This window comes from Somniosus microcephalus, chromosome 5 (assembly GCF_052327205.1).
Source record: "Somniosus microcephalus isolate GS21.2 chromosome 5, FLI_Smic_1.0, whole genome shotgun sequence".
In the NCBI taxonomy this organism is placed as follows: Eukaryota; Metazoa; Chordata; class Chondrichthyes; order Squaliformes; family Somniosidae; genus Somniosus; species Somniosus microcephalus.
Genome location: NC_140991.1, coordinates 317,405,464 through 317,549,642, shown reverse-complemented (window position 1 = coordinate 317,549,642; position 144,179 = coordinate 317,405,464). Strand labels below are relative to the sequence as shown.

At 48.1% G+C, this 144,179-nt stretch overlaps 2 protein-coding genes across 2 annotated transcripts in view; both read left to right on the top strand.

Moving 5' to 3' along the window:
* The window catches only part of LOC147117895 (uncharacterized), a 76,408-nt gene extending 60,871 nt beyond the window's left edge, over nucleotides 1–15,537 (top strand). The window contains exons 7-8 of the mRNA XM_085987154.1: nucleotides 5,391–5,450; nucleotides 15,156–15,537. Coding sequence (XP_085843280.1) covers nucleotides 5,391–5,450; nucleotides 15,156–15,254 — 159 coding nt within the window. The 3' untranslated portion in view covers nucleotides 15,255–15,537. The remainder of the gene's footprint in view (nucleotides 1–5,390; nucleotides 5,451–15,155) is intronic.
* Nucleotides 15,538–27,534: 11,997 nt separating this feature from the next.
* LOC147117894 (uncharacterized) lies at nucleotides 27,535–125,790 on the top strand. The gene is made up of 2 exons (XM_085989289.1): nucleotides 27,535–32,550; nucleotides 125,449–125,790. The coding sequence occupies exon 1, from the start codon at nucleotides 28,484–28,486 to the stop codon at nucleotides 31,820–31,822; it is 3,339 nt and encodes a 1,112-aa protein (XP_085845415.1). The 5' UTR covers nucleotides 27,535–28,483; the 3' UTR covers nucleotides 31,823–32,550; nucleotides 125,449–125,790.
* Nucleotides 125,791–144,179: the final 18,389 nt, after the last annotated feature.

Below are 144,179 nucleotides of genomic sequence, written 5' to 3'. Positions count from 1 at the left end.
CCAGTTGAACCAGGAACACTCCTCGCCACGATGGACGTCTCGGCACTCTACACCAGTATCCCCCACGATGACGGCATCGCTGCGACAGCCTCAGTACTCAACACCAACAACAGCCAATCTCCAGACGCCATCCTACAACTCATCCGCTTCATCCTTGACCACAATGTCTTCACCTTCGACAACCAGTTCTTTACCCAAACACACGGAACAGCCATGAGGACCAAATTCGCACCCCAATACGCAAACATCTTCATGCACAAGTTCGAGCAAGACTTCTTCGCTGCACAGGATCTCCAACCAACGCTATACACCAGATACATCGACGACATTTTCTTCCTATGGACCCACGGCGAAGAATCACTGAAAAGACTACACGACAACATCAACAAGTTCCATCCCACCATCAAACTCACCATGGACTACTCCTCAGAATCAGTCTCATTCCTGGACACACGAATCTCCATCAAAGACGGACACCTCAGCACTTCACTCTACCGCAAGCCCACGGACAACCTCACGATGCTTCACTTCTCCAGCTTCCACCCTAACCACGTTAAAGAAGCCATCCCCTATGGACAAGCCCTGCGAATACACAGGATCTGCTCAGACGAGGAGGAACGCGATGGACACCTACAGACACTGAAAGACGCCCTTGTAAGCTCCGAAAGCTTGTGATTTCAAATAAAGCTGTTGGACTATAACCTGGTGTTGTGTGATTTCTTACATTTGTCCACCCCAGTCCAACTCCGGCATCTCCACACCATCACTTCAAGGGAAGTATTGGCTCACTACAACCCAGCACTGCCGATCAGACTGGCGTGTGATGCGTCTCCCTACGGCATTGGGGCGGTACTGTCACATAAATTCCTTGATGGTTTAGAGAGGCCGATAGCTTTTGCGTCACGCTCGTTAACTTCTGCCGAGCGTAACTACGCCCAGATTGACAGAGAGGCCCTCAGCCTAGTGTGGGGGGTGAAGAAGTTCAATCACTACCTGCACGGTCAAAAATTTACTCTACTAACCGATCATCAACCTCTTGTCTCCATTTTCAACCCTCAGAAGGGCGTACCGATAATGACAGCACAACGGCTGCAGAGATGGTCCCTTTTCCTAGGGGCACACCAATATGACATCGAGTACAAAGGAACTAAACAGCATGGAAATGCTGATGGATTGTCATGCCTACCGTTGCCGACGGTGGAAGAAGAAGACCTTGCAGTGGATCCAATGGAGTTATTCCACTCGACCATAGTCGAATGTCTCCCTGTGACGAATGCAAACATAGAAAAGGAAACACGGAATGACCCGACACTATCACGGGTCTATGATTTAACGGTGAAGGGATGGCCAGCACATGGTGAACCACTGCTGCCAGCATTTTCGTCGAGAAGAGAACAGCTGTCAGTGTGCAGAGGAACCTTGATGTGTGGATCCAGAGTAGTAATTCCACCTAAGTTGACGGATAGAGTGCTCAATGAGCTTCACGAGGGTCATCTGGGTGGGGTAAAAATGATGAACTTAGCCAGAGCGTTTGTGTGGTGGCTGGGAATCGATAGAGAAATCGAAGAGATGACCAAGAGCTGTGCAGGATGCCAGAAGGTCCAAAACGCCCCACCACAAGCTCCTCTGCATCCATGGGAGTGGCCCTCATCTCCATGGCAAAGGGTGCACATTGATTTTGCTGGTCCCTTCATGGACTCGATGTTTTTAATTGTGGTGGATGCACATTCAAAGTGGCCAGAGGTAATAAAAATGTCCTCAACCACCACGGAAAAAACTATCACAGTTTTACGAACCATATTCGCCAGGAATGGGCTGCCTGAACAGATTTGCTCTGACAATGGACCACAGTTTGTGTCTGAAGAGTTCCGGAGGTTCTTAAAGAACAATGGTATTAAGCATTACACATCCACCCCATATCATCCAGCCGCTAATGGATTGGCCGAGAGGTTTGTCCAAACATTCAAGAAGGCTATCAAGGCAATGTGTAATGAAGTTATACCCCTACAACACAAGGTGGACAACTTCTTGTTTGCCTACCGGAATGCGACACATGCGGTTACCAACCAAACTCCAGCCATGATGTTCTTCAATCGAAGACTACGATGCCGCTTGGATTTGGTTAAGCTAAACGTCCGAAGAGATGTGGAGAACAGGCAGTTTCAGAATATGAATGAAAGGCCGACCAGGAGTTTTAAGATAGGTCAACCAGTTTTGGCCCGGGACTACCGCACAGAGAAATGGCAGCCAGGAACGATCTGTACACGGCAAGGACCTCTCATGTATATCGTGGACGTTGGGGAGAGCATTGTAAGACGCCATGCTGACCAGATTCTAGAGTCACTGGAAAACGTCAACTCCACACCACGATCTGATACACCTGGTAATGAAATCGACGTTCCAATTGCAGCTACCGCAGAACCGATAATATTGGAAGCAGATGAACCAAACAACGACATTGATCCCGACTCAACATTGCCAGAAGAACCTGATACCCCAAAGAGGCGTTATCCAGACAGAATCAGGAAGCCTCCTCAAAGACTGAACTTATAATTGCTTAAACTTAACCAATGTATCTAGCAACAGTAATTGTGATTGTAATTAGTTATCATTTAGTTGTTAAATGAATGTTATGTACTGTTTATCTAAAAGGGGAGGAATTGTTGTGTATGTACCTTTAAGAGAATAACTGGTCTCAGACTGCAGTACCGGCAGTGACCAACCCTGTATAAAAGGCGCTTGTGAGCCTCTGTTGTTTCAGTTTCACTATTGACTTCCATCAGTAAAGACTTATTTTGTTCCACTCTTGCTGTCCGTTTCTCAATCATTCACGGACGTAATAGCACTCATCCCAATCCCATGTTCTTTCCTTACTGTTAGAGAAGGAAAACAATTTGCAGGGTTACGGGGAAAGGGCGGGGGAGTGGGATTAGCTGAAGTGCTCTTGCAGAGAGCCAGCACGGGCTCGAGGGGCCGAATGGCCTCCTTCTGCACTGTAAGCATTCTATGAATCTATGCTATGGAGGCAAGCTTGGAGCTTTTGCCTCTGTGCCAAACAATGAGAGTCCTAGACGTACATTCTTAACTTATCGATTTATTAGAGGAACTGATGCTCACAGACAGCACACGTGGCGATGTGAAGGCTGTTGGAGGCCTCATGTTGCAGTTGCTAAGCTCAGTGCTACCAGGGGGCTGGCCAACCCCCAATCTACCAGCCTCCTGTGACAATCACTCGCAATTATACCCTTACTCTGGTTTACATTAGGTTAGATCAATATTCTACAGACCTGTGGTACCAGGAGGGATGAAAGACTCCACAGCAGAGTATCAGGACGGAACTCTTGCATGTACATAAAAGGAAAACAGATAGATGTCATAGAGTCGTAACGGCACAGAAGGAGGCCATTCGGCCCATCGAGTCCGTGCCAGCTCTCTGTAGAGCAATCCAGTCAGTCCCATTGCCCCACTCTATATAGAGAAAGTCTATCTATTAGAAGCACAAGCAACTAGAATCTTTTATCTCTGATCTGTAGATTTGGAGATTTGGCTTATCTTACTGATGTTCTGCAAATACTGAGGGGGGAGTTTTCCGGGGGGTCAGTGGGCGCGATCGGTGGCGGATCGGGTGGGAAAGTGTTTTTTTTGACAGCGGGTCAGGACCCCGCCGTGTACCCGCCGCCACGCGCCTTTACCAAATGTCGGGTCTGTCAGTGCTGAGCAGACCCGACAGGCAGCGGTGGGGGAGACATTTCAAGTCATTCTGACCTTGTTAACAGAGGATTAACAACAATTTTGAGCTCACCTTTAGAATTTACCAGCTCGCCATCCTGCTCAGGGATCACGTCTGTTAAGCTGGGCGGGAGTTGAATGGCCATGGAATCATCTCATTACTTGACATCTGGAAATGTGCTATAAAAGCTCCCATCTCACAGCCGTTCACTTTCCAAACTCAGAAGCTGTTGCTTACTGCATTTGGAAGACAGATTGAGCTTTATGCAGCTTTCAAGTGTTTGGAGCATACTGTCTATCCAGTGTCACCTCATTGGAACAACCTCTCTCACCACTGACAGATTGCTTCTGTCATCTCAACCTCACCTGCTATCTATTCCATCAGCATGGGCACGGTTTATACTATCTCACCTTGGTCTTCAGAATCTGACCATGATGAGCCCCAGCACCAGCAGCACCAGGCACACCAGCAGCACCAACAACACCAACCTTCTCCGCAATCACCTGATGCTGCACAGGACACAGGGCATCAGCACCCAACCACATTGCTGCCCGGGATGCCAGGGATGGCCTCAACATGGCCAGATTTACTTCACTTGACGCTGTACACCCTGGCTGCCACATGATGCGCCAGGTTGGCACCACCCCACACCAACACCATAAAGCATCCCTACAACGCCCAAGCCATTCCTTTTACACTCATCACCATTGCTGGGGGTACCATTATGTCTCACGATTCATTGCAACTCACTAAGCCACTTCCAAAGGTGCACACAAATCTGTCCAAGAATGCAAATGCTGAAAATAAAGATTTCAATGTTTGACAGCACATTAACAGAAACTTCACATGAACATTGGCAAAAACACTCAAGTGCCTACCCTTGTGTGTTGTTAGTTGGTATGATTGCACTGGGATGAGGGTGAGTGTGAGGGGTGACTAGTGAGATGATGAAGTGATAATATAGATAGAGAGGGATGGGTGGAGGTGCAAGGTAAGTTGGTGTGAGTAAGGATGTGCAGGAGCAGGGTAGGGAAGGCAGAGTGATGGAGATGTGATGAGTGGCACAGCAGGATGAGGTTGAGTGTGGCTTTGCAGTAATGTTTCGTGATCTACTGAGATCATTGAAAGGTTTGTGCCACTGCAGCCTGGTCCTCCTTACAACATCCCTGCTTGTGTCCTCCTGTGCAATGTGCAACCAGGCTGCGTTGGTCTCCTGGGGAGGTCTCTTCTGCCCATTGGGAAGGGAAGAGGACCTCCCTGCGTGCTGTGACTCCCTCCATAAGCATACGAAGGGAGTCCTGGGAGAGCCTGGGTGCAGCCCTGTACCTCTGTACAGGGCTTGTCAGTGTTTGCAGAACCTCAATGCTGTAGAACACTGACAGCACAACCGGCTAATGACGCGCCACAAAAGTCATTCTACAGAGCGGCATGGAGCCAGCAGTGGGGCCGGGACCCGCCATTGACATCGCCCGCCCCGGACCCGCCCAAGTAGGGGAAATTGCGGCTTAAGAGTTTCAACAAATGTCTGGAGATCTTTTAACTACAAATTGGAGTCCTCAATACCAAATGTCATTAGATACCCGACACACAGTGAAACGTGCTCGTGAGGCTGTGCCGCCAGCGTGCCTAATTTAAATTGTATTTGTGAATTTTCTTTCAGTTGAACCATACCATTGAGGCACTGTGGATAACAGCAGATGAGTTAGCAGATCGGAAAGTGGTGAGCGTTGTACAATGCAGGGGACCCATGACTCATTTATGCTCATAATAATGCGAGATATGAAAACCAGCCCTCGCTAAACCGTCTACTATCTCTGATGGTGCAAATAATAACTAGAGCGGAAGTCTAAGGTTTGGGAGCGGAGCGGGAAATGACCGTACTTGTTTCTGTGCCTTGGCTGAATCTGATTAACATCTTCAAAAACTCTCTTCCATACATAGCTGACGAATCGATCTGTCACGTTATTGATAAAAGATGGCTCCTGTTCACCTCTGCGATTCGGTTGTCTTGTTCAGTGAAGTCAATGATGAAGACCTGTTTTCAGCGACGAGAAAGTGTTAATAAGCTCAGTGGCCAGTGGTTGCACAGCAAGATATTCATACATTAATCAGAAATTCCTGTCTTTGCAATTTTAATGGTTTCCATTAAGCCATATATTTTAACTGGAAAGAAAAATTTCAGACGAACAATTTAACTATTAATGTGCCAGTATCCCGTGACGGAATGTCATTGTGTTGTTTTTTCAACTATCTGCCTCTCTACACTAAGCTAAACCTGAAAGTGTTAACAATAAGGAACATAAGAACACAAGAATTAGGAGCAGGAGTCGGCCATTCGGCCCCTCGAGCCTGCTCCGCCATTCAATAAGATCATGGCTGATCTTCGACCTCAACTCCACTTTCCCGCCCGATCCCCATATCCCTCGATTCCCCTAGAGTCCAAAAATCTATCGATCTCAGCCTTAAATATACTCAACGACTGAGCATCCACAGCCCTCTGGGGTAGAGAATTCCAAAGATTCACAGCCCTCTGAGTGAAGGAATTCCTCCTCATCTCAGTCTTAAATGGCCAACCCCTTATCCTGAGACTGTGACCCCTGGTTCTAGACTCTCCAGCCAGGGGGAAACAATCTCTCAGCATCTACCCTGTCAATCCCCCTCAGAATCTTATCTGTTTCAATGAGATCACCTCTCATTCTTCTAAACTCCAGAGAGTATCGGCCCAATCTACAGTGATTAGAGTACCAGCCTGTTGTTGTTTTTTAACCCCAGGTCTTACCAAGCCTGCTCCATCCTGGTGGCACCCACCTTTTGAGTAAGTGAGCAATGAGTGAACCATCTTTCAGACTGGCTGAGAGGATGCTGGGCTGCGCCATAGAGTCATAGAGAAGAGTCATAACGGCACAGAAGGAGGCCATTCGGACCATCGAGTCCGTGCCGGCTCTCTGTAGAGCAATCCAGTCAGTCCCATTCCCCCGCTCAATCCCCGTAGTCCTGTAAGTTTATTTCCCTCCAGTGCCTATCCAGTCTCCCCTTGAAAACATTGAGTGTCTCCGCTTCCACCACTTCCGTTGGCAGCGAGTTCCAGGTCCTCACCACTCGCTGCGTAAAAAAGTTTTTCCTCAGGTCCCCCCTGTATCTCTTGCCCAAAACCTTAAATCTGTGTCCCCTAGTCCTTGTACCATCAACTAGTGGGAACAGCCTTTCCCCGTCTAGCCTATCCAAACCTGTCATAATCTTGTACACCTCTATCAAATCACCCCTCAACCTCCTTTGCTCTAATGAAAAGAAATTCAGCTTCTCCAACCTGTCCTTGTAGCTAAGATCCCCCATCCTCAGAACCATTCTGATAAATCTCCTCTGCACCCTCTCAAGGGCCTTCACATCCTTCTCAAATACATCAGAATTGAACAGGGCAGCGATCAGTGACCAGCAAGTATGGCATGCGGGGAAACTCCTTGACCTAGGGCTGCTCTAGGTCCTGTTCCCCAGCCTTGGACTATTGCAGGGGGGTGGGGGAGGGGGCAGGGGCGGGGGTCATGGGTCAGGGGTTGGTATTCACTTTGTGCGCTGAATGGGCGTCGGTTGCGCAGTAAAACTGCGCCGTTCCGCCCACAAGAGACCGCGAGACACTCGAACCGTTTTGACGGTCAGGCCTCATTATCGTATCATGGGTGAGCGCGCCCACGAGGTTTCCAGATGTCGACGGGCAGCTCGCCAGTGAGGAGGGCGGGGTTTCCCTCCATCAGAAAGAGAAAGCCGCAGCATCTCTGACAGCGAGGACAGCGGGTTAGTACGGCAGCACGATATCGATCATGGGAAATGTTGCAAGGAAGGGCACTGACGCGGCCCTGGGGATTTTCAGAAGTCAGGGGATGCAGGGACACTCTGTTCCCCTCTACAAAGGTTCGTATTCCCAGCAAAACCCTGCGGCCGGCCTGGAAGGACATCTTGGAGCAGGTCACTGGCATCAACCTAACCCCCAGGGTGAGGCTTCAGTGACGGAAGAAATTGAACGACCTTACCCGTTTGGCCATGGTAGGAATTATTTCTTGGCATGGCTCCTTTTCTGCGTCAGATTTTTCCACTTCACTTACCCCACTCCCCCGAACTAACCCAAGAACTTCCATCCCCCTTTGCACCAGCTTATATTGCAGTGAGCAAAGTGAATGAAGGTTTCTCTCCTCCTACTTACAGCTGAGCTATCAGCGAGCAAACGGCACACTTGGCTGCACAGGGAAAGCTTGGTTGCACTCTTTGCTTGTCCTTTACTGCCACACGCCACCCTCCCGTCGCTTTCCTGCTCTGGAACACCTTCCCATTCAGCCATGCGCGATCTGCCCGCGCCCATTGAAAGGAGCTCAGGTCGCAGATAAAGTTCGAGCTGCTTGCTACTCTGCATGATAGCAGCGCACAGCCCAGTGCTGAACGCGCTACTGACAGTCGGTGAGCGATGCCCGCGCGAGGCTAGCTTTACTTAAAGGTTTCAGACTATAACCTTGGCCCCTGTATTTCTTTATGTTTTTTTCTTTCTTTCTCTTGTTTTCTCACATGGTACATAAGAAATAGGAGCCGGAGTCGGCCACTTGGTCGCTCGAGCCTGCTCCGCCATTCAATAAGATCATGGCTGATCTAGGGCTCAAAGCCCAAGGTGTTAATGTTGCTGCCATCATTATTCACACCTTATCTAGACCCATCTTTTGTTTCTTAACTTGTCCAATTACCATCTCCTTTTGCCATCATCCCTTTTGTCTTTTAATCTGTCCTGCCTTCCATCCTATCACAGACCTTCCCTTTGTTCTTTCCTCCTTGCCCCTGCTTAAAAATCTCTTCTCCCTAACTTTTTCCAGTTCTGACGAATGGTCCCCGACTCGAAACATTGACTCTGTTTCTCTCTTCTCGATGCTGCCTGACCTGCTGAGTGTTTCCAGCATTTTCTGTTGTTATTTCAGATTTCCAGCATCTGCAGTATTTTGCTATTGCATTTACTTAAAGGCAGTCAGCACCTCTTAAAGGCAGTCTGCACCTCTTTAAGGTGAGCTGTCTTCTGCTGATCAAAAATGTTAAAACTGTTTCAGCACTAACCCATATGGCTCAACAGGCCAGGGAAAGGTTACCTAGGGTTTTGGACACAGCACTCGAGGCCTTTGTGCAGGGGCTGAACACTCAAAGAGACGTCCTCTACCCACAGGGGGGCCAAAAGGCCCTCCAGAAACACTGAGAAGGATGTTGGACCAGACCGCCGAGGCGGTCACTGCCAGCAGAGTTGCCCCCAGGATGTGGCTCCAGTGCCCAAAGAAGTTTAATGACCTCAGGCAAGTGATCAAGGTCAGTGAATGCCTCTTCAAAAGCCGTGTCCTACCAACTGCACCACTAGCCCCACACACTGCTCAAGGCACGACACCCCCATCATCTATCAACAATCTACCAAACACGAGACACACCTCACATTCCTAGATTCACCTCACCCTCACACACTTACCACTGCTGCATGCCTCACACCCACATCTCACAGCTCAAACACACTGTCAGTTATTCAACCATGGCAGGCACATCACCCAAACACATTGCACCACACTCACTGACACACACATCACCCAAACACATTGCACCACATTCACTGACACACTTCACCCAAACACATTGCACCACACTCACTGACACACTTCACCCAAACACATTGCACCACACTCACTGACACACTTCACCCAAACACATTGCACCACACTCACTGACACACATCACCCAAACATATTGCACCACACTCACTGACACACTTCACCCAAACACATTGCACCACACTCACTGACACACATCACCCAAACATATTGCACCACACTCACTGACACACATCACCCAAACACATTGCACCACACTCACTGACACACGTCACCCAAACACATTGCTCCACACTCACTGACACACTTCATGCGGACGATGTGTCCCGTCCATTGGAGTTGATCGAGCGTGGTCAAAGCCTCAATGCTGGGGATGTTGGCCTGAGCGAGGACACTGACGTTGGTGCACCTATCTTGCCAATGGATTTGCAGGATCTTGCGGAGGCAGCGTTGGTGGTACCTCTCCAGTGCTTTGAGGTGCCTGCTGTACATGGTCCATGTCTCTGAAGCATACAGGAGGGCAGGTATTACTACTGCTCTGTAGACCATGAGCTTGGTGCCGGGTTTGAGGTCCTGGTCTTCAAACACTCTCTTCCTCAGGCAACCGAAGGATGCACTGGCACACTGAAGGCGGTGTTGGACTTCGTCATCGACATCTGCCCTTGTTGACAGTAGGCTCCCGAAGTATGCAAAGTGGTCCATGTTGTCCAAGGCCTCATCATGGATTTTGATAATCGGAGGGCAGTACTGTGTGGTGGGAGCAGGTTCGTAGAGGACCTTTGTCTTAAGGCCCATGCTCTCGTACGCTTCAGTGAAGGTGTTGATGATGGTTTGGAGTTCGACCTCCGAGTGAGCGCAGACGCAAGTGTCGTCTGCATACTGTAATTCGACGACAGAGGATGGGATGACCTTGGATCTGGACTGGAGGTGACGGAGGTTGAACAGTTTCCCGTTTGTTCTGAAGATTAGCTCCACTCCAGCGGGGAGCTTACCGAGGACGAGATGGAGCATTGCAGCAAGGAAGATCGAGAAGAGCGTTGGTGCGATGACACAGCCTTGCTTGACCCCGGTCCGCACGTGAATTGGGTCTGTGGTGGAACCGTTGGTCGGGATCACGGCTTGCATGTCGTCGTGAAGCAGGCGGAGGATGGTGACAAACTTTTGAGGGCAGCCGAATTTGAGGAGGACACTCCATAATCCCTCACGGTTGACAGTGTAAATGAGAATGTTCTTTCCCTTCTCTCCAAGTTTCTCGCAAAGTTTTAGTGAAGAGTGTTGAAAGTTTCAGAAATAATCCAACCCCTGCATGGAAATTCTTTGACCTGTGAATTTCAGTATCGTCCAACCACAGTGAATTGTCCAACCTATTGCCATTCAGTACTGCAGAGAAAGTGATGCATCGCATAAACATTCGAGTTGGGATTATGCTGCACTCAGCTATTGATTCTCTTTTCAGACCTTTCCCTCTCCCTTCTTTATTTGGAGCGACATCAGTATTTAAGACTGTCATACAAATAAAGTTGAAGGAACAGTAGATAGCACATCTTAAGTTTCCCAGAAACATCTCCAAGTGACTTGCATTGAATTAGAATATTTCGAAGGGCTGTTGTTATGGAGGCAAACGCAGCAGCAACTTTGCACACAGCAAGATCCATAATCGGTGTTATAAATCTCATCATTCATCAAGAAACTACTCGTGAAATAACGCTGGACGGCCAGCTGGTGGCGCCGTCCAAGGAGTATAAATACTCGGGCGTGGGCCCAGATTGCCAGGGACATTTTGTAAGACAAGGAACTAGTGAAATACAACTAGACCTCCATGTTCTGAAACAAGTTGATTAAAACCTTGCTTTATGCTTAAACCAAGTGGGTAGTGAGTTTTATTACGTCAATCAGCACTTGCCGCCAAGGTTCTGTGAGTTTGCTTTTGAAAGCTGGAAGCTTGTTTCTCCTACTCGTAGATCAAAGACCGAGCTTTCAAGCCACTTCCAAGCTTTGTTGCTTCATGCTGGCATTTAAAACTTGGTACTGATCTTGGGCCAATTATAAGTTGATTAAATCATTTTATTTTATTCGTTCCTGGGATGTGGGCGTCGCTGGCAAGGCCGGCATTTATTGCCCATCCTTAGTTGCCCTTGAGAAGGTGGTGGTGAGCCGCCTTCTTGAACCACTGCAGTCCGTGTGGTGAAGGTACTCCCACAGTGCTGTTAGGGAGGGAGTTCCAGGATTTTGACCCAGCGATGATGAAGGAGCGGCCGATATATTTCCAAGTCAGGGTGGTGTGTGACTTGGGGGGGAACTTGGAGGTGGTGGTGTTCCATCATACTCTGCTTTTCTTTTTGACATAGAAGTGAGTGTGTGTGTGTGTGTCTGTGTGTGTGCATGTGTGTGTGTGTGTGTGTGCGTGTGTGTGAACATAAGAACATAAGAAATAGGAGCAGGAGTAGGCCAATCGGCCCCTCGAGCCTGCTCCGCCATTCAATAAGATCATGGCTGATCTGATCCTAACCGCCAATCTACTATCACAGAACCATCTCCTGAATCTAACAGAATTAGACACACGAAATAGGAGCAGGATCAGGCTACACGGCCCCTGGGCCCGCTCCGCTACCCACAGGGCCATGACCATTCCGAACCTAGACTCATGTCCAAATTCCTGCCCGCTCCCCGTAACCCTTAATTCCCTTTACTTCTAGGAAACTGTCTATTTCTGTTTTAAATTTATGTAATGATGTAGCTTCTACAGCTTTTTGGGGCAGCATATTCCATGGACCTACCACCCTCTGAGTGAAGTAGTTCCTCCTCATCTCAGTTTTGAAAGAGCAGCCCCTTATTCTAAGACTATGCCCCCTAGTTCTAGTTTCACCCATCATCGGGAACATCCTCCCCGCATCCACCCGATCCGACCCCTTCACAATCTTATATGTTTCAATAAGATCGCCTCTCATTCTTCTGAACTCCAATGAGTAGAGTCCCAATCTACTCAACCTCTCCTCATATGTCCATCCCCTCATCCCCGGGATTAACCGAGTGAACCTTCTTTGTACTGACTCGAGAGCAAGTATGTCCTTTCTTAAGTATGGACACCAAAACTGTACGCAGTATTCCAGGTGTGGTCTCACCAATACCTTGTACAACTGAAGCAATAACTCCCTATTTTTATATTCTATTCCCCTAGCAATGAAAGCCAACATTCCATTGGCCTTCTTAATCACTTGCTGCACCTGCATACTAACCTTTTGAGTTTCGTGCACCAGGACCCCCAGATCCCTTTGTACTTCAGTACTTTCCAGTTTCTTGCCATTAAGATAATAACTTGCTCTACGATTTTTCCTGCCAAAGTGCATAACCTCACACTTTCCAGTATTGTATTCCATCTGCCAAATCTCTGCCCACTTACTTAGCCTGTCTATGTCCCCTTGCAGGTTTTTTATGTCCTCCTCACTCACTACTTTCCCTCCCATCTTAGTATCATCTGCAAACTTTGATATGTTACACTCGGTCCCCTCCTCCAAATCGTTAATATAGATTGTAAAGAGTTGGGAACCCAGCACTGACCCCTGCGGAACACCACTAGTTACTGATTGCCAGTCTGAGAATGAACCATTTATCCCAACTCTCTGCCTTCTGTTAGATAGCCAATCCTCTATCCATGCCAGAATATTATCCCCAATCCCGTGATTTTTTATCTTAAGCAATAATCTTTTGTGTGGCATCTTGTCAAATGCCTTTTGGAAGTCTAAATACACTATGTCCACTGGTTCCCCTTTATCCACCCTATATGTTACTTCCTCAAAGAACTCCAGCAAATTTGTCAAACATGACTTCCCCTTCATAAAACCATGCTGACTTTGTCCTATTAAATTATGATTATCCAAATGTCCTGTTACTGTCTCCTTAATAATGGACTCCAAAATTTTACCTACCACAGATGTTAGGCTAACCGGTCTATAGTTTCCAGCCTTCTGTCTACTGCCCTTTTTAAATAAGGGTGTTACATTAGCAGTTTTCCAGTCTGCCGGGACCTTTGTGAGTGTGAATGTGTGTGATTATGTGTGAGTGTATGTGTGAGTGTGAGTGTGTGAGTGTGAGAGTGTGAGTGTGTGAGTGTGAGTGTGTGTGAGTGTGAGTTTGTTAATGTGTGTGTGAGTGTGTGTGTGCATGTGTGAGTGTGTGTGTGAGTGTGAGTGAGTGTGTGAGTGTGAGTGTATGAGTGTGACTGTGCATATGAGTGTGAATGTGAGTGTGTGTACGAGTGTGAGTGTGAGTGTGTTAGCATTTCCACGGTCTGTTCAATGGGTCAATAATTCATTCATATGTGGAATGAGCTTACAGTGCTCGCATTCTAGACTATTCAATTCAGCGCCAATAGCAGCACTGATGTTTTTATATTTGATATAAGAATAATAGGCATTTTTATCTGGGACAGCATCAAGTGGAGTGGGTCACTCTGGTTGAAATCCTGAAATCTGGAAACCTAAGACAGACTTGCATTTCTCCAGCGCCTTTCACAACCACCGGACATCCCAAAGCGCTTCTATATGAAGTACTATTTTGAAGTGGAGTCAATTTGCGCACAGCAAGCTCCCACAGACAGCAATGTGATAAATGACCAGATAATGGCCTAGAAATTCACTTGGGCGCGGGCAGCTCACTCGCGCCCAAAAGTTAGCGCTGGGCGGGGAGGCATTAGCGCACGCTGTATATTCGTCTTCTGCGCCCCAATTCGGAAGCGGGCGCTATACCAGGGTGTGCCCGCCTCCGTTTGGGGCGCTGCAACTGAATATCGGCGCGCTAGTTGCCGCAGCGCCACCCGATGCGGTGCGGCAGGCTGCGGTACTGCAGGCCTCCTCCTTCTCTTAAGGGGGAGGTGCCTGCAACGGCCGGAGCCCCGATCGCGAGTGCCGGCAAAAGAGCCCGGCACAACGGAGAAGTGCCGGGCTCAACGGAAACCAGCCGGCAATGCCGCGGGGGGGGGGGTGGAGGAGGCCGGGGAAGGAGGTGCGGGCAGGCGGCCGCCGAAAAAGCGGCCGGCTGCACCTTCCGCTTTAAAGCGCCCCACTATGGCAGCAGGACGGCCCCGTTTTCTGGTCGCTGTTTGCGCCCGCTTCGGAGGAGGTGGCCGCAAATAAATATGGGGATTGGCGCGGTTTCGGGGCGTTACGGGCCACCGCGCACACCGATGACGTCATCGGTCCCGGCGCAGCGCTAACGGCTACCGCCGCCAATACCGCTGCACTCAATTTCCGCGCTACCACCCCGCCGGCGCAAAAGACCTCTTTAGGCGCTAAGTGGGCGCAAGGCCCACTGAATTTCTAGGCCAATCTGTTTTAGTGATTTTGATTGAGGGATAAATATTGGACCCAGGACACCGGGGAGAACTCCCCTGCTCTTCTTCAAAATAGTGCCACGGGATCTTTTACGTCCACCATGAGAGGGCAGACGGGGCCTCGGTTTAACATCTCACTCAAAAGACGGCACCTCTGACAGTGCAGCACTTGCTCAGTACTGTAGCTGCCTTGATTTTTGTGCTGAAGTCTCTGGAGTGGGACTTGAACCCACAACCTTCTAACTCAGAGGCGAGGGTGCTGCCCACTGAGCCACGGCTGACACTTAGATTAAGCTTAATAGATTTTAGTATCCTAAAATTTGAGGTGAAAATTCTGGGTCCAACATCACATTTGCAAAGTTTTATTTTGGGTCCAATCCTTAAGTGTACTCAATTAAATCAATTGGTAGATGAGTGTAGTATTGGAGGACATGTTCTACACAACATATAATCAGAACTAAATATTTCTCTTATTCAGGAATTAACTGTGAAGATTGGAAGCCTACAGAATCAATTAAAAGTGGTGACAAATCAGATAAAGGAAAGAGACGACCAATTAACGGAGAATAGAAAATAAGAGGAAGTTGTAAACCTGTGAGTGCTGAACCTGCTGAGAAGGTGTGCGGCTAAATACATCTCTGACAAAAAGTTGGAGCACTAGATCGTAAAACTTACCCCATCTGGTCACTGGGTGTATATCAATCCATGGTGATGTCCCACAGTCTAAGACCATCAATGGAATTTTTTAAAAATGGTAACTGTACGACTGAATAGCGGGTGTGATGGCTGATGGTTTGTGATTTAGGTCTCAACATGTTGAGATTGGTATATCAGCACCTGACTTTACTATTAAACAAATTCACAGCCTTAGCTTTGTTGTCTATCGTGTTCTGTTGGGTAGCAAACATACAGGAACTGTTCCCCCCCCCCCGCTACCCCCACCCCCACCCCGTCCTCCGCCCCAAAGGGTCAGTGCTAATAGTAATTGGGAGGAAGGAATTACATTGTTTATAAAGAATCCGTTTGCACAAATGTTTCTTGAGGGAGGACTCTGGTGTTTGAGGGATTGTCTACTCTGTTCATAGATTGTGATTTTGAAACTGATGAAACTTGTTGAACAGCGGGTGAGTTTTTTGCAAGCCAAGTTCTTAGAATCATAAAATAAAGAAAGCGTGATCCCACCACCAAACACATCTTCCCCTCCGCCCCCCCACCTCCCCCCCACTTTCAGCATTCCGAAGGGACCGCTCCCTCCGCGACACCCTGGTCCACTCCACTATCACCCCCAACACCCCTTCCCCTTTGCCCGGCACCTTCCCGTGCAAGCGCAGGGGATGCAACACCTGCCCTTTTACCTCCTCCCTCCCCACTGTCCAGGGCCCCAAACACCCCTTCCAGGTGAAACAGCGATTTACTTGTACTTCTTGCAATCTAGTATACTGTATTCGCTGCTCACGATGCGGTCTCCTCTACATTGGGGAGACCAAACGCAGATTGGGCGACCGCTTTGCAGAACACCTCCGTTCAGTCCGTAAGGGGGACCCCAAGCTTCTGGTCGCCTGTCACTTTAATTCTTTGCTCCACTCCCACTCTGACCTCTCTGTCCTCGGCCTCTTACACTGTTCCAATGAAGCTCAATGTAAGCTCGAGGAACAGCACCTCATCTTTCGATTAGGCACTTTACAGCCTTCTGGACTCAACATTGAGTTCAACAATTTCAGACCATAACCTCGGCCCCTGTATTTCTTTATACATTTTTTTCTCACGTGGTAGCTGTTAATGTTGCTGCCATCATCATTCACACCTCATCTAGAGTCAACTTTTGTTTCTTAACTCGTCCCATTACCTCTCCTTTTGCCTCACACCATCATCCGTTTTGTCATTCAATCTCTCCAGCCTTCCAGCCTATCACAGACCTTCCCTTTGTTCTTTCCCCCCTTCCTCCCTGCCCCTGCTTAAAAATCTCTCCTCCCTAACCTTTTCCAGTTCTGACGAAGGGTCCCGACTCAAAGCGTTGACTCGGTTTCTCTCTCCTCGATGCTGCCTGACCTGCTGAGTGTTTCCAGCATTTTCTGTTGTTATTTCAGATTTCCAGCATCCGCAGTATTTTGCTATTGTTCTTAGAGTCATGGAGGAACAATTCGGTATTGCCCCGTTTGGGGCGTGATTATCGGCCGTGCGCAAAGTTTAGCGCCTGGTGCTAATTATTGCCTCCGACTGCAAACTTGGCTTCTATTGCCCCTGGAGGTGATTAGAGCGCTAAATCAGGCGCTTCACACCTGTCTTAAGGCGCAAAGGCCGAGGAGCGAGGCGCTACCTCAGAGCGCTGGCGAAGCTCATGTGATGTCAGTCAGCAATGGAACTCAGACACACTGGCGCCGGCCAGTTCTTAAAGGGGAGGGTCGATCTTGCTCTCCATCCACATCCTGCCCATTGCAGCCTTGAATCTCGGCCTGGAGAGACCTGTACATCAAATCTGCTGGAAAGAACAATGGAGAGGCCCAGGGAAGGAGCTCAGAGTGCAGCCCCCACAGTCTCTTCTAAATCGATACAAGGAAGGTCAAATCCAAATGAACCTGCAAAGTGCTGCTCAGTACCCAAAACTCCTTCACACAGCGTTGAATCTCTCCAGAAGTCTCTCTCTCTCTCTCTCTCAGAATGCGTGGTGCAAAAATGTCACCAACAAAAAAAATGTCAGGAAGCGGTCACCTTTAAATAGCGCTCCCCCAGTCCCTTCCCGACTGGGAAACGCTCCCCTCAACCTGTCGTTGCTAGCGGCAGGCGGTAAGGCAGGGGGCGCCACTCAATATCCGGTCCGGGCGTTGCACGCTCGACTGACGTCACGATCTGCTGGCGCAGGAGATCGTGGCAGTAGTGTTTAGCGCCGCCGCAAATGTCTAGTTAATTTTGCGAGCGGCGCAAACATCGCCGTGCCCGGGCGCTAGTTGCTTTGCGCCTCATTAGCGCCCTCTTAAGGCGCTAACGGGAGGCGCAAACCAACTGAATTTTGCCCCCATAGAGTCTTACAGCACAGAAGGAGGCCATTCTGCCCATCGTGCCTCTGCTGGCTCTTTGGTAGAAACATAGAAACATAGAAGATAGGAGCAGGAGTAGGACATTCGGCCCCTCGAGCCTGTTCCGCCATTTAATAAGATCATGGGCCTTGGTGAGGCCACACCTTGAGTATTGTGTGCAGTTTTGGTCGCCTTATCTGAGGAAGGATGTTCTTGCCATGGAGGGAGTGCAGCGAAGATTCACCAGGCTGATACCTGGGATGGCAGGAATGACGTATGAGGAGAGATTGGGTCGATTGGGCTTATACTCGCCGGAGTTTAGAAGAATGAGAGGGGATCTCATTGAAACTTATAAAATTCTAACAGGACTAGACAGACTAGATGCAGGAAGGATGTTCCCGATGGTCGGGGAGTCCAGAACCAGGGGTCACAATCTAAGGATAAGGGGTAAGCCATTTAGGGCAGAGATGAGGAGGAATTTCTTCGCCCAGAGTGGTGAACCTGTGGAATTCTCTACCACAGAAGGCAGTGGAGGCCAATTCATTAAATATATTCAAGAAGGAGTTGGATATATTTCTTAAGGCTAAAGGGATCAAGGGGTATGGGGAGAAGGCAGGGACAGGGTACTGAATTTGGATGATCAGCCATGATCTCATTGAATGGCGGAGCAGGCTCGAGGGGCCGAATGGCCGACTCCTGCTCCTATCTTCTATGTTTCTATGTTTCTATGTTTTCTATGGCTGATCATCCAAACTCAGTACCCTGTCCCTGCCTTCTCCCCATATCCCTTGATCCCTTTAGCCTTAAGAAATATATCCAACTCCTTCTTGAATATATTTAATGAATTGGCCTCAACTGCCTTCTTTGAAAGAGCTCTACAATTAGTCCCACTTCCCCCGCTCGTTTCCCACAGCCCTGCAAATTCCTTCCCTTCAAGTATTTCTCCAATTCCCTTTTGAAAGTTACTATTGAATCTGCTCCCACCGTCCTTTCAGGCAGCGCATTCCAGATCGCAACTCGCTGCGTGTAAAAGCGTTTCCTCATGTCGTCTCTGGGTCTTTCATCACTCCCATTAATCTGCGTCCTCTGGTTACCGACCCTCCTGCCAAGATCTCTTGCTTGACACGGTTCAGCTTTGTCCTCCATTAGCTGTCACAGATGAAAGTAGTTTATTTACAGGGCAGCTAACTTGCTGATGATGTGCGGTATCACTGACAAAGGTCAGCAGATAGATCTGGGTGTTTGTTCCATCATTTATGCTGCAGCAACTAACGTGACTTCTTTGTAAGTTCAGAGCTGTTACTAGACTTGGAGCGGCAGGTCGTAGCGGATTCAGCAACAGAAGGGCCGAGAAACAAAGTGGAGAAACCTCACTGGATTGATCCCTGGGACTCAGTGAAGTAACTACTAACACTACTAACAATAACCAGCCCCAGGACAGTGACAGCGTAGCACAGAGAATTCGACCCAACACAATCGTCGTTAAGCAAAAGGAAAAATATCTGTCATATTGGGCAGAAACAACAAAAACCCAAAACAAACTCAATTGCTACTTGGCCCTAAACAGACAGTACAACATGGCTGATTACCTGACCAGGGTAAAGGATAGCAAACTGAGAAAAACCTTGACAATGTACAGACTTAGTGAGCATAGCCTGGCCATCGAAAAAGGCAGACACAGGCAGACCCGGCTGCCAAGAGAGGACAGGATATGCTCTCACTGCAGTCAGGGAGTGGTGGAGACAGAGATGCACTTCCTCACAGCTTGTGGAAAATATCAGGGCATAAGGGGGAATTTCTACCCAAAATTCACAAAAATATGCCCTGAATTCAGAAATTTGAATGACGACCAAAAACTCCCCTACCTACTAGGGGAACAGAAAAATTGTGTAACCTTAGCAGCACACTATGTTACAGCTTGCCATAAACAGAGGGACAACCATTAAATCTAAGAAAAGAGTATATACAAATTATATGAATGTATATTTATACACTCAGGGATATATCTGTTTATACACTGTATGGATAGATCTGCGTTTATGTGTTCAACCATAAATGTTTTTTGATGCTTTGGCAACATAAGATGTACCTTGTCATGCCAATAAAGCGATTTGAATTGAATTGAATTGAATTGAGAGGGTTGCCTATGAGGAGAGATTGAGTAGATTGAGCCGAGACTCTGGAGGAATGAGAGGTGATCTCATTGAAACATATAAGATTCTGAGGGGGATTGACAGGGTAGATGATGAGAGGTTGTTTCCCCCTGGCTAGAACTAGGGGGCACAGTCTCAGGATAAGGGGTCGGTGATTTATGACTGAGATGAGGATGAAATTCTTCACTCAGAGGGTGGTGAATCTTTGGAATTCTCTGCCCCAGAGGGCTGTGGATGCTCAGTCGTTGAGTATATTCAAGGCTGAGATCGATAGATTTTTGGACTCTAGGGGAATCGAGGGATATGGGGATCGGGCGGGAAAGTGGAGTTGAGGTCGAAGATCAGCCGTGATCTTATTGAATGGCGGAGCAGGCTCGAGGGGCCGAATGGCCGACTCCCGCTCCTAATTCTTAAGTTCTTATGAAATCTATAACAATGCAATAGAAAGGTGGGAATTGGCGAAACTGAAGTAGAGGCTGATATTAAAAATGAAAAGGGAGATGGGAGAAGTAATTGGAAACACTCTGAGCAATGTCAGGAACAAGCAGCTGGACTTAGCAGGGCAAACCCCACCGCGAACTAGAACCTAGAAGCATTTTCATCTTGCAGTTCTAGTTTGTTACAGATCTGTGAAGTAGTGATTTCCTGTTTAGCTTTAGCACATGTTCTGCTCAAAGTGTGCGGCACACGAGGACTTTGGTTAGCTGACTGCCACAGCGGCTGTATACAAGGCGCACTTGTGTAGCCCCGAGAACAAAGTTAGTCCACCTGGAATAAACCATCAATCCAATGTCTCCACTGGTGGTGTGAATAATTTTCTACCAGTCCCTAATATGCAAACCTCACATAGCTTCGAGAGCGATAGCAGATAAGATTCAAACCTGGTGGGTTTTTTTTATTCATTCGTGGGATGTGGGTATCGCTGGCAAGGCCGGCATTTATTGCCCATCCCTAGTTGCCCTTTGAGAAGGTGGTGGTGAGCCGCCTTGAACCGCTGCAGTCCGTGTGGTGAACGATTAGTACAACTGAGTGTCTCGCTCGGCCATTTCAGAGGGTCAGTTAAGAGTCAACCACATTGCTGTGGGTCTGGAGTCACATATCGGCCAGACCGGGTAAGGGCGGCAGATTTCCTTCCCTAATGGACATTAGTGAACCAGATGGGTTTATAATAACAATCCGGTAGTTTCATGGTCACCATTACTGACACTAAGGGGGAAAAATTCAGTATCACCCCGTTTGGGACGCCATTATCGGCCGTGCGCAAAGTTTAGCGCCTGGCGCTAATTATCGCCTCTGACAGCAAACTTGGCTTTTATCGCCCCTGGAGGTGATTGGAGCGCTAAATCAGGCGCTTCACACCTGTCTTAAGGCGCAAAGGCCGAGGAGCGAGGCGCTACCTCAGAGCGCTGGCGAAGCAAGGAAGGGCAAATCAGAAAGAACCTGCAAAGTGCTGCTCAGTACCCAAAACTCCTTCACACAGCGTTGAATCTCTCCAGAAGTCTCTCTCTCTCTCTCTCAGAATGGGTGGTGCAAAAATGTCACCGACAAAAAAAGGCAGGAAGCGGTCGCCTTTAAATAGCGCTCCCCCAGTCCCTTCCCGACTGCAAAACGCTCCCCTCAACCTGTCGTTGCTGGCGGCAGGCGGTAAGGCAAGGGGCGCCACTCAATATCCGGTCCGGGGCGCTACCGGGGCGTTGCGCACTCGACTGACGTCACGATCTGCCGGCGCAGGAGATCGTGGCGGTAGTGTTTAGCGCAGCCGCAAAATGTCTAGTTAATTTCGCGAGCGGCGCAAACATCGCCGCGCCCGGGCGCTTGTTGCTTTGCGCCCCATTAGCGCCCTCTGAGGCGCTAACGGGAGGCGCAAACAACTGAATTTTTCCCCTTTTATTCCAGGTTTATTTAATTAACTGAATTTAAATTCCCCAGCTGCCGTGGTGGAATTTGAACTCATGTCTCTCCGGATCATTAGTCCAGGCCCCTAGTTTACTAGTCCAAGTAACATAACCGCGATGCTACCATTCCCAGTAACTGACTGCGTGGCGGGCTAGAGGGACGACGGTGGCGATGGTGCGCGCGGTTACACCGTGCTGTGATGGGAGCAGCTCGATGGAGCAGCTTGGCTTTTCTTATCTATATTTTCATGCTGATATTTTCCGATTGTTCATCGACCGATGGGCAATTATGACGGGGTTGCGCGCCGCTGCGCCTGAGGTTGTTTTCCACTGGCTGGTGAGCGAGGCTTGTCTCCTGCAGCACAGACTCAAAACAATTTTACCAGTGATTAAGCGTAAAATATTTCCCAATAAGCTTACAATAAAGATACCACTATCCTTCAGTGTGGTAGCCAAGATCTGTCAATTGCAGTGTGCAATGGAATTGATGTCATAAAGGACAAAGAGTGAATAAAATGATGCCTTAAATGCAATTGTCATAGATTACAGGACAATTATCTAATCACAGAGTTCAGCTGATTATCATAAAGAACTCAACCTTCATGCTCCTCATTTCTGATGTTATCTGATTCTCTTGAATAGGCATACTTCCTTGTAAACAATTGGAGGGTAACTCTGGAGTTTTCTCTAAAGAAAAAATGGCCCTGATTTTAACTCCAGGCAGATTCCCCGCTCAGGCCCGAGTTAAAATTACAGTCGGGTCTCAATGATGTCATCAGGCCGCAACATGCATATGTAAAGAAGGATCCTGTTGGCTCCGGGCGCCTGTCCTTGCAATTATATAGGGCCCTGGTGAGACCACACCTGGAGTATTGTGTACAGTTTTGGTCTCCTGAGGAAGGATATACTTGCCATAGAGGGAGTGCAACGAAGGTTCACCAGACTGATTCCTGGGATGGGGGGGATTGTCCTATGAGGAGAGATTGAGTAGACTCGGCCTATATTCTCTAGAGTTTAGAAGAATGAGAGGTGATCTCATTGAAACTGTTTAAAATAAAGGGTCGTCCATTTAAGACAGAGATGAGGAGAAATTTTTTATCACAGATGTGAATCTTTGGAACGCTCTTCCTCAGAGGGCTGTGGAAGCAGAGACTGTGAATATTTTTAAGGCAGAGGTGGATAGATTCTTGGTAAGCAAGGGGGTGAAAGTTTATCGGGGGTAGGCGGGAATGTGAGTAATCGGATCAGCCATGATCTTATTGAATGGCGGAGCAGGTTCGAGGGGCCGACTCCTGCTCCTAATTCTTAGGGGGGGAAATTGGGTAGCGCCCCCTCAATGTGTCAAGGTAATCGCTATTCCATACCCCGTGCTCTGACTGAAATTCTCTCAAACTTTGAAATTGCACTGAGCGTACAGGTAACACGGTGGGGCAGAAACCTGTCACAGGCGGCGGCACTAACCGGGCGCTATCGCATCTGCCACCTGTTATTTGCCCCGCTTAATATTCAGTTCCGTTGAAGTTAATGGAACTGGGTATCGCCGTGGAATTTAACGGGCGGCCGATTGGCTCTCGCCCGTTTCGCACTCGCGCTCGAGGTGAATTTCTATCCCGCTCTCTTTTACAAAGAGACTAAATCTGCTTATTTGAAATTTTCAAGTAATTTCAAGGCTTAACAGCAGAAATATTAGATTCCCGGCAGATCTGTCACTAAACTCCTCCCTGGGAACGATTGAATCATAGAAACCTACGGCACAGAAGGAGGCCATTCGGCCCATCGTGTCTGTGCTGGAATGAATCGTAAGTGAATGGACGTTACACTAGATAGCAAGCAAGGGCTTTCACTGCAGTGAAGGAACCAAATATGTGATACAGTGGAGCCAAAAATAACAAAACCCTCAACTCCATGCAAACAATTCCCGTATTGCCCAGGAATGCTGCTGGCTCAGGATCCTGGACTGGGAAAGAAATCAATCTCCGCACAATGTAATGACAGCCAACCCCCCACTGGTACCTATTTAATTTTTCTACCGCTGGGCAGCTCAATGCGATAAAACTTGCATTTCTATAGCGTTTTTCACGACCACCGGACGTCCCAAAGCACTTTACAGCCAATGAAGTACTTTTTGAAGTGTAGTCACTGTTGTAATGTAGGAAACGCAGCAGCCAATTTGCACACAGCAAGCTCCCACAACCAGCAATGTGATAATGCCCAGATAATCTGTTTTAGTGATGTTGACTGAGGGATAAATATTGGCCCCAGGACACCGGGGAGAACTCCCCTGCTCTTCTTCAAAATAGTGCCATGGAATCTTTTACGTCCACCTGAGAGAGCAGACAGGGCCTTGGTTTAACGTCTCATCCGAAAGGCGGCACCTCCGACAGTGCGGCGCTCCCTCAGTACTGACCCTCCGACAGTGCTACGCTCCCTCAGTACTGCCCCTCCGACAGTGCAGCGCTCCCTCAGTACTGACCCTCCGACAGTGCGGCACTCCCTCAGTACTGACCCTCCGACAGGGCAGCGCTCCCTCAGTACTGCCCCTCCGACAGTGCAGCACTCCGTCAGTACTGCCCCTCCGACAGTGCGGCACTCCCTCAGTACTGACCCTCCGACAGTGCTACGCTCCCTCAGTACTGCCCCTCCGACATGCAGCACTCCGTCAGTACTGCCCCTCCGACAGTGCAGCGCTCCCTCAGTACTGACCCTCCGACAGGGCAGCGCTCCCTCAGTACTGACCCTCCGACAGTGCAGCACTCCCTCAGTACTGCCCCTCCGACAGTGCGGCACTCCCTCAGTACTGCCCCTCCGACAGTGCCGCACTCCCTCAGCACTGCACTGGAGTGTCAGCCTAGATTTTTGTCTCAAGTCTTTGGAGTGGGACTTGAACCCACAACCTCCTGACTCAGTGGCGAGAGAGAGTGCCACTCACTGAGCACCACCCATAACGACTTTCTACCCACCATAGGACTTCAGCGTTGGAAATGGGGAGTATCTCCTTGAGGGGAGGAAATATTCGAAACAATTTTTAACCATGTTTCTGAAGAGAAGGTATTTGCCACGCTGAACGCTGTGTAAACAGACTATTTGCCCAGAGAGGGTGATTAATAAAGTCACAGACTGGAGACAGCTCTGAAATAAATGAGGTGCAAGATGCAGAGCAGGCCACTAAGGTTCTGAATGCCTTAGTGAAGCTATTTTCACTTTTATTCTTCAGCGCTGCAAGTATTTATTTTGGGGAGTTGGAGGGGTTTGTGCTGTGCGAGTGTGCGTGTGCCAGGTTTTTTTTCTTGCATGGAAAAACCCCTTGACCAGCAGACAAGTGATGCGTGCTGCCCCGGTGACTTTCAATCTAATCATTTTCCGTTTTTTTTATTCTGATGAATTAATGCATGAAGTTTGTCCATCGCAGTGTCACCAATGTCAAGGCTGTGGAAGCAATTACAAAGGCTGTAACTTTCCACAACTTACTTTCTCTTTGTAGGGTTCCATGAGTTAAAGGAGCGCTATCACAGGGATCCCAAGTACTCAGGTCTCTCTAGAAAGAAAGGCTTGCATTTCTGTAGCGCCTTTCACCACCTCAGGACGTCCCAAAGCGCTTTACAGCCAATGAAGTACTTTTTGAAGTGTAGTCGCTGTTGTAATGTAGGAAACGCAGCAGCCAATTTGCGCACAGCAAGCTCCCACAAACAGCAATGTGATAATGACCAGATAATCTGTTTTTAGTGATGTTGATTGAGGGATAAATATTGGCCCAGGACACCGGGGAGAACTCCCCCTGCTCTTCTTCAAAATAGTGCCGCAGGATCTTTTACATCCACCTGAGAGGGCTGATGCTGGAAGTGTCAGTCGTGGCTCAGTGGGCAGCACCCTCGCCTCGGAGTCAGAAGGTTGTGGGTCCATAGTCCCACTCCAGAGACTTGAACACAAAAATCTAGGCTGACACTGTCGGAAGTGCCGTCTTTCGGATGAGATGTTAAACCGAGGCCCTGTTTTCTCTCTCAGGTGGACGTAAAAGATCCCACGGCACTATTTTGAAGAAGAGCAGGGGAGTTCTCCCCGGGGTCCTGGGGCCAATATTTATCCCTCAATCAACATCACTAAAACAGATTATCTGGCCATTATCACATTGCTGTTTGTGGGAGCTTGCTGTGCGCAAATTAACTGCTGCGTTTCCTACATTACAACAGTGACTACACTTCAAAAAGTACTTCATTGGCTGTAAAGTGCTTTGGGACGTCCTGAGGTGGTGAAAGGCGCTATAGAAATGCAAGTCTTTCTTTCTTTTTTCAAGTCTTTGGATTGAAGGAGAAAAAAGGAGGGGAGACAGTTTTTTTCTGAAACCTTTGAAAAAGATTTTTTTTTTAAAACAACGGGACACCAGCCAGAGTTTGTTGGATGCCTTCGGGTTAATGGAGCAGAACGCAGCTTCACTCTGGGGACTGAGGCAGCCGGGAATCAGTGAATGACTGAATGGGGAGGCGGGTTTTGTAAATATAAGTCTTTTGTTTTTTTTTATTAGTGCAGTTTTTTCTTTCTCTGCCTACACGGGTGGGTCTCGAGCGTTTGAGTGAGATCCCAAACAGCGCTAATTTAGTGCTAAATTATGGGCGGGTTTTTCCACAGAGCCGCACTGATAGGAAACTTGCAGACTGGGCAGTTAAATGGAAAATTAACTTTAACAAAGATAAATGTGAGTTGATGCACGGTGGTGGGAAAAACAGAAACATCACCGACACCTTAGAAAATAAGAGCAAAGGGATCTCGGGATACAGGTGAGCAAATCATTAAAAGCAGCATCGCAGGGCAGCAAGGCAATGACAAATGCCAACGAAGCACCGGGATTTATTTCTAGGCGTCTACAATTCAAAAGTCTTAAAGTTATTTTAAACTTGTATAGGGCACTGGTCAGGCCGCCCTTGGAGTACAGGAAACTCTTTTTTATCCAGCACCGACGGGACCGGCGTGGTGCCGGTTGACCACAAAGTCCGGATTACAGAGAGGTATACTTACCAAGGTACGAGAGCCCCGTACACGGCCACAGGTGCAGGAGCCCCGGTTACGCGGCCACAGATCCAGGAGTCCCTGTTGCACGGCCACAGGTGCAGGAACCCCGGTTACATGGCACTTGTGCAGGAGTCCCAGTTACATGGCCACAGATCCAGGAGTCCCGGTTACACGGCCACAGGTGCAGGAACCCCGGTTACACGGCCATAGGTGCAGGAACCCCGGTTACACGGCCACAGATCCAGGAGTCCCGGTTACATGGCCACAGATCCAGGAGTCCCTGTTGCACGGCCACAGGTGCAGGAACCCCGGTTACACGGCCACTAATATATAGCAAAACTTACCTGAACCTACTCCTGAATTTTGCCGGTTATGAGAGGTTTCCGGATATTTAGTTGCCGGTTAAAAGAGAGTTTCCTGTACTGGGCACTGTAGTGTATGTAACCGTCTACCTTTAAGAGACTATTGTATGTAACCGTTCACCTTTAAGAGAACTATTTTAGGTGTGGCACTACTTGTTTGGCTTCTGTATACGGTAATACCGACGGTGACCACACCGGTATATAAGTGCTGTGGCATGATTTATAGGGCAGATTCGCCCTGACCTTCGAATAGTAAAGACCTGTTTTGTTTGTTACTCCTGAAGTCTGTGTCGTAATTAACTGCACAACCCACAGACTTTACAGTGGCGACGAGTCCGATCGTACCCTGCGGCAACAATATTTTCAAGCAACGAAAGAGCGTCGAAAAGAGGCAACCGCCCTCGTCATTCGGCTGGGAGAAAACTCAAGGCTGCAGCAATAGAAAGGAGGAAGACTTTAGCGACAAAAACTTCCATCAGCAACAGGCACTGACTGTCCCTTCTGCCACGGTGACTGTGAGTAAGGGAAAGTGAAAAGAATAGCCGGAGGATAAGGGCTGGGCACTCGACCACGGTCGAGGGGGAAAAGGAGCCGGACAAAAAGTCGGGTCCAACGGCGTCATGAGAGACCGCGACCGGCGGGAAAAGCCGGGCGGTGACCGAAGCCACGAAGCGCTGCGACCGGGAGCGTAGGCGCGGGAAGAGAGAAACTCAGCCGCAGCCGGGGAGAGAAGCACCGGACTGCGAGAGGGCTGGGAGGCGCGATTGGGGTCCGAGCGAGCGGGAGAGGCAGAGCTGACCAAGAGAGACTGTGCGAGAGCCAGTCCAGCGGCTGAACTGTCCTCCGTCAACGGGGTGTAACCAGCGCCGGTAGAGCCGAGCGAGCGGGAGAGAGGCAGAGCCGAGCAAGGGGAACTGTGCGAGAGCCAGTCCAGCGGCTGAACTGTCCTCCGTCAACGGGGTGTACCCAGCGCCGGTAGAGCCGAGCGAGCGGGAGAGAGACAGAGCCGAGCAAGGGGAACTGTGCGAGAGCCAGCCCAGCGGCTGAACCTGTTCGCCGTCAACGGGGTACCCAGAGCCGGTCGCCCTGCCATAAAATAAAAAAAAAAGGGAAAGCCTTGAAGCCGACGCGCAGGCTGTGAACCTGAAAGCCAGCGGCCGTCGCCCGTGGGGGAAAGTGTACCCCTCCCGCCAGGGAAGAAACGCGGGAAGCCGCCATTAGGCGGGGAAGAAGACAGAAGCGGGGAACCGCCATTGAAGTGGGCGGGGAGAGAAGATAAGAGCGGGAAACCGCCATTTTCGCGGGAAAACCGCCATCTTAGAAAAAAAAAGAAATAATAATTTAAAGAAATACTTGTGTTGTTCCCAAAGAGAGGAAGATGCCTAAGCATGGTAACATCAACGATTTTAATTCCGAGGTAGAAGACTGGGCCACGTACGTGGAACGCATTGAGATCTATTGTGAGGCCAATAAAATAGAAGAAGATGACAAAGCTATAACCTTGCTGAACTCGATGGGCGCAAAGACATACGGGCTCTTGAAGCATCTACTAGCACCAGCTAAACCGGCGGATCAGACTTTCGATGATATTGTGGCTGTTCTGAAGGATCACTTGAACCCCACACCGTTGATGTTGGCTGAACGATTCAAATTCTATGCGAGAACGCAACGGAAAGACGAAAGCAACGCGGAATACTTGGTCGAACTGCGTAGACTAGCGAAATACTGCCAGTTTGAAGGGAATCTGACAGAGGCATTGCGAGACAAGTTCGTATGTGGACTGTCCAAGGAAGGGACGCAAAAGCGATTACTCGAAGAGAACGACCTTACACTTGACAGGGCTGTCCTTATAGCAGCATCGCACGAAGCCGCAGCGAAAGGAACTGCGGAAATGCAGCTAAAGGCAGCGGCACTCGGTGTGGACCAAGTTACCTCGAGTATAACAAAATGCTATCGCTGTGGGAAGACAACACACGATCAGAACCAATGCTGGTTTAAGAACCAGGAATGTAGGAAATGTGGCAAACTGGGTCACATCGCTAAGGTATGCCGGTCAGGGAAGAAGACCAACAACCAAAGGAAGCCATCACAGGAAAAGTACAACAAGGTACACAAGGTGGCTGAGAAGAGTTCAGACGAACAGAATTCAGACTCAGACCCAAACGGCCAGGAGCTGGGTAGTCTGAGAATTCATAATGTGAGTAAGGAAGCTGACCTACAAACTATCTGGGTCATGCTAAAAATAGCTGGAATCCAAGTGAAAATGGAGTTGGACACTGGATCAGCTGTATCAGTCATAAATCGAAGGGATTACCACCGGCTCTTCTCACATATACCCTTAAGAGATACCAAGTTCATATTGCAGACATACACGGGGCATAAAGTATACCCCATGGGAAAGATAAGAGTCAAGGTGAGAGATAGGGGTAAAGAACACCCAAGAATGAACTTATACGTACTACCTGAGGGAGGACCACCACTTCTAGGACGGGAGTGGATCAAGAAAATAGACATGGAATGGCACTACCTACAAGCAATGACGAGTGAGGACTCGGTGCAGACAAGCAGCTCAGACTCTGAGCCGGAAGACGATAAGTCCAGCCCAAGTATGAAAAACAAGGTTAACATGAACTCACTGACTAAGGTTGGAAAAACGATGGCGTGTATAAAGACAGAGAATTTTGAGTCTGTTCAAGTTACAGACATATGCATTACGGAGGAACACCGGGCTCGAACTCAACGTTATCTCAAAGTACGACAACAATTAGAACAATTGAGTTACCGTCTCGTACAAGAGATGAAAACAATGAAAAAGTTCTATGACACCGAATGGGAGAGTCTGGAAAGACAACAGAACCTGCTGGCTCAAGCAGAGAGCGACCATAGAGCCATCGTGACCAATTACCGATCACATCTCCCTTATGATGTTCAGGAGTTAGAATATTTGCATGATCTAGAGATACAGCATAAAGGCAACCCACGCTACACTGAGGATTTTGTTCTGCAATTGGAGACGGAGCTAGTGCAGGCAAGGTTAAGAGAAGCTGAATCGCAGTGTGCACTTAAAGAGATGCAGAAAAAAATCTTGGGCATAGAAAAGAGAAACGCTTCTTTATCTGATGAGAATAATGTGGCCATGTTGCAAGAGGAGCTTATAGGGGCGAAACTGAAAGAAGCTAAGCAAAGGATGTTGGAACTTGAAACACAGAACCAAATCAGCAGTAACCAGCTAGGTCGAACAGAGAAGGAGTGCAATGGTCTACAGGAGAAGGTGCAATATCTCTCAGCCCAGAATAAGGGACTACTCACTCAGTTAAATGAAAGTAAAGGGAAAATGGCTGAGATAGACTGCAAGAATAAAGAAGATTTGATGGCAGTGAGACTTCGAGAGGCAGATAGCATAGCAGCCTTGGCTGAACTCCAACAGAAAATTGCGAAAGAAGCAAATGAAGAGGAATCTTCAGGAAGCCAGGATTTTATTCCAGTTCTTCTCTACGACTCCTTACAAGCAGAGTGTGAGAAGTTGAAAGAACAGTATGAACAGGCCCAGGCTACAATTCTGGAGGGGGTTAACTCGGCAACCTCCGAAAAGCTAGTTTCAGTAGAAGCATATGAGCAACTAAAGGTTGAACATGAGCAAGAAGTCCAAAGGCTGCAGGAAATTCTTGATGAGCTCAAGGCCAAGACAGACTCATCGGTAGAAGTTCCATCCATAGGTGAGAAATTAGAGGTGAAAGACATGGCAGAACATGAAAGGCAAGATGTCCAAGAACTCAGAAAATTATTGAAGGAAACCCAAGACAAATATGAGGCGGCAAGGACCGAGGTTCAACAACTTGAAGAACAGAGTCAACTGGGAATCCTTTCAGTGGAAGAAAAGGAAACTGTAAGAAACACAGAGACTGTAAGACATGAGCTAGAGAGCATCATGGCACAAGAGCTAGATAGCATCATGGCACAACTTCTCCGAGCGCTGAAAGCCAAAGTCCAAGAGGAAAAGAAGGTGAAAGCATTGGAGGAAAAGGTGGATGAAATGGAGAAGACTCTGATTCACAGTGTTCCTGTGGAAGAGTTAACGGTCAGCCAACTCCTTCATATGTTGAGGGACAAGACTCTGCAATGGGAACAATCTGAACACGAGCTTCAATCTTCAGAGGGAAGGAGTTCGGAGCTCTCAAAAGTTACGGATATAGCTGAGGGTGCAACACGGATTTTACTGGGATGCCAAAAGTACGCTGAATCACGTCAATGGGAACAACAGAATGTTGAAACAGATGCTCCAGTAGAAGGATTGAATAGCCCGATCAATCAATCTCCGATGGAAGGGGAAGCATTGAAGTCATTAGTGAAGGATTTGCAGGAAACCCAGGAAGAGTGGGATGAATATGAACGCATAAAGAAGTCTCTTCAGGAAAGATGTCTAGGGAGGGAACAACAGTCGGCTAACGTCCAGTTGGGTAAGGAAGAAGTAGCAGGCCCTCTCGCTAGACTAGCTCAGGATGACACCGAATATTACCATGACCTGTTGAGTGACACGGAATATTACGAGGACTTGGTCTGCCCAGCTTGTGATGAAAACTCCCAAAGTGCAGAAATCAGGATGAAGCACTTAAAGTCTAAGGAACATAGGGAGATGGTGGCGCTACAGCTGGCAGCTGAGAAGGGAGCCCCGAGAGTCTCCAAGAAGCAAAAAAGGAAAAGACGAAGCCGAAGATGATAACCATCTAAATCATTATCACTTCTAATGGGAAAGTAGGGAAAAATTACTAAGGCAGTCCAGCTGTTTGTAAAAGTCAGCACTGCTGGTTCAGCAGGACGGAAGTTCAAGCTGTTACGTCAAGGGAAAGACTATTGGATGAGTCACGCTAGCAATGTGAACCGGCTACACCACAGAGATGTTGTTCGGACCGAGTCAAGACCAGAGGCTGAATCTGTGAACTGTTCCCACAGAGACTGAACCTGTGAACTGTTTTCCGCAGAGACTATATCTGTAAATTGTTTTACATGAAGTTGAATATATGTTATGTTTAATGGGGAATACGTATGTTGTAAGCTAAAAAGGGAGGATTGTAGTGTATGTAACCGTCTACCTTTAAGAGACTATTGTATGTAACCGTTCACCTTTAAGAGAACTATTTTAGGTGTGGCACTACTTGTTTGGCTTCCGTATACGGTAATACCGACAGTGACCACACCGGTATATAAGTGCTGTGGCATGATTTATAGGGCAGATTCGCCCTGACCTTCGAATAGTAAAGTCCTGTTGTATGTTACTCCTGAAGTCTGTGTCATAATTAACTGCACAACCCACAGACTTTACAGGCACAGCTCTGGTCTCCGTGCTGTGAAAAGGACATAGAAGCACTGGAGAAACTGCAACAAAAAAAGATTTACAAGGATGGTGCCAAATCTGAGCGATTACAGTGATCGGGAAAGACTGAACAGGTTGGGGCTTTTTTCTAATGCTTAGAGGCGACCTGATAGAGGTCTTTACAATTGTGAATGGGTTGGATAGGGTAGATTTGGAGAGAATATTTTCACTTGTGGGGCCATAAATACAAGATAGTTACCAATAAACCCAATAGGGAAATAAGGAGAAATTCCTTTACTCAGTGAGGTTACAATGTGGAACTCGCTACCACAGGAGGTGGTTGAAGCGAGTCGCTTAGATTCTTTCAAAAGGAAACTAGTCGAGTACATGAGAGAAAAGGGGATAGAAAGATGGGCTGAAAGGCTGAGATTCTGTAGATGGAATGGGAGGAGACTCGCGTGGCGTGTAAGCACCAGTACGGCCTAGTTGGGCCTGTTTCTGTGCTGTATATTCTATTCAAAGACCACCTTTCCAGCCAGTGGAGAAAGGAGGTTGTCACCCTGTCAATCTGAGTTAGATTTGAATCCAGTTTCATGAAGTGAAGGGACGGAACTCACAGTACCACCCAATCCGCCTTCCTCCCCCCACATCATTTCTGGATTTACGCCCAGTTCCTTATCAATGTTACTGTAACCGGCGACTAAGATAACTCCACAAATGATTTGCGTAGCAATATATAATTTATTCCCCCCTGTTGGGAAATTTCTAATTTTAGCATTGGATTGATAAAGATCAGAAAGCTCATCAAGTTTGAGAGTGATGTAGTCCAATCTGATACTAAGGTCTTGAACCTAAACAGAGGAAACAACAAGGGTATGAGGTGTAAGCAGTTTTTGCGGTGGCCAATTTCTTATGGTCTCTACCGTGATCGCCAATTATTGTAAGTGGTTTCGCTCCACCCGTAGCCAGCACGCAAACCCCCTTACTAGAAGTTCTGGACGATAGGGATTACTGAGGACAGATTGGAACACGGACAGCGTTTTCGGGCTCACCCATAAGGTTAACAAAACCACTCCACTCGCAGACAGTACGAGCAGTGTGAACAGAACAGTACAGTTTAAAACAGTACAACCCTGACTTGTCCAACAAGCCACTGCCGTGCTGACTTACCACAGCCTAAAAACACCCTCCCGTGAACTAAACTATCACAGGACCCTTCCAATGCTAAACCCCCTCTGGTTTGGTAGGAACATACAGGCACTCCCCCCTCTCAAAGCTAAGTGATCTTGTGGGTGTGTAAGCTTGGCAATGCTCACCTAGATTGCCCCTTTGATCTTGCTTGCAGCTTCCTCCTGTACGTCTCGGCTACCTGGTTCCGTACCGGCCTTGCGGCATGCGAGTCCCGGCCTCAGTCGAAGTCCGTCTCAGTTGGAAGAGCAAGGCTCAGCTCTTCTTGATGTTACGTTGTGTGGAGGGCAGGAGAGAGAGAGAGCGAGCTATCCAAACTGCTCTCTTTTATACCCCTCCAATACACAAACCGTTGTCTGTGGTATTAATGGACACATGGCCTCAGGGAAGTGGTTTTTGATCTCTTGAATGGTTTGAAATGGTTTTTGATCTCTTTTCGATCTTCCTGCCGATTAACTTAACGAGTTCATCTTGACCAGAACAATGAGTCGTCAGCCTTGTTAATCAAGACTTGGGAGTGGGCCTCTCGGGTCATTGTTCCCAGGATAGTTCGTTTCCACACGAATGAGTCATCTCCAGCTCGAGTGGGTTTTACACTGCTCCCCCCCCCCCGCCAAACAGCCTGTCCAGTTTTTAATAGGGGTTAAAAATCCAAAAATCCATGAAGCCTGCGTCGACTGCTACAAGGGACAAGTTGGCCATGGTAGATTGGGAGACTACACTAAAAGGTATGAAGGTGGACATACAATGGCTAACATTCAAGGAAATAATGCATCATTTGCAACAAACATATATTCCTCTAGGGCATAAAAACCCAAAAGGAAAAGTGATTCAACCATGGCTAACAAAATAAATTAAAGCTAGTATTGAGTCAAAGGAGGACGCTTATAAAGTTGCCAGAAAAAGCGGTCAGCCTGAGGATTGGGATCTTTTTAGAAATCAGCAAAGGGGGACCAAGAAATTGATAAAGAAAGGGAAAATAGAATATGAGCACAAACTAGCGAAAAATATAAAAATGGATTGTAAAAGCTTCTATAGGTATGTGAAAAGGAAAAGACTAGCAAAGGTAAATGTAGGTCCTTTACAGTCAGAGATGGGAGAATTTATAATGGGGAATGAGGAAATGACAGGGAAATTAAATAAATACTTTGTTTCTGTCTTTGCGGAGGAAGACACTAAAAAACGCCCAGAAATACGAGAAAACCAAGGGTATGACGAGAATGAGGAACTTAAAGAAATTATTATTAGTAAAAAAACAGGAGTAGCAAAATTAATGGGACTAAAAGTCGATAAATCCCAAGGGCCGGATGACCTACATCCTAGGGTTTTGAAAGAGGTGGCCATTGGAATAGTGGACGCATTGGTTGTCACCTTCCAAAATTCTATAGATTCTGGAACGGTTCCTGCAGATTGGAGGATAGCAAATGTAACCCCGCTATTTAAGAAAGGAGGGAGAGAGAAAACGGGGAACTACAGACCTGTTAGCCTCATATCAGTAGTTGGGAAAATGCTGGAATCTATTATAAAGGATGCAATAACTGGGCACTTAGAAACTAATAGTAAGATTGGGCAGAGTCAACATGGATTTATGAAAGGGAAATCCTGTTTGACAAACCTATTGGAGTTCTTTGAAGATGTAACTAGTGGAGTAGACAAAGGGGAACCGGTAGATGTGGTGTATCTGGGTTTTCAGACAAGAGGTTGGTGAACAAAATTAGGGCACATGAAATTGGGGGTAATATATTAGCATGGATTGAGAATTGGTTAACAGGCAGAAAACAAAGAGTAGGGATAAATGGGTCTTTTTCAGGATGGCAGTGACTAGTGGGGTACCGCAAGGATCGGTGCTTGGGCCCCAGCTATTCACAATCTATATCAATGATTTGGATGAGGGGACTAAATGTAACATTTCCAAATTTGCTGATGATACAAAGCGAGGTGGCAGTGTCAGTTGCGAAGATGATGTGAAGAGGCTTCAAGGGGATCTCGACAGGCTCATTGAGTGGGCAAGAACATGGCAGATGGAATATAATGTGGATAAATGTGAAGTTATCCACTTTGGTAGAAAAAACAAAAAGGGAGAGTATTTCCTAAATGGTGAAAGATTGGGGAATGCAGATGCTCAAAGGGACCTGGGTGTCCTTGTACATGAGTCACTGAAAGTGAATGTGCAGGTGCAGCAAGCCATTAGGAAAGCAAATGGTATGCTGGCCTTCATTACAAGAGGATTTGAGTACAGGAGTAAAGAAGTCTTACTCCAATTATATAGGGCCTTGGTGAGACCTGGAGTACTGTGTACTATTTTGGTCTCCTTACCTAAGGAAGGATATACTTGCCATAGAGGGAGTGCAACAAAGGTTCATGAGATTGATTCCTGGGATGGCGGGACTGTCGTATGAGAAGAGATTGAGTAAACTAGGCCTGCATTCTCTTGAATTCAGAAGAATGAGAGGGGATCTCATTGAATCATACAAAATTATTACAGGGCTTGATAGGGTGGATGCTGGGAGAATGTTTCCCTTGGCTGGGGAGTCTAGAACCAGGGGCCACAGCCTCAGGATAAAGGGTGGGCCATTCAGGACTGAGATGAGAAGAAATTTCTTCACACAGAGGATGGTGAATCTTTGGAATTCTCTACCCCAGAGGGCTGTGGAGGCTCAGTCATTGGGTATATTCAAAACAGAAGTCGATAGATGTCTGACTAGTAAGGGCATCAAGGGATATGGCGATAGAGCCGGTGAATGGAGTTGAGGTCGAAGATCAGCCATGATCTCATTGAATGGCGGAGCAGGCTCGAAGGGCCGAATGGCTGACTCCTGCTCCTATTTCTTATGTTCTTATGTTCTTATGTGGTATCTTGCAGCTAATGCAACTGCTTCCCAATCCCTACACAAATAAAGACAAGAAGCAAGATCTTCCATTTGTATAGCACATTTCATGTGCTCAAGATGTGGTTTACTGTTATGTTCATTAATAACTAGTCGTTTTCATTATGAACAGCTAGCTTCTAGCTAGTCACTTTATTCATGCCATGTGGACTTCGTGTGCAGGCATCCATCTTGACTACTGCCTTGTGGGTAGCCTAGTGCATCGTGGGTAGCCCACTCTTAAACATACAGCTCTACAGCTCCACCTAGTGTACCATTCTAGAATGACAGGTTACTGATCATTACATCCCCCTTTCTTTGAGGTTAAGCAAAATCAATATCAATCAACTTTCAAGAAAAACGATAAAGATGATATCAGTAACACTTTTGTTAGTGCTCTATAAACATAAACATTTTCACAACAGTCAACACATTTTCAAAGCTTTACTTTATACTCAAAGATTAAGCCTATCAGACTTTTTTACTTCACGTGTGGATCTTCTCAGCACAGGTAAGTCTGATGTGTTTTCATGAGAGCCTGTATGTGTGTTTGTGTTAGATTGTTCTGGTGGTGATTGACAAGATTCAGTTGCGGCATTGTCATCGATTTGCTCTTGGATAGTTTCTTGTGTTTTCAGGAGGGAACGGTGGTTCCTCCTGAGAATCTGTCCTTCCTCAGTTCTAACAGTGTATGACCTTGGTCCTACTTCCTCAAGAACTGTAGCTTTCCTGTTCCATGCATCTGGATCCTCAATCCTGACAACATCATCCCTTGTCAATGGTTTCAGAGTTTTGGATGACTTGTCATAGTGTGATTTCTGTTTCAGCTTTAACAGTTGAAGTCTCTGTCTCAGTTCCTTACTCTGCTTTTCTTTTGCACAGCAGGGTAGCATGGTGCGCAACTTGCGACCCATTAGGAGTTCAGCAGGTGAAGAACCAGAGTCTAAAGGTGAGGCTCGGTAGCTCAGCAGGGTGAGATAAGGATCAGACTTGCTTTCTGTTGCTTTCTTCAGTAGCTGTTTGAGAACTTGAACACCTTTCTCTGCCTTACCATTCGACTGAGCATACAAAGGACTGGATGTGATGTGCTGAAAGTCATACTGTGCTGCAAACTGTTGCCACTCCTTACAGTTGAAGCACGGACCATTGTCGCTAACGGCAATCCTGGGAATTCCATGTCTGGCAAAGATGGATTTAGCATGCATTATGACACTGCTTGCTGTGGTGCTTGAGAGCAGCGCCATCTCAGGATAGTTAGAATAGTAGTCAATCACTATTAGATATTCTTTACCATTCAAATGAAAAAGGTCCATACCAACCTTTTGCCATGGTGCTGTTGGTAAGTCAGCTACTATCATTGGTTCCTTTGCTTGTTTGTTTTGGTGTTTCTGACATGTCTCACATATGCCTATCATGTTCTCAATGTCCTTATTTATGCCAGGCCAATAAACAGTGTCTCTTGCTCTCCTTTTGCATTTTTCAATTCCGAGGTGTCCCTCATGAATCCTTTTGAGCATGTCTTGACATAGAGCCTGTGGCATGACTATTCTGTTCTGTTTTAGTAATAGTCCACTTGCGACACTCAACTCTGACCTGATGTGAAAGTACTTTGGACAGGAACATTTTGGCCAACCATTGTGAATGTTCTCTATTACTGTTTGTAACACTGTATCTTTTACTGTTTCGGGCAGCGCAGCAGTGACCATACTCACATGAACATCCATGTCTTCCTCAGTAGAGCTCACATGACTCATTGTGGGTGCTCGGGATAGTGCATCTGCTAACACTATGTGTTTGCCTGGTGTGTAGATCAGTTCAAAGTCATATCTTTGCAGCTTCATCATGAGTTGTTGAATCCTTGGAGACATCTCATTCAGGTTCTTTTTAATGATGGCAACCAGTGGGCAGTGGTCTGTCTCAACTGTGAAGGTGGGAAGTCCATATATGTAGCCATGGAACTTTTCTAGTCCAACTACCAAGCCTAGACATTCCTTTTCAATTTGGGCGTATCGACACTCAGAATCAGTCATAGACCTGGAGGCATAGGCAACAGGCTTCCAATCTTCACCCTCTGCTTGTAGCAAGACCGCGCCTAGGCCATCTTTTGATGCATCCGTTGACACTTTGATTCTCTTTGTTGGGTCAAAGAAGGTGAGTACAGGTGTGGTTGTCAGCACTGTTTTGAGGTTCATCCACTCTTGTTCATGTCTTTCTGTCCATGCAAACTCATTTGTTTTATGTAGCAGGTCTCGCAGACAGGTTGTCTTGGCTGACAAGTTAGGAATGAACTTTCCAATGAAGTTTATCATCCCCATGATGCGTAGCACTCCTTTTTTGTCAGTGGGTTGGGGCATGTTGAGTATGGCTTTTACTTTTTCCATATCTGGCTCTATTCCTTTACCAGATAGATTATCTCCTAGGAAAGTGACTTCCTGGACGCCAAACTGACACTTGGCTTTGTTGAGCTTCAGTCCATTCCGGCGTATGCTCTGTAGCACTTTAGTCAGTCGCTCATTGTGTTCTTTCAGTGTGGAGCCCCAGATGATGATGTCATCAACATAGACCCGAACTCCTTCCAGACCTTCAATTATGTGTTCCATCGCTCTATGAAAGATTTCAGATGCAGATATTATCCCGAAAGGCATTCTGAGGAAACAATACCTGCCAAATGGTGTGTTGAAGGTACAGTATTTGGTGCTCTCTTCATCCAGTTTTAGTTGCTAAAATCCTTGTGAGGCATCGAGCTTTGTGAAGTATCTGGCACCTGACATTTCACTGGTGATTTCTTCTCGCTTGGGAATCTGGTAGTGTTCACGTTTTATGTTTGCATTTAAGTCCTTTGGATCCATGCATATTCTTAGATCATTGTTCTTTTTCTTTACACATACCATGGAGTTGTTGTAGCTAATTTGGGGCTACGTGGACCAGGTGATATTCTAGGTCGACATGATCCCAACAGAAGCCTTTGGAGTCAAATAAAACTCTGACCACGAGTGAATGGCAAAGTAAAAGAATGCTTTATTGCAGAGCTCTGGGAGAAGCAGCTATACACCCGGTGTGCAATCGCCACACTTCTCGTTTTGTACACTCAAGCCGCTTACTTTTATACAGGGGTCAAAACAACTTAGACGGTTATTACATAATCCTAGCGACACCCCGTGACATCTAAAACGGTTATCTATTCTTAAGCAAACGGTTACATATTCTGAAACAAGCGATGGCCATATGTTAAAACTCTTTTGGGCCTCTGGCCGCAGACAAGATAAGCAGAAGTCCAACCTATTTTTCGTTGTAAGGTGACCACAATCGTTCAATAACAAAACTGCAGCTGGCATTATCTCATCCCAGCCTACGTGCGAGCTCAGGGGGCCCCTTTGTCAACCAGTTTAATGTCAAGTATCCCGACAGCCTTTGCAAAAGTCCTTAATACTGAAATTCTCCTCAACAGAGTTAACCCAGTCTGTTGGCTCTTCGACTTTCCTGATGACTCCTAGTGTGGTCATTCTGTCCAGTTCTTTCTTGAGCCAGTCACGCAGGGGTGCTGGAACTCTCCATGGAGCATGGACCACTGGCTGAGCATTCTCCTTTAGCTGGATCTTGTAAGTGAATGGTAGAACTCCAAATCCTTTGAACACATCCTGGAAATTACTCACTACAGAATCCACCGAGTCATCTGGTCTGCTTATGGCACAGTTTATACGGTAGACTCTCTTGACCAGTTCTAAGTCCTCACAAGCTTTGTCACCTAGTAGTGAATCAAGTCCTTCAGCCACAACAGAAAACATGAGATGATGCACTTTGTCTTTGACTGTCACTTTAAGTCTGCATACACCTAAGCTATCTATTTTCTGTCCATTATAGTCCTTCAGTAGTACTGACTTTTTCTGTATTTTGGGCTTTTCTTTCATATTTTTAATGTCACTCATACTGATTAAGTTTGCTTTTACCCCAGTGTCTAGTTTCAATGTAACTAATGCTCCATTTACCTGCAGTGACATTATCCATTTGTCCTCTTTTACTGCATTAACTTTATGTTCAGCATTGTCCATTCCTGAGGGCTGCACATTTTCTGTATCCTTTTTCATATTGTCACATGACACCATTCGTACAAAAAATGTCTCACTTAAATCAGTGTCCTCAATCACATTAACTTGGACTTGTTGCCCTTTCTTTGTTTTTACTTTTGAAAAGCATTGTTTGGCAAAGTGATTCTTTCCATGACATTTTGTGCACATTTTTCCAGACGCTGGGCATTGTCGTGACTGGTGTTTGTAACCACAATGTTTACAATTAAAAATTCCTTCCTCCGATTGCTTTGCATTTCTGTTCTGCCCACGTTTCTTTCCTTTATAGGACACAGCACCGACAGCAGCACAGTCACTCATTACAATCGCATTATTATTAATTTCACTGAAAGTCTTCGCGTGCTTTTGAGCTAGCTCACTGGCTTGGCATATTTTCACAGCATTTTCCAATGTTAGTTCGGTTTCTCTCAACAGACGTTCCCTGACCTTTTTATCATGAATACCAAACACAATCTGGGCACGAATCATGGATGATTTCAGATCAGAGAAATTACATGTCTGTGCTTTCAGTTTCAGATCGGTCACAAAGCTATCAAAAGTCTCATTTTGCTGCTGTGTCCGTGAACAGAACACGTACCTCTCATATGTCTCATTCTTTTTGGGAGAACAATGTGTATCAAATTTCTTTAGCACATCTTCCAATTTTTTTCTGTTCTCTTCTTGATTAAATACAAATGTATTAAATACCTCTATCGCCTGTGGGCCTGCAACCATGAGCAGCAACGCTATTTTGCTCGCGTCTGGCTTCGTACCGAATCCGATGGCAGCAATGTAGAGTTCGAATTGTTGTTTGAAAGTCCGCCAATTGCAGTCGACATTCCCCGTGAGTTGCAAACCCTCCGGTGGCTTCAAAGTCTCCATGTCGCATTTCACAATATTCAGCAGAATTGACCACTTCTGGTACCATGTTATGTTCATTAATAACTAGTCGTTTTCATTATGAACAGCTAGCTTCTAGCTAGTCACTTTATTCATGCCATGTGGACTTCGTGTGCAGGCATCCATCTTGACTACTGCCTTGTGGGTAGCCTAGTGCATCATGGGTAGCCCACTCTTAAACATACAGCTCTACAGCTCCACCTAGTGTACCATTCTAGAATGACAGGTTACTGATCATTACAGTTTACAACCAATGAATTACTTTCTTTGAAGTACAGTCACTTGTTATCCAGAAGAGACCATTCGGCCCATCATGTCCGTGCCGGCCGAAAAAGATCTCTCCAGCCTAATCCCACTTTCCAGCTCTTGGTCCGTAGCCCTGTAGGTTACAAGTGCATATCCAAGTTGTTTTTAAATGCGATGAGGGTTTCTGCCTCTACCACCCTTTCAGGCAGTGAGTTCCAGACCCCCACCACCCTCTGGGTGAAGAAAGTTCTCCTCAACTCCCCTCTAATCCTTCTACCAATTACTTTAAATCTCTGCCCCCTGGTTATTGACCTCTCTGCTAAGGGAAACAGATCCTTCCTATCCACTCTATCTAGGCCCCTCACTATGTTATACACCTCAATTAAATCTCCCCATAGCCTCCTCTGTTCCACAGAAAACAACCCCAGCCTATCCAATCTTTCCTCATAGCTAAAATTCTCCAGTCCCAGCAACATCTTCGTAAATCTCCTCTGCACCCTCTCTAGTGCAATCACATCTTTCCTGTAATGTGGTGACCAGAACTGCACGCAGTAAAAATGTTTGATTTAAAAAAAAGTCTTTTAATTAGAAGACCCTGAACCCTCCTCTATACTTGGACAACAACTTATCCTCCAGTTCTATATTTAGGGAATTCTATATTTATATTCGATGTATTTTTTTTAATAAGGAGGCTGTTTCAGACCATTGTAAAGCGATGTAGCAGTAAGTACGTGCAGTTCCCACCTGGCTGGGAATGGGCGTACTCCAGTTCGGTATAATGTATCATTACGGCTCGGAATTCGCAGTCAGCGGCCGAGTGAAGGTGTTCGCCGCCGGCCCCAGAGTAAGCTTCGCACGAGGATCTCCCGATCTCTCTGTGGCGAGAAGTCTGGCTTTTCCGACGCGCAACTGAAATCAGTGCAAGTTAATGGGGAATCCCTAACGCGAGCTGCTGTGATGTCAACAGGCTGTCTAAGCAGCCAATCACAGTGCAGAATTCTCAGACAGCGAACCAGGAAGTGAGGAAAGCTCCTTTGATTCCTAACTTTTTTTAAATGTTCGAGAGAGGAACACAAAGATTGGGGTTCTCACACAGGGAGAAAGGCAAACCTGAAATAAAGATGGACAAACTTTATTTAAAAAAATTAAAAATGTTTCTTTTTTAAAGTTTCCTTAAAATTTTAATTTTTAAAAATTAAAATGGATACATTTGACACTGCCAATAATGAAAATGAGTTTTCAGGGCCACAATCTCGATACGCCGATGCAACATGTGCAGTAAGCTGAGGCACTGAGCAGTGTAATTATGGAGCGTAGAGATTGACGCCACGGTGCAAAGGTAACAATTGCTTTTGTGGCGCTGAATTCTTCTTTTGTCAGACAATTCCTCAGATATAAACATGCCCGATCTGAAACAAAAATCCAATAAATGTCTAAAACTGTAAGGCAGGCATAAACACAGCAACAACCAACAAAGGGCTGGAAAAGGCGATTGTAATAAAGACTTGCATTTCTATAGCGCCTTTCACAATGACCAGACGTCCCAAAGCGCTTTACAGCCAATGAAGTACTTTTTGAAGTGTAGTCACTGTTGTAATGCAGGAAACGCGGCAGCCAGTTTGCGCACAGCAAGCTCCCACAAACAGCAATGTGATAATGACCTGATAATCTGTTTTAGTGATGTTGATTGAGGGATAAATATTGGCCCCAGGACACCGGGGAGAACTCCCCCTGCTCTTCTTCAAAATAGTGCCGTGGGATCTTTTACATCCACCTGAGAGAGCAGACGGGACCTCAGTTTAAAAAAAAAAATTCATTCATGGGATGTGGGCATCGTTGGCAAGACCAGCATTTACTGCCCATCCCTAATTGCCCTCGAGAAGGTGGTGGTGAGCCGCCTTCTTGAACCGCTGCAGTCCGTGTGGTGAAGGTGCTCCCACAGTGCTGTTAGGGAGGGAGTTCCAGGATTTTGACCCAGCGACGATGAAGGAACGGCCAATATACGTCCAAGTCAGGATGGTGTGTGACTTGGAGGTGGTGGTGTTCCCATGCGCCTGCTGCCCTTGTCCTTCTAGGTGGAAGAGGTCGCGGGTTTGAGAGGTGCTGCCGAAGAAGCCTTGGCGAGTTGCTGCAGTGCACCTTGTAGATGGTACACACTGCAGCCACGGTGCGCTGGTGGTGAAGGGAGTGAATGTTTAAGGTGGTGGATGGGGTGCCAATCAAGTTTCACATCTCATCCTGAAAGACGGCACCTCCGACAGTGCAGCACTCCCTCAGTACTGCCCCTCCGACAGTGCAGCGCTCCCTCAGCACTGATTCTCCGACAGTGCGGCGCTCCCTCAGCACTGCACTGGAGTGTCAGCTGAGATTTTTGTGCTCAAGTCTCTGGAATGAGACTTGAACCCACGATCTATTCTGACTCAGAGGCGAGGGTGCTGCCCACTGAGCCATAGCTGACATCAAATGACTGTAAAAGAACTTGCTCTGATTACATGATTGCAAAAACATTTCAAACTTCTGGAGGAGTGAGACAGGGCAACCTCGGAATTAGAACTCCGTGATTATTGTGAAACGCAATTGATTAAGAGTTGCTCTGTACAGTTGAAATAGAGTACAAGCACTGTTGATAATGGTTGTTGTAAACTGTATCAGTATGTATAGTCATGAAAACATGTAGACAAAGCCCCGACTTCAAGTTGATCTGTTTGCTTTCGAACTGCAGAAATTATTCCGTGCCTCTGATGTCTTAAGCTCTCCTTCTGCATTCCCAGTCCATTTGTAGGCTAAAAGGATTAAAGGAACAGCGACCTTCTAATCCTATTCGAGGTACCTTTATCCAGGTGACCTGAAGCCAAACCATATCAAGGGCTGACAGTGACCAGACGCAAGAGGAGCCCGAATTCTCCATGGAGAAGCGAGGCACATTCAGCTACCAAAGGTGTGTCGCCCGGGGGGACCAGAGGCCACACCTGTTGCTAAGCAGAAAAACATAGAAACATAGAAACATAGAAGATAGGAGCAGGAGTAGGCCATTCGGCCCCTCGAGCCTGCTCCGCCATTCAATGAGATCATGGCTGATCATCCAAACTCAGTGCCCTGTGATGTGCCATCAATAACTCAAAGACAAGAAGTTAAAGGATTCAACTGAAGGCTTTTAATCGCTAAGAACATTGCACGTCATTCCACATCGGATTCGTCTGGCAGAATGACTCATACAGCTCTTGAGACCTTTATATGACAAAAGACAGGGGCGGAGCCAATACACACAATAGGGGAAAAGGGGGCGGTACACACAATACAATGCAGGTAAAACACAGGGGCTGATGAAGGCATATATTTCATCACATTCACCCCTTCTACAGATTTAGTCTGTCCGGGGGTGTGATAGTCCTTCCTGAACGTCGCAACAGTACCTCGGGTTCCGACCGGGAGTCCGTGGTGCCCTCCTGGGCATACCCATGTGCTGGGGGTGTTGCAGGTACTTCTGGGGGTGGTGAGGATACCTCTGGGGATGGTGGAGGTTCTTCTGGGGGTGGTGAGGATGGGTCTTCGTCGCTTCCTGTCGAGGCGAGGTCCTTTATGGACACGGTGTCCTCACGCCCGTCGGCGTGCTTGACGTACGCGTACTGTGGGTTTGCGTGGAGTAGGTGTACTGCCTCCACGAGGGGATCCATTTTGTGGCCCCTCACATGCTTCCATAATAGGACTGTCCCTGGGGTGGAGAGCCACGAAGGTAGGGACACTCACGAGGTTGATTTGCGGGGAAAAACAAACATCTTCTCGTGAGGAGTGGCGTTAGTAGCAGTACACAGTAGCGACCTTATCGAGTGGAGTACGTCTGGGAGGACCTCTTGCCAGCGGGAGGTAGGGAGGCCTTTAGACCTTAGTGCTAAGGTGACCACCTTCCACACCGTCGCGTTCTCCCTCTCCACTTGCCCATTACCCCGGGGGTTATAACTAGTGGTCCGACTCGTGGTTATCCCCTTCGACAGCAGGTATTGGCGCAGTTCGTCGCTCATGAACGATGCCCCCCTGTCAGTGTGGATGTAGTTCGGCATGCCAAACGTGCAAAACAGGCTGCCGAGGCACTTGATGACCGTGGCACTGGTCATGTCTGGGCAGGGGTAGGCGAATGGGAAGCGGGAGTACCCGTCCACAATGTTGAGAAAGTACACATTGCGGTCGGTGGAGGGGAGTGGTCCCTTGAAATCTAAGCTCAGGCGCTCGAATGGCCGTGTAGCTTTGATCAGGTGGGCTCGGTCGGGCCTGTAAAAACGGGGCTTGCATTCCGCACAGGTGCGGCAGTCCCTGGTCATAGACCGGACCTCCTCGATGGAATAGGGCAGGTTACGGGATTTTATAAAGTGAAATAGCCGGGTGATCCCCGGGTGGCAGAGGCCATTGTGGAGGCCCTGTAGCCTGTCCCCCTGGATGCTGGCACACATCCCTCGTGATAGGGCGTCGGGGGATTCGTTGAGGGCCCCCGGCCTATATATTATGTCGTACTCAAACGTGGAGAGTTCGATCCGCCACCTGAGAATTTTGTCGTTCTTGATCTTCCCCCTCTGTTTGTTGTTAAACATGAAGGCTACCGACCACTGGTTTGCCGGCTAGGTAGTGCCTCCAGTGCCGCACTGCCTCCACTATGGCCTGGGCCTCCTTCTCTACAGAGGAGTGCCTGATCTCGGGCCCTTGGAGGGTTCTTGAGAAAAAGGCTACGGGCCGCCCATCCTGGTTGAGGGTGGCTGCTAAAGCGAAGTCGGACGCATCGCTTTCGACCTGGAAAGGGATGTTTTCGTCCACTGCCTGCAGCGCGGCCTTCTCAATGTCGTGTTTAATGCTGTTGAAGGCGGCGTGGGCCTCGGCCGTGAGCGGGAAGGACATTGATTTCAGGAGGGGACGGGACTTGTCGGAATAATTGGGGACCCATTGGGCGTAATAGGAGAAAAACCCCAGGCACCTTTTCAGGGCCTTGGGAGTGTTTGGTAGGGGTAGCTCCCGTAGGGGGCGCAATCGGTCGGGGTCCGGACCGATTTCCCCGTTTTCCACCACGCAGCCCAGGATACAGAGGCGCGTGGTGCTAAAGACACACTTATCCTCGTTGTAGGTGAGATTGAGTCTGAGGGCGGTTTTCAGAAATCTCGCGAGGTTCGAGTCGTGGTCTTGCTGGTCGTGGCCGCAGATGGTGACGTTGTCTAGGTATGGATAGGTGGCTGTTAACTGGTTCTCATCGACCATGCGGTCCATCTCCCGCTGGAAGACCGAGACCCCATTCGTTACCCCAAAGGGGACTCTGAGGAAGTGGTAGAGGCGTCCGTTCGCCTCGAAGGCGGTGTATGGACGGTCCTCCGGCCTAATGGGGAGCTGGTGGTATGCCGATTTTAGGTCGATGGTGGAAAACACCCGGTATTGTGCAATTTGGTTAACCATATCTGCTATGCAGGGCAGAGGGTAGGCGTCTAGCTGGGTGTATAGATTAACCGTCTGGCTATAATCTATCACCATCCGCTTCTTTTCGCTACCCTTAACTACTATTACCTGGGCGCGCCACGGGCTGGTACTGCATTCGATGATACCCTCCCGCTTGAGTCTTTCTACTTCAGACGCAATGAACCATCTGTCCTCCCAGCTGTACCGCCTACTCTTGGTCGCTATGGGTCGACAGTTGGGTGCGAGGTTGGCGAACAGAGAGGGCGGCTTGACCTTCAGGGTAGCCAGACCGCACACTGTGAGGGGCGGCTGGGACCCACCGTAGGTAAGCGTGATACTTCGGTGGTGGCACTGGAAGTCCAGACCCAAGATCACACTCACACAGAGATCTGGCATTATCAACAGTTTAAAATCTCTGTAATCAGTGCCTTTTACCGACAACATAACCGCACAGAAACCTGTAATTTTTGAGGTATGGGTCTTATCAGCCATGGCGATTTTGCCCTGTGTAGGGACTATCGTTAGTGAAAGTCGTTTTACCAGGCTAGGATGAATAAAGCTTTCGGTGCTCCCGTAGTCAATCAAGCATTTAACCTTGTTCCCGTTTACCTCTATGTCCATCATTGATCTAGACAACGGATGCGGCCTGGATTGATCCACTGTGATTGAGGCCACCAGTGGGTCCTGGGGGTCCGTGTAGTCCGGACAAGATGGTGGACCCCATGAGGGTGGACAAGATGGCGTCCAAGATGGCCGCCCCCACGGCGCGCACGCGGCGGTGGCGGAGTTGGAGGCGGGGTTCCCTCTGCAGACTTTACTGAAATGTCCTTTCTTCCCGCATTTAAAACAGGTGGTGCCCTTCGCTGGGCACAGATGCCTGGAGTGTTTGTCCTGGCCGCAGAAGTAGCATTTCGGGCCCCGATGCATCGCGGCAGTAGTGGGGCTCCTGGGTGGAGGCTGGGGCTCCGACGGTGCTGGGCTGGCCTGAGACCTGGGAGGTGAAGATGGCTTCCAAGATGGCGGCCTGCACGGCGCGCACGAGGCGGAGTGGGCCGCGTGGCCTGAGGAACAGGATTCAGAGTTCCTCTGGGCCATATCCAGCGATCGCGCTATGCCCATAGCCTGTTTTAAGTCCAGTCCCTCCTTTTCAAACAGTTTCTGCCGAATGTAATTTGAACTGAGGCCCGCAATAAAGGACTCTCGGATCAGCTCCTCCGTGTACACAGTGGCAGACACGGCCTTACAGTTACAGTCTCTGCCCAGTACTTTTAGGCTTAGCATGAAGTCCTCTAGTGACTCACCATGCCGCTGCGTGCGAGTAGTCAGAAGATGCCTGGCGTACACCTCGTTTATTGGCCGCACGTAGTGGGCCTTCAGAATGGTGCAGGCATCCTCGTAGCTGGTGGCATCTCGGATGAGAGGGGAGACCCGATGACTCACCCGGTTTCGCAGGATTCCCAGTTTCACGTCTCCGGTGGCGGTCGCGGCTGCTATGGCGGTGGCTGAGGTTTCGATGAAAAATTCGAAGTATTGGAACCAGTGTCCGAACTGTGTGGCTGTGTCTGTGGCATGGGGGTCCAGATCCAAGCGCTCTGGATTCAGGAGTCGATCCATCTTGGTGTTTTAGCGATTAAAATTGATGTGCCATCAACAACTCAAAGACAAGAAGTTAAAGGATTCAACTGAAGGCTTTTAATCGCTAAGAACATTGCACGTCATTCCACATCGGATTCGTCTGGCAGAATGACTCATACAGCTCTTGAGACCTTTATATGACAAAAGACAGGGGCGGAGCCAATACACACAATAGGGGAAAAGGGGGCGGTACACACAATACAATGCAGGTAAAACACAGGGGCTGATGAAGACATATATTTCATCACACCCTGTCCCTGCTTTCTCTCCTTATCCCTTGATCCCTTTAGCCTTAAGAAATATATCTAACTCCTTCTTGAATATATTTAATGAATTGGCCTCAACTGCCTTCTGTGGTAGAGAATTCCACAGGTTCACCACTCTCTGGGTGAAGAAATTCCTCCTCATTTCAGTCCTAAATGGCTTACCCCTTATCCTTAGACTGTGACCCCTGGTTCTGGACTCCCCAATCATCGGGAACATCCTTCCTGCATCTAGTCTGTCTAGTCCTGTTAGAATTTTATAAGTTTCAATGAGATCCCCTCTCATTCTTCTAAACTCCAGTGAGTACAAGCCCAATTGAGCCAATCTCTCCTCATACGTCATTCCTGCCATCCCAGGTATAAAAAACCCTGGTTCCACCAGGGGATTGTCTCAGATACCCCATACCCCCGCAGAATCTGCAACAAGAGACCGAGGGGACACGTTAGCTACCTCAGACGGACGCTGACCAGCCTCTGAAAAGTGCGATCACATATTCATAGCATCATAGAGTCATGTTGTGCTCTTTTATCCTGATCAGTTATCTTCTTAATGTGGAGAAATGTGAAGTTATCCACTTTGGTAGGAAAAATAGAAAAGCAGAGTATTTTTTAAATGGAGAGAGATTGGGAAATGTTGGTGTTCAGAGGGACCTGGGTGTCCTTGTACACAAATCACTGAAAGTTAACATGCAGGTACAGCAAGCAATTAGGAAAGCAAATGGTATGTTGGCCTTTATTACAAGAGGATTTGAGTATAAGAGTAAAGACGTCTTACTGCAATTATATAGGGCCCTGATGAGACCACACCTGGAGTATTGTGTACAGTTTTGGTCTCCTTACCTAAGGCAGGATATACTTGCCATAGAGGGAGTGCGAGGAAGGTTCACCAGACTGATTCTTGGGATGGGGGGATTGTCCTATGAGGAGAGATTGAGTAGACTAGGCCTATATTCTCTAGAGTTTAGAAGAATGAGAGGTGATCTCATTGAAACATACAAGATTCTTACAGGGCTTGACAGGGTAGATGCAGGGAGGATGTTTCCCCCTGGCTGGGGAGTCTAGAACCAGGGGTCACAGTCTCAGAATAAGGGGTCGGCCATTTAGGACTGAGATGAGGAGAAATTTCTTCACTCAGAGGGCGGTGAATCTTTGGAATTCTCTATCCCAGAGGGCTGTGGAGGCTCAGTCGTTGAGTATATTCAAGGCTGAGATCGACAGATTTTTGGATTCTAGGGGAATCGAGGGATATGGGGATCGGGCGGGAAAGTGGAGTTGAGGTCGAAGATCAGCCATGATCTTATTGAATGGCGGAGCAGGCTCGAAGGGCCAAATGGCCGACTCCTGCTCCTAATTCTTATGTTCTAAATGTATTTATGCAGAGGTGGTGCCTTTGTTTGTGCCTGTTACAACAGTGAAGTGAATTTCCTTTTGCATCTATTTCCAAAGTTGTCTACAAAAAGAGAAAGAATGACTTGCATTTCTACAGCGCCTTTCACGACCACCGGACATCCCAAAGCGCTTTACAGCCAATGAAATACTTTTTGAAGTGTACTCACTGTTGTAATGTAGGAATTGCGGCAGCCAATTTGCGCACAGCAAGCTCCCACAAACAGCAATGTGATAATGACCAGATAATCTGTTTTTAGTGATGTTGATTGAGGGATAAATATTGGCCCCTGGACACCGGGGAGAACTCCCCCTGCTCTTCTTCAAAATAGTGTCGCGGGATCGTTTACGTCCACCTGAGAGAGTAGACGGGGCTTTGGTTTAACGTCTCATCTGAAATACGGCACCTCCGACAGTGCGGCGCTCCCTCAGCCCTGCCCCTCCGACAGTGCGGCGTTCCCTCAGTACTGCCCCTCCAACAGTGCGGCGCTCCCTCAGTACTGCCCCTCCGACAGTGCAGCGCTCCCTCAGTACTGACCTTCAGACAGTGCAGCACTCCCTCAGTACTGACCTTCCGACAGTGCAGCACTCCCTCAGTACTGACCTTCCGACAGTGCAGCACTCCCACAGTACTGCCCCTCCGACAGTGCAGCACTCCCTCAGTACTGCCCCTCCGACAGTGCAGCGCTCCCTCAGTACTGCCACTCTGACAATGCAGCGCTCCCTCAGCAAAGGAGGACAAAGGGATTAATTAAGAAAAGGAAAATAGAATATGAGAGTAAGCTTGCAGGGATCAAAAAAACTGACTGTAAAAGTTTTTATAAATATGTGAAGAGAAAAAGATTGGTGAAGTCAAACGTAGGTCCCTTGCAGTCAGAATCAGGGGAATTTATAATGGGTAACAAAGAAATGGCAGACCAATTAAATACATATTTTGGTTCTGCCTTCACAAAGGAGGACACAAATAACCTCCCAGAGATGTCGGGGAACATAGGGTCTGATGAAGGGGAGGAACTGAAAGAAATCAGTATTTGTAAGGAAATGGTGTTAAGGAAATTGATGGGACTGAAGGCCGATAAATCCCCAGGGCCTGATAATCTACATCCTAGGGTACTTAAGGAAGTGGCCCTAGAAATAGTAGATGCATTGCTGATCATCTTCCAACATTCCATGGAATCTGGAACAGTACCCATGGATTGGAGGGTAGCTAATGTTACCCCACTATTCAAAAAAGGTGGTAGGGAGAAAACGGGGAATTACAGACCGGTAAGCCTGACATCGGTAGTGGGGAAAATGCTAGAGTCCATTATAAAAGATGTAATAGCAGAGCACTTGGAAAACAGTGACAGGATCGGACAAAGTCAACATGGATTTACAAAAGGTAAATCGTGCTTGACTAATCTACTGGAATTTTTTGAGGATGTAACTGGTAAAATAGATAAGGGAGAACCAGTGGATGTGGTATATTTGGACTTTCAGAAGGCTTTCGATAAGGTCCCGCATAAGAGGTTAGTGTGTAAAGTTAAGGCACATGGGATTGGGGGCAAGGTATTGACTTGGATAGAGAACTGGTTGGCAGACACGAAGCAAAGTGTTGGAATAAACGGCTCTTTTTCCGAGTGGCAGGCAGTGACTAGTGGGGTACCGCAGGGATCGGTCCTTGGACCCCAGCTATTCACAATATATATTAATGATCTAGACGAGGGAACTAGATGTAATATCTCCAAATTTGCAGACGACACAAAGCTGGGTGGGCGTGTGTGCTGTGAGGAGGATGCCGAGAAACTCCAGGATGATTTGGACAGGTTGGGTGATTGGGCAGAAGCATGGCAGATGCAATATAACATGGATAAATGTGAGGTTATCCACTTTGGTGGCAAAAACAAGAAGGCAGATTATTATCTGAATGGCAATAGATTGGGCGAAGGGGAAGTGCAACGAGACCTGGGTGTCCTTGTGCACCAGTCGCTGAAGGTAAGCATGCAGGTGCAGCAGGCGGTTAAGAAGGCAAATGGTATGTTGGCCTTCGTAGCGAGAGGGTTTGAGTACAGGAACAAGGATGTCTTGCTGCAGTTGTACAGGGCCTTGGTGAGACCACATCTTGAGTATTGTGTGCAGTTTTGGTCGCCTTATCTGAGGAAGGATGTTCTTGCCATGGAAGGAGTTCAGCGAAGATTCACCAGACTGATACATAGGATGGCAGGAATGACGTATGAGGAGAGATTGGGTCAATTGGGCTTGTACTCGCTGGAGTTTAGAAGAATGAGAGGGGATCTCATTGAAACTTATAAAATTCTGACAGGACTGGACAGACTAGATGCAGGAAGGATGTTCCCGATGGTCGGGGAGCCCAGAACCAGGGGTCACAGTCTAAGGATAAAGGGTATGCCATTTAGGACAGAAATGAGGAGGAAGTTCTTCACCCAGAGAGTGGGGAACCTGTGGAATTCTCTGCCACAGAAGGCGGTGGAGGCCAATTCATTAAATATATTCAAGAAGGAGTTGGATATATTTCTTAAGGCTAAAGGGATCAAGGGGTATGGGGAGAAAGCAGGGACGGGGTACTGAATTTGGATGATCAGCCATGATCACATTGAATGGCGGAGCAGGCTCGAGGGGCCGAATGGCCTACTCCTGCTCCTATCTTCTATGTTTCTATGTTTCTATGTACTGCCCCTCCGACAGTGCAGCGCTCCCTCAGTATTGCCCCCCCGACAGTGCAGCACTCCCTCAGTACTGCCCCTCTGACAGTGCAGCACTCCCTCAGTACTGCCCCTCCGACAGTGCGGCGCTCCTTCAGTACTGCCCCTCCGACAGTGCAGCACTCCCTCAGTACTGCCCCTCCGACAGTGCAGCACTCCCTCAGTACTGCCCCTCCGACAGTGCGGCGCTCCTTCAGTACTGCCCCTCCGACAGTGCAGTGCTCCCTTAGCACTGTACTGGAGTGCCAGCCTGGATTTTTGCGCTCAAGCGTCTGGAGTGGGACTTGAACCCACAACTGAGTAATCCTCTCGATTTTAACTGGGGGGCCGAAAGGCGAGTGTTGGATGGGGATGGGGCATGCCGAAGCAAGGCCTGGGCCATTTTAACTCCTGGACCTCATTTATATATACCGGACTTGACTCCTGCCCGAACCCCGACATCAGGCTAGCGGGCGGGCGGGCAGGAGCGGGGTGCATGATGTCATTGGGCCCTGACTGTGGACTCTGGGGGAATCCAGGGATATGGGGATTGGGCGGGAAAGTGGAGTTCAGGTCGAAGATCAGCCATGATCTCATTGAATGGCGGAACAGTTTTGAGGGGCTCAATGTCCTACTGCTATATTCCAGTGTCTATGCTCCCTTGTTATGGTCTACACGCTATTGTAAATTCTGTGTGTTTTTTTCTTAAGTTGAATCATATTGGTTTTAGCTTGTCAGGGTGGTTAATCCTTGGCCCAAGTGTGACACAGCACTGATGGAGTATGCATTATGAATTAAATGGATTTCTTTCCACCGACTCAAAAAATAGCTTGATTCGTCTGTCAGAGAAAATATTTACCGATGTGTTGAAGCTTTACCAGGACTGTGAACAAGCAGAGTTAGCCTTAATAGTTTGCCTACCGTTTAATGCCTACCAGTAAGTGGATGTAAAAATGATTAACAATCTGAATGAATGCCCTGTGTTGTGGCGGACCGTGGCTGCAGTGTGGACCATCTACAAGATGCGCTGCAGCAACTCGCCAAGGCTTCTTCGGCAGCACCTCCCAAACCCGCGACCTCTTCCACCTAGAAGGACAAAGGCAGCAGGCGTATGGAAACACCACCACCTCTAAGCTCCCCTCCAAGTCACACACCATCCTGACTTGGAAATATATCAGCCATTCCTTCATAGTCACTGGGTCAAAATCCAGGAACTCCCTCCCTAACAGCACCGTGGGAGCACATTCACCACACGGACTGCAGCGGTTCAAGAAGGAGGCTCACCACCACCTTCTCGAGGGCAACTAGGGATGGGCAATAAATGTTGGCCCTGCCAGCGACGCCCACATCCTGTGAATGAATAAAAAAAGATGTTAACTCAATGTAAAATACTCTTTTTAAATCACGATCATTTGGGGTAAGTGGTTATATATATAAAAATCATTCATTATTAAAAATCAATTTCCTTTAATACATAATTACTAAACTTCTTGTCTAATCTTAACATTCAATGACTGTTGTACGTCAAGTCTTATGCCCCTGAGTTCTTAAACTCATAAAGAAACCTGCTCAGAATTAGGGAAAGACGATCATGTGGTGACGATCAGTCACAGAAGTCTCCCGGTGAAGGGTGGAACGAGTTCGCCTCTGTCTTGTGGTGGAAAACACCATCTAGTGGTCGGGCTAAACCTTGATATAAAACAAAATAATACTGAGGGGGAAAAATTGGATTGGGTTGCGTCCCTCGTTAGCGCCCCTTAGCGTCCGGGCGCAATGCCGCTAACACCTCCCGCGAAATTCAGCAGGAGGTTAGCGGCGACGGTAGCCGGTAGCGCCCCGCGACACTGCGCCGCTGGTGATTAACGTCATTGCCGCGCACAGCGCCCTGCTCGCGCCCTGGCCGCAAACTCCCCTCGCGTCCCCTGACCTATTGCCGCACGATATGTCCGACAGGATCAGGGGGGCGGTTTGACAGCAGCGGCGGCGGTGCTACTTAAAGGGCAGGTGTCGGGCGGCCATTTTTATTTTGGCCGACTGGCAACACCTGCCCACCCTTTTCGCTTTTTCGCGCGGGGTGCTGGCTGCGATCACTCAGCCCGGCGCTCCCCGGTGGTCCGACAGGGCCCCGGTGCGTGCAGCGCTGGGCCCCTCCCCTTTAATCAGGGGAGGGAGGCCAGCAATGACGCGGCGCTACGTGCCGCCGTGAACTTCAGTAGTAGCGCCCCAAGTGGCAGGGGGAGCGTTTCCCAGTAGAGCCCCGCCTCCTGCGTGGGGTGCTACTACTGAATTTACGGCGGTGGGGGGGGGGCGCTAACTTTTTCGAGGTGCTAAAATTAGCGCCGTGGCGACGTTAGCGGGGGCGCCACCCAATTTTTCCCCGAGAGGGTTATCGAGGGTGAGTCCCCGATCCAAAAGAATTGTTGCTTTAATATTTTCTGGTAAGGAAAACTCACTTCTTCTTCCTTTGTCTTTTTAATTCTTTCATCTCTTTACTTTTACCTTTTCCGCATTTTTATGCATTGATTCCTTCCTCTCCTTTCCATTTTTCCTCCTTACCTGTCGACTTGCCTTCTCTTCTCCCATTGCTCGTCCTTCCCTGCCTTCCCCTGCTCTTTACTTCTACCCGATACCTGGCTGCCCTCGAACATCCACCGGGGAGATTCCTGGGACCAATGGTCACCCCATGGTGTTGTTTCACAAGCCAAACACTGCGGGGGCTGGAAATCTCAACTCGAAACAGAAAATGCAGGAAATACTCAGCGGGTCGGGCAACATCCGTGGAGAGAGAAACAGAATCAACGTTTCAGCTCGATGACCCTTCATCAGGACTATAAGGGCAGGATTTTCATTGGGTCGTGGAGGCGGGATTGGAGGCGTGTGGGGGGGTTAAAATCTCGAAATCAAGGGGCACAAACCCATCCCGCCCCCAACCCACCTCCATGCCAGTTTCAAAGGAGGCGGGTACCCGCCCTGCACTGGGACCCACCTCCCCGAGGCGGGAAGGAGATTAGTGCCAATTAACTGCCTGTTAACAGGTAGTTAACAGGCAGTTTTTAGCCTAATCCCTATTTTTATTGCTGAAGTGTGGGATTCCTTCCAAACCACGCCAAGTTAGCGAAGCGGACCGTCGGGCTGAAGGGCTTGGAGGGTTTGAGATGTCCGGTGTTCAGGTGAGTGATGGGTGCATGAGTTCAGAGGTAAGTGCGTTTGGTGTGTGTAAAGTGTTTAAAGAAGTTTTACTTACCTTTACAGCCTTCCTTCCTTCAGGTCTCGGGAGTCCCTCATCTCACCGGCACAGAAAGCAGAATGGCCGCGAGCTGTCAAAAATTGCAGCATTCAGCTTTCTGTTCTGGAGAGATCTCTAAATCAGCCTGAGAGGAAGGAATTAACTTAGCATACAGATTGTCAGTGTTTGACAGCTTCAAACAGCTGTGAAACGCTGATATTTCATCTGTCAAAAGCTTTTGACAGATGAAATTTCAATCTGTGACGTCACCTGTTGCCGGGTGGCCCTTAATTGACCTGCTGAGCCTGCTGGGCGGGTTTACAAGGTCAATCAAGGGAAAATCGCGTGGGTTGGCCGCAACTCGATGGAGGCGGGACTACAACCCCGAAAGTTGTAGTCCCGCCTCCTACACGCCTCCTGAATCAAAATCCAGCCCAGCGTGTTTAAAAGTTGGGAGGCTGAATTTGCCCTACCCCTCCCTTTTGTTTTTGGGGGCTTGAGGTGGTTGCCTGAGGTGCACTCATGGCTTCTTGATCTCGAGCACCAATTTCGGAAAGGCTTTGAAATGACGCTGCGAGATACAAAGTATGAAAGCCTAACGTTTTTGTCTGAAATTTGCCTCGCCTCTATTTTATCAATGCATTTATTTCAAAGAGGTTAACCGCTGCTGAACCAACACAGAGAGGAATTTCAGACAACTCTACTAAGCATTCATACCTGTCGTCCCACAGTGTCATTTCCAGATCCACACAACTAATGGGGCGGGAGGCTGTGATTTAAAAAAAAATTCTTCATGGGATGTGGGCGTCACTGGCAAGGCCAGCATTTATTGCCCATCCCTAATTACCCTCGAGAAGGTGGTGGTGAGCCGCCTTCTTGAACCGCTGCAGCCCGTGTGGTGAAGGTGCTCCCACAGTGCTGTTAGGGAGGGAGTTCCAGGATTTTGACCCGGCGACGATGAAGGAACGGCTGATATATTTCCAAGTCATAATCATAATCATAATAATAATCCACTTTATTGTCATTGTTAGTGCACAAGTGCAGTACAACGAAATGTAGGCTTGCGGCTCCCGAGAGTGTACATTTAGATTAAGACATTTAAACATTCAACATACATTTGGCTTGTAATACATTAACATAAACATAACCATAATAAAGTGCATTGGCAGATGTGCAGGCTTTAGAGTTTGTTTGTGGAGTTCAGTAGGATGACAGCCCTGGGAAAGAAGCTGTTCCTAAATCTGGTCGTTCAGGTGCGAATGCATCTGTAGCATCTCCCAGATGGCAGGAGGGCGAACAGACTGTGGCTGGGGTGGGTAGGGTCTTTGATGATGGTCCGTGACCTCCGTAAACAGCGTTTCTGGTATATGTGCTCTATGGTGTGTGACTTGGAGGGGAACTTGGAGGTGGTGGTGTTCCCATGCGCCTGCTGCCCTCGTCCTTCTAGGTGGAAGAGGTCGTGGGTTTGGGAGGTGCTGCCGAAGAAGCCTTGGCGAGTTGCTGCAGTGCATCCTGTAGATGGTACACACTGCAGCCAGGGGGCGCCGGTGGTGGAGGGAGCCGTAATACCATAAATCCTTTTTAAAAAGATCGAACTTGGAGGAATAAGTCCTGTGGTGGGTTAAAACCTTGTCCTTTTACCTCGGAGACCGTGGTTTGAAATCTAGCTCTGACCGATTGCATGGTCGTCTCCACCGTCTCACAGCAGTAGGGCTCCTAAGTGAAATGCATTTGGACAGTCTCCTCCCACTTAAAGCCCAAAGAACAGAACTGTCTTTAACTCAGCACTAATGGTGTTCAGAATTATGAGGGGTTTTGAGAAGATAAATCGGGAAAAATTATTACCTACTGGTCCGTGAGTTGGTAACATGAGATTATGAAGCTAAAGCCATCACCAAACAAAAGAAGGGAGAGGTTAGGCGATGTTTTTTGTATGCAGAGGGTTAGGATGTGGAATGCCCCACCAGAAACAGTGATGGAAGCAGAATACTAGCTTTCATAGAATCATAGAATGGTTGCAGCACAGAAGGAGGCCATTCGGTCCGTCGAGCCCGTGCCAGCTCTCTGCAGGAACACTTCAGCTAGTCCCACTCCCCCCGCCCTTTCCCCGCAGCCCTGCAAATCTTTTCCTTCAGGTACTTATCCAATTCCCTTTTGAAAGCTGTGATTGAATCTGCCTCCACCACCCTCTCAGGCAGTGCATTCCGGATCCTAACCACTCGCTGCGTAAAAAAGTTTTTCCTCATGTCGCCTTTGGTTCTTCTGCCAATCACCTTAAATCTGTGTCCTCTGGTTCTCGACCCTTCCGTCAATGGGAACAGTCTCTCTCTATCTACTCTGTCCAGACCCCTCGTGATTTTGAACACCTCTATCAAATCTCCTCTCAACCTTCTCTGCTCCAAGGAGAACAACCCCAGCTTCTCCAGTCTATCCACGTAACATCAAAATGGAAGTGGATCAATAGTTGAAAATGATTAAAAGGCTCAGGTCAGGAGAATGGGACTAAGTGGATGTTTCGCTCAGAGAGCCAGCTCAGGAACAATAGTCCAAATGGCAGACATCTCTTTAGTTCTATGATTCAAGCTGCGGTTAAGTTGCATTGAGGCAGTGGATAGAAAATGTTCTGCTGCCTTTAGTCTACACTATAACTAACCTGGGAGAAATCAGTACTGACAGTAGGCTCAAAAAGTGGATTTATATTTCAATTACTCAGCACCAACATCCTTCATTTGGATAAAAGAACAAAAGACAGACTTGCATTTCTATAGCGCCTTTCACCACCTCAGGACGTCCCAAAGCGCTTTACAGCCAATGAAGTACTTTTTGAAGTGTAGTCACTGTTGTAATGTGGGAAACGCGGCAGCCAATTTGCGCACAGCAAGCTCCCACAAACAGCAATGTGATAATGACCAGATAATCTGTTTTAGTGATGTTGGTTGAGGGATAAATATTGGCCCCAGGACACCGGGGAGAACTCACCTGCTCTTCTTCGAAATCTTTTACGTCCACCTGAGAGAGCAGACAGGGCCTCGGTTTAACTCCCCTGCTCTTCTTCGAAATATTGCCGTGGGATCTTGTACAACCACCTGAGAGGTGTGTCTTCTTCCCTTGTCCTTCTAGGTGGAAGAGGTTGCGGGTTTGGGAGGTGCTGTGGAAGAAGCCTTGGCGAGTTGCTGCAGTGCATCTTGTAGATGGTACACACTGCAGCCACGGTGCGGCGGTGGTGGAAGGAGTGAATGTTTAAGGTGGTGGATGGGGTGCCAATCAAGCGGGATGCTTTGTCCTGGATGGTGTCGAGCTTCTTGGAGCTGCACTCATCCAGGCAAGTGGAGAGTATTCCATCACACTCCTGACTTGTGCCTTGTGGATGGTGGAAAGGCTTTGGGGAGTCAGGAGGTGAGACACTCGCCGCAGAATACCCAGCCTCTGACCTGCTCTTGTTGCCACAGTATTTATGTGGCTGGTCCAAACAGATTCAATAGTAGCCTTCAAAAGGGAATTGAATAAATACTTGAAGGAGAAAAAATTGCTGGGATATGGGGAAAGAGCGGGGGAGTGGGACTAACTGGATTGCTCTTCGAAAGAGCCGGCACCGACTCGATGGGCCGAATGGCCTCCTCCTGCGCTGTACTATTCTATGATTCTATGATTTAGCATTGTGTTCAAGGTACACCAACAATCAAAGATGATCTATCACTCCCGGTAATAGCACGGTGATTGAGAGACTCTTTCATGTTGCAGTGACTTACATCTTCAGCAAGCGCGATACAAATCTCATTCATCAAAGGCACAGATGATTACTTCGGAAAACCTGAATGTGACAAACAACAATTCTTCAATTAAGAGACTTAAGCAACCTTTGTTGTTGCCTCTGCAGGAAGGGTAAGTAAGTGTAACAAATAGGCAAGCAAGCAAACATCTACAAAGTCATCAAATGCAGTGAAGACATCTTTCAAATGTCAAGAGGATGGGCTTCAGTTGCAGAAACAAAACCAAAGGGAAAATGATGACTGAAGATATTGAATGCTCAACTTGATGGGATACGTCCTTCGTAAGAGATTCATTATTTTCATAAAAACTGTAGCTCACTTTCAAATGCAACAGCCTTATTTTGTGTCATAAAAATGTTTAGAGACAAACCAACATTTCATTAATCATAGAATCATAGAAAGTTACAGGAGGGAAGGAGGCCATTTCGGCCCATCGTGTCCATGCCGGCCAACAAAGAGCTATCCAGCCTAATCCCACTTCCCAGCTCTTGGTCCGTAGCCCTGCAGGTTACAGCATCCCAAGTGCACATCCAAGTACTTTTTAAATGTGGTGAGGGTTCCTGCCTCTACCACCCTTTCAGGCAGTGAGTTCCAGACCCCCACAACCCTCTGGGTGAAGAAATTTCCCCTCAAATCTCCTCTAAACCTTCCACCAATTACTTTAAATCTGTGCCCCCTGGTTTTTGACCCCTCTGCTAAGGGAAACAGGTCCTTTCTGTCCACTTTATCTATGCCCCTCATAATTTTATACACATCAATAAGGTCTCCCCTCAGCCTCCTCTGTTCCAAGGAAAACAGACCCAGCCTATCCAGTCTTTCCTCATAGCTAAGATTCTCTATTCCCGGCAACATCCTTGTAAATCTCCTCTGCACCCTCTCTAGTGCAATCACATCTTTCCTGTAATGTGGTGACCAGAACTGCACGCAGTACTCTAGCTGAGGCCTAACTAGTGGTTTATACAGTTGAAGCATAACCCCTCCTGCTCTTGTATTCTATGCCACGGCTAATAAAGGCAAGCATTCCGTAGGCCTTCTTAACCACCTTATCTACCTGTCCTGCTACCTTCAGGGATCTGTGGACATGCACTCCAAGGTCCCTTTGTTCCTCTACACTACTCAGTGTCCTACCATTTAATGTGTATTCCCTTTCCTTGTTAGCCCTCCCCAAATGCATTACCTCACACTTCCCCGGATTGAATTCCATTCGCCACTGTTCTGCCCACCTGACCAATTTATTGATATCTTCCTGCAGTCTACAGCTTCCTTCTTCAGTATCAACCACACAGCTGATTTATATTGCCAAGATGGCCCAGAACTTGGTGTCGGGGGCTTGCCGCGCGTGCAAGCCCCCGATGTGCGCTCACCCTGCGCGCCGACATCTGAAACCTGGCCCGCAGTGGATTTCCTGTCAGTGGCCCGGTTCCGATGTCGGCGCGCTGTGCTAACCTGACCCAGCGGCGTAGTTAGTGCGATGTGCCAGCTGGGATCAGGTGAGCACTGTTCAGCCAATCAGGGGAGGGGAAACTTCATTCATAAGTTTGAGAGTAAGAACTGTCAAACTCATGAGAAGTACTGCACCCCAAAACACTACTTAAACTTTAAATAAAATTTAAAAAAACATCCCAATCATTAAATTAAGTCTAAATAATTTTAAAAAAATAATTTAAACAATAATTTTTTTTTTTGAAAAAAATAAATTTTTAATATAAAGGGTCTAAAACTAAACTTACCTTATTGTAGATTCTTTAAAATAATAAACCTGTGGAATTTTATTTCTAAATTGCACTAAAACACCACTTACCTGTAAAAATAAATACTTACGTGTGCTTTTTACAAGCGTAAAGACCGGAGGCCTTTAGACATGCGCAAATCCCCCAAAACAGAGGAAATCCAAGACGCACGCGCTGCCCCCTACAGCGCACGCGCTAGCCTCTTCAACTCTTGGGTTAGAGGAGAGGAGTGGCATAGTGGGGGCAGCACGGTGGCATAGTGGTTAGCACTGTTGTCTCACAGCGCCAGGGACCCGGGTTCAAATCCGGCCTCGGGCGACTGTCTGTGTGGAGTTTGCACATTCTCCCCGTGTTTGCGTGGGTTTTCTCCGGGTGCTCCGGTTTCCTCCTACAGGCCAAAGATGTGCGGGTTAGGTTGATTGGCTATGATAAATTGACCCTTAGTGTTAGGGGGATTAAATACATAGGGTTACGGGGATAGGGTGGGATATGTGTTGGTGCAGGGGTTACGGGGATCAGGTGGGATATGTGTCGGTGCAGGCTCGATGGGCCGAAATGGCCTCTATCTGCACTGTGGGGTTTCTGTGATTCTGTGATCTGTGATCTGTGAAATGCTGGTTTTCAGCGCATGCGCTGTGCATGCTGAAAACTGGCATTTCCTCCGGCCAGACGCGTGAGTACCCCTTCCGTACTCACGCGTTTGGGGAGGAATTACTGCCCCAATGTGTATTCCCTTTCCTTGTTAGCCCTCCCCAAATGCATTACCTCACACTTCCCCGGATTGAATTCCATTCGCCACTGTTCTGCCCACCTGACCAATTTATTGATATCTTCCTGCAGTCTACAGCTTCCTTCTTCAGTATCAACCACACAGCTGATTTATATTGCCAAGATGTTCACAGAGAAATTAGCACAAGCCTGCACTAACCAACAATAAAAACACTAGTGTGGCACATTGATGAGATTTCTTTTATCTAGCGAAGAGGAAAATATTGAATTTACAGACATCATCAACAACATCTTTCCTACTCTCAAATTCATAATGGCCCAGAAATTCGGGTCGGGGGCTTCCCGCGGGTGCAAGCCCCCGACCTGCACTTACCTAGCGCGCCGGCCGTTGAGCTGTGGGCCCTGTGGGATTCCGATCCTGGGCCTCCTCCAACTACCGGCGCGCAGTGCTTGCGTATCCCAGGGGCGCAGTTAGTTCGATGCATCCCCTGGGATCACGTGGGCCATGGAGAGCCAATGGTAGCAGGGAATGCTTCATTCATAAGTCTGACAGGAAGTGCTGTCAAACCTATAAATACTACGGCCCCAAAACAGCACTAAATCTTCAAATACATTTTTTTAAATCACATTTTTTAAATAAACTATAAATTACATGAAATAACTATTTTAAACAATAATTTAAATTTTTGAACAAAATAATTTTATTTTCTAACAGAGCTAAAAATAAACTTACCTTGCTTTAAAGTATTTAAAAATAATAAACCTGCGGAAAAAATGTTTTAATTTTAATTAATTCACCACTTACCTTGTGCGACTGCTTTTTACATGTCTAACTTCTGGAGACTTACCTTCCCGGGAAAACCTGTGTAATACCCACTGGAAATGTTATGTATGCTAAGTATGGTTATCAATCTTTAACTTAGACACTGTATTATCATTGTTATAAATCCCTGGGTTAAAGTTGCCCATGTGAAGGTACGGCAAGAACTTTTAAGGACACAATGTGACGAAGAGCAGACTTTCCATAATTCTGCACCAGTATCAACTGTTGCAGACAGTGAGGCTGCGCAGTCTCCAGGCAGAAACCCCAGGAGGAAGGGGTGGAGTCGGGTTTTTCGAGCGGGAAACGCGAGCGACTGGAAGAAAAGAGGGCAGGAGCTCTGAAAAGAGGGCTCAGGAGGCAAATGGCTGCCGCATCCCGTCCCGGGCTTCCAAACTCGGCCGCCGCCCTTCGTATTAGTAGCTCTGCATCCAGAACTCAAAGTGGGATTCAGTGATCGTGAAGAGAATTCAACGAAGGGGTTCGGAGTCGTAAGTCTTGCAGACATTATACATACCATGAGCTCCAACTTAAGCGCGCCAATGAAAGAGTGCACTCGAATTTGGACACAGGGACAGATTCTCCTTTGAATCCATATAAATGGAGAATGTATGTTTATTATGTCTGGATTCATTCTAATGTATGCAAATGTCTAATTTAGGTCATTGACCCGTAATCTTCTTATACTGTCTGACGTTAAAACTATAAAGTAAGATAATTAGAATTAAGCCATTGTAGTAGTGATCTCCTTACTGGACTATAGAATACTGTCTACAACAGAGACCACATCTCACATATATCTAGAGAACCGTGAAGGGGTTACACCTGTAAAAAAAAAACAAAGTTCGATGCACACGCACAGCCTCTCCTGCGCACGTGTTCGACCTCTGAACCCCTTCGTTCAGAGGAATGGAAGTGCCGGTTTCCCGCGCATGCGCAGTGCATACAGGAAACCGGCACTTCCATTGGGCTTATGGTTGAGTACCCCGTGCGTACTCACCCGTGGAGACCCGAATTTCTGGGCCATTATTTAATATCACAGAAGGTGTAGTCCTGTCATCCATTAGGTGTCAGCCTTGGTTCAGTTTGCTAGCACTCTCCCCTTTGCTTCAGAAGGCTGTGGGTTCAATTGCCTCAATAGAGACTTGAGTACATAATCAAGGCTGACACCTCGTGCTGCACTGTCGGAGGTGCCGTCTTTCATATGAGACGTTAAACCGAGGCCCTGTCTGCTCTCTCAGGTAGACATAAAAGATCCCATGGCACCTATTTCAAAGAAGAGCAGGGGATATATTAAATAAACGAATCACATTCAAAGAGGATAAAACTCCTGGTCCGGATGGATTGTATTTTAAAAGAATCTGGGGAAGAGATAGCAGAGGCATTACTACACATATTTAATAATTCGTTAGAAAAAGGTGTAGTGCCAGAGGACTGGCGGATAGCTAATGTAATACCGATATTTAAGAAGGGGGATAGAACATGTCCAGGGAATTATAGACCAGTCAGCTTAACATCGGTGGTAGGAAAAATAATGGAATCCCCACTAAAGGAGAAAATAGAAGAACATCTAGAAACCAAAAACATAATAAATGAATAGTCAGCATGGATTTCAAAAGGGAAAGACTTGCTTAACCAACCTCATTGAATGTTTTGAAGAGGTAACAGAGCGAGTAGACAAGGGTAATGCAGTAAATGTAATTTATCTAGATTTTCAAAAGGCCTTCGATAAGGTACCCCATAATAGACTGATGAACAAGGTCAGAGAATGCGGAGTCAGGGGACAAGTAGCAGAATGGATTGCTGGCTGGCTTCAGGACAGAAAGCAGAGAGTAGGAGTAAAGAGTAGCTATTCACAGTGGCAGAAGGTGGGCAGTGGTGTTCCACAAGGATCAGTGCTGGGACCACTGCTGTTCACAATTTACATTAACGATTTAGACTTTGGAATCAAAAACACAATTTCTAAATTTGCAGATGACACTAAATTGGGGGGGACAGTCAATACTAAGGAGGACTGCAACAAATTACAGGAGGACATTAATAAACTTGCAGAATGGGCAAATAATTGGCAACTGAAGTTCAACACAGATAAATGTGAGGTATTACATTTTGGTAGGAAGAATAGGGAGGTCACTTATCACTTGGAGGGTGCGAGTCTAGGTGGGGTAGAGGGACAAAGGGATCTGGGAGTACAAATACACAAATCACTAAAAGTTGCGACACAGGTTAGCAAGGCCATAAAAAAAGCAAACCAAGCACTAGGGTTTATTTCTAGCGGGATAGAATTGAAAAGTAGAGAAGTTATGCTAAACCTGTATCGATTCTTGGTTAGACCACACTTGGAGCACTGCGTACAGTTCTGGTCGCCATATTATAAAAAGGATATAGAGGCACTGGAGAGGGTGCAGAGAAGATTTACAAGGATGATACCAGAAATGCGAGGGTATACATATCAGGAAAGGATGAACAGGCTGGGTCTCTTTACTCCTGAAAAGAGAAGGCTGAGGGGTGACCTAATAGAGGTCTTTAAAATTATGAAAGGTTTTGATAGAGTGGATACAGAGAGAATGTTTCCACTTGTGGGGAAGAGCATAACTAGAGGCCATCAATATAAGATAGTCACCAAGAAATCCAATCGGGAATTCAGAAGAAACTTCTTTACCCAGAGAGTGGTGAGAATGTGGAACTCGCTGCCACAGGGAGTGGTTGAGGCGAATAGTATAGATGCATTTAAGGGGAGGCTGGACAAGCATATGAGGGAGAAGGGAATAGAGGGTTATGCTGATAGATTTAGATGAGGAAAGACGGGAGGAGGCTCGAGTGGAGCATAAACACCGGCATGGACTGGTTGGGCCGAATGGCTTGTTTTTTTTTATATTCGTTCCTGGGATGTGGGCGTCGCTGGCAAGGCCAGCTTTTATTGCCCAAACCTAATTGCCCTTGAGAAGGTGGTGGTGAGCTGCCTTCTTGAACTGCTGCAGTCCGTGTGGTGAAGGTACTCCCACAGTGCTGTTAGGGAGGGAGTTCCCAGGATTTTGACCCAGTGACGATGAAGGATCGGCAATATACTTCTAAGTCAGGATGGTGTGTGACTTGGAGGGGAACTTGGAGGTGGTGGTGTTCCCATGCTTCTGCTGCCCTTGTCCTTCTAGGTGGAAGAGGTCGTGGGTTTGGGAGGTGCTGCCGAAGAAGCCTTGGCGAGTTGCTGCAGTGCATCTTGTAGATGGTACACACTGCAGCCACGGTGCGCTGGTGGTGGAGGGAGTGAATGTTTAAGGTGGTGGATGGGGTGCCAATCAAGCGGGCTGCTTTGTTGTATATCCCATGTAATCCTATGTCGCAGGGGAGTTCTCCCCGGTGTCCTGGGGCCAATATTTATCCCTTAAACAACATCACTAAAACAGATTATCTGGTCATTATCACATTGCTGTTCGTGGGAGCTTGCTGTGCACAAATTGGTTGCTGTGTTTCCCACATTACAACAGTGACTACACTTCAAAAAGTACTTCACTGTCTGTGAAGCGTTTTGTGATGTTGTGAACGTTGCTTGTTGTTGCAAGTTCATTTCTTCCTTAATATTCACTGGCCGTTATCACAGCTTAGATACAGCAGTCTGACGGTTTGAGACCTCCGTCTGATCTTGCTGTCGCCCCAGAGCCACACTACAAAAGGCCTATTTACAGTGTCAGGATTAACCTGATCAGAAGCAATGATAAAACCTGCTATAAAAGACTTCCTCAGCTGACAGCAGTTTCAACACAGAGACTACCCATTCTGAATTATTCACTGAAAGAATCTGAAATCCATTACCTTGCCCAGAAGCGAAAGTCTCTCTGCTGAAATTAGGTCACTAGAAACACAGCCAGAACCCTTTCGTTGCTTTTCTTCCATTTGTTCTTAAACCATTGCAAGGGAATCAATTACCGACTGCTTTCCTCGGAGGCTGAAATCGATAGTTTTAAAAACATGGGCTGAGACATTGGTGTGAGGTGCGATCCCTGGACCGGAACGTGTAGGACATAAGAACATAAGAATTAGGAGCAGGAGTCGGCCACACGGCCCCTCGAGCCTGCTCCGCCATTCAATAAGATCATGGCTGATCATCGACCTCAACTCCACTTTCCCGCCTGATCCCCATATCCCTCGATTCCCCTAGAGTCCAAAAATCTATCGAACTCAGCCTTGAATATACTCAACGACTCAGCATCCACGGCCCTCTGGGGCAGAGAATTCCAAAGATTCACCACCCTCTGAGTGAAGAAATTCCTCCTCATCTCAGTCTTAAATGGCCGACCCCTTATCCTGAGACTGTGACCCCTGGTTCTAGACTCTCCAGCCAGGGGGAACAACATCTCAGCATCTTCCCTGTCAATCCCCCTCAGAATCTGATATCTTTCAAGGCTAGACAAGCACATGAGGGAGAAGGGAATAGAGGGTTACGCTGATAGATTTAGATGAGGAAAGATGGGAGGAGGCTCGAGTGGAGCATAAATGCCGGCATGGACTGGTTGGGCCGAATGGCCTGTTTCTGTGCCGTATATCCTGAGTAATCCTGTGTAAAATGCCAAGTAGGATGACACAGCTGTCTTCAAAAGAAAACAAATTAACAAAGTGCCCTCTTTTTAAAAGAGCACGAACAATAAACCCCAAATTATAACTAAAATGAAAGGAAACTTATCAAATTAAAGTGTAATGGTGCTTCCTGGTGTCCACTCCGCACTCCAGCCGGTCCGGTGCCCTCCTCTTCCAGCTTTACCAATATGGCAGTCGGCGCACTTCCTACACGGAATGAGCACCCGCGCCCCACCCGCCATATTGATGCTGAATAATGGGCGCAATGCCACCAAATCTCTCAGCCGTCATCTCTGAACCTCCGGTGCGGTGGTGGAAGGCCTCAAGTGTAGCTGCGGACACCGCGTGCTCCCTCTCCAGGGACGCCCAGGATGCAGACATCGCCGCTGCAGAGAGCCGGGTAATCGGGCCGAACGACAGCCCCCCTGCACCCCTCGGCCACGTTCCGCCTGGACCTGTGGGTGGGCACCTTGGAATGATTCACCTTATGTCGGCATTTGTCTAACTTAAGAACATAAGAATTAGGAGCAGGAATAGGCCACTTGGCCCCTCGAGCCTGCTCCGCCATTCAATAAGATCATGGCTGATCTTGGGGCTCAAAGCCACTTCCCTGCCCGCTCCCCATAACCCTTCACTCCCTTATCTTGCAAAAATCTGACTGACATGAATCAGTCATTCATGAAAGACTTATGAAATAATACTGAGCGGTCTACGGGTGGTGCTGTCCAGGGAGAGTATAAATACTCGGGCATGGGCCCAGCTTGCGCAGGGCATTCTTAACAGGAACTAGTGAAGGACACAACTAGACCTCCATGTTGTAAAACAGTTGATTAAAGCTTTGTTTAACGCTTAGACCAAGTGCCTAGTAGTTCTCTTACGTCACTGTCTATCTCCACCTTAAATATATTTAATGACCCAGCCTCCACAGCTCTCTGGGGCAGAGAATTCCACAGATTTACGACCCTCTGAGAAGAAATTCCTCCTCATCTCAGTTCTAAAAGGGCGACCCTTTATTCTGAGACTGTGCCCCCAAGATCTAGATTTCCCCACGAGAGGAAACATCCTCTCTGCAACTACCTTGTTGAGCCCCCTCAGTATCTTATATGTTTCAATAAGATCACCTCTTATTCTTCTAAATTCCAATGAGTATCAGCCCAACCTGCTCAACCTTTCCTCATAAGTCAGCCCCTTCATCTCTGGAATCAACCGAGTGAAATATCTCTGCACAGCCTCCAATTATACACTTGCTTCCAGCACCAGAGGTGTGTCAGAGGAGGCATGTGAGAGAAAACAGCTGAGAGGGAGGGGGGAGAGGAGAGGGGGGAAGAGGAAGAGGAGGAGACGAGGAGGGGCTGGGGAAAGGATGGTGAGGAAGAGAGCTGCTGGTGTCTGGTACGTGCCTCAGCACGGGGAAGAGGGGAGAGCTGACTGGATGCTTTCTCTCAGAGGGGTGTGACAGCAGATAACGATTTGTGCCTCAGTTGGAATTTAGTGACAGACATTGACCTGAGCGACATGCTGGAAGGGATGGTTTGGAGAGGATTCCGGCTTGTGTCTCGTAAACTGCCGGCAGAATGATATGATGGTGTATCTGTATGGCTGAGCGCGTGTGGGATGGGATACAGCTTTAGGTGTGAATCCACCTGAATCTATATATATAAAACAGTATGGGCTGGATTTTGCTAGGGCCGGGGAGGCGGGATTGGAGGCGTGTGGGGGATAAAAATCGCAAAACTGGCGTGCGGGCCCAAACCCGCCTCCATCCCGCCTCCACGCAATTTTCCTAAATTCGTGTCTGCTGGTCCCGCCTCCAGGAGGCGGGATAGGCCCTTAAGGCCCTTAACAAGCCCTCAATTGGCTCTATAATCCCATTTTCCTAACCACTTGCAAGTTTACTCGTTTTCCCACGTGAAACACGCCTGGTGGGAAACACACATCTGAAACGTGGCGGGAGCACAACTGGCTTGTGGAGTAGCAGCTGCAGCTCAACCATTAAATGGCAGATTTGAACAGGCTTTAATTGCAGGTGGCATAACTTTGCTCTCTCAGGTCTGGGGGATCTTTCAGAAGGCATACCCACAGCTCTGGAAGGTTGCAGCCTGACAACCATCTCCAGTGTGACCTCCTGGGAAACCCCTCTCGCCACCCTCACTGAGCGCTTCCTCAACTGAGGCATCTACCAGAAGCATGGGAGCCATTTTTGTCCTGCCCTTCTGGATATTACATGAGGCCGCCCAACAGCAGCAGCAACAACAGTTGCGCCAAGCTGCTGCTGCCCCACCTGAGGATGCACAGGCCAGAAGGGGCCAGTGCATGGAAGGCCGTCGGCGCAGGAGATACCCCCCAAACAGGGTCTACAGACGTAGGGTCAGCTACCTCAACATGTCTGAGCAGCAGTGCCAAAGGCGGCTCCGACTTCCGCGAGAGATAGTGGCTGACATCTGCGCAATGCTGCAGCAAGACCTGGAGCCCAGAGGAGCAGCTGGACACCCCTTATCAGTGGCCGTCAAAGTCACCATCGCACTCAACTTTTTTGCCTCAGGCTCATTCCAGGGATCAGCAGCAGACATCAGCGGCGTCTCACAGGCGGCCGCACACACCTGCATCAAGCGGGTAACCGATGCCCTCTTTGCCATCGCGCACAATCACATCCATTTCACCAAGGATCGAGCAAGTGTCACAGCGTGTGCGGTTGGATTAGTTAATCTGGCAGGCTTTCCAAGGGTGCAGGGCATCGTTGATTGCACACATGTGGCCCTTAAGGCTCCCCATCGCAATCCTGGTATTTTTGTCAACCGCAAGGGCTTCCACTCCCTCAACGTTCAGCTGGTGTGTGATCACAAGAAGGAAATTTTGCATGTTTGTGCCAAGTACCCTGGCAGTTGCCATGACTCCTTCATACTGCGCCAGTCTACTGTGCCTCCGCTATTCAGTCCGCCACACCAACTTAACGGATGGCTACTTGGAGACAAGGGCTATCCCTTGAGGACGTGGCTATTGACGCCGCTGAGGAGGCCATCCAACGCAGCTGAGGAGAACTACAACTCCAGCCACCTTTCCACCAGAGCCATGATCGAGCAGACCATTGGTCTGCTGAAGATGCGCTTCAGATGCCTGGATAGATCAGGTGGAGCCCTGCAATAGTCAGCAGCCAGGGTCTCCAGAATCGTTGTGGTTTGCTGTGTGCTTCACAACATGGCACAGCGTCGTGGCTTGCAGATGGCCGAGGACCAAGTGGCTCCTGACATATCCTCCTCAGATGAGGAGGAGGAGGAGGGGGAGGAGGAGAGCGAAGACGAACATCTTGCAGAGGCTCATCAACCAGCGGCAGCAGTGCGTGAGAACATTGGTGGCCGGCATGCAAGGAACGCGCTCATCTTGGGCAGATTTGCTGAGCCTCGCCCATGAGGGACTATTGCCTCGCATCCTTTTACCTGAGCACTGACAATAGCCAGGGAGCAGCTGAGTTCTAGCGATGTGACCACCATACTGACCTCAAAGTGAAAGTCCCATTCGCGAAATGACACACGCCACAACTACAGCAGTAGCCAACAGATGATTTATTAACATTATTCTGATGGCTTTCAACCATAACACATTAAATTCCACCCAAGCGACTACCCTTGTGACTATTTGTGCAGTTTCTTTCTCTTACGCGTGCTCCTACATAGTGGTTCCCCAGTGGCATCAGCAAATGTGGAGGCCCCTTGCTCACTTCCTTGCTGCTCCTGTCTGGACACCTTTGGCGGGCGTCCTCTGGGGTTGCGAGCCTGTAAGGGCTGCGCAACAGTCTGCTGCTCCTGCGGCTGTGCAGGGGTTGAGACGCCGATCTCACTTGGGTGCTGACTCAGGTGGGGCTCTGACCGAGGACTTGTCAGTGGCATGGAAGTTTGAGCGCTTGGAGAGGAGCCCCCACCTCCTTGTTCTCTGCCACCATCATCCCTCTCATGGGTCAGGTCCCCCTCAGCGCTTGCAAGTGGCGAGAGAGCACCTTGCTGCACATCAGGGGAGCCATGGGGACCCGTGTCGGGACTGGCAGTCCTTCTCAGAGGGACTGCCATGAAGGTCTGGTTTCTCTGTTCAATGGCTGCCCATCGCTCCTCCAGAGATGTCAGTCTAGTCTGAACACTCACCATGTTTTCAACACTCGCGCGACTTATCTCCTCCATGGCCGTAGCCAGCCTTTCCACGGAGGTTGCCATCCTTTCCGTGGTAATGCGTTGATGCGCCAATGACTCCACAAAGGCTCTGCTCATGTTAGCGACGGACTCCTCCATTCGCTCCACACTCGCAGCAACCCTGGAGACAAAACCTGCCAGAGACTCCTGCATATTTTCCTGGAGTGCCATCACCGCTGATACTGTGGATGGACCCAGAGGCAGAGGGTCGACATGCAGCTGAGCCGAGCTGGGAGAGTGCTGCGCCCTCTGACTAGGACTCTCCACTGCTGTCCCTGTCTCCACCATCTGCTGAGGCTCACTTGTGAGCTGTGATACACCAGGTGACAACACTACTCTATGTCCCGAAGGTCCCACCGAGGTGTGAGTGTCTGCGCTGGTGCTGGGCGCATTGCCTTCTGCTGACGCTGCGCCCTCAGAGGTTGCAGCTTCCTCTGAGGAGTCTGGATGCTGAGGCTGAACCTCCTCCTGCGTCCTGGAGACGGGAGCTTGCGATGGTCCTGTGGGGGAGTAAAGGAAAGTGTCAGAGATGAGAGGCCAGGGTTACCTGCACAGTGCTTATTGCAGATGATCAGAGGTCCATCTGCTAGAGCTTCCAAGTCATTATCAGCGAGTCATGCAATGCAATTGAGAGAGTTGGAAAACTCTTCTGTCACCAGCTTGCTCTGCTGCACCGGTCTCTCCGTCCCCCACTTGTGTGTCGTCCTGGATGCCGACAATCTCCAGGATCGCCTCCTCCCATGGGGTCAGCTGGGCTAAGGAGGCTGCCCCTCCCCCTGTCCTGGCTCGCTCTTTTCGGTTGTGAGCTCTCTTTTCCTGCAATGGGGGAGACAAGTGGAGTTTGAGCGAGAATGAAGGAGTGAGTGTAGAGAATCGATGGCATAGATGCTTAGAAGGAGAGAAAGATGGAGTGAGATGGCAAGACCAAGGGCCCTCCCTATGTGATGTAAGTTGTTTTCATAGCATGACAGTGATAGGGAGTGTGAGGGCTGCATAGTTCATTAGTTAGGTGAATGTGACCATAGAGAGAGAGGGAGTGGGAAAGGGTGCATGGATGTCAGTGTCAAGTGGGATGTGGAGGAAGAGATTGGTAAAGCTGAGAGCTGGTGAGGAAAGGCAATGGGGATCAGATTAAAAGTGATGGGAACATCATACTCACTTTTCCAGTGCGCAGAAGGTCATGGAAGCGTTTCCGACACTGGATCCATGTTCTGCTGGTATTGGAGCTGGCGTTCACCTGCTCTGCCACCCTCAGCCACACAGCCTTGGTTTGCTGGGGTGGCTTCTTCCTCCCCGAGGAGGGGAAGAGCACCTCTCTGCTCTCTGTCGCTCCCTCCACCAATGCCTGGAGGGCTGCCTCGTCAAATCTGGGGGATGCCTTACTCCGATGTGTCGCCATGATTGATGATGGTAGCAGCAGCTGCCAGGGCCAGAAGCTTGGCAGTCTGCTGAAGTGAGCAAGGCTTGTGGAAGCCCTTAAATGAAGCAGCAGTGATGATGTCATCGGAGGCGAGCTTCCCACCTGAAAAGCTCACTGGCTAGGGGTTCCCACACGTGGGGAATCAATTGGGCTATAAAATCAAAATTGCATCAATTTCCCACATCGTTCAGGATTCGTGTGGGAAACACGAAATGTGGGGAACACGACCCCAACCCGCCCCCGTAGCAAAATCCAGCCCTATGTCTCTCTGTCTCTCTGTCTGTCTGTCTGTGCGGTTATACAATCAAAAGTTATAGAGCGTACCTACACATGTGTTATATCAAAAGAAAGCTCATCATTAGGGGACTCTTGTAGGTGTATTTACTTTTTGGTCGGACAAAAATTGTTCGCACATTATACAAAAAAACGTCAAAATTCCACTCATTATCCACTCATTAGCATTGACTGACGTCAAGGTCGACCAATCCTGTGCCGTCATGATTGACCAATCCTACAGTTCAGTCACCTGATGGTTGACCAATCGGTGTGTGTGTGGGCGGGACTAATCGTTTTCATCTCAGGGATCTGTCAGCCATTATACAGCAGCCAGGGCACCTAAAAACTTTGGTAATCCAGGTCAGTTTTTTTTTTTAAAAAAGTAAGATTTACCAAAAATGTTTTATAAGTACTTTAACTTTCATCTTTGAAGGTATTAAAAGCTAGAAATGTTTAGGTTAAAAAACATTGCAAAACGGGCCTAGGCTTCTCCAACTGCCGACAGCCCAAATCCAGTCCCAGGCTCCCGGCCCACACATCCACCAGGCACAAAAAAGCCCTGGAAACTGCCGACAACCCAAATCCAGTCCCAGGCTCCCGGCCCACACATCCACCAGCCCCAAAATTGCCCTGCAATGCGGGGCTCCCTGCTAGTTTAAGAATAAATGAGTTAACAACTTTGTTAAATAGAAGCAATTGTTTAAAAAAAAAACCACACAGAGGAATTAATCCTCAAAAATGTTTTGATTCGATCCCGGCATTTGCAAAAATAAACCACCGCAGTTTCAATACTGAACATGCAAACCAGCCAAGCATGGAGAAAGACTTGCATTACTATAGCGCCTTTCACGACCACTGGATGCCCCAAAGGCTTTACAGCCAATGAAGTACTTTTTGAAGTGTAGTCACTGTTGTAATGTAGGAAACGCGGCAGCCAATTTGCGCACAGCAAGCTCCCACGAACAGCAATGTGATAATGACCAGATAATCTGTTTTAACAATGTTGGTTGAGGGATAAATACTGGCCTACAGAGCAGCAGTGATACCTGCCTTCCTGTATGCCTCAGAGGCATGGACCATGTACAGCAGGAACCTCAAAGCACTGGAGAGGTACCACCAAAGCTGCCTCCGCAAGATCCTGCAAATCCATTGTCAGTGTTCTCGCACAGGCCAACATCCCCAGCATCGAAGCTTTGACCACGCTCGATCAGCTCCGATGGACAGGCCACATCGTCCGCATGCCCGGTACAAGGCTCCCAAAACAAGCGATCTACTCGGAGCTCTGACACGGCAAGAGAGCCCCAGATGGGCAGAGGAAACACTTCAAGGACACCCTCAAAGCCTCCTTGAAAAAGTGCAACATCCCCACCGACACCTGGGAATCCCTGGCCCAAGACCGCTCAAAGTGGAGGAGAAGCATCCGGGAAGGTGCCGAACACCTCGAGTCTCTTCGCTGGGAGCAAGCGGAAGCCAAGCGCAAACAGTGGAAGGAGCGCACGTCAACCCAAGAACCCCACCCACCCGCCCCTTCAACCACCGTCTGCCCCACCTGTGACAGAGACTGTAGGTCTCGCATTGGACTCAGCAGTCACCTGAGAACTCATTTCTAGTGTGGAAGCAAGTCATCCTCGGTTCTGAGGGACTGCCTAAGAAGAAGAAGAAGAAGAAAAAATATTGGCTCTAGGACACCGGGGAGAACTCCCCTGCTGTTCTTCGAAATAGTACCATTGGATCTTTTACGTCCAACTGAGTCTCATCTGAAAGGCGGCCCCTCTGACAGTGCAGCGCTCCCTCAGTACTGCCCCTCCAACAGCGCGGCACTCCCTCAGTACTGCCCCTTCGACAGTGCAGCGCTCCCTCAGTACTGCCCCTCCGACAGTGCGGCACTCCCTCAGTACTACCCCTCCGACAGTGCGGCGCTACCTCAGTACTGCCCCTCTGACAGTGCGGCGCTCCCTCAGTACTGCCCCTCCGACAGTGCAGCACTCCCTCAGTACTGCACTGGAGTGTCAGCCTAGATTTTTGTGCTCAAGTCTCCGGAGTGGGACTTGAACCCACAACCCTCTGACTCAGAGGCAAGACTGAGCCACAGCTGACAATAATCAGCCAATAATCTACCAGGCAACTGGTCCTTAAAGTCTTTTATATTACCAAAAAAAAGCTACAAATATTGTAAAAAAAAAATTACCTTTTTTAAGTTGTCTGCAGAAAACTCGTGCCATGCAGGCTTCAACTGATGTTAAATGTGCCGTTACCTTTGTGTCTGGGATTTTCAGTTGTACACAGATTGACCCTGTGACCTCCTCAGCATGCACTCCGTGCTTAAGCATTGTTTGTTGCTGGGTAAGGCACCGGCTTCATCGAGGGAACCTTTGTCTTTGTCTTTGTTTGATGCCCATCTTCTGGACCTCCTTGTCTGCAAGTAACATATTTCAGGATGACGTAGATAGGATGGTGGAATGGGCAGAAGCGAGGCAGATGGAGTTCAATGTGGAGACGTGTGAAGTGATGCAGTTTGAGAGGACTAATGCGGAAAGACAATGTACTATCAATGGCACGATTTTGAAAAGTGTAGATGAGCAGAGGGACCTTGGTGTCCTTATACATAAATCCTTATAGGCGGCAGGGCAAGTTGATAAGGTGGTTTAAAAAAGCATATGGGTTAGTTGGGTTTATAAATAGAGGCATAGAATATTTTTTTTTTATTCGTTCACGGGATGTGGGCATTACTGGCAAGACCAGCATTTATTGCCCATCCCTAGTTGCCCCTTGAGAAGCTGGTGAGCCACCTTCTTGAACTGCTGCAGTCCGTGTGGTGAAGGTGCTCCCACATATAAAAGCACAGAGATCAGGCTAGAACTTTATAAATCTCAAGTTAGGCCTCAGCTGGAGTATTGTGGACAGTTCTGGGCCCCACACTTCAGGAAAGATGTAAAGGCCTTAGAAAGGGGACAGAGGAGGTTTACCAGGATATTACCGGGGATGAGGGACTTCAGTTACGAGGAGAGGTTGGAAAAGTTAGGATTGTTCTCCTTGGAACAGAGAAGGTTAAGAGGTGACCTAATAGAGGTTTTCCAGATGATGAGGGGTTTTGATCGAGTAGAGAGAGAGAGAAACTATTCCCTCTGGTGAGTGGGTCTGTTGTGTATGTACCTTTAAGGGAATAACTGGTCTCAGACTGCAGTACCGGCAGTGACCACCCCTGTATAAAAGGCGCTAGCAATCTTCTGTAGTTTCAGTTTCCCGATTGTCTCCATTCAGTAAAGACTTGTTATGATCACTCCTGCTGTCTGTGTCTCAATTATACACGGACATAATATTGGCGACGAGCAGATACGAACTTACCTACAGTCTGCACCACCTCCTGGGATCCATTCCTGAAGCGAAGTGAGCAGAGGTCGAGGCCAGAAGGAAGAAAGAAGCAGTAGAAACGGGCGTCGACCGTGGGCATCCGCCCCTGAGTCAGCGGAGTTGAAGATTGCAGGAGAGGCTGTCGAGAGCGGGGCTTGGTTCCTGTCGACGGTGCTTCAGCTAATTGGGCTGGTGGCAGGTAGTACACTGATCCTTCCTGGGCTGCGGCGGTCTAGAACTCGAGCCGGTGGCTTGCGACGGGGCCGAGCAGCGTTGTCGGGAAGAGGAGAGAGAGGGTGGAGCACACAGGGCGCGGCCGGTGCTACGAAGCTGGGCTGTGTACAGACCCGAGAAGAGGGAGGCAAGAGTCCCACAGGGTTGTTCCACGACGGGAAAATAATAAAATAACAAAGGAGATATATATAAAACGTGCAGAAAGCCGCGAGGAGCTGCAGGTTGCAACGGAAACCGCGGAAAGCAGCGCTAGCAACAGCGGGGAAGGAAGCAAAGCACGGGAAGCGCCATTTTGTTAAATCGGGGAAGAAGGCAAAGCGCGGGAGGCGCCATTTTAGATTTCCAAGATGCCGAAGACTGGCTGTATCACTGCTTTTGATAATGCAATAGAGGACTGGACCACGTATGTGGAAAGAGTCGAGGTATATTGCGAGGCAAACGAAATAGCCGATGAGAAAAAGGCATCGGTACTGCTAAATTTAATGGGCGCAAGAACGTACGGCCTATTGCGGGACCTGATTGCTCCAGCCAAACCGAAGGTGAAGAGTTTTAACAACATTGTTGCTATCCTACAGGAACACCTAAACCCTGCACCACTGCTGATAGCAGAAAGATTTAAATTCCACAGGAGAACTCAGTGTAAAGATGAGAGCAATGCTGAGTGCCTTACGGAAATACGCAAGCTAGCAAAGCACTGCCAGTTCGGAGCAGGACTGGCCGATACCCTACGGGACAAATTTGTCTGTGGACTCCTGAGTGAAGGAACCCAGAAGAGGTTACTCTCAGAGAAAGAGCTGACGCTAGATAAGACTTTCAGTGTGGCAGTATTGTACGAAGCAGCAGCCAGGGGAGCTGCGGAAATACAACAAAAGCCACAGGAATACGGCACCCACGAAATGACACGGGGATTTGCAAAATGTTATCGCTGCGGCAGAACTAACCATGACCAGAAGGACTGCTGGTCCAAGGACAAAATATGCAGGCAATGCGGAAAGATGGGACACATTGCACGAGTTTGCAGGTCTGGGAAGAAGACCAACGACAACAAAAAGGCTACTAAGGAACCGTACAGGAAAGTACAAAAGATGACGGACAGTAGTTCCGAAGACCAGATGAGCGATAGTGAACCCGGGAACAAGAGACTAAGCTGTCTCAAACTTCACAACGTAATCGCAAAAGAGGATCACCGAACCATTTGGGTCACCCTCATGATAGCAGGGTCCCAAGTCAAAATGGAATTGGATACAGGATCAGCCCTAACCGTCATGAATCGACGAGGCTACGAGCGACTATTCTCACACATACCCTTGAGAGAGACATCCATTGTCTTGAGGACGTATACGGGGCAAAAAGTATACCCCAGAGGGAAAATAAGGGTGCCTGTCGAATACAACGGCAAGAAAATACGAAAATTGTATCTCTACATTCTGCAAGATGGTGGACCACTGTTATTGGGACGTGAATGGATCAGAAAGATGAGTTTAGGCTGGCACTCCATTCAGGCACTGACGGTGGCTGGTAAAAAGGATGACGACGTCACTCCTGAACGATTGTCAACAATCTTAGCTGACGCCAAAGAGGTTTTTCAACAAGAACTGGGCACTCTTAAAGGCGTAACCGCCTCGATAAAAATAGAGGAGAATGCAATTCCCAAGTTTTTCAAAGCAAGACCGGTACCATATGCAATTCGCCCAGACGGCGAGGCAGAGCTGGAGAATCTGGAGAATGCAGGCGTGTTATCTAAGGTAGACTGGAGCGAGTGGGCGACACCCATCGTTCCTGTCATGAAGAAAACGTTAAGCAATAAGTCTGAGGAACCAAGGAAGGTTCGCATTTGTGGGGACTTCAAGGTGACGGTGAACCCAGTCCTTCACACAGTACAATATCGTCTTCCAAGGATAGAAGATACCTTCGCCTCGCTATCTGGAGGGAAGCGTTTTACAAAAATTGACCTAGCACAAGCATATTTGCAGATGGAGGTTGAAGAATCCTCTAGGAAGTATCTCACGATAAACACCCACAAAGGTCTTTACCAGTATAATCGACTGGTATTCGGAGTAGCATCAGCTCCGGCGATATGGCAAAGAGCGATGGAACAAGTCCTGCAAGGGATTCCGGGGACTCAGTGTTACTTGGACGACATCCTAGTGACAGGTGAAGATGACAGTGAACACCTTAACAACCTAGAACAGGTGCTCACTAGACTACGGGAACATGGGCTACGAGCCAACTGCCCCAAGTGCGAGTTTTTTAAGAAACAGATATCGTATTGTGGCCATGTGATTGATGAAGAGGGGTTACATAAGTCCCCGGACAAAATTGAAGCGGTTGTTAAGGCCCCAGTGCCTGAATATGTGTCGCAACTGAGGTCATTCCTAGGATTGGTAAATTACTACCATAAGTTTTTACCGAATTTGTCCACAATTTTGCACCCACTGAATGCCCTACTACGAATGGGAGTGGCATGGAAATGGAGCAATGACTGTAAGCGGGCCTTTCAGAAGAGTAAGGACTTAATCACTTCAGGGGAAGTATTGGCTCACTACAACCCATCACTGCCGATAAGACTGGCGTGTGATGCGTCTCCCTACGGCATTGGGGCGGTACTGTCACATAAATTCCTTGATGGGTTAGAGAGGCCGATAGCTTTTGTGTCACGTTCGTTAACTTCGGCCGAGCATAACTATGCCCAGATTGACAGAGAGGCCCTCAGCCTAGTGTGGGGGTGAAGAAGTTCAATCACTACCTGCACGGTCAAAAGTTTACTCTACTAACTGATCATCAACCTCTTGTCTCCATTTTCAACCCTCAGAAGGGCGTACCGATAATGACAGCACAACGGCTACAGAGGTGGTCCCTTTTCTTAGGGGCACACCAATATGACATCGAGTACAAAGGAACTAAGCAGCATGGGAATGCTGATGGATTGTCGCGCCTACCGTTGCCGACGGTGGAAGAAGAACTTACAGTGGATCCAATGGAGATATTCCACTCGACCATAGTCGAATGTCTCCCCGTGACGAATGCAAGCATAGAAAAGGAAACATGGAATGACCCGACACTATCCCGGGTCTATGATTTAACGGTGAAGGGATGGGCAGCACATGGCGAACCACTGCTGCCAGCATTCTCGCTGAGAAGAGAACAGCTGTCAGTGTGCAGAGGAACCTTGATGTGTGGGTCCAGAGTAGTAATTCCACCTAAGTTGACGGATAGATTGCTCAATGAGCTTCATGAGGGTCATCTGGGTGGGGTAAAAACGAAGAACTTAGCCAGAGCGTTTGTGTGGTGGCCGGGAATCGATAGAGAAATCGAAGAGATGACCAAGAGCTGTACAGGATGCCAGAAGGTCCAAAACGCCCCACCACAAGCTCCTCTACATCCATGGGAGTGGTCCTCATCTCCATGGCAAAGGGTGCACATTGATTTTGCTGGTCCTTTTATGGACTCGAAGTTTTTAGTTGCGGTGGATGCCCATTCAAAGTGGCCAGAGGTAATAAAAATGTCCTCAACCACCACAGAAAAAACCATCACAGTCTTACGAACCATATTCGCCAGAAATGGGCTGCCTGAACAGATTTGCTCTGACAATGGACCACAGTTTGTGTCTGAAGAGTTCCGGAGGTTCTTAAAGAACAATGGTGTTAAGCATTACACATCTGCCCCATATCATCCAGCCACTAATGGATTGGCCGAGAGGTTTGTTCAAACATTCAAGAAGGCTATCAGGGCAATGTGTAATGAAGATATACCCCTACAACACAAGGTGGACAACTTCTTGTTTGCCTACCGGAATGTGACACATGCGGTCACCAACCAAACTCCAGCCATGATGTTCTTCAATCGAAGACTACGATGCCGCTTGGATTTGGTTAAGCCAAACGTCAGAAGAGATGTGGAGAACAGGCAGTTTCAGAATATGAATGAAAGGCCGACCAGGAGTTTTAAGATAGGTCAACCAGATTTGGCCCGGGACTACCGCACAGAGAAATGGCAGCCAGGAACGATTTGTACACGGCAAGGACCTTTCATGTATACCGTGGACGTTGGAGAGAGCATTGTAAGACGCCATGCTGACCAGATTCTAGATTCACTGGAAAACGTCAACTCCACACCACGATCTGATACACCTGGCGATGAAACCGACGTACCAATTGCAGCTACCGCAGAATCGATGATCTTGGAAGCAGATGAACCAAACAACGACATTGATCCAGACTCAACCTTGCCAGAAGAACCTGATACCCCAAAGAGACGTTATCCAGACAGAATCAGGAAGCCTCCTCAAAGACTGAACTTATAATTGCTTAACCTCAACCAATGTATCTAGCAACAGTAATTGTGATTGTAATTAGTTATCATTTAGTTGTTAAATGAATGTTATGTACTGTTTATCTAAAAGGGGAGGAATTGTTGTGTATGTACCTTTAAGGGAATAACTGGTCTCAGACTGCAGTACCGGCAGTGACCACCCCTGTATAAAAGGCGCTAGCAACCTTCTGTAGTTTCAGTTTCCCGATTGTCTCCATTCAGTAAAGACTTGTTATGATCCACTCCTGCTGTCCGTGTCTCAATTATACATGGACATAATAGGGTCAATAACCAGAGGTCACAGATTCAAAATCATTGGGAAAAGATCTCGAGGGGAGATGAGGAGAAATGTTTTCACTCGGAGAGTTGTTGGGATCAGGAACGCTCGACCTGAACAGGTGGTGGAAGCTGATCCCATCAATAATTTTAAAAGGGAGTTGGACGGGTTCTTGAGGATGAGGAACTTCCAGAGTTATGGACAAAAAGCGGGGATGTGGGACTGAGTACGACGGCTCTTTCAAAGAGCCGGCACAGGCACGACGGGCCAAATGGCCTCCTTCTGTGCGGTAAGTTTCTCTGATATTTCAGTGTAATTTATGTCATTTCACGAAGATGATGGGCCATTAAAAAAAAAGAACATTGTTTTTAGGCGGCTGGTAATTTTGCTGTCAAGTGCCCCACTTCCAACGGAAAACATTTTAAAGCATCTCTCACCTAGCAAGAAACATTGCTATTTTAATCCATGCTTAGCACCTGCACGGAAGCCTGGTACTTGAGGCCTGGCGAGGCTGATAACTTTGGAATACAATGGATGGTGATGCCTCTTGTACCACTGACTGAGCCGGTGGGCTGACGTTAGCTGGCGCAGCTCTGGTTACACCCTAGGAACACAGGCGCAGGAGGAGGCCATTCAGCCCCTTGAGCCTGTTCCACCATACAGTGGCATCACGGCTGATCTGTACCTTAACTCCATCGACCAGCCTCCGAGGAAACGTTGGAATTCTCTACCACAGAAGGCAGTAGAGGCCAATTCATTAAATATATTCAAGAAGGAGTTGGATATATTTCTTAAGGCTAAAGGGATCAAGGGATATGGGGAGAAAGCAGGGACAGGGTGACGTAATAAAGACTCACTACGCACTTGGTTGTACATAAAGCAAGGCTTTAATCGACTTGTAACAAAACATGGAGGTCTAGTTAGTAGTCACTAGCTTCCTGTTTCCAGACTGTCTCTGGCCAAGCTGGGCCCACGCCCTAGTATTTATACTCCTCGGGCGGCGCCCTCAGCTGGCCGTTTAGTAGTACTTCCTTGTAGAAGTTTCGATTTATGACACAGGGTACTGAGTTTGGATGATCAGCCATGATCCCATTGAATGGCGGAGCAGGCTCGAGGGGCCGAATGGCCTACTCCTGCTCCTATCTTCTATGTTTCTATGTTTCTATGTTGGGTTTCCGCAAATGGGGAAGGGGGTTGATGCTCAGTTTAACTCAATTGTAATTGATTTAAAAAATGTCTTTGTGGGAGTCCTGAAAGGAGGGAGAAAGACACCTCAAAAATGTTTCAAAAGATTTATATTTCTATAGCGCCTTTCACAACCTCTGGACATCCCCATGCGCTTTACAGCCAACGAAGCACTTTTGAAGTGTCGTCACTGTTAGACGTGTTTCCTTTTTTGTTTAGGAAATAGAAGTTGGAATTAGAATATCACCAAGTAATGCTGAAGAAATCCGTGAGGTGAAGGAGAATAAAAACTGTTGAGTAACTAAAAATGTGCCTTTAAAATGTATTTATGCTGTTGGGGAGCTTCATGCGTGACCAGCTTGGATCTGATGCTGGGAATGAAACATCTCCCCACTCGAGCAGCACTGGGCGCTCCTGCCATAGAGCAAATCCTGCGACTCCGTCCCAGCAATTTGCCTTAATAACCTCCCAACTCGCCTTAATTAGGTCCCCATCCTGCCAAAGCTGAGCATGGCAGAATTCTTACCGTGGCAGAATTCCCACACCAGTCGCCCCTGTGGCCTTTGCCAGTGAAACTACCCATTAGCAGTAATTTTTTTATTCTATCATCCGGTATCATTTTTTTCCTTAGGAACTGTCCAAGAGTGTGAAACTTTACATCATCGCTCAGGCTGAATTTGAAATTAGGTCCCACAGGTGTGTTGACCTGCTTCACACAATAACTGAAACCGTGTTTGATTCTGAGCATAGTATGAATAAAAAACAGAAAGACTTGCATTTCTATAGCGCCTTTCACCATCACCGCACGCCCCAGAGCGCTTTACACCCAATGAAGTACTTTTTGAAGTGTAGTCACTGTTGTAATGTAGGAAACGCGGCAGCCAATTTGCGCACAGCAAGCTCCCACAAACGGCAGTGTGATAATGACCAGATAATCTCTTTTTAGTGATGTTGGTTGAGGGATAAATATTGACCCCAGGACACCGGGGAGAACTCCCACTGCTCTTCTTCGAAATAGTGCTGCGGGGTCTTTTACATCCACCTGAGAGGGTAGACGGGGCCTCGGTTTAACGTCTCGTCCGAAAGACAGGAGGCTCCTCCGACAGTGCGGCACTCCCTCAGTACTGCACTGGGAGTGTCAGCCTAGATTGTTGTGCTCAAGGCCCTGGATTAGATGTGTGCGTGTACTAATTACATATGTTCAAATCAAGATAAAGGGGTGTTGTTGGGACCTTCACTTTGAGGCCCAAACAAGACTGAAATGGAATAGTTAAAGTTACAAAAATAAATGTGTGATTTTGATCAATCAAGTTGTCACTAGTTTTGGAGGGGAGTGTTGAATTTTGTGTTTATCAAGGTAAAGGCTGTCAATACTAGGGGAGGGGTTCTGTTACATAGCAACGTAGGAACAGGAGGAGGCCATTCATTTTCTCAAGGCTGTTTCTCCATTCAATTAGATCATGCCTTAGCTCTGTAATCCTTAATACCCTTACCTAACCAAAATCTACCTATAGAAACACAGAAACATAGAAGATAGGAGCAGGAGTAGGCCATTCGGCCCCTCGAGCCTGCTCCACCATTCAATGAGATCATGGCTGATCATCCAAACTCAGTACCCTGTCCCTGCTTTCTCCCCATACCCCTTGATCCCTTTAGCCTTAAGAAATATATCTAACTCCTTCTTGAATATATTTAATGAATTGGCCTCAACTGCCTTCTGTGGTAGAGAATTCCACAGGTTCACCACTCTCTGGGTGAAGAAATTCCTCCTCATCTCAGTCCTAAATGACTTACCCCTTATCCTTAGACTGTGACCCCTGGTTCTGGACTCCCCCACCATCGGGAACATCCTTCCTGCATCTAGTCTGTCTAGTCCTGTTAGAATTTTATAAGTTTCAATGAGATCCCCTCTCATTCTTCTAAACTCCAGCGAATATAAGCCTAATCGATCCAATCTCTCATCATATGTCATTCCTGCCATCCCAGGTATCAGTCTGGTGAATCTTCGCTGAACTCCCTCCATGGCAAGAACATCCTTCCTCAGATAAGGCGACCAAAACTGCACACAATACTCAAGGTGTGGCTTTTTGGGGGAGAGAGTTCCAGATTTCCACCACCCTTTGTGTGAAGAAGTGCTTCCTGACCTCACCCCTGAACGGCCTGGCTCTAATTTTAAGGTTCTGCCCCCTTGTTCTGGACTCCCCCCACCGGAGGAAATAGTTTCTCTCTATCGACCCGATCATCTCCTTTAATCATCTTAAACATCTCAATTAGATCACCCATTCATCTTCTACATTCAAGGGAATACAAGCCTAGTCTGTGCAACCTGGCCTCGTAATTTAACCCTTTTAGCCCCGGTGTCAGTCTGGTGAATCTGCGCTGCTCCCCCGCCAAGGCCAGTCTATCCTTCCTGAGGTGCGGGGCCCTGAACTGAACGCAGTGTCCAGATCTGATGTAACCAGAGCTTTATACAACTGTCACATAACTTCTACCCCTTTGTATTCCAGCCGCCGAGATAACGGCCAACATTCCGTCAGACTTTTTCATTATTTTCTGTACCTGTCCACCAGCTTTTAGTGATTTCTGTACTTGGCCCCCTCAATCTCTCTGCTCCTCCACAGTTCCCAGCTTCTCGCCATTTAGAAAATACACGTCCCACATTGAACTCCAACTGCCAGAGTTTTGCCCACTCACTGAATCCATCAATGACCCTTGGCAACTTCCTGCTCCCGGCTACACAACTTACTGTGCCTCCTAACTGAGTGCCGTCAGCACACTGGGACATACGCCTCTCTCTATTCCTTCATCGAAGTCATTGTCAGCCAATGCCCAGTTGTAGAACAGGATGCTGCAGACTGAAGATCCCTCTAATGTGCGGCAAGAATGTGAAAGAAAGACATGCATTTCTATAGCGCCTTTCACCACCTCAGGACGTCCCAAAGCGCTTCACAGCCAATGAAGCATGTGTTGAAGTGTGGTCACAAAAAGCTGGAAAAGGTGATCATAATAAAGGAAGTCTTATTTTTCTACAGCGCCATTCACAGCCATCGGACGTCCCAAAAGTGTTTGCAGCCAATGAAATACTTTTTGGAGTGTAGTCACTGTCGTAATGTAGGAAACGCGGCAGACAATTTGCGCACAGCAAGCTCCCACAAACAGCAATGGGGTAATGACCAGATCATCTGTTTCAGTGATGTTGATTGAGGGATAAATATTGACCAGGACACCGGGGCGAACTCCCCTGCTCTTCTTCAAAATAGTGCCGCGGGGTCTTTTACGTCCACCTGAGAGAGCAGACGGGGCCTCGGTTTAATGCCTCATCCAAAAGATGGCACCTCCGACAGTGCGGCGCTCCCCCAGTACTGCCCCTCCGACAGTGCGGCGCTCCCTCAGTACTGTGTCTCCGACAGTGCGGCGCTCCCTCAGTACTGCCCCTCCGACAGTGCAGCGCTCCCTCAGTACTGCCCCTCCGACAGTGCAGCGCTCCCTCAGTACTGCCCCTCCGACAGTGCGGCGCTCCCTCAGTGCTGCCCCTCCGACAGTGTGGCGCTTCCTCAGTACTGCCCCTCCGACAATGCGGCGCTCCCTCAGTACTGCCACTCCGACAGTGCGGCGCTCCCTCAGTACTGCCCCTCTGACAGTGCGGCACTCCCTCAGCACTGCCCCTCTGACAGTGCGGCGCTCCCTCAGTACTGCCCCTCCGACAGTGCAGCGCTCCCTCAGTACTGCCCCTCCGACAGTGCGGCACTCCCTCAGCACTGCCCCCCCGACAGTGCGGTGCTCCCTGAGTACTGCCCCTCCGACAGTGCGGCGCTCCCTCAGTACTGCCCCTCCGACAGTGCGGCACTCCCTCAGCACTGCACTGGGAGCGTCAGCTGAGATTTTGCTCAAGTCTCTGGAGTGGGACTCTGAACCCATGACCTTCTGACTCTGAGGCGAGGGTGCCGCCCACTGAGCCAGGGCTTCGTGCACCCTCAGCAGAGCTCCTCCTCTGCGCTAATGTGAATGGTTACCAGGTGCCAGGCCGTCATCTCTAAATTAGTGTCAAAGAGGGAGCAATTCTATTCTGTGGGTCCATGACCACTAGGAACTGTATTGAGACGACCCAAACTTATTTCACATCGGACCCTCACAGTCAACGGGCAGAAGAGACACTATGGGCTGGATTTTGTCAATGGGGAGCTTTTGGAGGCGGGACTCCCACTTGTTGGGTTTTAGTCCCGCCTTCATCGACTTGTGGCCAACCCAGGCTATTTTCACTTGATTGACCTCGTTAAACCTGCCCAGTGGGCTCAGCAGGCCAGTTAAGGGAAAGCCAGTTACAGGTAATGTCAGCGAGTGCCGTTTCATCTGTCAAGAGCTTTTGACAGATGAAACGTCATCGTTTGACAGCTCTGTGAAGCTGTCAATCACTGACAATCTATCTTCTAAGTTGAGTCTTTACTCAAGACTCAATTAGAAAGCCTTCCTGACCAGAAAGCTGAATGCTGCAGCTTTTGACAGTTCAGCGGCCATTCTGCTTTCTGTGCCGGTGAGCTGAGGGACTCCCGAGACCTGAAGGGAGGAAGCCTGCAGGAAGAAGTAAAGGTAAGTAAAACTTATTAAAACACTTTACACACACCTCACACACTTACCTCTGCACACATGCACCCATTACTCACCTGCACACCGGACAGCTCGGCCCCTCTGACCCCCGCAGACCGACGGCGCACCTCGCTGACCCTGGCGAGGTTCGGAGCCGTCGGGAAGCCCACACTTCAGGGCTCAAAATAGGGATTAGCCAAAAAACTACCTGTTAACAGACAGTTAATTGGCATTAATCCCCTTCCCGCCTCGGGGAGGCGGGACCCGGCACGGGTCAGCTACCCGCCTACTGGCAAGATGGCATGGAGGTGGGTTGGGGGCGGATTGGGCACCCGCCCCCAAATTCTGCCATTTTCCTGGCAGTCCTGCCTCCAAACCTGCCTCCCCAGGGCTGGCAAAATCCAGCCCTTCGTCACAGCAATCTTGGGTGGAGTCAAACACAAGGCATGAGGTGAAAGGTCAGCACATCACAAACTTGTGACCTCTTCCACCTAGAAGGACAAGGGCAGCAGGCGCATGGGAACACCGCCACCTCCAAGTTCCCCTCCAAGTCACACACCATTCTGACTTGGAAATATATCGGCCGTTCCTTCATCGTCGCTGGGTCAAAATCCTGGAACTCCCTCCCTAACAACACTGTGGGAGCACCTTCACCACACGGACTGCAGCGGTTCAAGAAGGCGGCTCACCACCACCTTCTCAAGGGCAACTAGGGATGGGCAATAAATGCTGGCCTCGCCAGCGATGCCCACATTCCAGGAATGAATAAAAAGAAAGCATCTAATCCAATGTGCTGCTCAGTCTCCTCAATACCCTCTAGAGTGACAGCAGTAGCAGAACTTGTGCTACCCAGTAGTCCTCGGCTCACAGTGTTGAAGTCGAATCTGTATGCATCAATTCACTTAAGAGAGAAGTTACATTGGCCTTGAAGCTATCAATGATTGAGACTTGAATGTAAGAGGTTTGATTAAGAAGTTTGCAGATGATACTTAAATGGGCTGTGTGGTTGATAATGAAGAAGGAAGCTGTAGACTGCAGGAAGATATCAGTGGACTGGTCAGGTGGGCAGAACAGTGGCAAATGGAATTCAATCCGGAGAAGTGTGAGGTAATGCATTTTGGGAGGGCTAACAAGGCAAGGGAATACACTATAAATGGTAGGACACTGAGAAATGTAGAGGAACAAAGGGACCTTGGAGTGCAGGTCCACAGATCCCTGAAGGTAGCAGGCCAAGTAGATAAGGTGGTTAAGAAGGCATACAGGATACTTGCCTTTATTAGCCCAGGCATAGAATGCAAGAGCAGGGAGGTTTTGCTTGAATTGTGTAAAACATTAATTAGGCCACAGCTAGAGTACTGCGTGCAGTTCTGGTCACCACATTACAGGAAGGATGTGACTGCACTAGAGAGGGTACAGAGGAGATTTACACGGATGTTGCTGGGACTGGAGAATTTTAGCTATGAGGAAAGATTGGATCGGCCGGGGTTGTTTTCTTTGGAACAGAGGAGGCTGAGGGGAGATTTAATTGAGGTGTATAAAATTATGAGGGGCCTGGATAGAGTGGATAGGAAGGACCTATTTCCCCTAGCAGAGAGGTCAATAACCAGGGGGGCATAGATTTAAAGTAATTGGGAGAAGGATTAGAGGGGAGTTGAGGAGAACTTTTTTCACCCAGAGGGTGGTGGGGGTCTGGAACTCACTGCCTGAAAGGGTGGTCGAGGCAGAAACCCTCATCACATTTAAAAAGTACTTGGATATACACTTGAAGTGCCGGAACCTACAGGGCTACGGACCAAGAGCTGGAAAGTGGGATTAGGCTGGAGAGCTCTTTGTCGGCCGGCACAGACACGATGGGCCGAATGGCCTCCTTCTGTGCCGTAAATTTCTATGATTCTATGAAGCTCACACAGAGAGCTGTAATATTTATCACACACACTGCACTGGCATTGGAAATACAGATATGAGAATGTTAATTTGCTTTTTGGCACAAATAATATCAGTGAAGAATTACATTTACAAATGTATCCACTTGTTAAGGCTGAGCTCACTAGGTGAATCCATATAGAAAGGTGCTCACAATGAGTATGGATTTCACACATAAAAATAGTCTATGTGGGTCACGAGCAAGGATCTACATTATTTGTGTGTGTGATCTAGGCCGTTGTAGCAGAGCCCAGTCTCCAATCGTCTTGGATCCCTGCTTTCTTGCTCCCGAGTTGTGTTGCTGTTTCCAGATCAGGAATGCCTTGCGCTTGCGGCTTATTAGCTCCTGGATCTCCTGGTCGTTCTCGTCGAACCAGTCTTGGTGTTTCCTGGTCGAGTGCCCGAGCGTCTCTTCACAGGTGCTGATTATGGAGGCCTTGAGTGCAGACCAGGCGCTTTAGACACTCTGTGTCTCTGCATCACTGGGAGTCGTCAGGTTGTTGGTGAGGCGCAGGCTGAATAGGGCTTTCTTAGCGGGGTCTTTGAGTGCTCCAGCGTTGATTTTCCTGCGGCATTGTTTCTGTTGCCGCCGCTGTTTTGGAGCTACATTGATGGAGATGACAGATTACATAGCAAGGATCTACATATTACATAACATAGTGGTTATGTTACTTGTAGGGAGTTTGCAAAATTCCCCCACCTCGCCTGCTTTCCGAATCAAACAAAGTTGGCCACTTTTTAAACGTACAAAATGGAGTTCTGGGACACGTGACCAGAAAGCTGCTGGAAGTGAGTCATTTTTCTCCCCAGCAACAAGACTGGAGACAGGGCCTGGAATTCCACAGTCCCTATGTGGATTCCAGGCCAGACATGGAATTGAATATGTAATAGCAAGTCGCCAGTAGGCCGGTAAGAACAATGAACCTGGTTGCACTGCAATCAGGGTTAAGCTAGTTAAAACCATCATCGGGCCCATCCTAACAGATCCAATCATATCAGAAACCGTTTTAGAGGACTAGGCACCAGAGACACCATTGTGTGACTGAAACCAAAAACAATGAGGGCCGGTGATAAGGCCGTTAGTGGGAAATCGGCCATTTTGCAGCCATTTACAGTTAACGAAGTAACCTGGGACACCTCTCGATCTGGGGGAAGCAAGGCAGATCGAGAGAGTATAACTGTTTTTAGTAAGCAGACAGAAAGAGCAGTTCGAGACACTTCGACTTGGAACACACTTCGGGAGAGACAGCTTCTACACTTCACTTCGATTTCATCCTGGGACTTCGCTGCAAAAGGGAAACTTCGAGGACTCTACTGGGAGAAGCAGTCTCCAAGACGGGGAAGGCTATGCGCAGCAGGCCCATGCTTTGGTAAGCAGGCGAAGCTCCCGGTCCGTACTGCCTCCCGATTTAAACCTGACTGTTCCCCCCCCCCGTGCCCACCACCTCAGGCAGGGATTCAGAGTGGAACCAGGAAGACACGGGACGGAGTGCACCATCCCGGTATGGACCGGAGCCCAGAGCGGGCCTCGCTAAACGGCGCAGCCCGCCCCAGGAGGGAAGCCTTTTCGCCCAGCCAAGGAGGAAGATCCACTACCTGACTGACGGGAGAGTGTGTGGCCAGTGCACACTGAACTTTACCAGGCCAGACCAACTAAAGCTGCAGTCCCAGGACAACCTAAAGGCCTTTGTTCCAATGCGTTGGGTGAGCATGAGAGTCTGACCCCCCTTTAGTTCGACCTAGGTTAGGGATAGTGTAGGAGGTGGGGATAAGGCTAAGGGGAGTGTTAATGTGTGATACCCCTCGATGTGTCGTACTCCTTCCCGCACTCGCATGCCCTCTGTTTTGAATATATAGTATTCCTTTTTTTTTCTCTTTTTAAAGTGTATAGAGCTGTAGCCTTGGTTTAGTATCGTTGAACCAATTAATTTCTCTGCTTGCTTGTTTTGTTTTATTTTTCTCTCAATAAAACCGTTATTATTTGAACCTTTCACCTGCTTGTCTGTCTCGAGCTTGTTATTCTGTGCATCAGCTGCCTGGTAGGATCCCAGTGTCAGAACTGAGTGGGAGTGTGGGGACGCCTCAAAAACGTCCAGTGGGTTAGGCCCGGGCCAAACCGACCACCCAACCAACAACCCCTACATACTAGACTAGTAATCCTTCAGGCCTGGACTAATAAATCTGTGTGACATGAGTTAAAATCCCACCATAGCAGCTGGGGAAATTAAATTCAATTAAATAAATCTGGGATTAAAAAAATAGCCCTTATCAGTAATGTTGTCCATGAAACTACCAGATTGTCATAAAAACCCATCTGGTTCACTAATGTCCTTTTGGGAAGGAAATCTGCCGTCCTTACCCGGTCTGGCCGGTATGTGACTCCAGACCCACAGCAATGTGGTTGACTCTTAACTGCCCTCTGAAATGGCCGAGCGAGACACTCGGTTGTATTCAAGGGCAATGAGGGATGGGCAATAAATGCTGGCCTTGCCAGCGACGCCCACATCCTGTGAACGAATAAAAAAAAATATGCTGAAAGGGTCAAGAAAAGGGTAATATTTGACTCATTTTATTGCACTGACCGGCTGATGGAAGTAACCATCGACTGTTCTAGATCATTATTACTATACTGCCAAAAAAATAGTCGTTCTGAGCCGGTTCATAACTAACATCAATGCACGGTTTTGAATGACTCTAAGGAATGTTGATTAACCAGTTCTATATGAGCAGTGATTTATCAATGGCGAAATAATTCTCAGATCTCATTAATGAATGACTCTGGCAGAATAATAGCATGTGATCACGGCCCAAATTGCTATAATGGTTACAGGGATGGACAGTGCAGCTCCTTAATGTACCATTGTGGAAAAGACAGACTTGCATTTCTATAGCGCCTTTCACAACCTCCGGATGTCCCAAAGCACTTTACAGCCAATGAAGTTCTTTTTGAAGTGTGGCCACTGTTGTAATGTAGGAAACGCAGCAGCCAATTTGCGCACAGCAAGCTCCCACAAACAGCAATGTGATAATAACCAGATAATCTGTTTTAGTGATGTTGATTGAGGGATAAATATTGGCCCCAGGACACCGGGGAGAACTCCCCTGCTCTTCTTCGAAATAGTGCCACGGGATCTTTTATGTCCACCTGAGAGAGCAGACAGGGCCTTAGTTTAACATTTCATCTGGAAGACGGCACCTCCGGCAGTGCAGCACTCCCTCAGCACTGCACTGGAGTGTCAGCTTGGATATTTAAGCTCAAGTTTTTTGGAGAGGGACTGTGAACCCACAACCTTCTGACTCAGAAGCGAGGGTGCTGCCCACTGAGCCACGGTTTACACATGAAAGAATAAGACAATCTTATTTAACCACATTACAATTTTAAACACTCTCACAACAATAAAATGAGAGTATCATTTTAACTAATATCTCGGTATGACAAAAATTCACTTAATGATGTTTGACAATGCTGTGACAAGGCAGGGAGTTAAGCAACATCTTTTCGGGGTTAATTTGGCTCTAAGTTGACACACCTGACAATGGAAGATTGGAAGCAAGCCAATCTTCTGAGACAGAAACAATATTTTTGTATCTGACCCTGACACATCCTAATCAGAACTTCAGAATTCGCCTTAGTTTCTCTTTCAAACCTTGCTGTCTTGAGTTTCGAGTCTTTAAAAACTGATATACCAGGAAATGAGAAATGATGAAACATAGGCCCCGATTTTCTGCCAGCCGTCGGGCGGTTTTCAGGCGGGCGGGGGCCGAAAATCGCCGAAATAGGAGGTCGCAACCCCCCCCACCTGATTCCCCGCCCCGTCCGACTTTCGGACCGCCGTTTCTCCGTGAGCCGATTCAGTCCCACCCGCCGCTGGCGGGACTGGCCGTCGGGACCCTAATCAGCAATTATTGGCATGTTTAAAGCCATTTTAAGGGGCCCTTGCGATTTTCAGGGGTTCCCCACGCTAAATATGCCTGCGGGGAACCCCGCTGATGAAACCTGGCGTGAAGCTTGCCGGCTTGCTTGCTGTCAGCTGCAGGTCATTCGGGAAAGCTGCGATTTAATCGGACAGCATTTGTATGTTGAAGGACCTTGTTGTTGCAGGCTTGGGGCCACTTCTTCAAGGCTTAGGCACAGCTGTGGAAGGTTGGAGCCTCACACACTTCTCCAATGTGATCTCCTGGGAAGCCCCTCTCGCCACCCTCACTCAGCGCTTCCTCAGCGGAGGCATCTACCAGAAGCATGGGACACCTTTTCTTCCTTCCCTTCTTGCCATTAGAGGATCTCCAGCAGCAGAGGCAGCAGCAGCAGAACCAGGAACAGCAGGATGAGCACCAGGAGCACCAGGCTGCTGCTCACTCACCTGAAGCTGCACAGGCCAGAAGGGGCCAGCACTTGGAAGTGGCTTGAGACCACCTTGCTGCGCTTTAGGGGGCCATGGGGACCTGTATCTGCACTGGCAGACCTACTCAGAAGGACTTCCATGGAGGTCTGGTTTCTCTGTTCAATAGATGGCCAAAGCTCCTCAAGAGATGTCATTCTCTTATGAGCACTCACCATGTTTGCCGTACCCTGGCGAGTTATCTCCTCCATGGAGGTTGCCAACCTTTCCATGGTGATGCGTTCCTGCGCCAATGACTCCACAACAGCTCTGCTCATGGTCGCTATGGACTCCTCCATTTGCTCCGCACTCGCAGCGACCCTGGAGACAAAACCTGCCAGAGACTCCTGCATCTGTGCATGGAGATCCATCACCTCTTCTCTTGCGGATGGACCCAGAGACAGAGGGTCGACATGCAGCGCAGCTGAGCTGAGCTGGCAGAGTCCTGCGCCCTCTGACGAGGACTCTCCACTGCTGTCCCTGTCTCCAGAATCTGCTGAGGCTCACTTGTGAGCTGTGAAACACCAGGTGACAACACTACTCTATGTCCCGAAGGTCCCCCCGAGGTGTGAGTGTCTGCGCTGGTGCTGGGTACGCTTACTTCTGCTGACGCTGCGCCCTCAGAGGTTGGAGCTTCCTCTGAGGAGTCTGGGTGCACAGCCTCTTCCTCCTCCACAGTGGGGACGGGGGCTCTGGATGGTCCTGTGGGGGAGTAGAGGAAGGAGTTAGAGATGTGATGCCAAGGCTACATGCACATTCGAGTTGACATCTGCTGACACCTGCATCCATGCAGCCTTGGTCTCAGTGGGAGGCCTCTTCCTGCCTGACCTAGGGAAGAGGACCTCCCTGTGGTCCCTAACCCCATCCAATAATGCCTGCAGTGAAGCTTCGTCAAATTTGGAGGCAGCTCGGGGTCTGGCACTGGCTACAGCTGCTGCAGGCTCCTCTGGCATTCTGTATGGTTCGTTTGGAAGCCAACAGAGGAAGCAATGCTTGCTGTGGACCTTGAAAGCACCACGAATGATGACATCATACTGTGGGGCTTCCTGACTGGAAATGAACAATTAGCAGGGCTGTCCACACGCTGGAAATTAATTGGCCACTTGAGGGAAAATTGCGTGCAGCTGGCTGACCCGTTTTTTTTCAGGTCAGAACCCCACATTTGGGGAATCCGACCATTTCCCACACAACCCACAAAATCGGGCCCATATTCTCTAATGTGTTTTGCTATTTCAAACTTTGAAAGTGTTCATATGTTTTAATAAGCAAGCAATAAGGAAGGCAAATGGCATGTTAGCCTTTATTGCAAGGGGGTTGGAGTATAAGAGTAAGGAAGTCTTGCTCCAATTGTACAGGGCCTTGGTGAGACCACACCTGGAGTACTGGGCACAGTTTTGGTCTCCTGATCTGAGGAAGGATATACTTGTCTTAGAGGCGGTGCAACAAACGTTCACTAGATTGATTCCTGGGGTGAGAGGGTTGTCCTATGAGGAGAGATTGAGTAGATTGGGCCGATACTCTCTGGAGTTTAGAAGAATGAGAGGTGATCTCATTGAAACATAGAAGATTCTGAGGGGGATTGACAGGGTAGACGCTGAGAGGTTGTTTCCCCCTGGCTGGAGAGTCTAGAACTAGGGGTCACAGTCTCAGGATAAGGGGTCGGCCATTTAAGACCGAGATGAGGAGGAATTTCTTCACTCAGAGGGTGGTGAATCTTTGGAATTCTCTGCCCCAGAGGGCTGTGGATGCTGAATTGTTGAGTATATTCAAGGCTGAGATCGAGAGATTTTTGGGCTCTAGGGGAATCAAGGGATATGGGGAATAACAACAGAAAATGCTGGAAGAACTTAGCAGGCCAGGCAACTTCCGTGGAGAGAATTTAGAGCCGACGTTTCGGGTCAAAACCCTTTGTCAAGACTAAAGAAGCACAGGAAATGAAATAGATTAAGAGGCCAGGCTGGGAGAGAACAAAAGAGAAGAGACATTAAGAGGTATTCAAAACGAGACGAGATGGTGATCGGACTAGTGGAGACAAAAGATGGCTCAGATTAGGTGTGAAATGTGCTGACAGAATGGGAGACAGCTGCCATGTGGGAGAGAGAAAAAAAAGGAAGGCGGGGGGAGGAAAAAAACAAAACAAAGGTGTGGATAAAACATATAAGTAAAAATGTAATAGGGGCCGAGGTTATGATCTGAAATTGTTGAACTCGATGGATTGGGCGGGAAAGTGGAGTTGAGGTCGAAGATCAGCCATGATCTTACTGAATGGCGGAGCAGGCTCGAGGTGCCGTGTGGCCGACTCCTGCTCCAAATTCTTATGTTGTTCTTGTGTTTTTTTTTCAATTTTCAATTTCAATTTTATTTGTCACATAACTAAATACAACAAGTGAAATCCAGTCAGTGAAATGCTTTTTTCTTAACGAGCCGAGCACACCAAGCAGCAAAGGACACTTAGCTGCCTGGTACGCACGGAGCCCGCAAGGACGGCAGCCATCTTCATCGGCGCCATCACAATAGGGTCTGCTCTCGCCCCGCTCCGCCTTTCCCGCACTCCTGCCCGACAATAGTCCTCAGCTCCAAGTCTTCCTCTGCAAAGTCAAGGTGGCGTCTGACCTGTTTACTGTGGCGACTCGAGGGAACATGCTCTGTCGTGGGTTGGCCTTGCTGGTTCAAATCGAGATCCTGCGGTCGAGCGACCTTGTCAATATCCAAAGAATCCTGGCTTGATGTGGCAGAAGCAATACTGGATCGAGATGAGGTACTGGTTGAGCGGATGTCTGCATCGCTGATAGTTCCAGCTGATCCTGTTCTCCTATGCTGACGGGACACAGAAGGTTTAATATCTTGTGTCATGGCACTGGTCTGGCGTGCTGCTTCGTCCATACTGAGGGAGGCTTGTTCCAGTTGGGCAGTGATATCATCCAGTGAAAAGTTGGTGTGCAAAGATTTTGGGCTTCTTACTGAAGAAGAGCCCTTTAAGCTGCCCTGCTTGGAGGATGTTCGAGTGACAGATTGTTTCTGAGCAGGTTTGACTTCTTTGCTGTGCATCTTACCAGGCACCTCCTCCTTGAGAGATTTTTTCACAACACTGTCTTGTCTGGAAGGTTCTTTACTGATGTTGCTGAGCTCCTGGTCCATAGAGCAGAGCGCTCTGCCATGAGAGCGTCCAGATCCACTCCATCTCCCTGTCATCTCTGCCATGTGGTCCTGTGCAGACGGTCGCCCCCGCCCCCCCACCCCCGAGTCAACAGTCGGCCCCGCCCCCGTTTTTTTATTTTTGCAATGATTTTAATAAATACAACTCTTTATTCAATAACTGTTTGCTTAGTCTGTGCTGTCAGAAATCTTTCATTTTTATGGCGAAAGAGGCAGAATCCCTTGTGATTTCCAATATTTATTTACAGTACGGTGAACTTTAGAAACTGGCAGATAATAAATTGGTTGGCTCCACACATTGGAACCTTCTACTTGCAAAAATTCATCTTACAATACGGAATACTGTATTGCCGTATGGGAGTTTGATTCTGCTTCAGGAGCGAGGCATTAATCAAGTCTGCAGCTTCACTGATACGGCCGTGCTCCGCCTCGCCGCAGAACGCGCTGATTAACAGACTTCACTTTTTTTCTAAGGGTGTTACTGCTTTCAAAACTATCGGGGCATGGGTGAGCCAAAAGGATTGGCAGAACAAATGTCGACCTTGTGAGACAGCTGCTCGCTTTAAGGGTTTAAAACAAGTTGGGTACAAGCAAAACGAGAACTATTGGCAGACGAACACAACTTGTGCATGAGATTAAGTTGCTGGTTTAATGGTTGACTCGATTCTATTTTCCTGTTTTACCACTTGGGCTACGACAATGGGTTTCTTCCCTTGGAGTGTCATTATAACCGAGGTGGATTGTATGGTACTCAAATAGTTCCCAATTGTGCGAATTCCCCGTCCGCAATTACTTTAATATCAGAATCTGTCCTTTTAGCTAAAGGAGGAAAATAGAACAGGAGGACGCCATTCAGCCCCTCGAGCCTGGTACACAGGAACAGGAGGAGGCCATTCAGCCCCTCGAGCCCGTTACACAGGAACAGGAGGAGGTCATTCAGCCCCTCGAGCCTGGTACACAGGAACAGGAGGAGGCCATTCAGCCCCTCGAGCCTGGTACACAGGAACAGGAGGAGGCCATTCAGCCCCTCGAGCCTGGTACACAGGAACAGGAGGAGGCCATTCAGCCCCTCGAGCCTGGTACACAGGAACAGGAGGAGGCCATTCAGCCCCTCGAGCCTGGTACACGGGAACAGAAGGAGGCCATTCAGCCCCTCGAGCCTGTTACACAGGAACAGGAGGAGGCCATTCAGCCCCTCGAGCCTGGTACACGGGAACAGAAGGAGGCCATTCAGCCCCTCGAGCCTGTTACACAGGAACAGGAGGAGGCCATTCAGCCCCTCGAGCCTGGTACACAGGAACAGGAGGAGGCCATTCAGCCCCTTGATCCTCTTCCACCATTCAATGAGATCATGGCTGATCTGTGACCTAACTCCATATACCCGCCTTTGCCCCATATCCCTTAATACCTTTGATTTACAAAAATCTATCAATCTCTGATTTAAAATTAACAATTAACCGAGCATCAATTGCCATTTGCGGAAGAGAGTTCCAAACTTCTACTACCCTTTGTGTGTAGAAGTGTTTCCTAATTTCACTCCTGAAAGGTCTGGCTCTAATTTTTAGACTCTGCCCCCAGTCCTAGAATCCCCAACCAGCGGAAACAGTTTCTCTCTCTCTACCCTATCTGTTCCCCTTAATATCCTGAAAACTTCCATCAAATCACCCCTTAACCTTCTAAATTCCAGGGAATACAACCCTAGTTTGTGTAATCTCTCCTTGTAACTGAATGCTTGGAGTCCAGGTATCATTCTGAAGAGAACAATGTCAAAGCCAACTGATCTTGAGAAGCAATTAAAGCAGATGGTTCCGGCTGTTAGAGAGAAAGAAGGAACTGGCATTTATTTGGCACCCTTTGTATCTTCAGGATTTCCCAAAGTGCTTCAGAGCCAGTTAATTACTTTTGAAGTCAGTCACTATTGTTACATTGCCAAACACAGCGGCCAATTAACACAGGGATAAATAACCAATTAAGCTGTTGTGGTGGATGTTGGTTGAGGAATACATGTTGACCAGGACAATGGGACAGCTCGCCTGCTCTTTGAATAGTGCCATGGGGTCTTTTACATCTAACTTTGCACAAAAACATGGCATCGGCTTATTGTCTGTAAGGGGTTTTCTCCGATACCGGTCCCCCCGTTACACACAGTTCTTGGATGTCAAGATTTATAAGTATTGCATCTTGACCGAACAGTAATGAATAGAGGAGACGGAATGAACCTTTTACTATTTACTGAGTAAGTGGGTGGACATTACAGCACATTGTCTGCATGGCAGAAACCGCAACTGAAAGTGAAAGACAAAGTAAAACCGAGCCCCCCAGCACCCCCTTCAGGTAACACCCGGGAACTGAGACAAACTTCATTGAAGCAAAACTCAAAACACAACAATAAGAACAAAATACACACGGCCCAGGGTTTGGCTCAACCTTTGATTGGTTTGTTTATTGAACACACAAACACAATTACTTCCCCAGTATAAATCCCTACGATTTATATCAGGCTAACAACCCCAAAATACAAACCCCTACGCAAGGGTCATTTGCATCGACACAATATGACACAGTTAAACCCGTCCGCGATTTGACTGTTACATATAAAGTTACCCAGACTCAATCACAAAACCCTTATTGTGATCTGACTGAAACTCACAAACTTACTCAGGCTCAATCATCAAAGCCCCCTCTATGATTTGACTGAAACATACAATCACCACTCCCGATCGTCTGTCTCTTGGAGTTGATTGTCGGCCCGAATCTTTCTGTTTGCTGTTCTGCCGTCGGCTTCCCCCACCACTGTCTTCGAAGTGATCTTACTTTAAACCATAAACCAACTCGCAGTATTTCCTGGCCCCCTCTTTAGCATGCGATTCGTTTCAAAATGTGTGAATTGTTCCTGGTATTGTCCATTGATTTGAGATATCTTTCTGACAATGCAACCCTTCCAACGTGACTGCACGTGCGAGGTTGTTGGTTTCTGTTAACATTCGTTTTCAAAAGGTTCAAGGCCCGGACCAGTGTCTAGGCCTGCACTGAAACAGGTTATTCGGGGGCCATGGTCTAAGGTGGACAATATAACCCCTTAAGGCACATGAATATGCGAATGTTCTTGTATCTGCCCTAGACAGAAAACCATCGTATAGCAATTCGGCTGCAATGTCTGAATTAACCCTTTATTGCCCAGCTCTTTTTGCGGGCTGTGGCCTTCTGGGTTTTTATATTTCATTGTCCAATATTTTTACCGTTGGGGGGCAGGAATCGATCCTACATGTCTCATCTGAATGACGATGCCTCCGACAGTAACTGCACTGAAGTGTCAGCTCAAGTCGTGGAGTAAATCTTGAATCCACAACCTTCTGACTCTGAGTTGACACTTACAATCTCAGGAGTACCTTGTAGTGTTTTGTGGCTGGTTTACAGTGCCCAGGATATAACACAATAATTCTAGTTCACAGGTGTCTGTGTGTGTGTATGTGTGTTTGGATGCGTGCATAGTTGTAAAAAAAATGTCTGTACATAAGCGGTTACAAATGTAAGGTACCATGGACGCCTCGTCATTCTGTTTTCTTGGGTTAATTTTAATAAAGAAAAGAAAGACTTGCATTTCTATAGCGCCTTTCACGACCACCGGACGTCCCAAGGCACTTTACAGCCAATGAAGTACTTTTTGAAGTGTGGTCACTGTTGTAATGTGGGAAACGCAGCAGCCAAGTTGCGCACAGCAAGCTCCCACAAACAGCAATGTGATAATGACCGGATAATCTGTTTTTAGTGATGTTGATTGAGGGATAAATATTGGCCCCAGGACACCGGGGAGAACTCCCCTGCTCTGCTTCGAAATAGTGCCATGGGATCTTTTACATCTACCCGAGAGAGCAGACGGGGCCTCGGTTTAACATCTCACCTGAAAGACGGCACCTCCGACAGTGCAGCACTCCCTCAGCACTGCTTTGGGAGTGTCAGCCTAGATTTTTGTGCTCAAGTTTCCTGGAGTGGGGCTATGAACCCACAACCTCTATGGAATCAGAGGCAAGCGTTCTAACAACTGAACCAGGGGCTGATGCAGCTGACGGACGTAAGGTACCACGGGCCCCTTATCATTCTGTTTCCTTGGTTTCTTTCAGTTAGTTTTAATAGAAATTAATGAGATAAAAATAGGTCCTGTACTACTCAAAAAATGTGATACACTAAATGGAAAGCACAAAAATATAAGTCCACTTTTCTTCTTCTTAAGCAGTTCCTCAGAACCGAGGATGACTTGCTTCCACATTAAAAATGAGTTCTCAGGTGACTGATGAGTCCAATGCGGGACCTACAGTCTCTGTCACAGGTGGGGCAGACGGTGGTTGAAGGGGTGGGTGGGTGGGGTGCTTGGGTTGACGTGCGCTCGTTGCGCTGCCTGCGCTTGGCTTCCGCTTGCTCCCGGCGAAGAGACTCGAGGTGTTCGGCGCCTTCCCGGATGCTTCTCCTCCACTTTGTGCGGTCTTGGGCCAGGGATTCCCAGGTGTCGGTGGGGGTGTTACACTTTTTCAAGGAGGCTTTGAGGGTGTCCTTGAAGCATTTCCTCTGCCCACCTGGGGCTCTCTTGCCGTGCCGGAGCTCCGAGTAGAACGGTTGTTTTGGGAGTCTCGTATCGGGCATGCGGACGATGTGACCCGTCCACCGGAGCTGATCGAGCGTGGTCAAAGCTTCGATGGTGGGGATGTTGTCCTGAGCGAGAACACTGACGTTGGTGCCCCTATCCTGCCAATGGATTTGCAGGATCTTGTGGAGGCAGCGTTGGTGGTACCTCTCCAGTGCTTTGAGGTACCTGCTGTACATGGTCCATGTCTCTGAGGCATACAGCAGGGTGGGTATCACTACTGCCCTGTCGACCATCGCAGTGAATATACCAGCTTTCACCCAGAGTGTTGTAAAGGAAGAGGAGTCACTTTGAGTAAGGGATGTTGGTTTTTGCAGTGGGAATCTCAGAGTTACTTGTTCGTGGAGTGTATTGAAAAGACGATTCCTGGGTAATAGAACCAGCTCCGAACCATCCTTGGTGGGCCAATTAAACTCCTCTGAGCGATCGGCCGCTCTGCAGTCCTGCTCAGACACATATCAGTAGTTGGTAGAGTTAAAGCAGTTTAATGTCACTCTTCAAAACATAGTCATGTATTTGGTGACCTAGATTTACAGAAAATTAGACGCGATGTGCTTTGTTATTAAACTACACATTCTGTTCTTTTGATCAGAGGAATGTGGGTTTTCCATGTCCTTTGTGCACTGTACCAATTTGCATGATTATTCCAGCAATGACCTGCGCATCAAATTATCTTTGGAATCTGAAATGGCGCTTTGTATTCCTTTGGTGTGCGGGTTATGTCATCAATGTGCAAAATAAATCCTATTGAACTGCAAAAGAAAAAGAATTTAAATGTTGTTTGTGTTTGGAGAGCAATGTCTCTCTTGTTTCCCGCAAGCGGGATCTGCAGCATACTAATCGGCTGTTTGTGTGACAGCCGCTATCACGCTGTGCATCAGCGCTCCTCGGGGACGCTGCGCCACCCCTTCTAGTATTAGAACAATTTTGCAGGGGAAAAGTGTTTCAGTTTCCCAGCCTTTAATGATTACAAAGTATGGATATTAAATTTGAACAAAAGCCGAAGGCAACCCTGGAGGTAAGTACTGTTTCCGAAGTTTGTTCCAATTAGTTCCCCCGAACTTTTTGTTAAAAATTCCTATTCACATGGCTCTTCTGTGTAGCCTCATATTCACCTTCAGCAAACTACTCCTGCCACAGTTAGAAAGTGGATGCAATCCAAAGGGTTCCCCCTGGTTTATGCCACGCCACTGCGATGGGTGGCACAGATGTAAGAGGACCTTGCTCCCCTTTCCTCTCCTCTTTTCTTCTTCCTCCTCTTTGCTTCCTTCACTTCCCCATCCCTCTTTCCTCAGCGCCCCGTCCCACCCAAATCCTGCTGCTACAACAAGCGATTCCAGATGTTGCCTAAAGCGGGCAGGAATTCCATTAGCACATAAATGTTGATCCACATTATACATCATAAGAACATAAGAATTAGGAGCAGGAGTCGGCCACTCGGCCCCTCGAGCCTGCTCTGCCATTCAATGAGATCAGGGCTGATCTTGGGCTCAAAGCCACTTCCCCGCCCGCTCCCCATAACCCTTCACTCCCTTATCTTGCAAAAATCTGTCTATCGCCACCTTAAATGTATTTAATGACCCAGCCTCCACGGCTCTCTGGGGCAGAGAATTCCACAGATTTACGACCCTCTGAGAGAAGAAATTCCTCCTCATCTCAGTTCTGAAAGGGCGACCCTTTATTCTGAAACTGTGCCCCCGAGTTCTAGATTCCCCCACGAGGGGAAACATCCTCTCTGCATCTACCCTGTCGAGCCCCCTCAGTATCTTATATGTTTCAATAAGATCACCTCTCATTCCCCTAAATTCCATGAGTATAGGCCCAACCTGTTCAACCTTTCCTCATAAGTCAAACCCCTCATCTCTGGAATTAACCAAGTGAATCGTCTCTGAACTGCCTCCAGGGCTTGGGCAAGGAGCAGCAGTGAAGGGCCTGCTAGTGTCCGTGGCGTAGTCGGCAGCACTCTCGTCTTCTTAGTCAGAGAGGTCGTGGGTTCAGAGTCCCACTCCATAGAACTTGAGCACAGAAATCTAGGCTGACATGTGAGGGAATACGCCATATTTCAGAAAGATACACCATAATATGAACAGAATACTGAAATTATTAATACATGATATACTGGGTTTAAAAGTCTGGAAAGCCTCAGAGACACAGGCTGTAAACAGAAATACAGGCTTCTGAGATAAAGATCAGTTGATAACAAAGTTGTAAACAAGCTTTGAAATGGGAATTAGTTAAATATACTAAAACAATGGAAGATTGAAGCAAACCATTGGTGCTTCCAAAAGGTCTATGGTTTGCAACCAACACAATGAAAATGCCCAGTTTAAGGTGTTACCAAATAACACATTGAACAGAAACACAAACATTAAAAGAGGCATGTGCCTTTGAAACGATGACATCAAGTAAAAGAAACACCTGCTGGTCAAATAGTTTTTATGTTAAACTTGGAAGACAGGAAACACGATTAAATATGCAACCAATTGAGATAGCTAGAAATGCATGAAACACTCTAGTCAAAGTGTCTTTAATTTATACATACAGTAAATATAATACCAACAAGAAGACTTTGAAGATATAACTTCAATAGATACACCAAGCAATTACATTGTGTTTGTATTAAACTTGGAGCAGCATGGAGTCACAACGTCTGCTAAAAACCAATAAAGCCAATATTAAGAATTGAATGAAGAATCTTTGATAAGAATGGCATCAAACAGAAACCATTGCTGTCATTGTTTTTATGATGGTTTTTGGAACACCTAAAGGTAGAGACATAATTATGCATGCAATAGTTGAATTGACAGTAAGAATAGAAAGCATTCAAAAGAGGTATCAATAAAGACAATTAGCTGACATCAGCAGAGAACTTCAAAGAAGAAACCAATGCAAAAAGAGTATAAAAAAAAACTTTTCAACAGAAAGGCAGAACTCACTGAACGGGCAAAGCATTTCTCAACTCTTCAGAGGCATCTCTGTAAGTCTTTAACTATGAGTCTCAGGAAGTCAATGTAATTGATTTTGGTGGATATTCTGGATTTAGAAATAAGTGAGAAATGTAGAAATGTAACGAAGTAAAGATTTGAAAATAAGGATCTCTGAGAAATAAGAAATGTAAGCTATCTGTATTTTGAATTGTTAATATTGCGACTGATTCAACAGATGTTAAATGAAAGTCAGCTCTTAAATAAAACTATTTGTCTCAAAGAATAATTCTGCATAAACTCACAAACTCAATTTCTGTACACTCTTTTGTAAGGAGTTGCAGAATTCTGGGGGCGTATTCTGGACCCTCATAATATCCAATAGGTTATAGCCTAGTTCAACTTATTAAAAGTACTATCTGGAGGACGGTAACACCTTCAGTCATTCCTTTCCTTTAGGGAGAGATAGCCTGAACCTTTAGACCCATTTAAGCGTCTTATGGAATTCAGCTATCTCTAACTTAAGTTGAGGGTGAACGTCTAGGGAATACGCTTGATCTGGGATAGCCCAAAAGGGCTAGGACTTGTAATTATCCCTTCAGACACTCCCAGGGCAGTACTGAGGGAGCGCTGCAGTGTTGGAGGGGCAGTACTGAAGGAGCACTGTACTGTGGGAGGGGCAGTACTGAGGGAGCGCCGCACTGTCAGAGGGTCAGTACTGAGGGAGCACTGCACTGTCAGAGGGGCAGTACTGAGGGAGCGCCGCACTGTCGGAGTGGCAGTACTGAGGGAGTGCTGCACTGTGACAGGGGCAGCACTGAGGGAGCGTCGCACTGTCGGAGGGGCAGTAATGAAGGAGTGCCGCACTGTCGGAGGGTCAGTACTGAGGAAGTGCCGCACTGTCGGAGGGGCAGTACTGAGGGAGCGCCGCACTGTCGAAGGGGGCAGTACTGAGGGAGCGCTGCACTGTCGGAGGGGCAGTACTGAGGGAGCACCGCATTGTCAGAGGGGCAGTACTGAGGGAGTGCTGCACTGTCAGAGGGGCAGTACTGAGGGATTGTTGCACTGTTGGAGGGGCAGTGCTGAGGGAGCACTGCACTGTCAGAGGGGCAGTACTGAGGGAGCGCTGCACTGTCAGAGGGGCAGTACTAAGGGAGCACCGCATTGTCGGAGGGGCAGTACTGAGGGAGCACTGCACTGTCGGAGGGGCAGTACTGAGGGAGTGCCGCACTGTTGGAGGGGCAGTACTGAGGGAGTGCTGCACTGTCGGAGGTGCCGTCTTTTGGATGAGACGTTAAACTTGAGACCCCGTCTGCTCTCTCAGGTGGACGTAAAAAATCCCATGGCCACTATTTTGAAGAAGAGCAGGGGAGTTTTCCCCGGTGTCCTGGGGCCAATATTTACCCCTCAATCAACACCACTAAAAACAGATTATCTGGTCATTATCTGTTTGTGGGAGCTTGCTGTGCGCTAATTGGCTGCCGCGTTTCCCACATTACAGCAGTGACTACACTTCAAAAATACTTCATTGGCTGTAAAGCACTTTGGGACGTCATGAGGTGGTGAAAGGCGCTATAGAAATGCAAGTCTTTCCTTTCTTAAGGACCTGGTAGGTGATAATTTTCACCTGTGGCCATTTCCCCAGAAGGGCTGACTGTCTGTGTCAAGCACGGACAGGTGATATATATGCAGTTGGGCAGATTACCTGCTGGCACAGCTAGATAGATTGAAACGTATAAAATTCTGACAGGGCTAGACAGACTGGATGCAGGGAGGATGTTTCCCCTGGCTGGGGGGTCTGGAACGAGGGGTCACAGTCTCAGGATATGGGGTAGGACATTTAGGACTGAGATGAGGAGAAATTTCTTCACTCAGAGGGTGGTGAACCTGTGGAATTCTCTACCACAGAAGGCTGTGGAGGCCAAGTCACTGAATATATTTAAGAAGGAGATAGATAGATTTCTAGACACAAAAGGCATCAGGGGGTATGGGGAAAGAGCGGGAATCTGGTATTGAGATAGAGGATCAGCCATGATCATATTGAATGGCGGAACAGGCTCGAAGGGCTGAATGGCCGACTCCTGCTCCTATTTTTCTATGTTTCTATGTTTCTATTGGGAGGCTTGTAAAGTGTATGATCCTCAGGCCATCTATAATCTACCCTGTTGTGGTCTCTACCCCACCCATAGATCTCTTCAGAGACCGCTCTGCATAAATACCTCGTGAGTCAAGATAATTGAGCAAAACTGCGGAGCGTTCTCCTGTCGCTATGAGGAAAGTTGGGACTGTTCTCATTGGAACAGAGAAGGTTAAGAGGTGACCGAATAGTGGTTTTCCAGATGATGAGGGGTTTTGATCGAGTAGATCGAGAGAAAATCTATTCCCTCTGGTGAGTGGGTCAATAACCAGAGGTCAGAGATTCAAAATCATTGGGAAAAGATCTCGAGGGGCGATGAGGAGAAATGTTTTCACTCGGAGAGTTGTTGGGATCGGGAACGCTCGACCTGAACAGGTGGTGGAAGCTGATCCCATCAATAATTTTAAAAGGGAGTTGGACGGGTTCTGGAGGAAAAGGCCAACAAGCGGGGGTGTGGGACTGAGCACAACTGATCTTTCAAAGAGCCGGCACAGGCACGACGGGCCGAATGGCCTCCTTCTGTGCTGTAAGTTTCTATGATTTTATGACTCTCACATCTTCATTATTCAACTCTGCCCCAGTACCCTCCACAGGCAACATTCCCCCAGCTGCACTGTTACCATTGTGTCCCACAGAGTTATTTGATCATCTCAGTCTACAGCTGTAACCTGGAATCCTGTTTACTCATTTATTCATTTATTCATTCACGGGTTGTGGGCGTCGCTGGCAAGGCCAGCATTTATTGCCCATCCCTAGTTGCCCCTCGAGAAGGTGGTGGTGAGCCGCCTTCTTGAACCGCTGCAGTCCGTGAGGTAAAGGTACTCCCACAGTGCTGTTGGGGAGTGAGTTCCAGGATTTTGACCCAGCGACAGTGAAGGAACGGCGATATATTTCTAAGTCAGGATGGTGTGTGACTTGGAGGGGAACTTGGAGGTGGTGGTTCTTATGTTCATTAATAAATAGACATTCTTATTATGAACACAGCTAGCTTTTGCTAGTTACTTTATTGAGCACATGTGGACTAGGTACAGTATCATTAGAGGCTTCCATCTTGACTGCTGCCTTGTGGGTAGCCTAGTGCCTCATGGGTAATGTAGTCTTAATATATATACAGCTGGGTAGTGTAGTCTTATACATATAGCTATATACAGCTCTACACAGCTCTACGGCTCCACCTAGTGTCCACTATAGAATGACATGTTATTGATCATTACATCCCCCTTTCTTTGAGGTTTAACAAAATCAATATCAATCAACTTTCAAGAAAACAATCAAGATAATATCAGTAACACTTTGTTAGTGCTCTATAAACATAAACATTTTCAAAACAGTCAACACATTTTCAAAGCTTTACATTGTACTCAAAGATTAAGTCTATCAGGCTCTTTTACTTCACGTGTGGATCTTCTCAACATGGGTAAGTCTGATGTGTCTTCATGAGATTGTTCTGGCGGTGAATGACAAGATGCAGTTGCGGCATTGTCATCAATCTGGTCTTGAATAGTCTCTTGTGTTTTTAGGAGGGAACGACGGTTCCTCCTGAGAATCTGTCCTTCCTCAGTTCTAACAGTGTATGACCTTGGTCCTACTTCCTCAAGAACTGTAGCTTTCCTGTTCCATGCATCTGGATCCTCAATCCTGACAACATCATCCCTTGTCAATGGTTTTAGAGTTTTGGATGACTTGTCATAGTATGATTTCTATTTCAGCTTTAACAGTTGAAGTCTCTGTCTCAGTTCCTCACTTTGCTGTTCTTTTGCACAGCAGGGTAGCGTGGTGCGCAACTTGCGACCCATTAGTAGTTCAGCAGGTGAAGAACCACAGTCTAAAGGTGAGGCTCGGTAGCTCAGTAGGGCGAGATAAGGATCAGACTTGCTTTCTGTCGCTTTCTTCAGTAGCTGCTTGAGAACTTGAACACCTTTCTCTGCCTTACCATTTGACTGAGCATACAAAGGACTGGATGTGATGTGCTGAAAGTCATAATGTGCTGCAAACTGTTGCCACTCCTTACAGTTGAAGCACGGACCATTGTCGCTAACGGCAATCCTGGGAATTCCATGTCTGGTGAAGATGGATTTCACATGCATTATGACGCTGCTTGCTGTGGTGCTTGAGAGCAGCGCCACCTCAGGATAGTTAGAATAGTAGTCAATCACTATTAGATAGTCTTTACCATTTAAATGAAAAAGGTCCATACCAACCTTTTGCCATGCTGCTGTTGGTATGTCAGCTACTATCATTGGTTCCTTTGCTTGTTTGTTTTGGTGTTTCTGACATGTCTCACATTTGCCTATCATGTTCTCAATGTCCTTATTTATGCCAGGCCAATAAACAGTGTCTCTTGCTCTCCTTTTGCATTTTTCAATTCCGAGGTGTCCCTCATGAATCCTTTTGAGCATGTCTTGACGTAGAGCCTGTGGAATGACTATTCTGTTCTATTTTAGTAATAGTCCACTTGCGACACTCAATTCTGACCTTATGTGAAAATATTTTGGACAGGAACCTTTTGGCCAACCATGATGAATGTTCTCTATTACTGTTTGTAATACTGTATCTTTTATTGTTTCTTCTGCTATTTGCTTTGATTTTGTGTCTGACACGGGCAGCGCAGCAGTGACCATACTCACATGAACATCCACGTCTACTTCAGTTGAGCTCACATGACTCATTGTGGGTGCTCGGGATAGTGCATCTGCTAACACTATGTATTTGCCTGGTGTGTAGATCAGTTCAAAGTCTAGACATTCCTTTTCAATCTGGGCGTATCGACACTCAGAATCAGTCATAGACCTGGAGGCATAGGCAACAGGCTTCCAATCTTCACCCTCTGCTTGTAGCAAGACTGCACCTAGGCCATCTTTTGATGCATCCGTTGAAACTTTGATTCTTTTTGTTGGGTCAAAGAAGGTGAGTACAGGTGTGGTTGTCAGCACTGTTTTGAGGTTTATCCACTCTTGTTCATGTCTTTCTGTCCATGCGAACTCATTTGTTTTATGTAGCAGGTCTCGCAGACAGGCTGTCTTGGCTGACAAGTTAGGAATGAACTTTCCAATGAAGTTTATCATCCCCATGATGCGTAGCACTCCTTTTTTGTCAGTGGGTTGGGGCATTTTGAGTATGGCGTTTACTTTTTTCATATCTGGCTCTATTCCTTTACCAGATAGATTGGCCTAGAAATTCGGTATCGCCGCGCCAGGTCTATAGTGCCCGAAATTTTGCGCTCGCCCGGATTCCTGTAGCGCCCGCCTGAAATTCAGTTGCGCCGCCCCAAGATGGAGGCGGGTGCTATTGCAGGGTTTGGCCGCCTCGTTTAGGGCGAAGAATGTCAGTTTCAGGCGTCCAGCTGCCGCTGCGGCACCCGATGCGGTGCGGCAGGCTGGGGTACTGCAGGCCTCCTCCATCTCTTAAGGAGGAGCTGCCTGCAGCCGTGAGATCGCCGCTGGATTCCCCCGGCAAATGAGCCCGGCACCACGGAGAAGTGCCGGGCTCGCGGGAGTCACACACCAATGCCGCGGGGGGGTGGTGCAGGAGTCCGGGGAGGGAGGTGCGGCCAGGCGGCCACCGGGAAAGCGGCCGGCCGCCCCTCCACCTTTATGCGCCGGCCTCTCCGAGCTGCAAGGCACCGTTTTGCAAACGCTGTTTGCGGCCACGACGGGCGAGGCGGCCGCAACTGAATTTGGCCATCGGGACGGATTACCATTGGAACCGGGGCGCTGCGCACACCGATGACGTCATCGGTGCTGGCGCAGCGCTACCGGCTAACGCCGATGTTAGGGACCAACTGAATTTCGGGCGCTAAAAAACTTCCGGCGCAAACCACTTTATAGCCAATAAGTGGGCGCAAACGTGACTGAATTTCTAGGCCCTTATCTCCTAGGAAAGTGACTTCCTGGACGCCAAGCTGACACTTGGCTTTGTTGAGCTTCAGTCCATTCCGGCATATGCTCTGTAGCACTTTAGTCAGTCTCTCATTGTGTTCTTTCAGTGTGGAGCCCCAGATGATGATGTCATCAACATAGACCCGAACTCCTGCCAGATCTTCAATTATTTGTTCCATCGCTCTATGAAAGATTTCAGATGCAGATATTATCCCGAAAGGCATTCTGAGGAAACAATACCTGCCAAATGGTGTGTTGAAGGTACAGTATTTGGTGCTCTCTTCATCCAGTTTTAGTTGCCAAAATCCTTGTGAGGCATCGAGCTTTGTAAAGTATCTGGCACCTGACATTTCACTGGTGATTTCTTCTCGCTTGGGAATCTGGTAGTGTTCACGTTTTATGTTTGCATTTAAGTCCTTTGGATCCATGGATATTCTTAGATCATTGTTCTTTGTCTTTACACATACCATGGAGTTAACCCAGTCTGTTGGCTCTTCGACTTTCCTGATGACTCCTAGTGTGGTCATTCTGTCCGGTTCATTCTTGAGCCGGTCACGCAGGGGTGCTGGAACTCTTCGTGGAGCATGTACCACTGGCTGAGCATCCTGCTTTAGCTGGATCTTGTAAGTGAATGGTAGAACTCCAAATCCTTTGAACACATCCTGGAAATTATTCACTACAGAATCCACCGAGTCATCTGGTCTGCTTATGGCACAGTTTATACGGTAGACTCTTTTGACCAGTTCTAAGTCCTCACAAGCTTTGTCACCCAGTAGTGAATCAAGCCTTTCAGCCACAACAGAAAACATGAGATGATGCACTTTGTCTTTGACTGTCACTTTAAGTCTGCATACACCTAAGCTATCTATTTTCTGTCCATTATAGTCCTTCAGTAGTACTGACTTTTTCTGTATTTTGGGCTTTTCTTTCATATTGTTAATGTCACTCATACTGATTAAGTTTGCTTTTGCCACAGTGTCTAGTTTCAAGGTAACTAATGCTCCATTTACCTGCAGTGGGATCATCCATTTGTCCTCTTTTACTGCATTAACTTTATGTTCAGCATTGTCCATTTCTGAGGGCTGCACATTTTCTGTATCCTTTTTGATATTGTCACATGACACCATTCCTACAAAAATTGTCTCACTTAAATCAGTGTCCTCAATTACATTAACTCGTTGCCCTTTCTTAGTTTGTACTTTTGAAAAGCATTGTTTGGCAAAGTGATTCTTTTCATTACACTTTGTGCACATTTTTCCAAACGCTGGGCATTGTCTTAACTGATGTTTGTAACCACAGCGTTTACAATTAAAAATTTCATCCTCCGATTGCTTTTCATTTCTGTTCTGCCCATGTTTCTTCCCCTTATAGGACACAGCACCGACAGCAGCATTATCACTCATTACAATCGCATCATTATTGATTTCACTGAAAGTCTTCGCGTGCTTTCGAGCTAGCTCACTGGCTTGGCATATTTTCACCGCATTTTCCAAATTTAGTTCGGTTTCTCTCAACAGACGTTCCCTGACTTTTTTATCATGAATACCAAACACAATCTGGTCACGAATCATGGATGCTTTGAGCTCAGAGAAATTACATGTCTGTGCTTTCAGTTTCAGATCAGTTATAAAGCTATCAAAAGTCACATTTTGCTGCTGTGTCCGAGAACGGAAGATGTATCTTTCATAGGTCTCATTCTTTTTGGGAGAGCAATGTGCATCAAATTTTATTAGCACATCTTCTAATTTTTCTCTGTTCTCCTCTGGATTAAATACAAATGTATTAAATACCTCTATCGCCTGTGGGCCTGCAACCGTAAGCAGCAACGCTATCTTCCTTGCGTCTGGCTTTGTACCGAATCCGATGGCTGCAATGTAGAGTTTGAATTGTTGTTTAAAAGTCTGCCAATTGTAGTTGAAAGTTCCTGTGAGTTTCAAACGCTCTGGTGGCTTCAAATTCTCCATTTCGCTTTTCACAATTTTCAGCAGATCTTCACCACCCTGGTACCATCTTATGTTCATTAATAAATAGACATTCTTATTATGAACACAGCTAGCTTTTGCTAGTTACTTTATTGAGCACATGTGGAATAGGTACAGTATCTGTAGAGGCTTCCATCTTGACTGCTGCCTTGTGGGTAGCCTAGTGCCTCATGGGTAATGTAGTCTTAATATACATACAGCTGGGTAGTGTAGTCTTATACATACAGCTATATACAGCTCTACACAGCTCTACGGCTCCACCTAGTGTCCACTATAGAATGACATGTTATTGATCATTACAGTGGTGTTCCCATGCGCCTGCTGCCCTTGTCCTTCTAGGTGGAAGAGGTCGCGGGTTTGGGAGGTGCTACCGAAGAAGCCTTGGCAAGTTGCTGCAGTGCATCTCGTAGATGGTACACACTGCAGCCACGGTACGCCGGTGGTGGAGGGAGTGAATGTTTAAGGTGGTGGATGGGCTGCCACTCAAGCGGGCTGCTTTGTCCTGGATGGTGTCGAGCTTCTTGAGTGTTGTTGGAGCTGCACTCATCCAGGCAAGTGGAGAGTATTCCATCACACTCCTGACTTGTGCCTTGTAGATGGTGGAAAGGCTTTGGGGAGTCAGGAGGTGAGACACTCGCCGCAGAATACCCAGCCTCTGACCTGCTCTTGTTGCCACAGTATTTATGTGGCTGGTCCAGTTAAGTTTCTGGTCAATGGTGACCCCCAGGATGTTGATGGTGGTGGATTCGGCGATGGTAATACCGTTGAATGTCAAGGGGAGGTGGTTAGACTCTCGCTTGTTGGAGATAGTCATTGCCTGGCACTTGCGTGGCGCAAATGTCACTTGCCACTTATCAGCCCAAGCCTGAATGTTGTCCAGGTCTTGCTGTATGCGGGCACGGACTGCTTCATTATTGATGGGGTTTGCACATTCAGTTTGTTCATTCAGTGCTTATTCATCCCGTTGAAGAAACAGTTTATTTTCTATTAAAGTTGAGGATTAGTCAATAAACATGTAGCAGCCTGGTGCTATTGTTGTCGATCTCAGACAACGTTTCTATAATTATTATTTAATTATTGGCTGGAGAACTCTGGTACTTTGTCATTCTATTAATGGGATTAGATGTGCTGCTTTGGCAGGTGCCGGGAGCTTGCAAGTGTTGGCTCTAGAGCTTCTGGAGCAATCGTTACTGTAATGACACAGAATGATTATTGACCAATCAGATTCTTAACGAACATAAGAACATAAGAATTAGGAGCAGGAGTCGGCCATTCGGCCCCTCGAGCCTGCTCCACCATTCAATAAGATCATGGCTGATCTTCAACCTCAACTCCACTTTCCGCCCGATCCCCATATCCCTCGATTCCCCTAGAGTCCAAAAATCTATCGATCTCAGCCTTGAATATACTCAACGATTCAGCATCCACAGCCCTCTGGGGTAGAGAATTCCAAAGATTCACAACCCTCTGAGATGAAACTGAGATGAGGAGAAACTTCACTCAGAGTGTAGTAAATCTATGGAATTTGCTACCTCAGAGAGCTGTGGAAGCTGCGACATTAAATAAATTTAAATCGGAGATAGACAGTTTCCTAGCTGATAAGGGAATTAGGGGTTACGGGGAGCGGGCAGGGAAGTGGACGTGAGTCTAGATTCGGATCAGCCATGATCCTATTGAATGGCGGAGCAGGCCCGAGGGGCCGTATGGCCTACTCCTGCTCCTACTTCTTATGTTCTTATGTTCTTATGAAGAAATTCTGCCTCATCTCAGTCTTAAATGGCCGACCCCTTATCCTGAGACTGTGCCCCCTAGTTCTAGACTCTCCAGCCAGGGGGAAACAACCTCTCAGCATCTACCCTGTCAATCCCCCTCAGAATCTGATATGTTTCAATGAGATCACCTCTCATTCTTCTAAACTCCAGAGAGTATCGGCCCAATCTACTCAATCTCTCCTCATAGGACAACCCTCTCATCCCAGGAATCAATCTAGTGAACCTTCGTTGCACCGCCTCCAAGGCAAGTATATCCTTCCTCAGATAAGGAGACCAAAACTGGGCCCAGTACTCCAGGTGTGGTCTCACCAAGGCCCTGTACAATTGTAGTAAGACTTCCTTACTCTTATACTTCAACCCCCTTGCAATAAAGGCCAACATGCCATTTGCCTTCCTTATTGCTTGCTGATTAGAAAGGTCGCATTACTACTGCTCAAAAAATGGACATGCACCAATTTTTTTATTACTGCAGACAGATGTTTAAGATTTGTTAAAAAAAAAAGTCATCATGATTCACAGCACAAATTGTGGATGCTGTGGGTTCTGAATTTCTCATTCACTATGATTACCCTGCTGAAGGGACTCTCAAATGATGGAACTACGAAATCAAAATTCTTGTCGAAGAAAATGGCCATTTGTTCTGTGATGTCACAGCACGCTGCGGGTGGAGGGGGGGCTGGTGGTGAGAGGGAAAAAAAGTCAAAAATAGAGCAAAGGAAAGTCACAAAAATCTCAATCAACCTCTCGCTCTTTTTTTGTGCAAAACTGATTTCCGACACCAAATGCAAATTAGGAGCCATATCTCTCCTTGATGACTTATTCGGTTCACATTTAATTGGGTGATAAATATTGTGCAGACAATGTTAGCACAATGCACCAAATCCGACCTTCACAATAATTTAATAAATGAGACACGCTATTTAAAAATAAAATCTGGAAAAATCTTGTGCATCTTTTCCGTCCTAGAGCTATTCACTTCCTCACTGGGCAAATAGTCATTCACACATTAACAAACTAATGAGACTAAAGGTGGACAAGTCCCCTGGACCCAATGGTCTGCATCCCAGAGTCTTAAAAGAAGTGGCTGCAGAGATAGTGGATGCATTGGTTGTAATCTTCCAGTTCGGGGGAGAGCAGCAGCGGAGGAGGTGAGCCCGGTATAAAAACCGGCGCGAAGGCAGAGGCCCGACCAGTTCGGGGGAGAGCAGCAGCGGAGGAGGTGAGCCCGGTATAAAAACTGGCGCGAAGGCAGAGGCCCGACCAGTTCGGGGGAGAGCAGCAGCGGAGGAGGTGAGCCCGGTATAAAAACCGGCGCGAAGGCAGAGGCCCGACCAGTTCGGGGGAGAGCAGCAGCGGAGGAGGTGAGCCCGGTATAAAAACCGGCGCGAAGGCAGAGGCCCGACCAGTTCGAGGGAGAGCAGCAGCGGAGGAGGTGAGACCGGTATAAAAACCGGCGCGAAGGCAGAGGCCTACCAAATCAACAGCAGAGGAGAGAGGTAAAAAGTAATCAGTGTGTGACGTCACCAGGGAGCAGGTAAGTGATTGGTTGGTGAGTAGTTCTCTCTTTTCAATACAAGCTTGACTTCTGTGGTGTTAAATTTCTAGGGTCTCTGGTGTAGTGGGGACAGTTGGTAAATAAAGCGCCCTAGAGTATACCTGTAACTGGGGTATTGAATAAATTTTTAAATTAATTAAAGGAGTAAGTCATGGGAGGAGAGCTCAGACCCGTGTTCTGCTCCTCTTGCTCCATGTGGGAAATCAGGGACGCTGCCAGTGTCCCTGACGACCATGTGTGCGGGAAATGCATCCAGCTGCAGCTACTTGCAGACCGCATTGCGGCGCTCGAGCTGCAGGTGGATGAATTTTGGAGCATGCGCGATGCTGAGAGGCTCGTGGATAGCACGTTTAGCGAGTTGTTCACGCCTCAGGGCAGGGCAGCACAGGGGGTGACCATCAGGCGGAGCAACAAAGGCAGGCAGGTAGTGCAGGGAACCCCTGCGGGCATCCCCCTTTCAAACAAGTATACCGCTTTGGATACTGTTGAGGGGGATGACTCACCAGGGGAAGGCAGCAGCAGCCAACTTCCTGGCACTGGGGGTGCTCCTGCTGCCCAGGAAGGGGGGAAAAAGAGTGGGAGAGCAATAGTGGTAGGGGATTCTATAGTAAGGGGAACAGATAGGCGTTTCTGTGGCCGTAGACGTGAATCCAGGATGGATTGTTGCCTCCCTGGTGCCAGGGTCAAGGATGTCACTGAGCGGCTGCAGGGCATTCTGGAGGGGGAGGGTGAACAGCCAATGGTCGTGGTCCACATTGGTACCAACGACATAGGTAAAAAGAGGGATGAGGTCCTGCATCAAGAATTTAGGGAGCTAGGTAACAGATTAAAGAGCAGGACCTCAAAGGTTGTAATCTCTGGATTACTCCCAGTGCCACGTGCTAGTAAGTATAGGAATGGGAGGATAGAGCAGATGAATGCGTGGCTAAAGAGTTGGTGTAGGGGGGAGGGTTTTACTTTCCTGGATCACTGGGCCTGCTTCTGGGAAAGGTGGGACTTGTACAAGTCGGACGGGTTGCACCTGAACCAGAGCGGGACAAATATCCTTGCGGGGAGGTTTGCTAGCACTGTTGGGGGGGGTTTAAACTAACTTGGCAGGGGGATGGGATACAGAGGGGAGCTGAAATAGGGGGGGATGTGCTGCCAATTATAGAGAAAAAAACAAGTCAGCTTGGTAGACAGGGCAAATATATAAGGGCAAGGCTGGATGGCATCTATTTTAATGCAAGGAGTCTTGCAAATAAGGTGGATGAACTGAAGGTGTTGATAAACACATGGGAGTATGATATTGTTGCTATCACGGAGACATGGTTGAGGGAAGGGCAAGACTGGCAGCTCAATATTCCGGGGTACAGAATCTTCAGGCGAGACAGAGGGGGAGGTATAAGAGGAGGGGGTGTCGCAATATTAATTAAGGAGTCAATTACTGCAGTAAGGAGGGATGATATATTAGCAGGGTCCTCTAATGAGGCCATATGGGTGGAGCTTAAAAACAAAAAGGGGGCAAGCACTTTGCTGGGAGTGTACTATAGGCCTCCAAACAGTCAGGGGGAGATAGAGGAACAGATATGTAGGCAAATCTCAGAGAAATGTGCAAATAATAGGGTAATAATAATGGGGGATTTCAACTTCCCCAATATTAACTGGGATAGTCAGAGTGTGAAAGGCTCAGAGGGTGTAGAATTCTTAAAGTGCATCCAGGAGAGCTTTTTGAGCCAGCATGTAGAAAGTCCTACAAGAGAGGGGGCGGTACTGGACCTAATTCTAGGGAATGTGGCCGGCCAAGTGGAAAAAGTGCTAGTAGGTGAGCACTTTGGTGATAGTGACCATAATATGGTAAGATTTAAGGTGGCCATGGAAAAGGACAGGGATGGGCCGGAAATAAAGGTTCTAAATTGGGGGAAGGCCGATTTTAATAGGATAAGGCAGGATCTGGCCAAAATGGACTGGGATCAGCTACTTGTAGGAAAATCCGCATCGGAGCAATGGGAGGCTTTCAGAAGGGAGATTGAGATCATACAATGGCAACATGTTCCCGTAAAGGTCAAGGGTGTTTCCAAAAACCACAGGGAACCTTGGATGTCAGGGGATATACGAGAATGGATTAGGAAAAAAAGGAGGGCTTTTGGTAGATACAAAAGGCTAAAGACGGAGGAAGCCCTAGAGGAGTACAAAAAGTGCAGGGGGATACTTAAAAAAGAAATTAGGAGATCAAGGAGGGGCCATGAAATAACACTGGCGAGCAAAATAAAGGAAAATCCGAAGATGTTTTATAAGTATATTAAGGGTAAGAGGATAACTAGGGAAAAAATAGGGCCCATTAGGGACAAAAGTGGCAATCTGTGTGTGGAGCCGGAAGATGTAGGAGGGGTTCTAAATGAATTTTTTGCATCTGTTTTCACTATGGAGAAGGACGATGTAGACATAGAAATAGGGCGGGGGGACTGTGATATACTCGAACATATTAACATCGAGAGGGAGGAGGTATTGGCGGTTTTAGCTGGCCTAAAAATGGATAAATCCCCAGGCCCGGATGAAATGTATCCCAGGCTGCTGTGTGAGGCAAAGGAGGAGATTGCGGGGGCTCTAACACATATATTCAGGACCTCTCTGGCCACAGGGGATGTGCCAGAGGACTGGAGAACCGCTAATGTAGTACCATTATTCAAGAAGGGTAGTAGGGAAAAACCGGGGAACTACAGGCCAGTGAGCCTAACATCAGTGGTAGGAAAATTATTGGAAAAAATCCTGAGGGACAAAATTTGTCTCCACTTGGAGAGGCAAGGATTAATCAGGGATAGTCAACATGGCTTTGTCAAGGGAAGATCATGTCTGACTAATTTGATTGAATTTTTTGAGGGGGTGACTAGGTGTGTGGATGAGGGTAACGCAGTGGATGTGGTATACATGGATTTCAGTAAGGCCTTCGATAAAGTCCCGCACAGGAGACTGGTCAAGAAGGTAAGAGCCCATGGAATCCAGGGTGCCTTGGCACATTGGATACAAAACTGGCTTAGTGGCAGAAGGCAGAGGGTGATGGTCGAAGGTTGTTTTTGTGACTGGAAGCCTGTGGCCAGTGGGGTACCACAGGGATCGGTGCTGGGTCCCTTGCTGTTTGTGGTCTACATTAATGACTTGGATATGAATGTAAAGGGTATGATCAGTAAGTTCGCGGATGATACAAAAATTGGTAGGGTGGTAAATAGCGAGGAGGGTAGCCTCAGTCTGCAGGACGATATAGATGGGTTGGTCAGATGGGCGGAACAGTGGCAAATGGAATTTAACCCGGAAAAGTGCGAGGTGATGCACTTTGGGGGGACTAACAAGGCAAAGGAATACACAATGAATGGAAAGACCCTAGGCAAGACGGAGGGTCAGAGGGATCTGGGTGTGCAAGTACACAGATCCCTGAAGGCGGCGGAACAGGTGGATAAGGTGGTAAAAAAGGCATATGGGATACTTGCCTTCATTAGCCGAGGCATTGAATATAAGAGCCAGGAGGTTATGATGGAGCTGTATAAAACACTGGTTAGGCCACAGCTGGAATACTGTGTGCAGTTCTGGTCGCCACACTACAGGAAGGATGTGATCGCGTTAGAGAGGGTGCAGAGGAGGTTCACCAGGATGTTACCAGGGCTGGAGCGCTTCAGCTATGAAGAGAGACTGGGCAGATTGGGTTTGTTTTCCTTGGAGCTGAGGAGGCTGAGGGGGGACATGATTGAGGTGTACAAAATTATGAGGGGCATAGATAGGATGGATGCTGAGGAGCTTTTTCCCTTAGTAGAGGGGTCAATAACTAGGGGGCATAGATTCAAGGTAAAGGGCGGGAGGTTTAGAGGGGATTTGAGAAAGAACTTTTTCACCCAGAGGGTGGTTGGAGTCTGGAACTCACTGCCTGAAAGGGTTGTGGAGGCAGAAACCCTCACAACATTTAAGAAGCATTTGGATGTGCACTTGAAATGCCATAGCATACAAGGCTACGGGCCAAATGCTGGAATATGGGATTAGATTAGACAGGGCTTGATGGCCGGCGCGGACACGATGGGCCGAAGGGCCTCTATCCGTGCTGTATTACTCTATGACTCTATGACTCTAAAATTCCCTGGACTCTGGAGCGGTCCCAGCGGATTGGAAAACCGCAAGTATAACGCCCCTATTTAAGAAAGGAGGGAGACAGAAAGCAGGAAACTATAGACCAGTTAGCCTAACATCTGTCGTTGGGAAAATGCTGGAGTCCTTCATTAAGGAAGCAGTAGCAGGGCATTTGGAAAATCATAATGTAGTCAAGCAGAGTCAGCATGGTTTTATGAAAGGGAAATCATGTTTGACAAATTTGCTGGAGTTCTTTGAGGATGTAACGAGCAGGGTGGATAAAGGGGAACCAGTAGCTGTCATGTATTTGGATTTCCAGAAGGCATTCGATAAGGTGCCACATAAAAGGTTACGACACAAGATAAGAGCTCACGGGGTTGGGGGTAATGGATAGAGGATTGGCTAACTAACAGAAAACAGAGAGTCGGGATAAATGGGTCATTTTCCAGTTGGCAAACAGTAACTAGTGGGGTGCCACAGGGATCGGTGCTGGGGCCTCAACTATTTACAATCTACATTAATGACTTGGATGAAGGGACCGAGTGTAATGTAGCCAAGTTTGCGGATGATACAAAGATGGGTGGGAAAGCAAGTTGTGCAGAGGACTCAAAGAATCTGCAAAGGGATATAGACAGGCTAAGTGAGTGGGCAAACATTTGGCAGATGGAGTATGATGTGGGAAAGTGCGAGGTTATCCACTTTGGCAGGAAAAATAAAAGGCAAATTATTATTTAAATGGCGAGGGATTACAAAATGCTACAGTTCAGAGGGACCTGGGGGTCCTTGTGCACAAATCACAAAATGTTAGCATGCAGCTGCAGCTAGTAATCAAAAAGGCAAATGGAATGTTGGCCTTTATTGCAAAGGGGTTGGAGTATACCCAGAGAGCTGTGGAGGCTGGGTCATTAAATACATTTAAGGTGGAGATAGACAGATTTTTGCAAGATAAGGGAGTGAAGGGGGGAGCGGGCAGGGAAGTGGCTTTGAGCCATGATCTTATTGAATGGCGGAGCCAGCTCGAGGGACCAAGTGGCCTACTCCTGCTCCTATTTCTTATGTTCTTATGTTCCAAACCCACAGCAATGTGGTTGACTCTTAACTGCCCTCTGAAATGGCCCAGCGAGACACTCAGTTGTTAAAAACCCGCCAGGAACACCACACGGACTGCAGCGGTTCAAGAAGGCGGCTCATCACCACTTTCTCAAGGGCAACTAAGGATGGGCAATAAATTTTGGGCCTTGCCAGCGATGTCCACATCCCGTGAACGAATATAAAAAAAATAAAACGAGATGCCACTCCTGTCCCCCTGTTGGAGTGTGAGCCTAAAGGGGAATTCTCCTGCTGGTTCTGAAGCTGAAAGGGGCAAGCCATGCTGGCTAACGGGCCTGGGATCAGACCGTTGACTCTCAGTGTATGAACAAACTGGTCCATCTGGCTTCAATGTACAGCTTTGTGGGTTTTCTATCTTAGGCTGTGTAAATTTACTGGGATCGATTTTGACCTTTGGATGACAAAGAAAGAAAGACAGGCTTGCATTTCTATAGCGCTTTTCATGACCACCGGACGTCCCAACGCGCTTTACAGCCAATTAAGTACTTTTTTTTTAAGTGTGGTCACTGTTGTAATGTGGGAAACGCAGCAGCCAATTTGCGCACAGCAAGCTCCCACAAACAGCAATGTGATAATGACCAGATAATCTGTTTTAGTGATGTTGATTGAGGGATAAATATTGGCCCCAGGACACCGGGAGAACTCCCCTGCTCTTGTTTGAAATAGTGGCCGTGGGATCTTTTACATCCACCTGAGAGAGCAGACGGGGCCTCGGTTTAATGTTTCGTCTGAAAGACGGCACCTCCAACAGTGCAGCACTCCCTCAGTACTGCCCCTCCGACAGTGCAGCACACCCTCAGTACTGCCCCTCCGACAGTGCGGCGCTCCCTCAGCACTGCCCCTCCGACAGTGCGGCACTCCCTCAGTACTGCCCCTCCGACAGTGCAGCACTCCCTCAGCACTGCCCCTCCGACAGTGCGGCTCTCCCTCAGCACTGCCCCTCCGACAGTGCAGCACTCCCTCAGCACTGCCCCTCCGACAGTGCAGCAATCCCTCAGCACTGCACTGGGAGTGTCAGCCTAGAATTTTGAGCTCAAGTCCCTGGAGTGGGACTCGAACCCACAACCTTCTGACTCAGAGACGAGGGAGCCGCCCACTGAGCCACGGCTGACACAAGAGGGCGCTGGTTAGCCACCCATTGTGGCAGCAAGGAGGCCACGGCCTCATTTAAATTTGACCGGCGATCTGTGGGCAGCAGAGAGCAGCCTGGATTCTATTGGTGAGACCCTAAGGAGCAAGAATTCCACAAAAGGAATTCAACACTTCGGCCTCTTGGGTCCCGCCGTCTCGGGTCCGGCCAGTCCTGACCTAAAATGGCAATCAGGGTCCTATTTACGTCACAGGTCCCCGATTTCCAGATTAAAAGCAGGCGGGCGCTTTGGACACCCGGCAGTAGGACCCTTTCAAAATGGAGCCGGCCACGTCGCCGGCGTTAGCGGGGCGGTAAGGAGGCCGACACCATTTTGAGGCCGTCACCGCCCCGTTTAACGGCAGGCGAAGGCGGCGACTATCGTGCTGTAAAACGCAGCCCATGAGCATAAATCCATCCCCGCACCCTTCCCCTGAAGAGAAAACGTGACCCAAAAATCACAAAAACCATGTTTCCATGGAGGCAACTGCCCATTGGCCTCAAGTGATGCGATTAGTTCATGGGAATAATGCGACTGAAATATCTCTTGATGTCATTGATGTAAGAAAACTATTAGGCACTTGGTCTAAGCGTTAAACAAAGCTTTAATCAACTGTTTTACAACATGGAGGTCTAGTTGTGTCCTTCACTAGTTCCTGTTAAGAATGTTCTGCGCAAGCTGGGCCCGTGCCCGAGTATTTATACTCTCCCTGGACAGCGCCACCCGCAGGTCGCTCAGTATTATTTCATAAGTCTTTCTTTCATGAATGACTGATTCATGCCAGTCATTAATCTGTGCTAACCATGTCACTAACTAGGAGTGGCCGTGCCTTCAGCTGCCTGGGCCCTGAGCTCTGGAATTCCCTCCCTAAACCTCTCCGCCTCTCTCTCCTCCTTTAAAACGCTCCTTAAAACCGACCTCATTGACCAAGCTTTCGGTCTCCTGTCCTAATTGCTCCTTCTGTGGCTCGTGTCAAAGTTTTTATAATACTCCTACATTAAAGGCGCTATATAAATACAAGTTGTTGTTGTTGTTAACGTCTGAGAGCAATTTCAGTTGATTTTCTCAACAGAAAAAAGATTCCCTTCAAAATTGGTTACTAGGGTCATAAATTGAATATAAATTAGGACAATTTCCCCCATTTGTCATAAAATCTAGTGCAGGCAGATCAGCAATAGACCAGCAGGAAATATGTACATATGTAGTGAAATACACATGTAAGGCTGTTCCCCCCTGGCTGGAGAGTCTAGAACCAGGGGTCACAGTCTCAGGATAAGGGGTCGGCCATTTAGGACTGAGATGAGGAGGAATTTCTTCACTCAGAGGGTTGTGAATCTTTGGAATTCTCTGCCCCAGAGGGCTGTGGATGCTGAATCGTTGAGTATATTCAAGGCTGAGATCGATAGATTTTTGGACTCTAGGGGAATCGAGGGATATGGGGATCGGGCGGGAAAGTGGAGTTGAGGTCGAAGCTCAGCCATGATCTTATTGAATGGCAGAGCAGGCTCGAGGGGCCGTGTGGCGGAGCAGGCTCGAGGGGCCGTGTGGCGGAGCAGGCTCGAGGGGCCGTGTGGCGGAGCAGGCTCGAGGGGCCGTGTGGCGGAGCTGGCTCGAGGGGCCGTGTGGCGGAGCGGGCTCGAGGGGCCGTGTGGCGGAGCGGGCTCGAGGGGCCGTGTGGCGGAGCAGGCTCGAGGGGCCGTGTGGCGGAGCGGGCTCGAGGGGCCGTGTGGCGGAGCTGGCTCGAGGGGCCGTGTGGCGGAGCGGGCTCGAGGGGCCGTGTGGCGGAGCGGGCTCGAGGGGCCGTGTGGCGGAGCGGGCTCGAGGGGCCGTGTGGCGGAGCTGGCTCGAGGGGCCGTGTGGCGGAGCGGGCTCGAGGGGCCGTGTGGCGGAGCGGGCTCGAGGGGCCGTGTGGCGGAGCTGGCTCGAGGGGCCGTGTGGCGGAGCGGGCTCGAGGGGCTGTGTGGCGGAGCGGGCTCGAGGGGTCGTGTGGCGGAGCAGGCTCGAGGGGCCGTGTGGCGGAGCAGGCTCGAGGTGCCGTGTGGCGGAGCAGGCTCGAGGGGCCGTGTGGCGGAGCGGGCTCGAGGGGCCGTGTGGCGGAGCAGGCTCGAGGGGCTGTGTGGCGGAGCGGGCTCGAGGGGTCGTGTGGCGGAGCAGGCTCGAGGGGCCGTGTGGCGGAGCAGGCTCGAGGTGCCGTGTGGCGGAGCAGGCTCGAGGGGCCGTGTGGCGGAGCGGGCTCGAGGGGCCGTGTGGCGGAGCAGGCTCGAGGGGCCGTGTGGCGGAGCAGGCTCGAGGTGCCGTGTGGCGGAGCAGGCTCGAGGGGCCGTGTGGCGGAGCGGGCTCGAGGGGCCGTGTGGCGGAGCAGGCTCGAGGTGCCGTGTGGCGGAGCGGGCTCGAGGGGCCGTGTGGCGGAGCGGGCTCGAGGGGCCGTGTGGCGGAGCAGGCTCGAGGGGCCGTGTGGCGGAGCAGGCTCGAGGTGCCGTGTGGCGGAGCGGGCTCGAGGGGCCGTGTGGCGGAGCAGGCTCGAGGGGCCGTGTGGCGGAGCAGGCTCGAGGGGCCGTGTGGCGGAGCGGGCTCGAGGGGCCGTGTGGCGGAGCGGGCTCGAGGGGCCGTGTGGCGGAGCGGGCTCGAGGGGCCGTGTGGCGGAGCGGGCTCGAGGGGCCGTGTGGCTGACTCCTGCTACTGTTTCTCATATATGTATTCGACCCTATTTTTTTGTTCATTTTTGTCTCCGCAAAATGTCACAGGAGACCAAATGATTCTTTTATGGAATGTGATAGAGATTCCCATTATTCCTGAGGAAAAGGAATTAGTTCTACTTTTTAATACAGTAAAATCATTTTAAAAATGATTGAAAACTTCAATAAAGGTTTGGGCTGAATGGAGACTTGGCCATTGTTGTAATCAAATGGCCCAGACTGGAGGCGCTATCATGTAGAAACTAATTAATAAGGTTAACTGAATCAAAATGGAGCCATTCATTGTAGGTATTCATTCCCTGTTGGTTTTACAATATAATTATCTTTATTTTACAGGACTACTAGGAATTGAAAATTCATTGCGTCTCATCTTCAAGACCTAGAATACCAGGGATATGTGATAAAAGAGAACAAGCACTTTTTTGCTGACAATACAGACTCTGCCAGCTATCTTACTGTGCTCTGGGAACTTTACAGGTTGTAGATACAAGACAGCCAATTATTTCCTATTCTGCACTTCAAAGGCAACAGCTATGGAAGAGCAAGAACTCACCGTGGAAAAAAATGAGCATCTCCCAAACGCAGCCAACAATGATTAAAAAAGGATAATGAGTTGAGACAATCACACCCTTGTTAATTTAAACAAAATAATATTTTGATTAAAAGTTCTTGATTTCCCCTCTGTTGCATTTGTCCGAATGTTAATGAATACACACGATAGCGGGCCAGTCACTTATCGGGCCAGAAAATAAGACTTAAAAGGTCGCTTTTACTGGCACCCGATTCCGTCCGTTTATCGAGACAAGGAAAACCCCTGGACCGGAAAAACACAGCGAAATTTTAAACTGAGGCTGTGACGTGGGCGTCGCTGGCAAGGCCAGCATTTATTGCCCATCCCTAACTGCCCTTGAGAAGGTGGTGGTGAACCGCCTTCTTGAACTGCTGCAGTCCGTGAGGTGAAGGTGCTCCCACAGCGCTGTAGCGGTTTGTTAGAACTGAGTGTCTCACTAGGTCATTTCAGAGGGCAGTTAAGAGTCAACCACATTGCTGTGGGTCTGGAGTCACAGATCGGCCAGACCGGGTAAGCAGTTTCCTTCCCTAGAACCAGATGGGTTTTTATGACACTAGCTTTTGTTTTTAAATTCCAGATTTACTTAATTAACTGAATTTAAATTCCCCAGCTGCCGTGGTGGAATTTAAAACTCACGTCTCTGGATCATTAAGTCTAGGGGCTAAAAATTCGATGGGCGCCAGTCTCGCCTGGGCACCGGAAGTCCCGCCCCGGAAGGAGCCACGAGCGCCAGCCCGATATTCAGTTTCAGCGCCCCAAACGGAAGCGGGATGCTGCTTGAGGTGCCCCGCATCCCTCTTGGGGCGCTGCAACTGAATATCGCAGTGCAACGTGCCGCAGTGCCACATGCTGCGGCACGGCACGCTGCGGTACTGCAGGCCTTCCTGCCCTTCTTAAAGGGGAGGGGCCTGCACCAGCGCGATCGGCGATCGCGAGTGCCGGCAAAAGAGCCCGGCACCGAGGAGAAGTGCCGGGCACTTGGGACACAGCCGGCACTGCCCGGGGGGGCTCAGGAGGCCGGGGATGGCGGCACGAGGAGGTGCTGGCAGGCAGCCAGCAAAAAAAATAGCCGCCCCGCACCTCCCCTTTAATTAGCGCCACTACCGCCGCAGGTAGGCCCCCCTGAACTGGTTGCAAATTGCGACCGGCGTTACAGCGGGGGGGCGCGACCAAATATTGCGATCGGGGCGGTAGCGGGGCGCTGCGCTCACCGATGACATCATTGGTGGCGGCACAGCGCTACAGGCTAACGCCGCCATTAGCGCCCCGCTAAATTTCGCGGGAGGCGTGGCCAGTGGCGCTAAAACCACTAAGTGCCCTTTTTGGGCGCTAACTGGTGCCGCAGTCCACCAAATTTCTAGGCCTAGGTCTCTGGATTACTAGTCCAGTAACATAACCACTATGCTAGTGCACCCCTGCTGAACTTGTTGATATTCACATACTAGTCTACAGCATGATTATTGAACATTTTCCCAATAATGCAGAAATACGGAAGCAGTGCAGCTACTCCGAGCGTTCGTTAGCGTTTGGTGTATTTAGGCACAAAGGCACTCTCTATGGCCCTGATATTATATCTCGGTATACTCATGTACAAATGCTTAATTTCTTCATCTGAAATCCTCCAGAATTTTTGGCAGAGGCATTAGCCCATTTGCCAGCCAGTAGCTCAGTGGGCAGCACCCTCACCTCTAGAGTCAAGGAGGTTGTGGGTTCAAGTCCCACTCCAGAGACTCGAGTGCGAAAGTCTAGGCTGGGCGCAGGAGGAGCGTTGTTACTTCAACTCCCTTGCAATAAAAGCCAACATGCCATTTGCCTTCCTTATTGCTTGCTGCACCTGCATGCTAGCTTTCTGTGTTTCTTGCACGAGGACACCCAAATCTCTCTGAACACCAACATTGGAAAGTTTCTCACCATTTAAAATATATTCTGCTTTTCTATTCTTCCTACCAAAGTGAATAACCTCACATTTCCCTACATTATACTCCATCTACCGCCTTTACTACCCACTCACTCAGTCTATCTATATCCCTTTCAGATGAGACGTTAAACCGAGGTCCCGTCTGCTCTCAGGTGGATGTAAAAGATCCCACAGCACTATTTCGAAGAAGAGCAGGGGAGTTCTCCCTGGTGTCCTGGGGCCAATATTTATCCCTCAATCAACATCACTAAAAAGCAGATTATCTGGTCATTATCACATTGCTGTTTGTGGGAGCTTGCTGTGCGCAAATTGGCTGCTGCGTTTCCCACATTACAACAGTGACTACACTTCAAAAAGTACTTCATTGGCTGTAAAGCGCTTTGGGACGTCCGGTGGTCGTGAAAGGCGCTATAGAAATGCAAGTCTTTCTTTTAGCTGCGCTCTGGAAAGCTGGAAATTAAAAACAGATTAATGTTTTATTCGACAAAATTGAATGTAGCTTGTTCATCGGTCGCGTGTGCGCAATGCAGCTGGAGCACGAGCTCATCAATGGGGGAGGGGTTCACCCTCAGTGGCTCCTTTTACAGAATGACGTCCCATAAATTCACTGCCAAGTTCAGAAGGAAAATGTGTTTTGCGTTATCAATTTTTAGACCTATGGCTTTAGTCTTGCCGTTTATAATGTCACCATACCCCTTGAGTCAACCACTTGCTTTATTTCGCCCTTCCAACCACCCATAAATATACTTGCAATCCAATTGCGATGCTCAGATGATATAAGAAAGCCTGTGAGTGCTTTATGGACATCATCTGATCTTACAAGACAAAATTACAAATTGAATCTTGCGCTCTACAATTGATGATTTATATCTGATATATATTTGAAGGATTCACTAAAATGAAAATGATGCTGGTAACAGTTATTGATTACAGATTGAGAGAGGCTGTTATGGCATTGCCATTGAGACCTTCAGCGCTTGATTTCAAACATTGTCATTTTCAGAGACGGAACTGAGGGTGACTTGCTTCCACACTAAAAATGAGTTCTCAAGTGACTGATGAGTCCAATGCGGGACCTACAGTCTCTGTCACAGGTGGGGCAGACGGTGGTTGAAGGGGCGGTGGGTGGGGTGCTTGGGTTGACGTGCGCTCCTTGCGCTGCCTGTGCTTGGCTTCCACTTGCTCCCGGCGAAGAGACTCGAGGTGTTCGGCGCCTTCCCGGATGCTTCTCCTCCACTTTGTGCAGTCTTGGGCCAGGGATTCCCAGGTGTCGGTGGGGATGTTGCACTTTTTCAAGGAGGCTTTGAGGGTGTCCTTGAAGCATTTCCTCTGCCCACCTGGGGCTCTCTTGCCGTGTCGGAGCTCCGAGTAGAGCGCTTGTTTTGGGAGTCTCGTATCGGGCATGCGGACAATGTGACCCGTCCATCGGAGCTGATCGAGCGTGGTCAAAGCTTCGATGCTGGAGACTAGAGTTTTGCTGAAATCCAGTGATGCACTTAAAATAACTTTAAATGCTTACATGATCAGAAGTCGTTATTTACAAAGAAGCTTTATATTTAATAAAATGCGATGACTGTTTAGAAATGGTTGCTTTCTCACAGAACATGGTTTCTACGTTCTTGTAGTGTCCTAATGTGCTGACAGAAATAACTTCCCTCTGTTTAGTGACTCCTCCACTTCAACATTGCTACCAACAGAAGCCTAGGCTGGAAATAGTTTGTAGTAACATACACTTAGGGGGGTAATGTGGAGTCGGGAGAGATGTACAACAGATGACTGATCCGATATCGCTCTAAGTTCAAACTCACCCTTGTTGAACTTAAAGACATTGGCTCGGAATTCGCGGTCAGCGGCCGAGTGAAGGCGTTCGCCGTCGGCCCCGGAGTAAGCTTCGCACGGGGATCTCCCGATCTCTCTGTGGCGAGAAGTCCGGCTTTTCCGACGTGCAACTGGAATCAGCGCAAGTTAATGGGGAATCCCTAACGCGAGCTGCTGTGACGTCAACAGGCTGTCTAAGCAGCCAATCACAGTGCAGGATTCTCACAGACAGCAAACCAGGAAGTGGTTAAGCTCCTTTGATTCTAACTTTTTAAAAATGTTCGAGAGAGCAAAACAAAGATTGGGGCTCTCACACGGTGGTGGGGGGTGGGGGGGGGGGTGCGGGGGAGGCAAACCTGGAATAAAGATGGACAAACTTAAAACATTTTATTTTGAAAAGTTTCTTCAAAATTTTAATTTTTATTATAATGGACAAATTTGACACCGCACAAAATTAAAATGAGTTTTTCCGGGCCATAATCTGTGTCTAGCAGTCAATACGCTGATAAAGCCCCAGTTACACCGACTCCAAAAGGGTCTAACCTTTAATGGGGAATATAACAGTGGTATTACCGCGGAAGAGCCAAGGTTTTTGTCAGTTTCAATAATTTAGGAGATTTCGCTGATTGCCGGCTCCGTGTGGGGGGCGGGGAACAGCACAGCCAGTGTCGGAGCAGTGAATGACAGACCGTGACTTCAGGATTCCTGCACGCGCCAAATTCCGAAATGCAGTCAGTTTCAGAGGCGGAATGACGGCCAACGCTGCTGGTTCGCCCTCACCCCAACCGCAAATTCCGGGCCGTTGATATTCCCCGTGTGTTATTTCTGCCTAGCTGTGTATTTGTTAACGTCTGACTAGGCTGCTGTAGTTCTCCTTATAGCACAGGATTTATCGCGTATACGCAGGTGAGAGGTGCAATGTTTCTATTTAGAAGGTGCAGCATCATATTTGGCACAGCACGTGATATTTTCCACACTGGTAAACTAACGAGTGAGGCAGATGCAGAACAGAACGCAGAATCTTAGCGATATGTTGTCGTGTCCATTGTGATACAATACCTGAAACAATATTTCATTTGTAATTCTAGAGCAACAATGATGTCATAAAGCAATTTTAATCATTTCGATTGCATATCACAACTGTGGGTTTTTTTGGCCACAATTTCAGTAACTATTCACTTTTGCCATAAATATACGTTACATTGAGGGGATAACACAACATGTTCACACAAGGAAGGAAGGCATAATAAACACAAGAACACAAGAATGAGGAGCAGGAGTCGGCCACACGGCCCCTCGAGCCTGCTCCACCATTCAATAAGATCATGGCTGACCATTGACCTCAACTCCACTTTCCTGCCCGATCTCCATATCCCTCGATTCCCCTGTAGTTCAAAAATCTATCGATCTCAGCCTTGAATATACTCAATGACTGAGCCTCCACAGGCCTCTGGGGAAGAGAATTCCAAAGATTCACCGCCCTCTGAGTGAAGAAATTCCTCCTCATCTCCGTTTTAAATGGGCGAACCCTTATCCTGAGACTGTGACCCCTAGTTATAGATTCCCCTACGAGGGGAAACATCCTCTCAGCATTTACCCCGTCAAGCCTCCTCAGAATCTTAAGTCTTCACTGTGGAGATCAATGACCTGCAAAGCAGAAAATACTTGGAAAATACGAGGGGCTTGGCGGATTTTCTTTCTTGAGGAGGGAGAAGAACTAAACAGAAATAGACAGTTTCCTAGAAGTAAAGGGAATTAAAGGTTACGGGGAGTGGCCAGGAATTTGGACATGAGTCTAGGTTCGGATCGGTCATGGCCCTGTGGGTAGCGGAGCGGGCCCAGGGGCCGTGTAGCCTGATCCTGCTCCTATTTCGTGTGTCTAATTCTGTTAGATTCAGGAGATGGTTCTGTGATAGTGGATTGGCGGTTAGGATCAGATCAGCCATGATCTTATTGAATGGCGGAGCAGGCTCGAGGGGCCGATTGGCCTACTCCTGCTCCTATTTCTTATGTTCTTATGTATTAATGTCAGTACATGCCCAGTGGATCATTTATTTCAGCGCTGCGAGGCACTCTTAATTGTTAGTTGATCATCAACGGTTCTGTAGAAGCAATGCGTGGCAATGGGCAGCTGAAAAGGAATCTAGACATTGGCCCTGAATTTGCGTTCGGAGGCTCCCCACGGGCGAATGCCTCTGAACCGCGAGAAAAGTACGAACCTACCTGATGGTCCCGGAGGTTCGGAGACTCGTGCTCCTGGGCCTCTGCGTGTATGCCTGCATAAAGGTCCACGTAGCCCGGGGCGCGCGCGGTTCGCAAGCGCCCCACTGATCACGTGGGCCGGCCCAACCAATCAGAAAGAGGGATCCCCATTATGTTTATGGAGATTCCATTCACGTACGGAATCCCCATGAGCACAATAGGCATCGCCTAAAAAACACAATTACCCCCCAGTTAAATAAAAATAAATCATTACACGTTCAAAATGAATTAAATTACAATTAAATTAAACATTTAAAACAAAAATTTAATTTTATGAAAAATAAATGTAAATGTTTTAAAGGGGCCAAAAATAACACAAACTAATTTTAAAGGTTTTTTATGTTTAACTAATTTTAAAATATTGTTTTAATATTTATTTAAAGTCTTATGCTGGTAAAAGAAGGCCCTGCGCCTGCTTGTACCGGGTGTAAGAGTTTCACGAGCACTCGCTGGGCAAATAGCCCGACTCTCTGCCCGCGAGTGTCCATTTCCCGGGGATGCGGCGGATCTGTCCAAGCTGAAACTTGACAGACCGCAAGTTCCGGGTTTTCGCGCACACGCTTCGCACACGGACACCCGGAACTTGCGGGGCACTTATGGCCGTGCACGCGGTCAAAGGCCCCGGAAAATCCGGGCCACTGCAATTACTTACAAATTAGACTGGGAAAACTGCGGGTAGAGTCAAATTCAGATGTAATTGTCACTTTTTTCTGAGGAGGGAGGAGTTCTAGCATTGATCTATTGGGCAGTTCCAGAGTTTTCTGTCTCATTTGAGATTCCCACCCTCTGTGAGTCTCTTTCCATCTCCAATATTTGTATCAGCTAAGGTTTCCAAGATTTCTTTAGGTAATTTTTCCACTTCCAGGGTGCTCCCTGTATCCATGTTGGAATGGTTTAAACCATCAACTATCTCTGTGGATTCTGTTAACACTGCGCTGTGGTCGACCGCTCAGAAAATCTTTTGATCACAAAGGAAGGAACTCGCACCTCATGGCTCCTCCAACCAGAGAGAAAGAACTTGTATTTCTATAGCGCCTTTCACGGCCACCAGACGTCCCAAAGCGCTTTACAGACAATGAAGTTTTATTTCAAGTGTAGTCACTGTTGTAATGTAGGAAACGCAGTAGCCAATTTGCGCACAGCAAGCTCCCACAAACAGCAATGTGATAATGACCAGATAATCTGTTTTCAGTGATGTTGATTGAGGGATAAATATTGGCCCCAGGACACCGGGGAGAACTCCCCTGCTCTTCTTCGAAATAGTGGCCATGGGATCTTTTACACCCACCTGAGAGAGCAGACGGGGCCTCGGTTTAACATCTCATCGGAAAGACGACACCTCCGACAGTGCGGCGCTCCCTCAGTACTGTCCCTCTGACAGTGCGGCGCTCCCTCAGTACTGCCCCTCCGACAGTGCAGCACTCCCTCAGTACTGCCCCTCCGACAGTGCAGCGCTCCCTCAGTACTACCCCTCCGACAGTGCAGCACTCCCTCAGTACTGCCCCTCCGACAGTGCAGCGCTCCCCCAGTACTGCCCCTCCAACAGTGCAGCACTCCCCCAGTACTGCCCCTCCGACAGCGCAGCGCTCCCTCAGTACTGCCCCTCCGACAGTGCAGCACTCCCTCAGTACTGCCCCTCCGACAGTGCAGTGCTCCCTCAGTACCGCCCCTCCGACAGTGCAGCACTCCCCCAGTACTGCCCCTCCGACAGTGCAGCGCTCCCCCAGTACTGCCCCTCCGACAGTGCAGCACTCCCCCAGTACTGCCCCTCCGACAGCGCAGCGCTCCCTCAGTACTGCCCCTCCGACAGTGCAGCGCTCCCTCAGCACTGCCCCTCCAACAGTGCAGCACTCCCTCAGCACTGCCCCTCTGACAGTGCAGCACTCCCTCAGTACTGCCCCCCGACAGTGCAGCGCTCCCTCAGTACTGCCCCTCCGACAGTGCAGCACTCCCTCAGTACTGCCCCTCCGACAGTGCAGCACTCCCCCAGTACTGCCCCTCTGACAGTGCGGCGCTCCCTCAGTACTGCCCCTCCAACAGTGCAGCACTCCCCCAGTACTGCCCCTCCGACAATGCAGCACTCCCTCAGTACTGCCCCTCTGACAGTGCAGCACTCCCTCAGCACTGCCCCTCCGACAGTGCAGCACTCCCTCAGTACTGCCCCCCGACAGTGCAGCGCTCCCTCAGTACTGCCCCTCCGACAGTGCAGCACTCCCTCAGCACTGCCCCTCCGACAGTGCAGCACTCCCTCAGTACTGCCCCTCCAACAGTGCAGCACTCCCCCAGTGCTGCCCCTCCGACAGTGTGGCACTCCCCCAGTACTGCCCCTCCGACAGTGCGGCACTCCCTCAGCACTGCACTGGAGTGTCAGCCTCGATTTTTGTGCTCGAGTCTCTGGAGTGGGACTGTGAACCCACAACCTTCTGACTCAGAGGCGAGGGTGCTGCCCACTGAGCAACGGCTGACACGGAGGAAATTTTGACATGAAAGAATATTATTTTTTAAATCTTAGGAAATGGGAATACGCTCAATATAGCAGAAAACAGGTCAATAATTCAACGGGACCAGTTTAAAGTTTTTCCTTTATTATAATGGGGGAATAAAGCAGTGTGAGATGGTTTAATTAATAGTGCTTGTTTAAAGTATTCCCAGATTATACCCAGAATGAATATAACAGCTTGAGCAAGATCAATTAACCGTTCTCAGTTAAAGTGCTCAATGATTATATTCAGGAGGAATGTAATAGGATGAGAAAATATAATTAAACGCAAGATAGAAAGACTTGCATTTCTACAGTACCTTTCACGACCACCGGACGTCCCAAAGCGCTTTACATAGAAACATAGAAACATAGAAGATAGGAGCAGGAGTAGGCCATTCGGCCCCTCGAGCCTGCTCCGCCATTCAATGAGATCATGGCTGATCATCCAAATTCAGTGCCCTGTCCCTGCCTTCTCCCCATATCCCTTGATCCCTTTAGCCTTAAGAAATATATCCAACTCCTTCTTGAATATATTTACTGAATTGGCCTCAACTGCCTTCTGTGGTAGAGAATTCCACAGGTTCACCACTCTCTGGGTGAAGAAATTCCTCATCTCTGTCCTAAATGGCTTACCCCTTATCCTTACACTGTGACTGTGGTGTATGTAACCTGTTCCACCTTAAGAGAACTACCTTAAGAGATGTACTACTTTCTCTTGGCTGCTGTATACTGTAATACCGGTGGTGACCACACCAGTATATAAGTGTTGTGTAGGGATTTGCTGGGCAGTTCAGCCCTGACCTCCGAATAGTAAAGACCTGTTAAATTTATTCTTGTGGTCTGTGTCTGGTGATTTATAATAAGCATAACTGGGACACACAGACTTAACAGTGGCGACGAGTCCGATCTTACCCTGTGGCAGTTTTACATCCAAGGCAGCTTCGTCCTCAGAACGGGCGTCGAGAAGAGGCATCCACCCTCATCATCCTGCTGAGCACCATCGCACGGGAGGCATCGAGAACCCGGGTTAAAAAGAAAAATTCTGACCACGAAGCCCTCCATCAGCGACAGGCAGTGATCATCCCTTCTACCACGGTGGTGGGTAAGCCGATCAGCGACACAAGCAGAAAGTCGGCCGCGTTGACTGTGGAGTGGGGGAGGGAAAACGGAGGAAAAAGGGCGGAGAACTCGGCCACGGCCGGTGAAAAGGGCCGGGCTGCAATCGAGGCCGAGAGGCGCAGCGACTGGGGCAGCTTAAGGCACGAGAGCCGCGGAGAACTCAAACGCAGCCGGTGTAAAGGACCGGGCTGCATGCGGGGCTGAGAGGCGCAACAGCAGGGGAAGCGTGAATGCCCACGGGAACCGCGGGGGAGTAAATGCAGCGTCGGGGAATTGAGAACCGCTGGGGAGGCGAGAATGGCAGCAGCACGGCAATCGCCATTGCAGCCAGCGGGGGAAGAAGGCAAACGCGGGAATCCGCCATTGTAGTCGGCGGGGGAAGAAGACGAGCGCGGGAAAGACCGGCAAGCGCGAGAAGCCGCCATTTTAGTAGGCGGGGGAAGAAGACAAGCGCGGGAAGCCGCCATTTTGAGAAAAAGAAAAATTTAAAAACTTGCAAGGATGCCTAAACATGGGAACATTAATACCTTTGATAGCGATATCGAAGATTGGACCACGTATGTAGAACGCATGGAAGTTTATTGTAAAGCAAATAAGGTACCATATGATGAGAAAGCACTAACCTTATTAAGCTCAATCGGTGCGAAGACATACGGGCTATTGAAGCACCTTCTGTCACCAGATAAACCGGCGGATCAGACTTTCGCAAATATTGTTACTGTCCTGAAAAATCATTTAAACCCCACACCGCTGATGATAGCGGAACGATTTAAATTTTACAGAAGAACGCAGCTGAAAGATGAAAGCAACGCTGAATTTTTAATTGAACTGCGTAAGCTATCAAAGTACTGTCAGTTTGGAACAGGACTAGCAGATGCGCTGAGAGATAAATTTGTGTGTGGATTGTTAAAAGAAGGAACACAAAAGCGACTGCTTGAGGAGAATGATCTTACGCTTAATAAAGCTGTCACTATTGCAGCATCGCACGAAGCCGCAGCGAGAGGCACTGCGGAAATGCAGCTACGGTCACCGGAACTCAGCACCAATCAAATGGTCTTGGGTACAGTAAAATGTTATCGTTGTGGAAAGACAACGCACAATCGGAACCAGTGCTGGTTCAAAAATCAGGAATGCAGAAAATGTGGCAGGCTTGGTCACACAGCTAAAGTATGCCGGTCAGGAAAGAAGACCAGCAACAAAAAGTCACCGCAGGAAAAGTACAGAAAGGTACACAAGGTGACAGAGAACAGTTCGAACGAACAGAAGTCAAATTCAGACTCCAGCAGTAATGAACTGGGTAGTCTAAGAGTACACAATGTTGGTAATGAAACAGACCTCCAAACAATCTGGGTCACACTTCAGATAGCAGGAGTCCAAGTGAAGATGGAATTGGACACTGGATCGGCATTGACGGTCATGAATAAGCAAGATTACAAAAGGTTATTCCCACATATTCCCCTACGGGATACGGAGATTGTATTGAAAACATACACGGGGCAAAGAGTATACCCCATCGGGAAGATAGAGGTAAAGGTGGTCCACAAGGGCAAAGAAAGCCGAGGAATGGACTTATATGTGCTACCTGAGGGAGGTCCACCACTACTGGGACGGGAGTGGATTAGGAAAATAAATATGGACTGGCATTCCTTAAAAGCACTAACGGTAGATTCCGGTAAAAAAGATGCCAAACCTAAACGATTGTCTAGAATATTGGACGGTGCTAAAGAGGTGTTCCAACAGGGACTGGGAACACTGAGAGGAATTACGGCAAACATCAAGGTTGAAGAACATGCAAACCCAAAATTTTTCAAAGCCAGACCGGTACCTTATGCGATACGACCTGCTGTGGAAGCTGAGCTGGAAGGGCTAGAACGTTCAGGAGTACTGTCTAATGTAGACTGGAGTGAGTGGGCCACGCCCATTGTCCCTGTCATGAAGCATTCATCGAGCAACAAGCCGGGGGAACCGGGGAAGGTTTGCATCTGTGGAGATTTCAAGATCACTGTTAATCTGGTGCTTCACACGGTGCAGTATCCGCTTCCGCGGATTGAGGATATCTTCGCTTCGTTGTCTGGCGGGAAACACTTCACCAAGATAGACCTGGCGCAGGCGTACTTACAGATGGAAGTTGAGGAAGAGTCACGCCAGTATCTCACGATCAACACGCATAGAGGCTTGTACTGGTATAATAGACTGGTTTTTGGAGTGGCATCGGCTCCAGCAATTTGGCAGAGGGCCATGGAGCAGGTATTACAGGGAATTCCAGGCACACAATGTTACCTGGATGATATTCTGATTACAGGAGATGATGACAAGGAACACCTTGCAAATTTGGAACTGGTGCTCACCAGATTGAAAGAATATGGACTTCGAGTTAATCGCCAGAAATGTGAGTTCTTTCAGAAGCGGATCTTGTACTGTGGTCATGTCATTGACCAGGAGGGGCTTCATAAGTCTCCTGACAAGATCGAAGCTGTTGTGAAGGCTCCCGCTCCGGATAATGTATCCCAGTTGAGGTCGTTCCTAGGGTTGATTAACTATTACCATAAGTTTCTGCCAAATTTATTCACGGTGCTGCACCCGCTGAACGCTCTTTTGCAGAAGGGAGTACCATGGAAGTGGAGCGAGGACTGTAAGAGGACCTTTCGCAAAAGCAAGGCATTGATCACCTCAGAGGAAGTGTTGGCTCACTTCAACCCAACGCTGCCTATTCGTTTGGCTTGTGATGCTTCTCCATATGGTATTGGGGCAGTACTCTCACACAAGTTGCCAAATGGCCTGGAGAGGCCAGTTGCGTTCGCATCCAGATCATTGACCTCCGCTGAGCGCAACTATGCTCAGATAGATAGGGAGGCTCTCAGCCTTGTGTGGGGAGTAAAGAAGTTTAATCATTACCTGCAGGGCCAAAAGTTTACGCTTCTGACAGACCACCAGCCGTTGGTATCCATTTTTAACCCTAAGAAGGGTGTTTCGGTGCTGACAGCACAGAGACTCCAGAGATGGTCCCTTTTCCTAGGGGCACATCAATATCAGATCGAATTCAAAGGTACAAAGCAGCATGGTAATGCTGATGGGCTGTCGCGCCTGCCACTACCTACAGAGGAGGAGGCACCGACGGTTGACCCTGTTGTGTTATTTCACTCGACCATCATCGAATGTTTACCAGTCACCAATGCAAGTATTGAAAGAGAAACCAGGAACGACCCGACACTGTCCCGGGTCTACGAAGTGACAGTGAAGGGATGGCCAGCACATAGTGATCCACTGTTACCGGCATTCTCAGCAAGACGAGAACAGCTGTCCGTCTGTCAAGGAACATTGATGTATGGAACAAGGGTGATTATTCCTCCTAAGTTAAGAGAGAGAGTTCTAAAGGAACTGCATGAAGGTCATCTGGGGGGAGTCAAGATGAAAAGCCTTGCTAGGGCTTATGTGTGGTGGCCGGGTATCGACCAACAGATAGAGGATCTGACGAAAAGCTGCTCAGGGTGCCAAAAAGTGCAAAATGCACCTCCGATTGCACCGCTGCATCCATGGGAATGGCCTTCAACCCCATGGCAACGTGTACATATTGACTTTGCTGGTCCATTCATGGACTCCATGTTTTTAATTGCGGTGGACGCACATTCTAAATGGCCAGAAGTGATTAAGATGACTACCACTACCTCGGAAAAGACGATCGCGGTGCTAAGAACGATATTTGCAAGAAATGGATTGCCAGAACAAATATGTTCAGACAACGGACCGCAGTTCATGTCAGAAGAATTCCAGAAATTCATGAAGAAGAATGGGGTGAAACATTATACCTCTGCCCCACATCATCCGGCTACAAACGGGTTGGCCGAGAGATTTGTACAAACGTTCAAAAAAGCAATAAAGGCCATGAGCGAAGATCAGATTCCACTACAACACAAGGTGGACAAATTCCTACTGGCATATCGAAACGCCACTCATGCAGTGACAAACCAAAGTCCTGCCATGATGTTCTATAACAGGAGGTTGCGGTCCAGGTTGGACTTGTTAAAACCAAATGTGCGGAGGGAAGTTGAAAACAAACAGTTCCAGCATATAAATAACAAGCCCACTCGGAGTTTTGAAATAGGACAACCAGTGTTAGCCCGGGACTATAAAAACGAGAAATGGCAATCTGGAACAATTCGGGCCAGACAAGGACCCCTGATGTACACGGTAGATATTGGTGAAAATGTAATACGGCGTCATGCTGACCAACTGGTAAAATCGAGAACAAGGGTCGAACCCATGGTTACGGCAGAGACAACCGTGGAAGAAGTTAGTGAACCTGAAGCATCTACCTCAGAAGTGAATGTACCTGATGATGATGTCCAATCCATAAGAGACCAACTAGATGAGTCACCCCAGCAACGAGAATCAGAGACCCCTGAAAGGCGTTATCCAACTCGAATCAGGAGGCCTCCTCAGAGACTGAATCTTTGAACTGTTTTGCATGAAGTTGTATATATATATATGTTATTATGTTATGTTAAATGGGGATATAACTGTTAAGCTAAAAAGGGAGGATTGTGGTGTATGTAACCTGTTCCACCTTAAGAGAACTACCTTAAGAGATGTGCTACTTTCTCTTGGCTGCTGTATACTGTAATACCGGTGGTGACCACACCGGTATATAAGTGTTGTGTAGGGATTTGCTGGGCAGTTCAGCCCTGACCTCCGAATAGTAAAGACCTGTTAAAGTTATTCTTGTGGTCTGTGTCCAGTGATTTATAATAAGCATAACTGGGACACACAGACTTAACAGTGACCCCTGGTTCTGGACTCCCCCGCCATCGGGAACATCCTTCCTGCATCTAGTCTGTCCAGTCCTGTTAGAATTTTATAAGTTTCGATGAGATCCCCTCATTCTTCTAAACTCCAGCGAGTATAAGCCTAATCGACCCAATCTCTCCTCATATGTCATTCCTGCCATCCCAGGTATCAGTCTGGTGAGTCTTCGCTGCACTCCCTCCATGGCAAGAACATCCTTCCTCAGATAAGGCGACCAAATATGCACACAACACTCAAGGTGTGGTCTCACCAAGGCCCTGTACAACTGCAGCAAGACATCCTTGCTCCTGTACTCAAATCCTCTCGCTATGAAGGCCAACATACCATTCGCCTTCTTAACCGCCTGCTGCACCTGCATGCTTACCTTCAGCGACTGGTGCACAAGGACACCCAGGTCTCGTTGCACTTCCCCTTTTCCCAATCTATTGCCGTTCAGGTGATAATCTGTCTTCCTGTTTTTGCCACCGAAGTGGATAACCTTGCATTTATCCACATTATACTGCATTTGCCATGCTTCTGCCCAATCACCCAACCTGTCCAAATTGTACTGGAGTTTCTCAGCATCCTCCTCACAGCACACACGCCCACCCAGCTTTGTGTCGTCTGCAAACTTGGAGATATTACATCTAGTTCCCTCGTCTAGATCATTTATACATATTGTGAATAGCTGGGGTCCTAGCACTGATCCCTGCGGTGTAGGATTCGCAAAATTGAACTTTATATTATAAAGGGTCAAATGGCAGAAGAGGCCATGATTTTTAAAGACTGTTTTAAAAGAAGCCCAGAAAAAGGGGCATACAAAATGGCCACCATACCATGTGACCGGCTTATTGGGACATTTTAAAATGGTTCCTGCGAATCCTCAGACGGCTTTGTGGATTCAACTCACAGTAAGTTCTGGAAGCCGTTTCTGAGAGAACGAAACCAGACACCCACCTATGCATATGGATTAGATGCAGATCCAGTCAAGATCGGCCTGGAGACAGAGGCCATCAAAATGTTGACCCAGACAAAAGGGGACAATTTCATATTCATGAGAACAACACCAAGGACTAGATAACGAGATCAGCAGGACATTAAAAACAATGAAGGTCATTCCAGACCAGAGATGGGCCTTTACCGGCCATCTGAAATATTTTAAAATATAATAACTACCCCGCTGTGCTCCCAGCCCGCCAAAAGTTAAACAAAGACTAACCTGATTTTGGGCGGGAAGTGGAAGCTTCTGAAGGAAAAGTATAATTGGAAGACTGGGGTAGGAATTCGGCAGTTGAGTTGAGTGCAGTCGAGCAGTGAGTCGGAGCTTCTTCGGAGCGGTGAGGTGAGCCTCAGCCTTTCGAGCTCAGCCTTGGAGCGTTGGCAGCCGGTCCAGCTTTTTGAGCTGGGTAAAGAGGAGCTGGTTTGGGAGAAGATCAACGAACTCCTCTCCACCATCGGAGGAAGAAGAAGAAGACTAAGCCGCCATCAAGAAGGTCGTTCGAAGCCGACGTCCCACCCCGGGGTTAAAACTTCGGGAGATCATCGACCAACCCCGGGCCGTTGACGAAACGAGAGGCCATCGACCCGCTCCGGATCGGGAGAAGAGACAAAAACAAACGACAGAAGCAGCCGGTGTCCAGCCGCCCCCGACCCCCACCTCAGGAGAGAGGTGTGGCGCAGCTCGCTGGGGTTCCACGATCCACGAGGAGACGGGACGCCTGAAGGGATCAAAACCCAGACTTGTTTTCAAAACCTGGTACTTCCTAGTGGGGTTGGTGAGCATGTTTCTGGCCCTTCTCAATCAGATCTAGATAGGTTTAAGGGGGTGGATTTAAGGGTACAATTAACATGAGTTGTTGTCCCTCGATGTTCCGTGTGTTTCCTTATTTCATGATGATCTTTGTAGAGTATAAGATGCCTGTATTTGCCTTAGTTAGTATTGAGTCGTTATGATTTGTTTGTGTTTTTCCCTCCCATGTACTCTCTTATCTGCTTGCATTTGATTTGATATTTTTCTATATGCAATAAAATTCCATTTCGTTTCATCAAACTTGGTCTACAAGAGTTTTCTCTACGTTGTAGTTCCTGCCCCAAAGTCCAGAGTATAGAATCTAAGGGGCGAGTGGGTCGAACCACTCAAGGTTTACTGTGCAAGAGAGAGAGGCCTCTAGAGAGAGAAACCTCTGCGATCTAAAACCCCTTACAGCGGTACCCCACTAGTCACTGCCTGCCACTCGGAAAAAGACCCGTTTATTCCAACTCTTTGCTTCCTGTCTGCCAACCAGTTCTCTATCCAAGTCAGTACCTTACCCCCAATCCCATGTGCTTTAACTTTGCACGCTAATCTCTTATGCGGGACCTTATCGAAAGTCTTCTGAAAGTCCAAATACGCCACATCCACTGGTTCTCCCTTATCTATTCACTGAAAGGTCTAACCTTGGAGACATCATCCGTCATCCGCAGGCATGTGGGTTCGCTTCCATTCGTACGTGGATGGCATCCAACTTCACCTCGCCACCATTTATCTTGACCCCTCAATTGCCTCCGTGTTGTCAGACACATCAAACCCTGGAAGAGCCACACCTTCCTCCGGCTCATAAAGGGGAAGACCGAAACCATTGTCTTTGATCCTACCACTCCCCGCACCCTTGCCCCTGATTCCGTCCGCCTCTCCGGCCATTCTCTCAGGCTGAACTAGACCGTTCATTATCTTGGCCTAATATTCCATCCATCCTGAACTAAGCTTCCAACTCCACACCCTATCCAGCACCACCCGTTAACATTGCCCCCTCTGCCTCTACCTCAGCCCCCTCTGCTGGTGAAACCCCTATCACATACCTTGGCCGCTGTTAGACTAGACTGTGCCAAAGCCTCGCTGGCCTCCAGTCCACCTCCCTTCATAAAGTCTAACTTGTCCAAAGTTCCACTACTTGTGTCCGATCGCACACTAGGGGGCAATTTTAACCGAGCGGGAAGTTGACAGGATCGGATGGGTGCCAGATTTATACCCCACCTGATTTTAATTTCCATTGCCTTAAATGGAAGGTAAAATCAGGTGGGGTGTAAAGCGGGCTGTCAATCTTAATATTAATATGTCTTTTATGTGGCACTCTATCAAATGCTATGTGTTGGAGGTATTATTTATGACTTTCACACCTCCTTCAATAGATGTTAGAGTGGGGTTGGTAGACCTGAATCCACCTTTAACAGAAACACACAGATACAGAAATAACAACAGAAAATGCTGGAAAAACTCAGCAGGCCAGGCAACATCCGTGGAGAGAGACACAGAGTCAACGTTTCGGGTTGAAACCCTTCGTCAGAACTCACAGTTTCGACCTGAAACGTTAACTCTGTTTCTCTCTCCACGGATGCTGCCGGGCCTGCTGAGTTTTTCCAGCATTTTCTGTTGTTATTTCAGATTTCCAGCATCCGCAGTATTTTGCTATCACGGATACACTATCTCTCCCAGAGATCTTTTATTTAGCCACTAACACATGGATTAAACAAGAACCCAACTTACCCTGTCCTGGAGTCTTCAAGTGCCCGGTGGCCAAACCGATGATCACTTGAAGTCTGTTGAAACCTTTAGAGGTCTTGTGTTCGTTAGACCAGGACAGGTTTATCCCGGCTGACTGCATTAAAAAACCAGGTCTTGTGTCAGTTCTTATGTTAATTGTGCTCAGATTCTTCCCGTGGCTCTCACGTGTTCACCTCAGTGATTGGCTCCTTCAAGCATGGCTTTTCCCCGTGTTGCCCATGGTTGGTTCAGAGTTTAGTGGGGTTACTTCATCATGCGTGCCACTTGTTGCAGTTTAATGAGGGTCTTATCTCAAGACAATGAGGGTCTTATCTCAAGACGCTGGTTCCATTGCAACCCAGTCCTTGCCTACAACTGCTTCTTTTGTCTGCGTAATGTCTGTTAAAAATACTCCTCCAATATTCCTGTTCTCAACTTGCATCTGAAAGTGGTATCGCCATCATTAAAAGTTCTCTTTTGTATTAAAGTCCTTCTTGTTGTCAGCAATGTTTAAAATAGATTTTCCTTCACTGTCAAACAATTCTACAGGCCATGCGATAAAGAATGGAGATGATCAATAATCCCTGCTCTGATT

What these genes read in the sequence shown, in the direction of transcription:
- LOC147117894 (XM_085989289.1), top strand. Translation starts at nt 28,484, where the DNA reads ATGCCTAAGCATGGTAACATCAACGATTTTAATTCCGAGGTAGAAGAC.